Below are 144,179 nucleotides of genomic sequence, written 5' to 3'. Positions count from 1 at the left end.
CCCATTTAGGCTAATGATGTTTATTTATTATGTATTTGTTTGTGTTATCGTTTATTTAATCACACTTAGTAAATATATTTATTCACTTAGCCTGTGTAAGTTTATTTACTCTCAAATTTGAATTCATGCTACATTACAAAACCTATACACCGATGCAGTAGAAGAGTAAAAGCTTTAGAAGGCCCTATTTTAACACTGAACTAAGGCACGTGCCTAAATGTAACACCACTTCATCAATAGAATCACAGATCATATACAGTCGAGTGCCATTATTATGACTAGAGATGATCATAGTTTTGACAAATTGAATTCGGCAGCTTCCCTGAAGTTTGAAAAGAAATTTGATTTGTTAGGACAAATTTGTCACGAATCACTATGTTAAAACTCTATTCAGCCTATTAATCAATGGGACCGTTTTAAGCAGCTGCTTAGACAGAAGTGCACGCATCTAATGACCATTACAAATGGTAATACGCTAGTGCAATATGGCCTTTTGAGTTAAAAAAAAGTCACTCACCTCATCCACTTGCTCGCTCAGAGGCAGTCTGCTCCATTCTTGATTGAAAAAGACCTGCCTCAGGACCTGCGCTGAGCATGATGATGTCACCGTGCACTGCCACGATTATGTCACCATGTGATCACCCTGGGAGAGTGCAGTGATGTCATCAAGCTCAGGGCATGTCCTTCAGCAGGTCTTTTCCATTTAAGAGAGGAGCAGACTGCCTCTGCTCGAGCAAGTGAATGAGGTGAGTATTTTTTTCCCCCACTCTTTCTAAGACAACTCTAGCCGCCATTTTAGGAAAAATGATTTGTTAGGAGGAAATTCGGCATTGCAGCATTCGCTCAACACTAATTAACTAATTATGACCATTTCCTACTTTAGACATCGGCAGTGGGGATCTCAGGAAGGAAGTCACGTGTGGTGAGCTAGCTTGGTGGGTATACGAGGTGTGCAATACGCTGTCTGCACACATATCCCTCGTTGCTGTCATGAGTTAAAGGGACAATTTATCAGAGATGCAAAAAGGGCTTATTGTTGAGTTTGAGGCCAAAGATGACAGTATTACTGAAACTGCGCAGTGTGTGAACTGTTCTCATGCTGCTGTGGTGAAAGTATAGTCAGTGGACAAATGACTCCATTGTGAATAAGCAACATCGGAACTGCAGAGCACCACATGTCATTGATGAACCAGATGTGCGTCTAAAACAGCAGTTCAGTGAACCCTATTATGTATGGGGCTCCGAACTAGATGGATGGTCACTGCACCTATGCTAACCAAGTTGCATCAGCAGAAAAGATTGGTTTGGGTTGCCTTCTCCAATGAATCACATTTTCTTCTTCATGGAACGGATTGAAGTTGGCTTGTCAGGTGACAAGTTGGTGGTGAACAAACACCCTGCAACCATTTCTGCAAGAACACAAGTTGGTGGTGGCAGTGTTATGGTCTGGGGAATGTTTTCATTACATTCTCTGGGCCCACTCATCCATGTGGAAGGCAATCTCAACTGGGTATGAATCCATGCTTGCATCTCACGTCCACCCATACATGCTGATTGTCTTCCCTGGGAAGGATGGGATCTTCTAGCAAAATAATACAACCTGTCACGTGGCTAGAAATGTCTGACATTGGTTGGGAGAGAATGATCAAGACTTCCAAGTACTACCCTGACCTTATTATTTAAAGTCAACTATCTGGGGAGTGCTTCATCATTCAAGCAACTCTCAATGGCCAATAGATAGCCTGTTGAGTGGCAAGGTTTTGGAGATGACTTACTATGTCCAGCCAGCTTTATCAAGTTGACTTTCAGAGAGAGTGGGTTGTTGACTCCGTGATTCAATGTGATGCAAGCAAATCAGCTGCCCATCTGAGAAGTGGGAATTATCAAGATGGACATTAAGTTTTAGATTATTGGGTGCCCTCAAAAGCCGTGATGACTGAGTGAGACTGTGTATAACTCAGGTGACACATTGCCATTGGCATCAACTTTCCCTGTCAATTGCATGGACTGTTTCTGGAAAGGCCAGTGAAGCAGATACTGGTTACCCAAGTCTGTCACCCAAGTCTGATTGATAGATCATTGAAGCTACGGTAACTGGATTTGTGTTTACGTGTTATGCTGTGTGTCCTGCAAGTTCTTGGGATGTTTTCACAGTGTACTGGCAGACACAATGGGCTGGTGTGGTTTCTAGTAATGGTGTACAGAAACAGTAACATGGCACCCCATGAGCTTCATGCATGGGCAGAGCCAAAATAAAAATAAGGTAATTTGGCAAACCTCAGAGTTTTGAGTAGTGCATAACTGTGGTGTACAGACAGTTTTTTAGGGTCAAAGCCAAATGAATGGGACTGAGATTACAGTGAAGATCCAGAGAAGGTCTGTGAAGGGACCATTCTTTGCTGAAACGGTTGTGAATCATCCTAAACAGTTTTGCTTCCAGTGCCTTAATCCTGGGCTGGACAGCTACATTAGGGTACTTTCACACTTGCGCTTTTCTTTTCCAGCATATAATACTTTCAAAAAGGAATTTAAAAAGGAAATGACTGGGCACACCTAAGGATATGTTGTGACCAAAAGTTTATTAAGTAAAAGGACAAGTGGGTTTAGCGGTAGTTATCAGATATATAAATGCAAAAACCGTTGGGTAATATAAGGTTTGCACACTTAAACAATAATTCATAAAAAGTTCATATAAAAATCCATGTAAAAAGCACTATATATTTGTGGTTAATGTATAGACCAGTCCCTGGATGGTAAGGTACCGCCCGTGACTGATATCCACGCCTCAAACACAAATGGAATACAAGATGAAACTTAGTAACAAAGCAGCAATCTAGTATCAGTATAAATTAATATAAATTCGGTGCAGACAGTAGTTCGTAGATATGTAACTTAAGCCGTGATTAGATGGTGATGTAATAATCAACCCGACATAAAAATTCACTGCCCCGGAGTGGTCATGGGAGCCACTGAGGAAGGGGATACTCTAGCCCCGAAACGCGTCTGGTCTGACCCCCCAAGTTCAACTTCTTGTGAGTGCACCACATCGACCCCAAATCAGGAACAAGTTTGTACCGTTTCTATAAAGATAAGTTGGTCTGAAACTTTCGCCCGGAAGGCTGTGATACTGCAACCGCACTCAAACAAGCGGAACCACGTGCAGCAAGTCGAACAGGGTAACAGGTGACCCAGATTACTTTTTCACTGTGGGATTCACCTGACCGTAACGAAAAATCTGGGAACAAAGTTTCGAGAGACGGCCGAAGTTTCTTCTACACGAGAGAAATCTTCTAATACCGGTAAGACTGTTCCGAAATACATTTTTACTCTATTGTCGGATCCCTTCCTGACTGAAAGCGGGACGCCGCTAAGTCAGCTACGGAGTAAGTCAACACTTACAACTTCTGTACCTTCGGCCATATTAAGGCCATCTATTCCTAACTAACATATAGTTCACTTGGACTCCCATGACCACTCCGGGGCAGTGAATTTTTATGTCGGGTTGATTATTACATCACCATCTAATCGCGGCTTAAGTTACATATCTACGAACTACTGTCTGCACCGAATTTATATTAATTTATACTGATACTAGATTGCTGCTTTGTTACTAAGTTTCATCTTGTATTCCATTTGTGTTTGAGGCGTGGATATCAGTCACGGGCGGTACCTTACCATCCAGGGACTGGTCTATACATTAACCACAAATATATAGTGCTTTTTACATGGATTTTTATATGAACTTTTTATGAATTATTGTTTAAGTGTGCAAACCTTATATTACCCAACGGTTTTTGCATTTATATATCTGATAACTACCGCTAAACCCACTTGTCCTTTTACTTAATAAACTTTTGGTCACAACATATCCTTAGGTGTGCCCAGTCATTTCCTTTTTAAATTCTTCTCTTGCAAACAGCAGGGTGACGCTGTTAGACTGAGAGCACCCTTCTTTGATGTATCAACCTCCCTGTGCATCCGACTAACACTATTTTATCTGATATAATACTTTCACACTAGCGTTTTTCTTTTCCGGCACTGAGTTCCGTCAAAAGGGCTCAATGCCGGAAAATAACTGATCAGGTAAATCCCCATGCATTCTGAATGGAGAGTAATCTGTTCAGGATGCATAAGGATGTCTTCCATTCAGTCATTTTGACTGATAAGGCAAAGGATAAAACCGCAGCATGCTACGGTTTTATCTCCGGCGAAAAAAACTGAAGACTTGCCTGAATGCCGGATTCAGCATTTTTTTCCATAGGAATGTATTCGTGCCGCAGACCAAAAAAAAAGTGAAAAAAATAAATGCCGGATCCGTTTTTCCGGATGACAACGGAAAGAGGGATCCGGCATTTCAATACATTTTTCTGACTGATCAGGCATTTTTCAGACTGATCAGGATCCTGATCAGTCTTACAAATGCCATCGGTTGGCATACGTTTTGATGGATCCGGCAGGCAGTTCCGGCGACGGAACTGCTTGACGTATTACTCTGCTACAAGTGTAAAAGTAGCCTTACTTGGATTTGCTGGGAGAGTGCCATATAACCGGAAAAGCTGCAGTGTTTCCTGAAAGTGATTTTGGCAATCACATTCACTAAGTACTTGTCATTTCCAAACTGTATCTGATACTGTAGATGCCCAGCTGTGTTCTTATCTGAGACTGTAACTGCCAAGCTGTGTGCCTATCTGAGACTGTAACTGCCAAGCTGTGTGCCTATCTAAGACTGTAACTGCCAAGCTGTGTGCGACTGTTTGTAACTATTATGCTTGTATCCCAGCCTGTTCAATGTTCTGTTTCACTGAACTGTACTGTGGCTACTTCCATTATTGCGCCATCTCCGAGTGGCGAATCAGGTCAGGGTCAAAGGCCACACAACAAAACTGACCCTCTTACATGGGTATCAGCTCAATAGCACATGTTCTTACTTACCTAAAACTTGTAGTATAATATCTCTGGTGAAGGTGCCTTTATCATTTACAATTTTACAGCTGTACTTCCCTTCATCAGATATTTTAGTACTGCTGATACTCAGGGATAATCGGTCACTTCCTATCCTCGCACTGCAGGAGCTGTCTGATGTATTTGATTTGTTTTCCTTTAGTACATACGATATTGAACAGGAGGAATTATATAGATGAAGCGACCATAAAACTGATTGTATTGAGTTTCCATGACCAGCCTCACACTGCAGGACAACCGAATGGCCTCTTCTCACCTGCACCACATCTGAAAGTAAGAGTAGGATTGTAAAGCATTGAACAAAATGGGTAATCCTTATCCAGATATGACACTGTCACCAAAATTAGAGGGATAGCCAGAGGAGCGGGTTGGAGGAGCATGGGCCTAAAGATGGTAGGTTCCGTTTTTGGTCAACAATCCACTATACCTAGGCCAGGGTATTTTTTTGTTGTTTTTAATGACCAATAAACTTCAATATGGATAATCACATGGAGGATGATGGAAAAATACAGATAGAGGGAAAGAATACCATACGTAACATGACTTCTGATGGAGATTGGTGGATTTTGTGTGCACATCTATATATAAAAAAGGACGTATTTATGTATGTGTGTGTGTGTGTATGTGTGTGTACAGTATGTGTGTGTATGTACTGTATATGTGTATGTGTGTGTATGTATGCTCCGTGAAAACTCAAAAACGCAACCATCCATTTCAATGAAACTTGGTATACACATCCCTTGCTACCTGGAAAGAAATCTTGTGGGGGTCTCAGCTCTCTAGGACGTACCGTTCCTGAGATATTCCCAAAAAATGACCTGCATTAGCCAATACAAGCCTGCAAGTCTTTCTCTTCATATCCGAACTGCCATACACACGGTCACATGTCCCTTATCAGCCAATAGATGCTCGCAGGTCCTACTCCAGGTTGCCATAACAACTGATCACAGGTTTCAGCAGGTCGCCGCAGGTCCTTAAATATTCAGTCATATGATGTATGACGGCAAAACTACACTGCCACATGCAATGGGGGCAGGGGCAGTCACTGTTAAAGTGTCACGGTGGGGAGTGGGGAAAACCCCCCACCGTACAATGTCATTGATATCAGGAAGCAACTAAGCCTGGATGCTGGGATAAGGGAGCAGGTCACCTCCTAAAGCATCCCTAAATCTGGCCCTAGTCTCCTATCTGTATGAGCCTAGGAAGGCCCATACGCAGGAACCTCAGAACCCTGAATTACCCTGAGGTAAGGAGAAAGGGACAAGAGACCAACTGGTTCATCCACGACACGGATGAACCAGAGTCACCCACAGGCCTAGCAACAAAGGACAACAACGCCAAGGAAATGACAGGTAAGTAACCAGTAGCCAGAGACAACTGAACCAACAACAACAGTAATTCTGGTCACTTACCTGCCTCAGCTGCTGGAAGACACCAATGAAGAACACAGCTGAAGTAACCTGGATCACAAACAGATGCGCTGCCATCCAGACACCTTCCGGATGCAGTCCGAACTGACACACAGGAACCAGGACTCCAGCAACTGCACATCCTAGGAAAATGGTTCCCCCCTTCGGGAAACCAACCCCCTTCCGGAGGGACAACACACACAGGGAAACCTCTTGCACTCATGAATGAACAAATACCAACAACATCCCAGACATAAAACAACCCTGAACATAAACCCACCCCAAACATACAACAAGTGAGGTTGGGTACATAGAGGATACAAGGGAGAAAAAGGAATGACATTGCTAAGAGACCTCGATGTCCAACAAGGTGGCCCTCAATGACTGGGCTGATGGAATAGCCACAGAATGGAGCATAGCTTCCAGCCCAAAGTAAGGCTAGAGCACAACTAACCTTGAAGCTACAATAAAGGCTAGAAGAGACCACACCTTGATCTAACCAAGTCAGGATATTAACCCCACGCACACCACAAAGCAGGGAGACACAACTTAAAGGGGAAATGCGCATGCAAACCGAAAACTACACGTTGCCACCGGCAACCAGTCTGCATGTCAAACGCGTCACGGTCAACCAACAATACGACCGTGACAGAAAGTTACTGTTAAAGGGGCGGTCACTGTGAAAGTCACTGTTAAAGGGGTGGTCACTATTAAAGTCACTGTTAAAGGGGGCGGTCACTGTGAAAGTCACTGTTAAAGGGGCGGTCACTGTTAAAGGGGCGGTCACTGTTAAAGGGGCGGTCACTGTGAAAGTCACTGTTAAGTCACCCCATATAGACTCCCTGATCACCCCCCTGTCATTGATCACCCCCCTGTAAGGCTCCATTCAGACGTCCATATGATTTTTACGGATACATGGATCGGATCCGCAAAACACATACGGACATCTGAATGGAGCCTTATAGGGGGGTGATCAATGACAGGGGGGTGATCACCCCATATAGACTCCCTGATCACCCCCCTGTCATTGATCACCCCCCTGTACGGCTCCATTCAGACATTTTTTTGGCCCAAGTTAGCGGAAATTTTTTTTTTCTTTTTTTTCTTACAAAGTCTCATATTCCACTAACTTATGTCAAAAAATAAAATCTCACATGAACTCACCATACCCCTCACGGAATCCAAATGCGTAAAATTTTTTAGACATTTATATTCCAGACTTCTTCTCACGCTTTAGGGCCCCTAAAATGCCAGGGCAGTATAAATACCCCACATGTGACCCCATTTCGGAAAGTAGACACCCCAAGGTATTCGCTGAGGGGCATATTGAGTCCATGAAAGATTGAAATTTTTGTCCCAAGTTAGCGGAAAGGGAGACTTTGTGAGAAAAAACAACAAAAAAAAAAAATCTATTTCCGCTAACTTGTGGCAAAAAATAAAAATTTCTATGAACTCGCCATGCCCCTCATTGAATACCTTGGGGTGTCTTCTTTCCAAAATGGGGTCACATGTGGGGTATTTATACTGCCCTGGCATTTTAGGGGCCCTAAAGCATGAGAAGAAGTATGGGATCCAAATGTCTAAAAATGCCCTCCTAAAAGGAATGTGGGCCCCTGTGGGCCCCTTTGCGCATCTAGGCTGCAAAAAGTGTCACACATCTGGTATTGCCGTACTCAGGAGAAGTTGGGCAATGTGTTTTGGGGTGTCATTTTACATATACCCATGCTGGGTGAGAGAAATATCTTGGCAAAAGACAACTTTTCCCATTTTTTTTTATACAAAGTTGGCATTTGACCAAGATATTTATCTCACCCAGCATGGGTATATGTAAAATGACACCCCAAAACACATTGCCCAACTTCTCCTGAGTACGGCAATACCACATGTGTGACACTTTTTTGCAGCCTAGGTGGGCAAAGGGGCCCACATTCCAAAGAGCACCTTTCGGATTTCACCGGCCATTTTTTACAGATTTTAATTTCAAACTACTTCGCACGCATTTGGGCCCCTAAAATGCCAGGGCAGTATAACTACCCCACAAGTGACCCCATTTTGGAAAGAAGACACCCCAAGGTATTTCGTGATGGGCATAGTGAGTTCATGGAAGTTTTTATCTTTTGTCACAAGTTAGTGGAATATGAGACTTTGTAAGAAAAAAATAAAAATAAAAAATAATCATCATTTTCCGCTAACTTGTGACAAAAAATAAAAAGTTCTATGAACTCACTATGCCCATCAGCAAATACCTTAGGGTGTCTACTTTCCGAAATGGGGTCATTTGTGGGGTGTTTGTACTGTCTGGCCATTGTAGAACCTCAGGAAACATGACAGGTGCTCAGAAAGTCAGAGCTGCTTCAAAAAGCGGAAATTCACATTTTTGTACCATAGTTTGTAAACGCTATAACTTTTACCCAAACCATTTTTTTTTTTACCCAAACATTTTTTTTTTATCAAAGACATGTAGAACAATACATTTTTAAAAAAATGTATATATGGATGTCGTTTTTTTGCAAAATTTTACAACTGAACGTAAAATTTCGATTAATAACAGAAAAAGTAAAAATGTCAGCAGCAATGAAATACCACCAAATGAAAGCTCTATTAGTGAGAAGAAAAGGAGGTAAAATTCATTTGGGTGGTAAGTTGCATGACCGAGCAATAAACGGTGAAAATAGTGTAGGTCAGAAGTGTAAAAAGTGGCCTGGTCATTAAGGGTGTTTAAGTTAGGGGGGCTGAAGTGGTTAAAGTCACTGTTAAAGGGGTGATCACCGTTAAAGGGGCAGCCATTGTGAAAGTCACTGTTCAAGGGGCGGTCACCGAAGTAACTGTTAAAGGGGCGGTCACCGTTAAAGGGGCAGCCACTGTGAAAGTCACTGTTAAAGCGGCAGTCACCGTTAAAGGGGCGGCCACTGTGAAAGTCACTGTTAAAGGGGCGGTCACCATTAAAGGGGCGGCCACTATGAAAGTCACTGTTAAATGGGCGGTCACCATTAAAGGGGCGGCCACTGTGAAAGTCACTGTTAAAGGGGCGGTCACCTTTGAAAGGGTGGCCCACTGTGAAAGTCACTGTTAAAGGGGCAATCACTGTTAAAGGGATGGCCACTGTGAAAGTCACTGTTAATGGGGCGGTCACCGTTAAAGGGGTGGCCACTGTGAAAGTCACTGTTAAAGGGGCGGTCACTGTTAAAGGGATGGCCACTGTGAAAGTCCCTGTTAAAGAGGAGGTCACCATTAAAGGGGTGGCCATTGTGAAAGTCACTGTTATTTCATATAAAATTGCAATAAATAAATACCCGAGCAACGCCGGGTCATCAGCTAGTTCTGAATATATAGTACACAAACTTCCATGAACCAAAATATTATATGCACAACATGTATGATATGTTATGTTCCACAGGCATTTTCAGAAATAATCCTAAATAGAGACAGATGTTTATCAGCTTATAATAAAAGTAAAGACACATGTTCTCGTAGTGCCCTGGAGCAAAGCTACTTTGGATTATGGACAGTTAGGACCCTTGCAGACGAGCGTATTCGGATTAGGTGTAGATGTGTTGCGTCTGCGATCAGGGAAAATCGTGCGAGTAGGTACACAATTGCAGTCAGTTTTGACTGTGATTGCGTTCCGATGTTCAGTTTTTATCGCGCGGGTTTGGGTTTGGGATCGGTGTTCTGTATATTTTATTATTTTCCATAATAACATGGTTATAATGGAAAATAATAGCATTCTTTAATTCAGAATGCTATGTAAAAGGTCCATTGTGGGGTTAATAAAAAAATAAATATGTAACTCACCTCATCTACTTGATTGCGCAGCCAGGCTCGTCTTCTTTCTTCTTCTTCTTGCAGGACCTGACTGGAAATGGACCTTCGGTGACGTCATCGCGCTCACCACGTAGTGAGCACGGTGACGACAGCGCAGGTCCTGTTGAATGAAGATAGAAGGTTCTTCTATCTTCATTCAGCAGGGCCTGCGCTGACGTCACATCTCCGTTTCACTTTCCATTCAGGATCCTGTTTTCTTTTACTGTTCTTCTGATGGATCAGAACGGAAAATAAAGCAGACATATGGACTCTCCCCAATGGCGTAACTATAATTGACTTGGCCCCACAGAAAATTTTGAACGGGCCCCCCCGGAGGCTAGTCAAGATAGCTCTCTTAAACAAGGCCCAATAGCTGCTCTGTCCATTTCCTACAATTTTATTGTATATACTGTATCAGCATTGCATAATACTGTTGAGGGGACCCTGACAATAAAACATTTTTGTCCTCATACTGCGTGGGCCTCTTCTGAGTTTGGGCCCCAAAGCAGCCAGTTCCCCTGCATCCCCTAAAGCTACGCCCCTGAGTCTCCCTAAACTAGACAGTCAAAAGGTCAGTGTGTCTGTTCTTTTTCCTGCAAAACTTTGCATAAATCCCTTATAGTAAGTTAGGAAGTTTTCTAACTTCTCAGTGCATAGATAGAAAGTCCCAAAGTCTCTCAGTATTAGCTAGCTGCGAATTAATGCCTTCCACAGTGCAGTGCAGTTAGAGTGTGATAAAACGCCATATAAATCAGTATACATGTAAACAACAGCATAAATCATAGCGCAAGTTAACCCATCCAAGTGCATTAAAGTAGTGAATTGATGACTTTGCTCATTAGCAATAGGGGCAAAATGTCCATAAGGCCCCTTTCACACAGGCGAGAATTCTGTGCAGGTGCAATGCGTGAGGTGAACGCATTGCACCCGCACTGAATCCTGACCCATTCACTTCAATGGGGCTGTTCAGATGAACGGTGATTTTCACGCATCACTTGTGCATTGCGTGAAAATCGCAGCATATTCTATATTCTGCGTTTTTCACGCAACGCAGGCCCCATACAAATCAATGCAAGCAAGTGCGGATGCAATGCAATTTTCATGCATGGTTGCTAAGGAGACGAGGGATGAGTTACCAGGACCCCATTTACTTTATTATTTTCCATTATAACATGGTTATAATGGAAAATTATAGCATTCTTTAATTCAGAGTGCTAAGTAAAAGGTCCATTGTGGGGTTAAAAAAATAAAATAAAATGTAACTCACCTCTTCCACTTGATTGCACAGGCGGGCTCGTCTTCTTGCAAGACCTGGCAGGAAAAGGACCTTCGGTGACGTCATCGTGCTCACCATGTGGTGAGCGCGGTGTCTTCAGCGCAGGTCCTGCTGAATGAAGATAGAAGAACCTTCGCTGATGTCAACGCACTCCCCACGTGGTGAGTGCGATGATGTCACCGAAGGTCCTTTTCCAGCCAGGTCCTGCAAGAAGAAGAAGACGAGTCCGGCTGCGCAATCAAGTGGATGAGGTGAGTTACATTTTTATTTTATTTTTTAACCCCACAATGGACCTTTTAATTAGCATTCTGTATTAAAGAATGCTATTATTTTCCATTATGACCATTGCACCTGCGCAGAATTCTTGCCCATGTGAAAGGGGCCTTATGGACATTTTGCCCCTATTGCTACTGAGCAAAGTCATCAATTCACTACTTTAGTGCACTTGGATGGGTTAACTTGCGCTATGATTTATGCTGTTGTTTACATGTATACTGATTTATATGGAGTTTTATCACACTATAACTGCACTGCACTGTGGAAGGCATTAATTCGCAGCTAGCTAATACTGAGAGACTTTGGGACTTCCTATCTATGCACTGAGAAGTTATAAAACTTCCAAAGTTTAGCAGGAAAAAGAACAGACACACTGACCTTTTCACTGTATAGTTTAGGGAGACTCAGGGGCGTAGCTTCAGGGTAAGCAGGGGAACTGGCTGGTTTGGGGCCCAAACTAAGAAGAGGCCCACACAGTTTGAGGACAAAAATGTTTTATTGTCAGGGTCCCCTCAACAGTATTATGCAATGCTGATACAGTATATACAGTGAAATTGTAGGAAATGGACAGAGCAGCTATTGAGCCTTGATTAAGAGAGCTATCTTGACTAGCCTCAGGAGTGGGGTTGATGGGAGGAGGGGGTTGCAAAGCAGTTTCTTTGGGGGGGGGCATTCAAAATTTGCTGTGGGGCCGAGTCAATTATAGTTACGCCATTGGGGAGAGTCCATATCTCAGCTTCATTTTCCGTTCTTCTAATCCATCAGAAGAACAGTAAAAGAAAACAGGATCCTGAATGGAAAGTGAAACGGAGATGTGAACACTCCCTTAGTTCTGTTGTTTACATCTGAAGACTTGTTTATGTCTGGAAAAAGTGCTTAGTTATTCCCTTAGACTTGTATTGAAACTCTATACAAGTCTATGACAGACTGAAATTGCAACAAGCTTTCTGTTTAGGCTGTGCTTCTCCATGCAGCCCTCCCACTACAAGGTTCTAGTTCAACTAGAAAATGTATATAAGGAGAGAAGCCTGAGCCCTTATTTGTCTGCAGATACACACATTTTTCAGTAGGAGAGACTCTGCCAGACTGCTTGAGTGACCAGAAGAAGATGCTGAGACGTGGATACACTGCCAGAGACCTTGGGTCACCAGCCCTTAGACCAGAGATGACTGGGCCCCAGACCCTGGGCTATTAGCCCTTTGGCCAGGGCACCAGCTTTCTGAGAGAGAGGGACAGCTAGCTCAGTACTTTCCGCAGCACAAATTCTTCTGCCAGGGAGGAGATTGGAGAAGTCAGCTCAGTGTATTGCATTTATTGTTTTACACTTGAATTCATCCAGTGAAGGAGCACCCTGGTTTACTGCAGACTCTGACTCTCTGAATTTATTTCCCATTGGAGTGCACCACGCCTTACCATCCCTCCCAGAGAGCAGTAACACATGGTGACACCTCAATGTTGTCCGGAGGACCCAGCGTAGCATTGCAACCACCCCAAACCTGGACACTGCATTATGACTTACTTAATACTTGTAGTAATGTGTCTCTAATGAATGTGCCTTTATCATTTACGACTTCACAGCTGTACTTCCCTTCATCGGATACTTCAGCATTACTGATACTCAGTGATAATCGGTCACTTCTCATCCTTGAACTGCAGGAGCTGTGTGATGTCTTTGTATTGTCTTTCTCTATTTTATATGATATTACACAGGAGGAATTATATAGATGAAGCTTCCAGGTAACTGATAGCAATGTGTCTCCAGGATCAGCCTCACACTGAAGGACAACCGGCCGACCTCTTCTCACCCGCACCACATCTGAAAGTAAGGAAAGAAACTTGGTGAGTTGAAAAAAAAAAAATCAGCAGTCTTTATAGTTATAGCTAAAGGAGAAGACTGGCAGAGGATATCTAGTACCTCAGAGTTCTAGGTAACAGTGGCGGCCCACATTTGAGTGGTGTAAACATAACTACCCCCTACCAAAATGTGACTGTTTGTCCTTGTAAATATTTTCACTACTGTGTCTCCTATAGTTGTCTATATATAATTCAATGTATAGGTATAAGAGTTAATAATGAGAGGTTATATAAAGAGTATGGGGCTGAAGCCACATGGTAGGTAAGGGTTAGGGATGAGCGAACCCGAACTGTATAGTTCGGGTTCGTACCGAATTTTGGGGTGTCCGTGACACGGACCCGAACATTTTCGTAAAAGTCCGGGTTCGGTGTTCGGCGCTTTCTTGGCGCTTTTTGAAAGGCTGCAAAGCAGCCAATCAACAAGCGTCGTACTACTTGCCCCAAAAGGCCATCACAGCCATGCCTACTATTGGCATGGCTGTGATTGGCCTGTGCAGCATGTGACCCAGCCTCTATTTAAGCTGGAGTCACGTAGCGCCACATGTCACTCTGCTCTGATCAGTGTAGGGATAGGATGCAGCTGCTGCTGTTAGGGCGAGATTAGGCAGTGATTTACTTACTGAAGTGATCGATATACAGCTGTGTATCATACAACCTCTGCTATTCAATTGCTCACTGTTTTAAGGCTGCCCAGAGCGTTTTTCAGTCACTTTTTTCTGGGGTGATCGGCGGCCATTTTGTGTCTTGTGGTGTGCCAGCACAAGCTGCCACCAAGTCCATTTTTTATTGAAGGGTAAAATGCAATTGCCAAAATAGCAGTACCCTAAATCTGGTGTTTCAGCTGTGGCTAGCCAATTGTAATACTGTCTGCTGTCTGCCGAAGCACAGTTTTTGTTCTGGGTTGAAATACAATTCCCAACTTAGCAATTCCCTAAATCAGTGGTTTCTGCTGTATCAGGCCAAGGTTAAATCTATCCATAAAAGGGTATATTAGATTGAAGGTGCAGATAGGGTCATCCTCAATAACTTCACACGCTACCGTGCATTTCCAAGTCTAATTCTGTCCGTAAAAGGGATACCTGTCACCCAGGGCCTAAATACTAGGCCTACAATTTATATTCAGCTAAATCTGTCGTTACTGCTGTGCTTGTATTAGTGTAATACGGTACCTAAATAGATAGCCAGATAGTGTTAGGTGCCTGTAAAAAAAGGCCTGAATTTGAATTCAATACATTGGGCCAAATAATTTTTTTCTTATTGTGGTGAACGGTAACAATGAGGAAAACATCTAGTAAGGGACGCGGACATGGTCGTGGTGGTGTTAGTGGACCCTCTGGTGCTGGGAGAGGACGTGGCCGTTCTGCCACAGCCACACGTCCTAGTGAACCAACTACCTCAGGTCCCAGTAGCCACCAGAATTTACAGCGATATTTGGTGGGGCCCAATGCCGTTCTAAGGATGGTAAGGCCTGAGCAGGTACAGGCATTAGTCAATTGGGTGGCCGACAGTGGATCCAGCATGTTCACATTATCTCCCACCCAGTCTTCTGCAGAAAGCGCACAGATGGCGCATGAAAACCAAGCCCATCAGTCTGTCACATCACCCCCATGCATATCAGGGAAACTGTCTGAGCCTCAAGTTATGCAGCAGTCTCTTATGCTGTTTGAAGACTCTGCTGGCAGGGTTTCCCAAGGGCATCCACGGGGCCCTTCCCCAGCGGTGGAAGACATAGAATGCACTAACGCACAACCACTTATGTTTCCTGATGATGAGGACATGGGAATACCACCACAGCACGTCTCTGATGATGACGAAACACAGGTGCCAACTGCTGCGTCTTTCTGCAGTGTGCAGACTGAACAGGAGGTCAGGGAGGAAGACTGGGTGGAAGACGATGCAGGGGACGATGAGGTCCTAGATCCCACATGGAATGAAGGTCGTGCCACTGACTTTCAGAATTCGGAGGAAGAGGCAGTGGTGAGACCGAGCCAACAGCGTAGCAAAAGAGGGAGCAGTGGGCAAAAGCAGAACACCCGCCGCCAAGAGAGTTCGTCTGCTACTGGCCACCGCCATCTGGGACCCAGCACCCCAAAGGCAGCTTCAAGGAGTTCCCTGGCGTGGCAGTTCTTCAAACAATGTGCTGACGACAAGACCCGAGTGGTTTGCACGCTGTGCCATCAGAGCCTGAAGCGAGGCATTAACGTTCTGAACCTTAGCACAACCTGCATGACCAGGCACCTGCATGCAAAGCATGAACTGCAGTGGAGTAAACACCTTAAAAACAAGGAAGTCACTCAGGCTCCCCCTGCTACCTCTTCTGCTGCTGCCGCCTCGGCCTCTTCCTCCGCCTCTGGAGGAACGTTGGCACCTGCCGCCCAGCAAACAGAGGATGTACCACCAACACCACCACCACCTCCGTTACCAAGCATCTCAACCATGTCACACGGCAGCGTTCAGCTCTCCATCTCACTAACATTTGAGAGAAAGAGTAAATTCCCACCTAGCCACCCTCGATCCCTGGCCCTGAATGCCAGCATTTCTAAACTACTGGCCTATGAAATGCTGTCATTCAGGCTGGTGGACACAGACAGCTTCAAACAGCTCATGTCGCTTGCTGTCCCACAGTATGTTGTTCCCAGCCGCCACTACTTCTCCAAGAGAGCCGTGCCTTCCCTGCACAACCAAGTGTCCGATAAAATCAAGTGTGCACTGCGCAACGCCATCTGTGGCAAGGTCCACCTAACCACAGATACGTGGACCAGTAAGCAGTATCTCACTAACTGCACACTGGATGAATGTAGTGGCGGCTGGGCCCCCGGCGGACAGTTCCTTGGCGCACGTCCTTCCGCCCCCTAGGATCGCAGGGCATCATTCTCTGCCTCCTGTAGCCTCCTCCTCCTACTCGGCTTCCTCCTCCACTGCTTCCACCAGCTCATCCGGTCAGCCACACACCTTCACCACCAACTTCAGCACAGCCCGGGGTAAACGTCAGCAGGCCATTCTGAAACTCATATGTTTGGGGGACAGGCCCCACAGCGCACAGGAGTTGTGGCGGGGTATAGAACAACAGACCGACGAGTGGTTGCTGCCGGTGAGCCTCAAGCCCGGCCTGGTGGTGTGCGATAATGGGCGAAATCTCATTGCAGCTCTGGGACTAGCCGGTTTGACGCACATCCCTTGCCTGGCGCATGTGCTGATTTTGGTGGTGCAGAAGTTCATTCACAACTACCCCGACATGTCAGAGCTGCTGCATAAAGTGCGGGCCGTCTGTGCGCGCTTCCGGCGTTCACATCCTGCCGCTGCTCGCCTGTCTGCGCTACAGCGTAACTTCGGCCTTCCCGCTCACCGCCTCATATGCGACGTGCTGGACTGCGAGCAGCAGCAGGCCATAGTGGAGTTCCAGCTGCAGCACGCACGGGTCAGTCGCACTGCGGAACAGCACCACTTCACCACCAATGACTGGGCCTCCATGCGAGACCTGTGTGCCCTGTTGCGCTGTTTCGAGTACTCCACCAACATGGCCAGTGGCGATGACGCCGTTATCAGCGTTACAATACCACTTCTATGTCTCCTTGAGAAAACACTTAGGGCGATGATGGAAGAGGAGGAGGCCCAGGAGGAGGAGGAGGAAGAAGAGGGGTCATTTTTAGTACTTTCAGGCCAGTCTCTTCGAAGTGACTCAGAGGGAGTTTTTTTGCAACAGCAGAGGCCAGGTACAAATGTGGCCAGACAGGGCCCACTACTGGAGGACAAGGAGGACGAGGATGAGGATGAAGCATGTTTACAGCGGGGTGGCACCCAACGCAGCTCGGGCCCATCACTGGTGCGTGGCTGGGGGGAAACACAGGACGATGACGATACGCCTCCCACAGAGGACAGCTTGTCCTTACCTCTGGGCAGCCTGGAACACATAAGCGACTACATGCTGCAGTGCCTGCGCAACGACAGCAGAGTTGCCCACATTTTAACGTGTGCGGACTACTGGGTTGCCACCCTGCTGGATCCCCGGTACAAAGACAATGTGCACACCTTACTTTCTGCACTGGAGCGTGATAGGAAGATGCGCGAGTACAAGCGCACGTTGGTAGACGCGCTACTGAGAGCATTAAAAAATGTCACAGGGGAAGCCCAAGGCGAAGGCAGAGGAGGAGCAAGAGGTCGCCAACGCAGCTGTGTCACGGCCAGCTCCTCTGAGGGCAGGGTTAGCATGGCAGAGATGTGGAAAAGTTTTGTCACCACGCCACAGCTAACTGCACCACCTCCTGATACGGAACGTGTTAGCAGGAGACAACATTTCACTAACATGGTGGAACAGTACGTGTGCACACCCCTCCACGTACTGACTGATGGTTCGGCCCCATTCAACTTCTGGGTCTCCAAATTGTCCACGTGGCCAGAGCTAGCCATTTATGCCTTGGAGGTGCTGGCCTGCCCGGCGGCCAGCGTTTTGTCTGAACGTGTATTCAGCACGGCAGGGGGCGTCATTACAGACAAACGCAGCCGCCTGTCTACAGCCAATGTGGACAAGCTGACGTTCATAAAAATGAACCAAGCATGGATCCCACAGGACCTGTCCATCCCTTGTGCAGATTAGACATTTATAACTACCTCCCCTTAACCATATATTATTGTACTCCAGGGCACTTCCTCATTCAATCCTATTTTTATTTTACCATTATATTGCGGGGCAACCCAAAGTTGAATGAACCTCTCCTCTGTCTGGGTGCCGGGGCTTAAAAATATCTGACAGTGGCCTGTTCCAGTGTTGGGTGACATGAAGCCTGATTCTCTGCTATGACATAAAGCCTGATTCTCTGCTATGACTTGAAGCCTGATTCTCTGCTATGAGATGAAGCCTGATTCTCTGCTATGGGACCTCTCTCCTCTGTCTGGGTGCCAGGGCCTAAATATCTGACAATGGCCTGTTCCAGTGGTAGGTGACGTGAAGCCTGATTCTCTGCTATGCCATGAAGCCTGATTCTCTGCTATGGGACCTCTCTCCTCTGTCTGGGTGCCGGGGCCTAAATATCTGACAATGGCCTGTTCCAGTGGTGGTTGACATGAAGCCTGATTCTCTGCTATGACATGAAGCCTGATTCTCTGCTATGGGACCTCTCTCCTCTGTCTGGGTGCCGGGGCCTAAATATCTGACAATGGCCTGTTCCAGTGGTGGGTGACATGAAGCCTGATTCTCTGCTATGACATGAAGCCTGATTCTCTGCTATGACATGAAGCCTTATTCTCTGCTATGAAATGAAGCCTGATTCTCTGCTATGGGACCTCTCTCCTCTGTCTGGGTGACGGGGCCTAAAAATATCTGACAATGGCCTGTTCCAGTGGTGGTTGACATGAAGCCTGATTCTCTGCTATGACATGAAGCCTGATTTTCTGCTATGTGACATCTCTCCTCTGTCTGGGTGCCGGGGCCTAAATATCTGACAATGGCCTGTTCCAGTGTTGGGTGACGTGAAGCCTGATTCTCTGCTATGACATAAAGCCTGATTCTCTGCTATGACTTGAAGCCTGATTCTCTGCTATGAGATGAAGCCTGATTCTCTGCTATGGGACCTCTCTCCTCTGTCTGGGTGCCAGGGCCTAAATATCTGACAATGGCCTGTTCCAGTGGTAGGTGACGTGAAGCCTGATTCTCTGCTATGCCATGAAGCCTGATTCTCTGCTATGGGACCTCTCTCCTCTGTCTGGGTGCCGGGGCCTAAATATCTGACAATGGCCTGTTCCAGTGGTGGTTGACATGAAGCCTGATTCTCTGCTATGACATGAAGCCTGATTCTCTGCTATGGGACCTCTCTCCTCTGTCTGGGTGCCGGGGCCTAAATATCTGACAATGGCCTGTTCCAGTGGTGGGTGACATGAAGCCTGATTCTCTGCTATGACATGAAGCCTGATTCTCTGCTATGACATGAAGCCTTATTCTCTGCTATGAAATGAAGCCTGATTCTCTGCTATGGGACCTCTCTCCTCTGTCTGGGTGACGGGGCCTAAAAATATCTGACAATGGCCTGTTCCAGTGGTGGTTGACATGAAGCCTGATTCTCTGCTATGACATGAAGCCTGATTTTCTGCTATGTGACATCTCTCCTCTGTCTGGGTGCCGGGGCCTAAATATCTGACAATGGCCTGTTCCAGTGTTGGGTGACGTGAAGCCTGATTCTCTGCTATGACTTGAAGCCTGATTCTCTGCTATGGGACCTCTCTCCTCTGTCTGGGTGCCGGGGCCTAAATATCTGACAATGGCCTGTTCCAGTGGTGGGTGATGTGAAGCCTGATTCTCTGCTATGACATAAAGCCTGATTCTCTGCTATGACTTGAAGCCTGATTCTCTGCTATGAGATGAAGCCTGATTCTCTGCTATGGGACCTCTCTCCTCTGTCTGGGTGCCAGGGCCTAAATATCTGACAATGGCCTGTTCCAGTGGTGGGTGACGTGAAGCCTGATTCTCTGCTATGCCATGAAGCCTGATTCTCTGCTATGGGACCTCTCTCCTCTGTCTGGGTGCCGGGGCCTAAATATCTGACAATGGCCTGTTCCAGTGGTGGGTGACGTGAAGCCTGATTCTCTGCTATGCCATGAAGCCTGATTCTCTGCTATGACTTGAAGCCTGATTCTCTGCTATGGGACCTCTCCCCTCTGTCTGGGTGTCGGGGCTTAAATATGTGACAATGGCCTGTTCCAGTGGTGGGTGACGTGAAGCCTGATTCTCTGCTATCACATAAAGCCTGATTCTCTGCCATGAGACCTCTCTCCAATTGATATTGGTTAATTTTAATTTATTTTATTTTTATTTTAATTAATTTCCCTATCCACATTTGTTTGCAGGGGATTTACCTACCGTTTGCTGCCTTTTGCAGCCCTCTAGCCCTTTCCTGGGCTATTTTACAGCCTTTTTAGTGCCGAAAAGTTCGGGTCCCCATTGACTTCAATGGGGTTCGGGTTCGGGGCGAAGTTCGGGTCGAGTTCGGATCCCGAACATTTCCGGGAAGTTCGGCCGAACTTCTCGAACCCGAACATCCAGGTGTTCGCTCAACTCTAGTAAGGGTGCCTTGTTACTGAGGAGAGAAAATAATCCAGAGCCATATAGAAGTTCCAAAACAAATGTTCTGACTAAAGGAAAGCTTCAGAGAAGTGTGTAAAAGATGCAGTACCTGTGTTACATACACAGTGGCAGGGCCGTCTTTGCCGCAGGGCAAAAGGGGCAGCTGCCCCAGGCCCAGTTGCTCCTGGGGGCCCAAGGGAGCTCCGTTTCCCGACTCCCATTCACTAGTCACTAGGTTAAAACATTCGGGGCCTGGGCCCCTGATGTTTTGTCCCAGGCTCGAATGTCCTGCCTGCCTGCTAGATACAACTGTATTGCCGTACACAGAACGGCAATACAATTGAATCTAATATACACTGTCTGGGAAGAGGTGAAGGACCTGTGGTGACATCACAGGTCATGTGATCAGCAAAACAGGCTGTGATAGGATGACCTGGATGATGTCACCATCATGTGACCAGTGCAGGATTGGACCGGAGTGAAAAGGAGAAGGAGCCTAAGCCCTAATGCTGATGTCTGTATATGAGGAGAGGTAAGTGAAGGGAGAGGCAGAGCAATGCTGGGAGTTGTAGTTATTTAACTGAGATGTATGTTAGGGCTGAAGGGAGGGATGTTATTGACATGGAACTGTGCGCTTGAGGTGGCTGGGGGAGGGAGTGATGTTATTTACATGGGACTGTATGTTGAAAGTGGATGGTGGGGGGGAATGATGTTTATGTACATGGGACTTAATGTTTAGGCTACGTTCACACTTGGGTTTGGGGATCCGCTTGTGAGATCCGTTTCAAGGCTCTCACAAGCAGCCCCAAATGCATCAGCTTAACCCCAATGCATTCTGAATGGATGCGGATCCATTCAGAATGCATTCGTTCGGCTCCGTACAGCCCCCCGTTCCGTTTTGGAGGCGGACCCCAAAATGCTGCAAGCAGCGTTTTTGTGTCCGCATGGCCTTGCAGAGCCAAACGGATCCGTCCTGACTTACAATGTAAGTAAATGGGAACGGATACCTTTGCATTGACACAAAATGGTGCAATTGTAAACGGATCCGTCCCTTATTGACTTTCAATGTAAGTCAGGACGGATCCGTATTGGGACTTAGAAATTCAAATCTAATACAAACGAATCGGTCCTGAACGGATGCATTCGTTTGTATTATACAGGACAGATCCGCACGAACGCAAGTGTGAAAGTAGCCTTAGGGGGTGATGTTTACATGGGATTGTGTGTTGGAGGCGGCTGGGGAGGAGGTGATGTTATTTACATGGGACTGTATGGTGGAGGGAGGATTATAACTGCAGGGGGCACTGCAGATCCAGGGGACATTATAGGTCGTCTTATTTCTACTGGGGGCTCTATAGGAGGGTCTTATAGATCCGCCTTTTTTCTACTAAGCGCACTATGGGGGCCTTATTACTACTGAGGGGTCTGTAGGGAGCTTTATTACCACTGGGGGAACAATAGGGGGCCTTATATCTACTGGGGACTCTGAGGGTATTATTAATATGGGAGGGCTCTTCTAATAATGGGGGCATTTATGAGGAGCATTATCACGGTTGGGGCAGTGTTACTAATGAGGGCATTCTAGAAGGGAATTACTATTGGTGGGACTATGAGGAGCACTATTACTATGGGGGACAGTAATGTTTCTTCAGGATAGTATTTGGGGGTATTGGGGGGCAGGGGCGTAACTAAAGGCTCGTGGGCTCCGGTGCAAGAGTTCAGCTTGGGCCCCCCTTCCCTCAGTGCTTTGTGTATCTTCTTATGCGCCACAAGTGTCTTTGGGCCCCTTTAGGCTCCTGGGCCCGGTAGCGACTGCTACCTCTGCACCCCCTATAGCTACACCCCTGGGGATGTAGGATAACACTGTGGGGACTCCAGTTGGGGGATAATGATAGAATGTGAGGAAGCTAAGATGTCTGTGTGTCACACTCTGCAGAGACGAGGCGGCTGAGAGAAGTTGTCCAGACCGAGTGGAGAAGATGATGAGAGAGAAGATCTACAGAGAAGATGATGACAGAGAGGAGACGTCACCTGGAGGCCCTGGATGTGACAGGTAAGTGCTGCTGTATAGCAAGTACAGCAAAGTGCGGGGGGGGGGGAGGGGCGGGATCCAGGGGGCCCAAGTAAATTCTTGCCCAGGGTCCAATTAATATTAAAGACGGCCCTGCACAGTGGCCAGAAGAGGGGTCTAGTGGCCCCCTGGGTATAAGTCTACCATGAAAATTTCCCCGTAGTGTCTAAGGCTAGCCCGCCCCTGAAAAAAGGGGCCTGTGGAGAAGGTGCATTGTGGGTCACCTGGAGTGCTTTTGGGGAACCCATAATGACAGATATCATGGCCCTGGCCCCTGATGATCCCTGGGATAAAGATCAGGATGAAGTGGAGTGTCCATCAGGCCTAGGTGCAAGGAAAGGAACAGACAGTAAGCAGAGGACAAGCTCAACAGGTAAGTGTCCTGTGGCAGAATGACAACAGACCACAGGACCACAACATCACTTACCTGCCCACAACAACTAAAAGGAACGAGTCGTCTGCACCACCACCACCGGATCCTGTGAAAAGCACTGAAGCCCAAACATAGGAGCAGTAGTAACTGCCTGGACCACAATGCGGCAAGATGCATGGCGGACCTAGACAGTGCTGCCTAACTGAGTTGTAGTTCCTCCTCCAGGGAACCCCAGGGATCCCCTTCCGGAGGTACAGACAAACAAGGGAATGTCTAGCATACATGCTGGACAACAACAAACAGCAGACCAGACATGTAACTACAAACTAGACATAACAAATCTCCAAATCAAACCCACACCAAACATAACAGATAAGGTAGGGAAAGGACAAGGACGAGACAAAGGGATGACATCGCAGATGACATCGATGTCAAACTAGGATGGCCCTCAGAAGCATCCAAAAGAGGAGCAAGCTCCTTCTCATACCAGGCAGACATAACAATGATCTCAGTCTCACAGTAACAGTATATGAAGAGACCTGAGAACACACCCCGCTCCACCTTGCTCACACCTTAACCCCGTGCACACCAGAAAGGAAGGGCAACAGCCTTAAAGGGAAAGCGCCCACGCATGCAATACAACACGTTGCCACCGGCAACCAGCATGCGCGGCAAAAGTGTCACGACAAACTACATCCAAGCCGTGACAATCACATATTTTTGTACCTGGCTGGCGGCCAAAAGGAGGGCTTGGCCGGCCCTCTGGTTATCGGCCCACCGGGAAATTTCCCTGTAGGGTCTATGGCCAGTATAAAATTCTACCAAGACACAGTGTATTTTTGAACACCGGCAGAAGAAGATAAATAAGTAGAGCCCATTATGTGGGGAGAAACATCATGCAGGCATCATGCTGATTCATATCTCTAATGAATTGAGGAAGTTGAAACCTATTTTTACCTATAAAGGAAGAGCAGTCTAGTTCTCAAGATACAGGACAATAAGCCAAATATTAGGAAATAATCTAAGCAGATAATCTAGATGTTCTGTTTTCTTATTGGGAGCATACACATTTACTGTATAATAGTATGGTGTATGGATCACCTGTAGCCACTATTAGAAGATTAGAAAACACATTAGAAGATCTGAATCTCTCCAGATCGTCTCATTTATTTTATAGAATAAATTCAAATTTATTGCAATAGGAAGTTCCCTCTTTTTATGGGTAGCTTCTGTGGGTCTTCTGTTCTCACATTGTATTGCAGAGCACTCGTTTGAGGACATAGGAGCGGCATCCTGTGCAAATATACAATGTTTTTCCATCTAAGGGCCATTCCTCCCCCCAAAATATATACAGTTTCCCCATGATATCGACCATGGGAACAGTGGTAAGGTCCCAAACCTATAGCTTCTGATTGCATACTAGGTTTCTTATAACCAAAAAGTTAAATAATAAGTGCTCAAAGTCGTACAGACCCCAGAATGCTATCAATAAAAAGTACAGATGGCCCCACAAAAAATTAGCCCTCGCACAGCTCTGTAAAAATAATTACAAAAAGGTTCTAATGGTCAGGGAATTAAAGTAACTGGTCAGATTTACCGTATAGGGAACACCGAAAAAAGCAAAATCCAAAAAAGTGTTGTGGAATTGCGTTTTTTTTTTTCCAATTTCACCCCATTTGGAAATTTTTTCCTGCTTCCCAACAAATTTGATGCAACCGTAAATAGTACCATTAGAAAGTGCATCTTGTCCCACAAAAAACAAGCCCTCATATGGCTATGTGAATGTAAAAATAAAAAAGTTTGAGAGGCTTTTGGAGGGCTGGAAGTAAAAAATAAAAAAATGAAAAAATGGAAAATCACTCAGTCTTCAAAGGGTTGAATGAGTGTTGCTGATATGACGTTTGGCTGGTTAGGTGGCACTCCAACTGCAGTGCTCTCCTGCCCTACAGGTAGGAGCTCATCTTCTGCCATCTGCTTTTCCTCCTTTTCCACATCATCTAATATTAATGATAACATATCATCAGAAACATCCAGCTCCTCCTCTCTCTGCATCTTGCTGACTTTTCTAGGACATTGAGACCAAGAGGGATGATTTGGAAGAAGTAAAGCCAGCAAAAGATTAAGGAAGGTCATCATTAAGACCTGGCCCCCCTAAGAGGTGCAGACTGGATGGTATTGGTTGGCATGCTAGCACCGGAATAATAAAGGCTTCCATCTTATTGGTAATGAATTAGATACAGTATCTTAGTTTATGGCTGATGTAGGAATAAATAAATAAAACTGACGCAGCATAAGTCTCCCTGCACTCTCCCTACAGTCTCCCTGTAGTCTCCCTGCTCTCTCTCCAATATTCTTCTATTAATTGTTTTCTGCAACACTGTCCCTAGCGCATGAGTGCTTGCCACGTCTCTCCCTATGCTCAGCTAAAATTTTGGAGACTGCAAAGGAATGAGTTTTTTTTTTAGGGCTGTGACATCACAGGGGATGGCTACCTGCGGATTGGCTGGCTGCATGGCATTATGGGTGATCTTGTGTTCTCGGGCTTGTCTCCTCTACACCTAGTTTCACTTTGTAACAGGTGCAGCCGCCATATTAGGAAAACCTGATTTGTTAAAAGAAATTCAGATTCATTGCAAATTGAAGTTTTTCTAAACTTTAGGCCAAATTCCTCTTCGATTGTTTTGCTTCACTCAACACTATTGCACACTATATGAAAAAGCCGTCTACTCTCCGGGATTGTGACAGTGTGCATAGAAAGGAAGCATGGCCACAAGAGTCCCGGAGGTGGGACCCGCACCTACAGTATCAGATGTTTATTGCATATCCTATTGATATACAGTACCATAAATGTCCCAGAGCGGAGTACCCCTTTGAGTTCTCCTTTTGTATAGTTGCCGAGTCTGATGTATGACCAGGATACCTAGACCACAGACCAGTGATGTCATCATGTCCATTATCAATGCTGAAAATCAGCCCTGGGTTCCAGGGTATTTGAAGACACCCTACAATCTAATCGAGACTTTAAGTTGCCAGTTTAAATGAATAATACTAGGCTTGAGCAAATCGACCTTCGGATCATAGTTCTGAAGTCGATTCATTGAAAAACGTCGTTTTTAATGCTGTTTCCGTACAGCATTAAAATGTATTGGTTCCGTGGAGCCAAACTTCTATGCCATACCTCCCAACTTTTTGGACGGATAAAGAGAGACGCTTATGGTTCATTGAGTGAAAGTCCATTTCTCCTGCATATCTATACACGTCAATAGTTTTCTCTTTTGAAATAGTACAAAAATGATCTAAATATAGAAATTTCTAAAATCCAAATTGCATCAAATAAATTAATATACAAGGCGGCTCTAATATACAGAGAGGAACCAGACAAACACTTTCAAAAATTCGATTCTGCTGCTTCGTAGAACTTCAACAAGAAATTTGATTCGATTCGCCACGAATCACGCTCCATTGTATGTAGCAGGCGCAGTGACGAGGAACGGCGATCGTGCTGCTCCCCATCATTGAACCCCTCAGATGCCGTGTTCAACGCTGATCCTGGGATCTTAGAATTCACATTGAGAACTTTTAGGGGTTAATCAGGGGTTTAAAAAAAAGTGCATCCTCACCTCATCCATGTGATCGCGGAGAGGCCGTCGATTGAAGAAAACCCTCCAAATCTCGCACATCCTGATGTGATGACGTCATCATGCTGAACTGACATGGTGACGTTATCACTGATGACGTCACTGTGCCCGGCCAGCGTCATGACGTGGTGACATCACAAGTCAGCGCTCGCGGCCTCACCGCGATCAAATGGATGAGAATGTTTGTTTTTTTACCGTCATTTCAGGAAAAATTGATTTGTTACCACGAAGCGTGAGGAAATTCGCCTTCGCGACGAATCTAATTTTTCCTGAAATTCTGATCGAAGTCCGCTTCACTTCACTTCGATTCGCTCAACACTTAATGTAACAATGCAAATCTATACCTCAGATCAAAAAGAGGGACATTTAGGGAGAAAAGAGGGACAGAGGGAATTGGATCAAAAATAGGGACACTTGGGAGATCTGCTAGGCTCTATTTAAAAGCCTTAGGGCTCTTTCACACGAGCGTATCCCGTGCGGGTAATCCGCTGCGTGAAAGAGAGCCAAGCCCCGCTCCGGAGGACAGCAGAGACACGGAGCAGTAACATGGTGGATAATGCTCTGTGCCTCTCTGTGATCTTTTTGCTACAAAATCACAATGACAACTTTATCTCACTGTGATTTTGTAGTAAAAAGATCACAGAGAGGCACGGAGCATTATCCACCATGTTACTGCTCCGTGTCTCTGCTGTCCGGAACGGGGCTTGGCTCTTTTTCACGCTCGTGTGAAATAGCCCTTAGGGCTCATGCACACAAACCTATTTTGTCCCTTACGTTTAGTTTTTTTTGCGGCCTGTATGCGGAACCATTTATTTCAATGGGGCTGCAAAAAAAAATGTTTTAATACTCCGTGTGCATTCCGTATCCGTATGTCCTCAAGTCCGTTCCGCAAAAAATAGAACATGTCCCATTCTTGTCCGTTTTGCGGACAAGAACAGGCATTGTTCCAATGTATCCGCAAAAAAAGAAAACGGATGCAACACGGACGTCACACGGATGTCATTCGTTTTTTGGCGGATCCGTGTTTTGCGGATAGCAAAATACTTATGGATGTTGGCATGAGCCCTTAGACAGATGGGCAGGAGTGCATGGAGTGGGCGAGCCACTCCCCAAATGTGCAAAGCACAAAACAAGGTTAGACCAGCATCTCACCAACGCAAAAGCAAACAAACACTATGGGGGTCATTTATCAAACTGGTGTAAAGGGACACTGGCTTAGTTGCTCATAGAAACCAATCCGATCCCACCTTTCATTTTTGAATGCTCCTTTGCTAAATGAAAGGTGGAATCTGGTTGCTATGAGCAAATGACCCCCTATATGATAAATAAATGACCCCCTATATGTAGCAGCACACTGCTCTATGTGCAAAGACAGATGCAGACACTGGAACCATGGTCTATTCAGGATCACAATATACTGCTACCACGGCCAGATTGGCCATAGACTTTACAGAGAAATCTCCCGGTGGGCCGATGCCCAGGGGTCCGCCTGGACCCTCCTCACACCCGGCCAGTGGAAGTTTTTGGGGATGTATTCTGTGATGGACTGTGGTATTTGGCTCTGTTGGGGTGGTATAATGTGCTGTAATATGGTATTGCTGGCCCTGCCTTCCATCAATTTGGACCCCCGACGTGGTCACTTTAAGTTCCCAGTCCTCCGCTGAGTGCTACACTTACTATATATGGAAATTAGAAGCTTGTTGCGCAAATCTTGGATCGAAATTGCGTTGGGCCCATTCACCAACCGCAGAAAACGGGTGCAAAATAATTCTAATTGTTCTGAATAACCCAGGTTCCCGGTGTTGCACACAGAGTAGCGTGCGGCTCAGTATTGTATACCGTCAGCCATGGGAGCGTGCACCTGCCAAGTACTCCAGATTGCTTGGAGCTGCCGGTCTGACCTTGTTTTTTGATTACAGCTTTTAACCCTCTCCCATCCCTATATTCAGTAGTGCCACTTACCTGAGGACACAACAGCCTGGTACAAGAGAATCAAGCCCACCAGAAGATGTACGATTCGCCGATGGTCCATTTTTTAGTTATGTTGAGAGAAATTAGAAGAACAGGCAAATACAGAATGTCCTGTGATAGAAGTAGCCGACTTTCCATCTGTGTCAGACTTAATACGGTCACACAGAGAGGAGTCAGATGTCCTCCTTTCAGTTCCCTGTGAACAGTGTGGTTTCTGGTGGGGGGTCCACCTGCCTCAGGACTCCCATGACTCTGTGCTCGGCTCAGATGGGTTTGTAGATGCTGTAGTTCAGGGGGAGGAAACCTCCAGCATTCCAGCTGTTGTGAAACTACAACTCCCAGCATGCACACTGGCTCTTCTCAGAACTCTCATAGAAATGAATGGAGCATGCTGGGAATTGTAGTTTCACAACAGCTGGAGTGCCGAAGGTGGCTGACCCCTGCTGTCGTCATAATAACGGAATACCCAACCGTCTGACAGAACCACCTGGAGCCACGCTTAACGTGACCAACTGACCATACCTACGGTACAAGGTGAACCGGGGATGAGGTCACCAGTGCAGAAGTTTCAGAATGTGGTTGACCTCCCTCAGCCCTTGAAGTTACACAGAGAGATGTTGGATGAGCGACATTCTCCACACTTTCTCTACCAATCTATAGCATTTATAATACACCCCCCCTATCATTGCAGGTCCATAGACACCGCATCCAGTTGGGTGCACACACACAAAAAAAATAAAAAATTTAAAGGGCTTCCCCCATAATTAATGTAAACAGATAAAATCAGACATCATATAGGACATGACAATCATATAGGACATGAATAGAATAAACAGTTGTCTGGGCTTCCACCTCTCCCCAACATCAGACAACTGTTTATTCTATTAAGATATGTTATATCTCATGAACCTATATTTATGCCAGACTGGTGGTTTATATTAAATTCGATATTGATATACAGAAATCTCATCATAAACGCACATGCGTTTTTTTATTGTATTGCTACTACTCCGTGCCAGGATTTAAGAAGAATCAGTTTCCCATCAGCCCATGCTGATTTGAGTATAAATAAGACACACCTTTTGCTTGCTAATACCACCTCTGAGGAAGGAGAGGTACCCCGAAACGCGTATGGTTTGGTCGGAGTAGCAAGCAATTCATACGGACTTTATTTCTTGTGCATAAGCTTACCACCATTCATCCAGCAGTGACCCAGCAATCAAGGGTATAAAAGCCGAACATAGAATTCCGCCCCGGAGATTAGGATTCCAACATCTGATCCCTCCCAGGGTTGTATCCGCCGATCACGTGGACATTATTCCATCACATAATTGTCTTGCCAGGTCACGTGGGACGCCGCGTTTAGACCGCGAGATCACACGGGACGCCGTGGAGAGTCAAGGCGACGGGGAACAAAGGTACTAATGTATTACGCTTAACATACCACTATTGTTTGGTGAATATATCTGGCAGAGAATCGGAGGATACGGACATATCTGTTACCATAGGGGATAAGTGACACGTCCCTATAACCCATTATCCACCATGACTCATCTCTACAAGGGAGATTTGCTCTCAGCGTCCCCCAATCAGTAGGCACGTTATATTTTCTGCTTCACTGGGACAACGAGTTAGCCACTTACCATTGAGTGCTTTCACTAAGCTACAAGTGCCATTTGCCTAGTGCCGCATCCTTGTGCTCCACAGCACAATTTTATGTTGTTATATGTTGTTTTATACTTTTTAATATGTTAATTGTTATTGTACTTTTATGTGATGAGCTAACGACGTCCATTAAATCGGATTTTAGACATATTTGGTTGTCCAGGGCTTCCCGATAATTGAGTGCCCCTCCATTTTTTCAGTTACCTTTCAATTATCTCCTAGATTTGGGTGATCCCTGAGGAGCGCACCATATCCATAGGGGGTCCATAGGTGAGCCGCCATTTTGCTACTATCTCCCTATCATAGTTTATGGATGTGTCCTTTCTACTGCAGCTCTCCCTAACATAGCTCAGGTGGTGTGTCCTTTTCTGCAGCAGGTCTCTCCCTGTCACAGATCAGGAGCGTATCCTTTCTGCTGCAACTCTCTTTGTCTCCGTCACAGCTTCTAACAGTAAATACAGCTGGTGACAGTTGTTGGATGTAATTGAGAATCTGCAACCACCAGCAATGTTACTGAGGCGGACAGAAAAATAAGGAAAAGAACTAACTGTAGGTGGCGCTATAAAGATACATTTTATTGAATAACTCAGTGGCTATACTACAGGTGCTGGTTTGAAAAATATAGAATATTTTTTGTGGAATAACCCGTTAAATACAGAACTTTGGTTTGAATCCATAATTTGTTCACCCCTTTCCTCTAGGCAGCTGCCTACTCTGCCTAACCGCTTGCCTGGGACTAAAGGCCCCTTTACTGCCCTCTATGCTGGTCGCACATACGCTCATTAGCCATAATCTACCCATGTAAATCTGCCACGTTTCGCTCATCATGCTGGCTGGACGCAGTGATGTCATAACATCACCGATGACATCATTACTGGGACGGCCTGTCAACGAGCAAATAGATGAGGTGACTATGTTTTTTGGGGGGTTTTTTTACTGGAAAAATGTATTTGTTATCTCAAAAGTGCGAGAAAATTTGGCTTTGTGGCAAATCGTTTTTTTCCTGAAATTTGGATCGAAGTCAATTTGTTTCAATTTGATTCGATCAACACTAGCCCCAAGAATCAAGAATATTCGAGCTCCCAGTAAAATAACTAAAAAACAGAGTCTGATAGCCGACAGCAGAGCTGCCGTGTCAGGGCCTCTTGTGGATTTGTGTTCAGTTTTTAACCCCTTAAGGACCCATGACGTACCGGTACGTTATGTGCTGTTCCGATCACCGCCGCCCGGCGGGCGGTGATCGGAACCCCGTGCCTGCTCAAATCATTGAGCAGGCACCTTGGCTAAATTCCCGTGAAAGTGTGTCCCCCCACCCCACCCCGTGTCGGCGATCACCGAAAACCGCAGGTCAATTCAGACCTGCAGTTTGCGGCTTTTACCTGCGGTTGCGGCGGGTGGTGCCATCGGGTCCCCATGCGGCTGTAGGGGGGACCCGATGGCATGGAAGGCAGCGCGATGCCTTCCTGAGGCATCGCGCTGCCTTCCGGTGACGAGCCTGTGAGATCCAGCCCCCTGTATCTCACAGACCGGAAGCTGTATGAGTAATACACACAGTATTACTCACACAGCCAATACATTCCAATACAGAAGTATTGGAATCCATTGTAAAGGATTAGACCCCCAAAAGTTCAAGTCCCAAAGTGGGACAAAAAATAAAGTGGAAAAAAAAGTTAAGAAAATAAAGTTTTCCCCCCAAAAAATTAAAAGTTTCAAGTAAAAATAAACAAAAACTTCATTTTCCCCAAATAAAGTTAAAAAAATTGGTAGAAAATAAGGGAGGGGGGAAAGTATGCATATTAGGTATTGCCGCGTCCGTATCGACCGGCTCTATAAACATATCATATGAGCTAACCCCTCAGATGAACCCCGTAAAAAAATAATAAAAGTAGATAAAAATAAAAACTGTGCTAAATAAACCATTTTTTTGTCACCTTACATCACAAAAAGTACAACAGCAATCGATCAAAAAGGTTTTTGCCCACCAAAATAGTACCAATCTAACAGTCACCTCATCCCAAAAAAAATGAGCCCCTACCTGAGACAATCGCCCAAAAAATAAAAAAATTATGGCTCAGAATATGGAGACACTAAAACATCATTTTTTTGTTTTATAAAAGCTGTTATTGTGTAAAACTTACATAAATAACAAAAAAGTATACATATTTGGTATCGCCACATTCGTATCGACCGGCTCTATAAAAATATCACATGACCTAACCTATTAGATGAACACAGTAAAAAATAAAAACTGTGCAAAATAAACCATTTTTTGTCACCTTACATCACAAAAAGTGTAATAGCAAGCAAGAAAAAGATGTAATATGCACCCCAAAATAGTGCCAATCAAACCGTCATCTGATCCCGCAAAAAATGAGACCCTACCTAAGATAATCGCCCAAAAATTTCAAAAATGATATTATTGTGTAAAACGTACATAAATAAAAAAAAAAGTGTACATATTAGGTATCGCCGCGTCCGTGTCAACCGGCTTTATAAAAATATCACATGACCTAACCCCTCAGATAAACACCGTAAAAAATTTAAAATAAAAACTGTGCTAAATAAACCATTTTTTGTCACCTTACATCACAAAAAGTGTAATAGCAAGCAATAAAAAAAGTCACGCGCACCCCAAAATAGTGCCAATAAAACAGTCATCTGATCCCGCAAAAATCATACCCCACCCAAGGTAATCGGCCAAAAACTGAAAAAATTATGGCTCTCAGACTTTGGAAACACTAAAACATTATTTTTTTTGCTTCAAAAAAAAAATCATTGTGTAAAACTTACATAAATAAAAAAAAAAGTATACATATTAGGTATTGCCACATCCGTGACAACCTGGTCTATAAAAATATCACATGATCTAACCTGTCAGATGAATTTTGTAAATAACAAAAAATAAAAACGGTGCCAAAATAGCTATTTCTTGTTATCTTGCCTCACAAAAAGTGTAATATAGAGCAACCAAAAATCATATGTACCCTAAACTAGTACCAATAATACTGCCACCCTATCCCGTTGTTTCAAAAATGGGGCCACTTTTTTGGAGTTTCTACTCTAGGGGTGCATCAGGGGGGCTTCAAATGGGACATGGTGTAAAAAAAAAACTGTCCAGCAAAATCTGCCTTCCAAAAACCGCATGGCATTCCTTTCCTTCTGCGCCCTGCCGTGTGCCCGTACAGCTGTTTACGACCACATATGGGGTGTTTCTGTAAACTACAGAATCTGGGCCATAAATATTGAGTTTGGTTTGGCTGTTAACCCTTGCTTTGCAACTGGAAAAAAATTATTAAAATGGAAAATCTGGCAAAAAAGTGAAATTTTGAAATTGTATCTCTATATTCCATTAATTCTTGTGGAACACCTAAAGGGTTAACGACGTTTGTAAAATCAGTTTTGAATACCTTGAGGGGTGTAGTTTCTTAGATGGGGGTCACTTTTATGGAGTTTCTACTCTAGGGGTGCATCAGGGGGGCTTCAAATGGGACATGGTGTAAAAAAAAAACAGTCCAGCAAAATCTGCCTTACAAAAAAACATATGGCATTCCTTTCCTTCTGCGCCCTGCCGTGTGCCTGTACAGCGGTTTACGACCACATATGGGGTGTTTCTGTAAACTACAGAATCAGGGCTATAAATATTGAGTTTGTAATGGAAAAAATTATATATAAGACTGGCACTTAATATGTGGGTCACATCAACACAATTTAATATTGTAGCAATATGCTATAAAATACACTTAAAATAACTCTAAACATCCACAATTCCGGATAAATGTGTGTCTGTGGATGAAATAGAGTGAAAACAATCACATTCAATCACAATAAAAACACATAAAAAAACACATAAAAAGCGCAATATGGTATAAGACACAATCTAAACACAATGCAAGGCCCTAAATGAAATCCCTTCAATCTCTGTAATAAGGGATATTATGCTTCTCAAGTAACAGGTGTCTGGCAGGGCTATTCCCTTGGTATTGCTTGTAAGATGACAACGATGTGTTCAAATACTCAGTTGTGCTCCTTAAAGGGAAATGTTCGTCCTAGCCCTATAACGATGAAATCCGGCAAAAAACTGTCCTCGTCTATATTCCTAGAATGGAAAGTTCACACTGGACATATGATAGTAAAGTCTGACAAAGAACAGTCTTTCCTCCTAAAGTGCAATGTCCACACTAAGTATATGGCGGTTTGGTCCGACAGGGAGCAAACACCGTGGTCAGAATAGCACTTTATCCAGTAATATTATTGGCAATTCAGTGTAGTGGTGAGTAATACGGGAATAGAAATCTTACCGGTAGATGATCAGTAAACCAGCAATTGGAAGTCCCGTTGAGTAGCTTACTACTCACCACCGCATGGCTGTTGCTCTTCCCTCGGCGTCCTCGCTCTCTAGTGCATCTCACGTGACTTTCCTAGAGATATCGCGAGGTTGGTCTTTAGATCCGCTTCATAGGTGAGACTGTACTCACGAAGAAAATAAATTTTGGAGCGCTCCAATCTTTACTCTTTCTTAGATGATCGCGATGTGTCCAGTTTCTTGTAGATGCAGGGGTATAACGCCAGACGCGTTTCGGGGACTTCTTTCCCCTTCCTCAATGGCTTTCCCTTTAAGGAGCACAACTGAGTATTTGAACACATCGTTGTCATCTTACAAGCAATACCAAGGGAATAGCCCTGCCAGACACCTGTTACTTGAGAAGCATAATATCCCTTATTACAGAGATTGAAGGAATTTCATTTAGGGCCCTGCATTGTGTTTAGATTGTGTCTTATACTGCGACCATATTGCGATTTTTATGTGTTTTTTATGTGTTTTTATTGTGATTGAATGTGATTGTTTTCACTCTATTTCATCCACAGACACACATTTATCCGGAATTGTGGATGTTTAGAGTTATTTTAAGTGTATTTTATAGCATATTGCTACAATATTAAATTGTGTTGATGTGACCCACATATTGAGTGCCAGTCATATATATAATTTTTTCCATTACGTACTCTTTACTGATTGGGTGATCAGTTAAGACTAGAGCACCTTTTCCACCCTGAGAAAGGTGGTGAGCTAGCCACATTAACTCATTTTTATAAATATTGAGTTTGGTTTGGCTGTTAACCCTTGCTTTGTAACTGGAAAAAAATTATTAAAATGGAAAATCTGCCAAAAAACTGAAATATATTTTCCATTAATTCTTGTGGAAGACCTAAACGGTTAACAACGTTTGTAAAATCAGTTTTGAATACCTTGAGGGGTGTAGTTTATAGAATGGGGTCATTTTTGGGTGGTTTCTATTATGTAAGCCTCGCAAAGTGACTTCAGACCTGAACTGGTCCCTAAAAATTGGGCTTTTGAAAATTTCTGAAACATTTCAAGATTTGCTTCTAAACTTCTAAGCCCCAAAAAATAAAATATCATTCCCAAAATTATCCAAACATGAAGTAGACATATGGGGAATGTAAAGTAATAACTATTTTTGGAGGTATTGCTATGTATTATAGAAGTAGAGAAATTGAAACTTGGAAATTGCTATTTTTTACAATTTTTTTTGCAAATTTGGTATTTTTTTATAAATAAAAATTCATTTTTTTTACTTCATTTTACCATTGTCATGAAGTACAATATGTGATGAAAAAACAGTCTCAGAATGGCCTGCATAAGTCAAAGCGTTTTAAAGTTATCACCACTTAAAGTGACACTGGTCAGGGGTTAATAATCGTTAATTTCTAACAATAATTTGTTTTCCCTTAGTCCCTACAGCAGCACAGATGGGGTTAACTGCCCCCCATCGACTGGTAGGACCGGCGGAATTTTTAATGAGCCCAAAGAATAACCAATAGAAGAACTCCAGCCCCCTTAAAGGGAGGGGTTCACCCCCCAGCCCAACGTGTTTATACCAAGAAAAGGTACTTAGGGCGGGAAAATTTGTGTGCTGCTGTTGGGACTAAGGGAAAACAAATTATCGTTAGAAATTACCGATTCCCTTATGTCCCACCAGCAGCACAGATGGGGAGATAGCAAGAAGAATCCCCTAGGGAGGGTCCTCATGCCCGGCAGAAGTAAGAACTGTCTGCCCAAAAGCCGAAAACTCTGCTATCTTAGCATCTATTCTATAATGAGAGATGAAGGTTGATTCAGAGCTCCAGGAAGCCGCCTTACAGATCAACTCTAGGGGGAGAAGACTTCTCTCCGCGACAGAGGTAGCTACGGCCCTAGTAGAATGGGCCCTCACAAACTCCGGAGGATCTAAGGATTGGGAGGTGAAAGCTTCCCTAAAGGCTTCCTTGATCCAGCGACTAATAGTAGTTTTAGATGCCTTGCGGCCTTTAGACTTACCGGCAAACAGGATGAAGAGGTTCTCATCTATCCTGAATTCACTGGATCTATCCACATAGATCTGGAGGCATCTCGATATGTCCAGTGGATGTCGGACTGGAACATCAGAGGAGGAGGCGGAGAATAATACAGGTAGAGAAATTACCTGATTGATATTTTGAAAAGTTGGAACCTTAGGTCTAAAATAAGGTAGAAATTTTAAAAGGACTCTGTCCTGTAAGAAAATGATGTATGGGTGCTTCTTTGGGCTGAGGTAATAGCCAGAAGAAAGACAACCTTGAGTGTTAGAAATTTAAAGCTTGCCTCCTCCAAAGGTTCAAAGGGGGGAGATGCTAACCCCTTGAGAACTACTGATAAGTCCCATTGGGGAACGGGTTTCAGTATCGTAGGCTTCAATCTTTCTGCTCCCTTAAGGAAGCATTTGATGAGCGGGTCCCGAGAATATGGCCTGTTGAGACAGGCCAAGATGGCAAAAACTTGGACCTTCAGGGTAGAAGGGGAGAGACCTCTTTCCAACCCATCCTGGAGGAATTGTAAGATCGCAGAGAGGGCCGGATCTGCAGACGCCACCTGGTTGGAACTACACCATGAGGTGAAGATTCTCATGATCCGGGAGTAGGCCTTTTTGGTAGACTCTGCTCTAGAATGCGACAAAGTTCTCAGGACCGACTCAGAGAGCCCATCCACTCTGGGAAGGGGCTGATCAACCTCCAGGCTGTCAGGTTGAATCTGTGCAGATCTGGGCAGAGATGCGTGTCCCGCGACACCAGGGTCTGCTCCGGGGGGAGTTTCCAATATTGTCCCCGACTCATCTGAATGAGCTGGGTACACCAGGATCTCCTGGGCCAAAATGGCATGATGGCTATTACCGAGGCCTGATCCTGACGGATTTTCATCAATACCCTCGGAATCATGGAAAAGGGAGGGAAGATGTAAGCCAGCCTGAACCTCCACGGTATTGTCAGAGCATCTATCGCAAGGGGGTTGTCCTCCCTGTATAGGGAACAGAACCTCTGTACCTTGGCATTGAACCTGGTTGCCATAAGATCCACTTCTGGCATACCCCATTGAGGACCAGCTGCTTGAAGATCTCCGGGTGCAGAGACCACTCCATGGTCGGTAAGCCGCGACTTAGGCGATCCGCAATGAAGTTGAGGGAGCCTCGAATATGAGTGGCATATAGATGGGATAGGTTCAGCTCTGCCCACCATAGAATTACCTCAATTTCTGAAAGAAGGGGTAAGGATCTTGTGCCTCCCTGCTTGTTTATGTAAAGCACGGCAGTCATGTTGTCTGACTGGACTTTCACAGCTTTGCCCCGAATCTGAGGGGCGAAGTGAAGGAGGGCTAGCCGGATAGCACGCATCTCGGAGATTTGAGGAAAGATGCCGCTCCTGAGGAGACCAAGATCCCCGAACTGGGGATCCGTCTAAATGGGCGCCCCAGCCTACAAGGGACGCGTCCGTAGTCTGAGGGAATTCCGGGTTTGGTTGGATAGGGAGCACAGGGAATCTAGCCCCGCCGGGCTGCCGTTCCATTTGTTTAAGACCTCCGAGCTCGGAGGTGCCATAAAGCCCAAGGGACTGCATCCGCAGCCGCTGACATGAGCCCCAACATCTTCATGAGGGTCCGTATGGAGACTCGTCGTGGTACGTAAAGGAACCTTGCCAGGTCCTGAATCCACGCTCCTCTTTCTGGCGTCAACTGGAGGGACATCTCCAGAGAGTCGACTACGAATCCTAGATAATGGATAGAAGTTGAAGGGCTCACGTTCGACTTCTGCCAGTTGATAATCCAGCCTAAGCGGAGCAGAAAGGAAATTGCGACACGAAGATGATGGGAAAGTAAAGGGACTGAAGAGGCTAGAAGGAGCCAATCGTCCAGGTAAGGGACAATGGTCAGTCCCTGGAGTCTCAGAGCTGCTACCACCGATACTACCACCTTGGTAAAAGATAAGGGGGCAGATGAGATTCCGAAGGGGAGGGCGGCAAATTGATAGTGCCTGCGCACTCCTGAAATCTGGACCGCGATCCTGAGAAATTTCTGTGAGGAGGGATGGATCGGGATGTGGAGGTAAGCATCCTTGAGGTCCAGAGTAGCCATCACGTCCCCAGGACTGAGGAGGTGGCTGACTGACCTTATGGTTTCCATACGGAACCTGGTTCTCCTTACGAAACGATTGAGGAATATCAAATCTATGATCATCCGGAGATCTCCTGTCTTTTTGGGTACCAGGAATACTGAAGAATAAATCCCTAGACCCCTCTCCCCTGCCGGTACCTCCTCCAGGGCTCCCTTGGAAATGTAGTCCTGGATATAGGACTCTAGGATCCTTTGTCTGTCCGGCAAAAAACTGCGCAAATTTTTCTGGGGGGAGAGAAACGAGGTCTATGGAATAGCCCGTAGCTACTATGCTTTGGACCCAGGGATCTGAGACTTCCTGGGCACATACGTGTTTGAAAAAGGAAAGACGCCCCCCTACAGGGAGGTGAGGGAGGGGTATGGGAAAGTCTAGAGGCGTAACAACAGGGGTAGCAGGGTTTATCCAAGAGCCTCTGAGAGGCCCATAGTCAGGAGGGCTTTGCCTCCCTGGTGGGTTTACGGGAGCGTCTAGAGAACTTTCTAGACTGCCCCCCCCCCAGTCTCTACGTCCAACCTGCTGTCCTGGTCGGCCCCCGCAAGCTTGTCTACCCCTGCCCCGAAAGGGCTGTTGGGGGAGACTTTTTCCCTTTTTATCCGAGAGACCCTCCATAATGGAGTCTAATTCTGAACCGAATAAGCGGTTTGGTTCGAAAGGAAGTAACACATCGCCCCCAAAAATCGCTAAGTTCAGCAGCTGAATGGGGGAATGAAAGAATAAGCGCAGGTTAGAAAGAGCGCTAGATGTAATGGACAAAAAAAGGAGACCAATCTGGAATAATGGTCTCCAAACTCCCAGAGAGGGAGAGCTTCGCCAGTCCACCTGTCTAAATGACAGAAAAAAACACGCTGGGCTGGGGGGTGAACCCCTCCCTTTAAGGGAGCTGGAGTTCTTCTATTGGTTATTCTTTGGGCTCATTAAAAATTCCGCCGGTCCTACCAGTCCACGGGGGGCAGTTAACCCCATCTGTGCTGCTGGTAGGACGTAAGGGAATCTTATTTATAACACCAGATTTCCAAAAGCTTAAGGCCCCTTTCACACGGGCGAGTATTCCGCGCGGATGCGATGCGTGAGTTGAACGCATTGCACCCGCACTGAATACCGACCCATTAATTTCTATGGGGCTGTTCACATGAGAGGTGATTTTCACGCATTACTTGTGCGTTGCGTGAAAATCGCAGCATGCTCTATATTCTGCGTTTTTCACGCAACGCAGGCCCCATAGAAGTGAATGGGGTTGCGTGAAAATCGCAAGCATCCGCAAGCAAGTGCGGATGCGGTGCGATTTTCACACACGGTTGCTAGGAGACGATCGGGATGGAGACCCGATCATTATTATTTTCCCTTATAACATGGTTATAAGGGAAAATGATAGCATTCTGAATACAGAATGCATAGTAAAATAGCGCTGGAGGGGTTAAAAAAATAATAATAATAATTTAACTCACTTTAGTCCACTTGATCGCGCAGCCCGGCATCTCCTTCTGTTTCCTTTGCTGAACAGGACCTGTGGCGACGTCACTCCGGTCATCACATGATCTTTTACCATGGTGATGGATCATGTGATGGATCATGTGATGACCGGAGTGACGTCACCACAGATCCTGTTCCTGCAATGAATGCTCACCACAGGTCCTGTTCAGCAAAGGAGACAGAAGGAGATGCCGGGCTGCGCGATCAAGTGGACTAAGGGGAGTTAAATTATTATTTATTTATTTTTAACCCCTCCAGCGCTATTTTACTATGCATTCTGTATTCAGAATGCTATTATTTTCCCTTATAACCATGTTATAAGGGAAAATAATACAATCTACACAACCCCGATCCCAAGCCCGAACTTCTGTGAAGAAGTTCGGGTTTGGGTACCAAACATGCGTGATTTTTCTCACGCGAGTGCAAAACGCATTACAATGTTTTGCACTTGCGCGGAAAAATCGTGCGTGTTCCCGGAACGCACCCGCACATTTTCCCGCAACACCCGTCTGAAAGAGGCCTTAGACATTTCACATTCTGGATCAGGTATGTATCGCGTATAGCATGCTGACTTCCATCTGCCTAACTGTTTAATAATATGCACAGGAACGTTATATTTGGAGGCCGCAGAGGCTGCTCCGATGCGGAAAGAGTGCCCTGTTATTGAGCTGGGAACAACACCTACATTTCTCAGTAATTACGAACAAATCTCAGAAAATTCTGGCTACTCAAAGGCGCTGCCCCGAGCTTTAACAGAGGAGAATCGCAAGGGGCAACCCGAAGGAAAAGCAACCATTCCTGTAAGGCCTTCACTGGACACCACCTGTTACCGGTGGGGAAATATCTAACTTCCATCTGTTGTCCCACTTGGGCAGTCTTTGAAGAGGCCAAGGTAAGAATGTAACAAGCACCATCCCATGCCAACTGATTCTTTCTTAAATAATTCTTACAATTTGCGGCACAGGTAAATTCACCTGGTCTCAGAAAACCGTAAAAGGCTAGATACATTGCAGTCTTGATTAATAAGCTAACATATTTACCAAACGGATACTTCTGTAGCTTCTCGGACAGCAATCTGAACATCGCCAACGTAAACGGCTGACGCGAAGGACGCACCACAATGGCCCCCTTCTGGATACCCTTCAATAGCATTCTTATCGGATGCGCTGAGAACAAGGAGGGTCGATCGGGGTGCAGCATATATAAATGATGTTGTATCCCAGCTAAGTACAATTTAATCGTGCTGTATGCCAACTTACGGTGACAGTGGCAAAATGTGGCAAAAGCCAATAGGTAAGCTATGTTATCCACCCCTACTGGTGAATAGGACTTTTTGAAGCCGATGAATAACACACAGGCCGTCTGATATGTCCTCCGAGTATTACTGGACAGAGCTTTAGACATGAGAGACCTGGTGGTAGCGAGATGAGTTGCTAGTCCATCACTAACTGGTCGAGTCAGGGGGCCAGCGACGGTATTCGTTCCACCTGTGGACAGACCTGAAAAAAGAGTGACAAATTATGCCTAGACAACGCATCGGCAGCCACGTTGCTATGCCCCTAATATGTTCACACCTGATGTGAAAATTGTGCTGTAGGGACAGCCAGACAATAAAGCCAGCCAGACAATAAAGGCATCATCTTATGATCTTACAAGCCTCCTGACAAAAGACATAATCTGCCTGGAGTCTGATCTACCTTTCTTAAGAATTTGTACTAATGCCTCGTTATCTGTCAGGAAAAGAACCGTCTGATTTCTCCACAGTGTTCCCCAAACCTGGGCAGCCCCCACTAAGGGGTAGATCTCGAATAAAGGGGAACACCTGAAAAAACCCGCCATATTAACAATCTCCAGCGGCCATAGATCAGAAAACCAGTGGATACCATAGATAGCCGCAAAACCCACGGTGGATGATGCATCCGTATGGACCACTGAAGAGTCATTCGATACTGCCGGAATAAATAGTGAAATGCCATTCCAATGAGCCAAGAACTTATCCCACATAAACAGATCGGCCATAGCTTCTTGGTCTAGCTGCACTGGACTATCCTGACCTAGAGTATGAGGGAGCAAATTTAACAATCTAGAAATAAATGACCTGCCTTGGGGTATGATACGCATGGTGAAGTTGAGCATTCCAAGAAGGGACTGGAGGTCTGTTTTGGTGGTAACTCTGACTTGAGCTAGCCTGTACACCACCTCTTTGACCCTCAGTAACTTATCTTGAGGGAGACTAGCTTCCATCTTAACTGTGTCCAGACATATGCCCAGGAACGTGATTGAGGTACTGGGTCTCTCCACTTTATGTGGAGCAATTAGAACTCTAAGGTCTGCAAATACTGACTAACACCTGTAGATCTTGAGGTGCTTGCGTTGGGGGTTTGATCAACAAAAAATCATCCATATAATGAATAACATGATTAACACAAAATAAATCTTGTAAAATCCAATGTAATGCCCGGGCGAATTGATTGAAAATCCAAGGGCTAGGCTTTGATCCGAAGGTCTATTTGTTCGCACAGTAATATTGACCTAACCACTTCAGACCATGCCATTGCCACAACTCAGGTTGAATTGGGAGTAACTTGAAAGCGTCCGTAATGTCCGCTTTGGATAACCAGGTCACCTTACCTAAACTCAGTATCAACTGAATGGCTTCATCAACTGAAGCGTATTTCATTGCAAATTCCTCGGACAGAATTAAGGAATTAAGGCTGGGAATGGGTAAAGAATGTGGGGCCGACAAATCATATATTAATCTTTTTTTATTATTAAATTTCCCAGAGACTACCCCGACAGGGTTGATCCTCCAACATTCAAAGGGGGAATGCTTCAAAGGACCAATCAGATACCCCTTGTCCAATTCAGCCTGAATGAGCTGTGATATGGCCACGGGGTCTCTGAAAGCCGACTGCAAATTCTTACACTCATAAGTGGATTGCGGAAGAGCCACCAGACCTGTATGAAAACCATTGGTCAAGGCACTAATGATGAATTGGACCCAATCAGAATCTGGATGAGTGTTTAGCAATAAACTAAGGAGATCAACGTTCACTACACCTAGTCATGCTAAATCCAGATTTTTTTGCATGCAAGCAATGCGGGGATGTGCTCTAAAACAAATAGCGCATAAATGCAATAGGCGGCACTGACTGTAATGACATGCTGAATAGTTGAAGTTATTGCATATTTGTGATTTCCCCAAATACTTGTGTAGTGTCCCACTAGGTAAATGTGGGCACTACACAAGGGTCAATTGGGCCACGTGGTACTCTTACTCCTGAGGGACAGTGGCAGTGTATTTCACAGTACATTTTAATGCATTTTAATGTGTATTTTTCCTGTGATATGTGCAGCAGGCCTATTTTTGTGTAGTTTAACATCCTAGACACTAGAGGGAGCTAGGGAACACCTAGTATATATATTCAGACCCAGACAGGGAGGGGTCAGTTGAGAGTCCAGAGAGTGTGGAGTCAGAGGCCAGAAGACACTTTAGCCAGAAGTGGGGCTGAGGTGCAGGCTCTGACATGCAACCAGACAGCCCAGGTTTCTAGCTGATTCCAGGAGGCTAGAGAGTGTGGATCAGCCTGCCTGAGGACATTGAGCCTGAGTTAGCTCAGAAGATTTGACACCAGGGGAAGAAGTGCCTCCTGAAAAGCTAAGTTCCCATAAGCAAAGCAAAGCCAGAATTCCAGCTAGACAAGTAAGCTGAAGGGCAGAAGGATTTATACTTTAAAGCAAGGATATATACGAGAGGAAGTTTTCTACCAAGGATAAAGCCAGCATTAGCACATCTGGGCCTTGGGATAAAGACAGCCAGGAGTTCTGAGGAACAGTGTACAGTATTTCTGAGGAGAAGGTACAGCCTGGTCTGTGATTGTGTTTAACCCTCTGAGTATCTTGCAAAGAACATTGTTTGCCTGCCATTGATGTGAAAGCCTGCTTGTGATGTGATCCTGCGATATGGAACTGAACTTACAAAAGTCTGTACAAAGTTAACTGTTTCAAGTAAAGGAAAGTTTGGTTCACCACTGTAACATCCTGAAGTATGTCACCAAACTTCTGTTCCCCTGCTTCATAATGTTAATGTAAATGTGTTTTACCATCTTGTGTAATATAACTGTGTATTTGTTTGTGCCTGTTTTGTATATATGCTGTAGTTCTCAATGTACACCAGCAGGGGGCAGCAGTATGCGGCAGGTCTGAGTTAGCTTCTAGCCTGGAACAGACCATTCCAGGTTAGCTTCCCCCTATCTGAGGAGGAGTGGAATGTTCCCACATCCTACTTCAGGGGGAGGAAGGAAAGTTCTAGTCAGTGTAACCAGCCCCCCTGCTGGGGTAGGCTGTGTTAGTAGGAGCTCCCAGAAACAGGGACCTCAACCAAGGATCCAAGCCTCGGCTGAGGCCCCAGATCAACCTTCCCAGCCTGAGTCCCTTACCTCAGCTGGTAGACCAAGAACGCAGCCCTTCACAGAACTATCAGATCTCCAGGAAGCCACCACCATTCCCTGCGAGCAGTCCTGTAAGTAAAGATCCCAAGACAAAGAGAAGATAAGTACCTCACCAGCTAGTCAGACCCAAACTAAGCAGACTAAAGACAGAGCAGAAGATAGATACCTGCCAGTTTCTCTAGGCATATGATCAGATGCAGAATACATATAAATTCCTGCCACATATTGCCAAAACCTGCTGGGACCCTAGACTAAAGCTGTAACTTGTATGGATCAAAGCTGCATATCATACCACCAAGTAAAGACAAGTTGGACCCTATTATCTGTGTGGATTTCCATCATTCCACAATTACTCCTATTAACAGCACTTAATTTTGTTGCATGTGAGCCGGGATACAGGAGTCCAGCCATACCAAAGGTAGGAGACACCGTTGACATTACACAGAGACAATATCCCCCTCTGGCATTCCTCACCTGGTACGTGAGCTCATAACATCTTAAAGGGCCCTGCTACAGTACCTGCGCAAGCTGCAACTGGCGTCACAAACTTATATACATATAAACTGACCCACTGCATAGCATCCCCACTGACCCAGTATCCTGCTCATTGCACCACCACACTGTGTCCCTCACTTATTACATCTATAAATCGGTGTCCCACCGTTACAGGCACTGGCGTCACGAACCTTAAAGGGACCTTGCCCTAGGCACATTAAACATCTGCAACAATCAGGGCACCTCATCCACCATCAGGCCTGGTCCCTATATACAGAGAGTGCCCCAGAGGTCTTCTGTGCCAGCCTCTTCATCACTGCTGTACGCTTGCCCAGGGTCTCCCTACAAACTGTGAGTAACCCATAGCAACCCTCGTTTGCCTAAGTAACCGTGACCGCACATCGCTATACCCTGCAGGCCTGCGTGCCGCACTTGATTGGCCGCCCCAACTTGTCGACCCCCAGGACCACTTTGCTGACTGATGGACCAAGGGTATTACTAGCTGGCGCCCGGCTGGATTATTAGTAAACGAACACCAGTCTGTCGTGTGGGAATAAGAATTACACCTAGCACATGACGGAGCTTTAATGCCCGCAAAATGCCTACAAAATAATTCTGTACCAATGTTGGACCAATCTACCGTATGCTGAAACTAAACCAGCGCTGCCTTCGCAGAGAAGGAACGGTGATAGTCATAGAAGGCAGATCCACCATATTTATATGCCAGGTCCACCACCTTATACAGGTACAAATCTAGTTCTTCCCTGCGCTGCGGGTTAATGGTGCAGATCACATCTCTGTATAGACTGAAGGCTAAAACGAATCCCGCTATACTAAGTTTCCTATTTAACCTTAAATCTTTAGATTTCAGTATGACCGAGACTTCACCGCAGACTATTGTCTTATTGTCGGGTGCTTCATGGCTCGCTATGAGCAGGGAAGCGAGGTTTACATTTTTGCCTTCAATTATATCCTGACGTATGTTGGCTGGGATAAAATGGGATGGAGCGATTGAAGGAGTCAGACCTGACCCACCAGAAACACTAGCCTGAGATCTGGGTGACCCTGCCAGACTCCGACCCACCAGACGAGATGCTGTAGCGCCTGCTTCAACTGATTCCAGCCAGGCCTGAAAGTCCGACATTGACGTTGCCATAGAATTAATGGCCGCATGTAGTTGATTGAGAGAGGTCTGAATGGTACCCGTGGGTACCCCCACCTGGCTCGGACCCGCCAAATCTGATGAGAGCAAACGAAACAGTTCCGCCTTCCTAGCGGAGGCTGGGAAAGGAATTCCTCTTCGGGTAAGTTCTGCTGTCAACTTGGGCACCGTCCAAGATCTTAAAGACGGCCTTGCGTCTCCTCCTGAATGAGACATGACACTCCCGTGAGACGAAGAGGTATCTCCAACAAGGGATTTTTGAGACATACTTCCAAACAAAAAATATGACATGATTAATGCCCTAGACAAAATGTACCTAGCTTGTGCAACCAACACCAACACTCCAAGAAACGCCTCAGATGAGTAAGTACAGTATGTGCGGTGGCCACCCGAAACTGCCCTGGTGCGTGAAAAGTACCAAAACGTGATTATACCAGAGATCCCTGTGACCGCTGCTAGAAAACGTAATAGGACTTACATGTGATCTAACGTGACAGACGTGATAAACTACAGCCTATGATTCTGAGACTTGACAACTGTAGACGTAATTGACGTAATAATTACTGCTTGTTGCTGCTAGGATTTAAACACATCTGTAAACGTGACAGACATATTACTACCTGTAGTCGTGACCGGACTTCACCATGTCTGGTGATGAGATATACGTATTACTGCCTGTAGTCGTGACAGGACTTACCCATGTCTGTAGACATGATAGACGTATTACTGCCTGTAGTCGTGACAGGCCTTAACGTGACTGTGGACGTGACAGCCGTATACTCCCTGTAGTCGTGACAGTATCTAGTCGTGTTTTTTTTTTACTATAATTGAGACAGACCTGCTAACATGCAGAAAACATTAACGTCTGATAACGTGTCAGACCCCCCTAGTATTAGTATATATATATATATATACATAATTATTTATTTTTATAACCGCCACCACTGCGCAATGTATGTGGAACGTGCCTTAGCCTACCACCACATATTTGACAATACCTGACTACCGCCTGCCTGCTGACTCCCAGAAGGAATTCCGTAGGTAATCGGAAGGAGAACAGAGTATTTAGAAGTCTTATCCTTTCCCTACATTAACGCCCCTGACCCCTCTATAACCCACCCCAAACGGCTTACTTTTCCCCTGATGCCAAGATGGTGTTAGAATTGTACTGTAGCTACTGCTGTAGGCTACCCAGACAGAACTTGATGTAACACAGAACCTATAAGGGAAAGCAACACGCGAACAGCCGCTCGCCATCAATTATCTAGACACCACCCTTAGGACCACATGAAATAACCAACTTTTGTAAAGGACCAGTAATCTGAATGCCACATACCATGACCCGACCCTCCCTCCCCCTGACCGCTTCTTCGCCCCTATGATGAAGCTTCCAGCAGTTACAAGGTCAATAATACTTAGACTTCCCCACAGCTTGTAGTACCATCCATGCCCAGTAGATGGAGCGATTGCCTCAGGTTGATGGGATCGAGAGTTATGCTGGTGCACATGAGAACTCTGCGTACCCTGCAGTTTGCCGGAAACTAGCTGGTAAAAATATACCTGGTGTTTCGCTGCAGCAGGCCTGCCTCCCCATAAGAATCAACCCGCCGCTATCTTACCAGTATCTCGTCGATAATGCCCCGTACAACCACCAGACACGCTGTCCGCACCTGAGCCGCGCACCACGCTATCGAGCCGGAAGTGACTCAACAAGCTGTCCAAAAACGAGCTGTCGGCACCCTGCTAGTGCCGCTCCGAACTTAAATAGCGCTTGCCCAGCCTCCCCTCACACAAATGCGGCAAAATACTTTGCCTAAAACTTGTCAGGTTACTCTGCATTAAATATCAGAAATTCCCGATCAAGTATTTGGAAAATCGACCTACATTTTTCATGTGTTTTTGTGTGGTTTTTGTCTCGTTTTCAAAGTGCTTTTTCAACTTTTCAATACAAAACTCAATTTTCACCTGGTGGTTTTTGGCGCAGATCAGCACCAAAAACCACACAGAAAACACACAGTTTTTTACACGTCCCATTTATTTCAATGGGAGATTCCGCACAGATTCTGCCCCAAGGTAGGGCACGCTGCTTCTTTTTTCCAAGTGGGGGAAAAAAAACAAGTTTTGCTACCTACTGAAATGAATGGGAGGCTGTTTTGAAGTGTTTTTTGAGGCAGAAATGCACTAAAATCAGCGCCAAAAAAAGCTGTGTGAACTGGCCCTTAAAGTGGACCGGTCAACTCTCCTGACACGTCTGTACTTGTATTCCCCGTTTAATAACAGTTCTGGAGCCTCTCTTCTTATGGCTCTATGTTTTGCCCTTCCTGTATTATTTATACTAGAAGTTATAAATGAATTACTAGCAGTCTGCAGTAAGGGTACAGAGGGGTGTTACCAGTCCAGGGTGTGTCCCTACACAGTCTGACATCAGCGGCACAGATTGGACACACCCACTACTGGTAACACCCAGCTGTACTTTTATTGCAGACTGCTGGCAATTTATTTGTAAACTTCTAGCAGGAATAATACAAGAACGGCACAGTGCAGAGTCATAAGAAAAGATGCTCCAGAATTGTTATTACATGGGGAATGCAAGTAGTTACTAAAACTGACGCCAGGAGAGGTGACAGGTCCTCTTTAACTTAGAAATCTGAAATCTGATCTACTACCTTACTGAACGCAAGTGTGGTCTGCAATATGTGGGGAAAACGCCGCAGGAACGCCATGTGAGGAGCATCGGTATAACATCAAAAGGTAATACTTGAAACATAGCCTTGGATATTGCGCCCAGAAGAAGGATGGTGACTCCCATAAACATCATACCAATTGATTATATTGTAGGGTGTACTTACCCAGTAAGAGAGAGAGGTGTTCTGGATATACGAGCTACGAACCACCAGTCCTTACAGCCTCAATATAAGTGGCTGGGTTTGTGGTGGCCCCAACACTATGCTGGGTCCCCCCAGAAACCGTCAAGGTGTCCCATGTGTTGCTGCTCTCCAGAAGGGATGGTAAGGGGTGGTGCAGCCCAATGGGAATTAAAGGGGTTGTCTCATCATAGACAATGGGGGTATATCGCTAGGATATGCTCCCATTGTCTTATAGGTGCAGGTCCCACCGCTGGGACCCGCACCTATATCGAGAACGATGCCCTTCAAGGTGGTGGCTAGAGGACTCCAGTCCGGCCGCCACCAAGCTGGCTCCCCATAGAAGTGAATGGGAGAGCACCACGCATGATCGGCCACCGCTCCTATTTACCTCTATGGGTTTGACGGAAATAGCCAAGATTTATTGAAAATGAATGGAGCTGGCATCCTAATCATAGGCTGGTGATCCAGGGGTCTGTGGCAGCGTATCCCCATCTCACCGTCTTCTTCTGGTCACTCAATAGTCTGTCAGAGTCTCATCTTCTAAGCACTGATCCCTAACTGCAGAACACCAGGGGCTCTGACTGGAACCTTCTAGTGGGAGGGATGGAGTGGAGAAACTCAGCACAAACAGATACACTGTTACACTTTCTGTCTCTCATACACTTACATTAGAGCTTCTATCACACACAATGGCAATGACAGTCGTTTTTCCAAACCAGACATAACGACATAGCTAAACCAGACATTAAGAAGGTCAGTCTGTCTGGTTTTGGTGGTAAACAACGTCTGGCTTTTTCTCTCCAAAACATGCTCTTCTTCATTTTAGCGTTTTAGGGAAAGGGGCTATCCCAAATAATACTGCATCAGGCGTTCGCCTGTACTAAGAGGCTGAATCGGTTGGATTTACTATGTGACAAGAAACATCCCCCTACATCTAAAGTCATCAGATGCATAGGTACCTATGATGCACAAAATTCGAAGGTGTACCAAATTTTGAAGAAGCATTGGCACATTCTGATCTCAGAGAGGTTGTTACCACTCATCCTAGTATCACATATCAAAGGGGTTAGAACCTCAAGGATATACTGGTACATAGTGTACTCAGTCCAGAACAACCTTATAGTTAATGGGGACGGAGCGGCGGTCCGGCGGCACAGCGAAATAGCGGAAGGACGGATCCGACATGGTGAACAGCCATGAGGAGAAAGATTTCCCTGGCTCTGCTATAGAGTCAGCCTACAGAGAGAGGTTTCAGTACACACCTAAAGTTAAGTCATACAGCCAGCCTGTCAGTACAGCAGAGCCAGAGAGTAACAGATGTAGTAGAGAGGAGTTTGCCTGCCACAGTCAATGCCAACGCCTGCTAGAATCAAGATAAATAATCCAGCTGGTCGGCACTGCTATGGGAAGGAGCAACCTCCACTTGAAAAATAAAAATAAATCCCGGCAGTCGTATCTTCTTTTTCAACATATCTGTTTTATTCCATCCATAGTGAAATGTCCCAACAACCAGGACGCCTTTCGGCGATATGCCTTTATCAACTGTTGATGAATGCATATCACTGAAAAAAGCCCTGGATGTTGGGACATTTCACTTTGGATGAAATAAAACAGATATATTGAAAAAGAAGATACGACTGCCGGAACCAAGATAAAGTCTGTTAACTGTTGGAGAAATGTTTATGCAAAGTAAAGCTGCATTTCAACTTCATCACAAGGTCTGGACTCAATGTGTTCTTTACCCACTAATTCAACTACCTCCCTTTGCTCTGCTTCAGGCGACAACGCCTGGGTTCCAGCGTATCCAGGTAGAAGCACCGTGACACATGCACAAAACATTAAAGGGACATTTAGGCCACCCTACACCACTCTGTTATTCCTACACCTGGGTACCATCTTCTACATCACTAAAAGGGGCCCTGTGCCCTTGTTGCTTCACTGCAACTGGCGTCACGAAAACATTTACCTTAAAGGGATTCTGTCATCAGATTTGAGGCCTATAACCCAAACATATGGCCAGGTCCCTACTAATACCCTGAATCCGAAACTGACCTTATTAAATGCGCCTGTGGCTCTATTATTATATAAAACAGGTTTATATAACATGTCACTCACGTACCAAATTTGTCCAAGGGGACGTCTCACGATGCAGGGTGCCCGGCTGCAGCCATCTCCTTTCAGTGCCCAGCGCCGCCTTCCAACTACAAATCGCCGCCCTCCCTTTCAATAAAGCCGCCTACCTCACGTCATCGCCGCCTCTCTAACCTCAGCGCTGCCTCCGAAATCGTCCGCTCTCCTCAGCCAGATCCCGCGCGTGCGCACTAGGTATAACCTGATGCGCCCGTGCGGACTCCTGGCAGCGGCCTCGTTGAGCGAAGTGCGCATGCGCCGGCCGGCGCACTTCGCTCAAACCTGCCTTGACCGCCCTATTGCACTTGCAGCCATCCTCTCACAGCCGCACGGGATCTGGCTGAGGGAGCGGACGATTTTGGAGGCGGTGCTGAGGTGAGGGAGGCGGCGCTGAGGTGAGGAAGGCGGCTCTATAGAAAGGGAGGGCGGCGATTTCCAGTCGGAAGGCGGCGCTAGGCACCAAAAGGAGATGGCTGCAGCCGGGCACCCTGCATGATGAGACGTCCCCTTGGACACATTTGGTACGTGAGTGACAGGTTATATAAACCTGTTTTATATGATAATAGAGCCACAGGCGCATTTAATAAGGTCAGTTTCAGATTCAGGGTATTAGTAGGGATCTGGCGATATGTTTAGGTTATAGGCCTCAAATCTGATGACAGAATCCCTTTAAGGGACCCATGGCTGTTGCCCGTGCCTCGCACATGTTTTAAGGATTTCCTTATCAATTAGTGTCCATGCATTAGGACTTACTACAGGTATTCATGCTGTGGGATCTTCTCAAATCATGACCGGCAGGTGGGACCTGAGGACTGGAGTTGAGGAACGATGGTGTAGTGGATGGAGATAGTTACTACAGTATTTGCTTCAGGGTGGACAGCTCTGCAGTGATCAGATGTGTCCACTACACAATGGGCAGAGCTGTGAAGTTGTAGCGCTGACTTCCGGTGTCGGAACTTCAACAAATCAGTTGGTTGGTAGGTTTGCTAAATGTCGGACCCCCAATGATCAGATATTGATCGCTTTTTCTGGGGATATGACATTAATATTAAAATCCTGGAATATCCCTAGAAGGTTTCATTCAGTTATGCATAAACATAGACCAGGATGGAGGGTGAATCTACTGCACAACAGAAGCGTCTATTAGGTTCCACTACAGGGTGTCTATCATTTTTATCAGGAAAAATATTGCTGTGTTGAGCTAGCTGTAATGGAGACTCTGATGTAACTATGAACACAGCCTGAAGCAGTGCAACCCATGACACATTACATATGTCGCACAGCACTGGTTAATGCAATCAACTGTTCTTCACGTCTGTTACTCCATAGTCCTTGTATAGTCACAGATATACAGTGGATTTCTAACAGGAAGCCAATGATTAAAAAACTTTATATGACATCTAAATTTTGTCTAAAAAGCACATGGTGTGCCCAAAACTGACCTTGATGGCCATTAAAAATGTAAAAGACAAACATCATGAACCACTAAATAATTTACTCTACAAAAAAATCCTCATGCTGGCAGTGTGGTTCTATGGACATGCTTCTCTAAAGTAGATGATGACAGACTTGCAGAGGGAATGAGAAGCAACCAAAACATAAAAGTTGCACAGGATAGTCTGAAAAAGAAGTTATCGCCCAAAAAGGTAACCAACAGGTATAAACCAGTGAAGGCACCAGAGATTTAATCAGAACAAAGTAGCTCAACTTCTGTGGTCAACAGGTCTTCAAATGAGGTTGAGGACGACGACCAAACGGGTTTCCCCCTAAGAGTGGTTGCGTCAGAACCTGCATTTACCAAAACATTTGGTGGCAGTATTTAAATCCATATCTGGGGATGCAACCTGGAAATTCCCTGTATAAGAAACGTACCCATGAGGGGCATTTTAAGATAAAGATTCAAAAATTCTTTACGATTTGCTCCCGGTTTAACCCAAGTCAAATTCAATAATGACATAGTGGGGTCCTGCACCTGAGGAATTACCTTGACAGGCAGTAGGTGATGAAAAAATCTGCTACTCTCCCCTCCTGCAATCAAGAGGTAATACTTTTGGAGTCCGACAGGTGTTGTGGACATGCTTTATGTCTTGTGCTCATTGTGTAGGATGGAAACTATACATTAGGAGAGCAGTCAAAGCCCTTAGTAGTCTGCAGATAGGCACCAATGCTTACCAGGAGAGACTCTGCCAGACTGCATGAGTGACCAGAAGAAGACGCTGAGATATGGCCACCAGCTCTTTGATCAGGGAGCCAACTTTCTGAGAGACAGAGGAATGGGTAGCTCAGGCCTTTCCTCAGAACGAAACCTTCTTATGCCCAGGAGGAGACTGAAGAATACAGCCCAGTGCCTCAACTATATTGTTTTGCACTTGAGTTCCTCCAGTAAAGAAGCACACTGGTTTACAGCAGACTCTGACTCTCTGGACTTAGCTGGACTCTGGACTTAGCTCAGCTCAGTGCAATGATAGCTTTTACTTAGCGATCTTAATGCAAATACATATGCAAATGAGCAATTAAGCCCAAGCCACTGTGCCTTGCTCCTCCTGCTTCCTCTGCCCGCCCCTCCCTCTCCTTCTTGAATGACAGTGCCAGGCAAGATGACTATGCAGGAACCTGTGCACACAGGATATATCATAAGCTACATTAATAAAAAATAAAAAAATAAAACTATTATGGTTCTTACAATACGAGAATTAAAAGATATAAAAACTATTTGCCAGCATAGTTGTCAGGAATCCCAAACTAAGCACAAAATAGGCAGGTTGTTAAAGGGTTAATGACAGGAGACCCGGGGTCCTTCATAAGTCTAGACAATACCATAGTGGTCACGAATATCGGCACTTCGAGAATTCGCGAGGATGTAGAATATACAGCTATATATTCGTAATCTCGAATATTCTAGATTTTTTTTTAATCAGTAACCTCCCTTCTTGCTTGAGGGCCAATGAGAAGACTGCAATATCTTTGTCAGAGCTTAGCAATGTAGTGTGCCACTAGGTAGGCGTGGGCACTACACAAGGGTCAATTGGTCCACGTGTTACTTCTGCTCACAAGGGCCAGTAATATTATATTTAACTATGTACTTTAATGTATTTTATATGTGCTTTTGTATGCAATGTTTCCCATGTGTCATGCATAGCAGGCCTATTAGGGTGTAGTTCGGCATCCTAGACACTAGAGGGAGATAGGGAGCCCCTAGTATAAATGTTCAGGCCCAGACAGGGAGGAGTGAGATCATAGTCAGGAGTCTGTGGAGACAGAAGTGAGAAGGCACCAGCCAGAGATATGCTGAGGGCCTCCTCCTGACATGCAGCTTGATAGCCCTGGCTGCTAGCTACGACCAGGAGGCTAGTGAAGAACTCTAGCCTGCCTGTAGATCAAGTGAGCCTCAGTTAGCTCAGAAGACACCCCAGTAGTAGGAATGCACCTCCTGGGAGAAACCTGCAGTCCTCTATTTAATTCAGCAGAGAATCCAGCTAATCAGCAAAGGTACTGTAATATTTAAAGCAAGTGCCAATACTGGAGGAAGGAATTGATATACCAAGGATTCAAGCCAGCAATTAGACATCCGGGCCTTGGGATCCAGCCAGCTAGAATAGCTGTGGGGATAGAGCAGCATTGTACTGCAAAGCATTAACTGTATACCCTCCAAGTATCTTGCAAGATTGAAACCTGCTGTGCTGTGAAGTAAACCTGCTGTGCATTTGTATTATAAAGAACTGCATCATTATCATCTACTGCAACTGTCTGTATAAAGTTGGACTGTTTCCTAAAGTAAAGCAACGTTTGGTTTACCACCTGTGTACTCCATTGCTACTCCTACAAATCGGTGTGCCACCGTTACAGGCACTGGCATCACGATTCTTAAAGGGACCTTGCCTCAGGCACTCAAAACACCTGCAACATCCAGGGCACCTCACTCAACATCAGGCCAGGTCTCTCTATACAGAGTGTGCCCCAGAGGAACTTGTGTCTACCTCTCATTCACTGTCGCATGCCTGCCCAGGGTTCTCCTCCAGAAAGTGAGAAACCCTCGATTGCCCATAACCGTGACCTCACTGTCGCAATACCCTGCAGGTCTGGCGTGCTGCATAAATTGGCGTCACGAACAGGATACGAGCATATCCGCGCCATTGTTGGATTACAAAAACTGTGTGCCATTATCTGCCTATACAGTGACTAAGCCCTATTGCTTTATTGAAAAATTGCTGGGCCAAAGAACTGTAATAATTTGCGGTGTGAAACTGTGCTTTTTATGGACTGTTTTGCCGTTTGTTTAAGCCACCGCTTGCTGTCAGTGAATAGACAGCGTTTTGCTCAAGATGGCCGCTTAGCTTGCTTGGATTTATTGCTGCGTCATCTTCATACTTTGTTTGGCGGGAAGAATTGGCGCCTTCTGCTGAAAAGTGCGGGAAAGGCTATATGTCCGCGCCACCGCCCTGTCTGGACATTTGCATGTCTGCAATGATGGACTCCGCCTCCCCCATACTGGAGTACCTGGGGGGCGGCCTCCCAGAGCAATGGGAGGATCTGTCTACAATTATTGGTGCCGCCCTGTCGCTCTCCAGAGAAGGATCGAGCATGTTGAAGAGTGAGGACTGCTCAGATACTATGTCGGCACCCACTGGATTACAAATGGACTGTACTGGTGTAGAGCAAGAGGACGCTCCACCGGCCTACTCTCCGGGACCGGAGAGACCCACCTGCCCGACACCGAGGACGCAGCCGGAGACCTATTATGGCTCCTGGAGAGACTTTTTCCAGCCCTCGTTTAAATGGTCGGCGCTGATGGCAGAGATACGGGAGGCCGCCATAAAGAAAACTACCAAGACTAAGATCTATTATGAGGAACTGGCAAAGACCGTTCATGAGCGCCACACTGACACCCAACCCTGCCTGGAAAGGAGAATGGGGTTGGTTGTGGCATTTGACAAGGACAGTGGTACGGTTTTATTCAAGATTATACCACCGGCAGAGACTTGTATGTCAATCGGAGGTCCGTCAAGCGGAGCTACCTCCCGGAGCACATGCATAACCTCCGCGAGGGAGAGGAAGTGGAGTTCACCCCTGCCGAGGGCCTGCGAGGCCCCTACACCACTACTGTGACCCGTCCCAGAAAGGAACAGGAGGACTGGGAAACTGATGAGGACTACACTGGCTGTGAGCATGAACCAGCGCGCTCTCCAGAACCGGCCCATCATGCCTTTCAAGAGCGGGGCTCTTTCATTGGCCCGAACGTCTTTTGGCAACCAGCAGTAGTGGAGAAGTGGGTGAGCCTGTATCTGTCCCCTGAGCTGCCTCGCCGGGAGAAAACTATAAAGGAACTAGAAAACCTGGAGCGATTCCATGCGACTCTGGACCATATCCGAAAGGGTAAAAGAACGGACGCACCACCTGAACCTGCAGCGGCTGTGCAGGATGCAACTTCCCTACCTGTACCAGTGGTAGCTCTGGAAGACAGCGATCCCGAATCCGAGAGTCTGGATGACCAAATTGTCCGTCTGGAGGAACAGCTGCGTGGACTGCGCCGGATTGCTACTGCCAGAATCCGGACTCCACCTAGGAAAGAAGAAATTAGACTCCAGTACTCGGACATCGCTGGGTCAGAGGTAAGGGTACCTGTCCCTACCAGCCGGCCACCTACTGTGTCTGCGGCTGCGGTGAGGCCCTCCTATACTGTGCACCGTCGTGCAGAGCCAGTTGTCCAGGAACCCACAGAACCGCTTGCAACAGCGGTACCTAGGCCAATGCAGCCCACGATTATTATGCCTGGACCGATGCGGTCCCCAACTGTGATTACCCCTAGGCCTATGGGGCCCATACCAATTAGGGGTCCCTTCATGCTGCAGTTGCCCCCCAATACCGTTTTGTGGGCCCATCCATCTGTGGAATCTCAATACAGGCCCAGTTTGAGAATGGAGCCAGGGAGCACCACTGTTATGCCAAGTGGATTTGACATGCCCCTGTGAATTGGCCTGCTAGGTCATTGATTTGAGTATTTCTTTTGCCAAGGGACCTTATTGCTGAGGATTTAACCCTTCCAGGACAGGAGTCCTTTGTTTTGGTCCTCTGTTGCTGCTGCCAGTTGCCCACGGCTCAGTGGAGGCGGTAAACCACTGAAAATACCACATGCATCAAGGCCATATCGTTTACAGGACCCCCTGCCTGCTTCTTCAATACTTGAGCCAAGTTGTGCCTATTTTTGTTTGCACCTTTAACCCTTTTTAACCCCCTTTTCAGGTTGATTAAGGGATATTGCAGCACTTATTTTTATATGCCATTTTAAATAATGTGGATTACTTTTATGTGCTGTGATTTTTATTATGCAACTTAAATTCCAAGGAAATGCTACTTAAAGAAATGTGCCCAGAGATGGACTCCACTGCATGTGCCTCTGAGATCTTATACCTCTGCTGGATTAGAACACTTTCTATGAATAATTTTACAAGAAGGAAACCTGGGTACGGACTCATGTTGTTCTTTGAGCCTCCAAGAACTTTTAATTGTTTTATATTTTTCTATGGACTACTACTGTTCTATTATGGACAATTTGCACTTAAAATATTATTATGGATTATCCTGGTATCATTGATACGCTGCACCAGGTCAGCGCCCCTGTTCCCTTACATTATCCTGAGAGAAGAGAACGACGCCCCTTTTCACTGTACTTGCTCCTAAGCCAGCAGAACTGCCTGATATATATATATGTACTTGCAAATGTGAATGTATTTTCCTGCTTTGCATTATTTTTGTCTTTCAGATGCAGTATCCATCTGGGCAGGGCCCCTTCATGTTGCGCCGAGGACGGGCAACGTTGTAGCATGGGGGGTATGTAGTGTCCCACTAGGTAGGCGTGGGCACTACACAAGGGTCAATTGGTTCACGTGTTACTTCTGCTCACAAGGGACAGTAATATTATATTTAACTATGTACTTTAATGTATTTTATATGTGCTTTTGTATGCAATGTTTCCCCTGTGTCATGCATAGCAGGCCTATTAGGGTGTAGTTAGGCATTCTAGACACTAGAGGGAGATAGTGAGCCCCTAGTATAAATGTTCAGGCCCAGACAGGGAGGAGTGAGATCATAGTCAGGAGTCTGTGGAGACAGAAGTGAGAAGGTACCAGCCAGAGATATGCTGAGGGCCTCCTCCTGACATGCAGCTTGATAGCCCTGGCTGCTAGCTACGACCAGGAGGCTAGCAATTAGGCATCCGGGCCTTGGGATCCAGCCAGCTAGAATAGCTGTGGGGATAGAGCAGCATTGTACTGCAAAGCATTAACTGTATACCCTCCAAGTATCTTGCAAGATTGAAACCTGCTGTGCTGTGAAGTAAACCTGCTGTGCATTTGTATTATAAAGAACTGCATCATTATCACCTACTGCAACTGTCTGTATAAAGTTGGACTGTTTCCTAAAGTAAAGCAACGTTTAGTTTACCACCTATGTACTCTATTACTACTCCTACAAATCGGTGTGCCACCGTTACAGGCACTGGCGTCACGATTCTTAAAGGGACCTTGCCCCAGGCACTCAAAACACCTGCAACATCCAGGGCACCTCATTCAACATCAGGCCAGGTCTCTCTATACAGAGTGTGCCCCAGAGGAACTTGTGTCTACCTCTCATTCACTGTCGCATGCCTGCCCAGGGTTCTCCTCCAAAAAGTGAGTAACCCTCGATTGCCCATAACCGTGACCTCACTGTCGCAATACCCTGCAGGTCTGGCGTGCTGCAGCAACATCCCTAACAACCAATAGGAAAGTTGCCTACCCCCAGCAGTGCTGTTTTTTTTGCAATTCTGAGAGATAGAGCAGTGACATTGCTGTGCTCTGTGCTTTCATCTGGATCCTATTCCTTATCCAATTACATTAGATAGTTAGTTAGCCCATATATAATGCAGATAGTTAGTGGGAGATAGTCAGTGTAAGTTAGATAGTGATATAGTGTAGTTGATAGGTTCCAGTGCAGGGTGTTAGGTAGTGTGATAGGAATTACTGTTTCTCTGCTGTCCATACATACATGCTACAGACATAGATGCTGTGATGTCACAACAATACTTAGTGCACCAATCAGTAATATCTACTCAGACCTGATAAAATGTGAAGTTGCACGTATTGCACAAAAAATATGCGAGTCATTAATGCTGATTGAATGACTGGAGATCACGAATTCTAGAATTCGCGAATTTATTGCGAATATAATGTGAAAAATTTGTGAAATATCGCAAAAATATTGCCTATGCCGTTCATCACTAGGGGTCAGTTCAGTGTCTGATGTCTCCCTGATGTTTCTAAGGCGAGGGTAACACATGGGGGATGCTGCATGCGACTGAATGTCTGCCCACCCACAGCGGCCATTGCGTACAATGGCAGCAGGATTTTGAAGATGAGACCTTTGGTTGACATGCAGCAGTCACCATGTATGAATCCAGCTTTAGGCATTTTCACTGCTAATTTAGTTGAATCTCTTTCCAAAAAATATCTGTTTTCCCTTGAAGGGATCATCCCATGATGTAAAAATGAAAATCTATTTGACAATCTCTTACTAACAAAGCTAGAACCAGCCCTGTACCTCACATGGATCCAGAGATCCCCCCATTCATTGCTCCAATTGCTTGGCTAAATTATTTTCCAAGCTGGCAGCTCAGGGGATGTGTCCTTTCAGCTGAAGGTCTCTCACTATCACAGCTCAAGAGGTGTGTCGTTTCTGATGCAGCTCTCTCCCTATTACAGCTCAGGGGGCGTGTCTATTCTGCTGCAACACTCTACCTACATCTTAGATGGTGTTTCCTTTCTGCTGCTCCCTCCTTGTCACAGCTCAGGGCCATGTCCTTTTTTCTGCTGGTCTCTGCCTGTTAAATCTTATTAAGTGTGTCCCTTCTGCTCCAGCTCCCTCCCTGTCACAGTTCACTTTCTTGTAACTCAGTGGCTGTACACAATTTTTAATTACATGCAATTACAAAAGTATTCAGATCCAGGTGCTGGTTTGAAAAATCTAGAATATTTTTTAGTGGGACAACCCCTAAGGATATTAAGTAGTGTTGAGTGAATCGAAGTATCCGAAGTGGACTTCGATCTGAATTTCAGGACGATTTCAATTCGCCATGATGACAAATTTCCTCACAAATAATTTTTTCCAAAAATGGTGGCTGAAAAAAAACTAACCTCATCCACTTGATCGCGAAGAGGCCGTAAACCATCACTAGGCGGCCAGACTAGCATTAAGTCTGTACTACATTGGACACCTATATCCACAAGTGCTTGCTAGTGCCAGCCTATTGCCTTTTAACCAGCCGCCATACCACCTCATCTGGTGCCAGGAACTGCACTTTGTAGTTATTGCTGCTGGATGTGCTGCAAGTTATAATCTGACTTTTTATACTCTTACTTCTGGCCTGATTCTTCAATCTAGACTTTCACTGCACCGAACCCCATAGAGTGAGGGCCTGAGGGAGTTTACCGTGACACAACAGCTCATCAGGGCCACTACCACTCCCATTCTCTGCATCGGTTCCTCAGAGGCTCGCTGCACTAGCAATGTGGCTTATGGCACAAAATTATCAAATACTTGATGGTGGTGGCAACCAGAATAAATCATTGCTATTGAATCCCCAAAATACAGTACTTGCGTATAGCTCTGTACATATGGAGCCAGATTTTTTTTTAATATAAAGTCACTTATGATTATTTCTTAGTAAATAACACAAATAAAATTTTGCTCGGAAGGTGTAAATTCCAATAGTGCTGTTTTCTAGATCTTGAAGCATTTGATGATGAACTCTTCATATCCATCCATGGTCACATGCCAGCTTCATAAGATGGGAAGAACAGATAATGACAAATAAAGCACAATCCTTGGCTAAGGTCTTCAGAAAGATGTAGAAATTGGAGTTACCTCCACTGAACCTCCTATCGAGGGATCTGTCCACATCAGGTAGCCTTCTGTCTGCTCAGCACCAAGTGCCCTCATATACTGTGGGCAGGTGACTGGATAATGCGAACAGTGTAATATTTCATGAACGTACAAGGAAATAAAGGAAAAAAATATTCTTACATCTGGGGAAAAATTGGGGATTTTTATTATCTCAATTATTTAGAAACCCCCAGGTGGATTCACATCAGATATCGGGCTCAGCCTTAGTTCTTGTAGTCATAGCAGACATATCTGTTGTTGTTTTTAGCATCTATCTATTAGTCATAATTAGTGTTCAGGAAAACAAAGTTAAAGTGGAATTCAATTAGAATTTCATATAAAAATTGATTTACCACAAATCCGAATTTCTTGGCAATTTGTGGTGACAAATTATTTTTTTCTGAAATAGCGGTAAAAAACAAAAAATACATACTCACCTGTTCAGCTGGTTCAGCTGCACAGGGGCCCAGCATGGGAAGGGGCCCATTATAGGATACTAGTGAGCGGAGCCACGCTGCACTGTCCTGACTGCGTACAGCATCAGAATGTACAGCGCGCACTGATTCTGCACGCAGTCAGGTGACAGTGCAGCGCCGGCCGGAGGAGACCAGTAATTGGGCACTGCAGGAGAGGACATTGGACATGCAGAACAGCGGCGGAGCAGGAGAGGTAAGTTTATTTATTTCGAGTCTGATCTGAGGTCTGAGCATCTGATATGGAGGTCTGAGCATCTGATATGGGGGTCTGAGCATCACCAGGGAAGGTGGCGCAAGATAAAGCTCAAGACACTTGATGCTAGAACCCCCCCCCCTCGCCGAGATCGCCTGTAGAATGTTGGATCCCCTTGTGGTCCTGTGAATAGATGACCCGGTGGACTCCAAAGTATTATGCAAGGTATCATTTATTGGATGAGCTCGACGCGTCTCAGGGTGTATATGCCGGATCCGGCACTAATACACTTCAATGTAAATTAATGCCGGATCCGGCATTCCGGCAAGTGTTCAGTATTTTTGGCCGGAGAGAAAACTGCAGAATGCTGCGGTATTTTCTCCGTTCAAAAAACGTAAGATGGACTGAACTGATGCATCCTGACCGGAATGCTCTCCATTCAGAATGCATTAGGAAAAAACTGATCAGTTTTTTTCCGGTATTGTGCTCCGAGGACGGAACTCAATACTGGAAAACTTTAACGCAAGAGTGATAGTACCCTAAGTCTGTAGATGTCCACAGGAGAAAGCCTGGAGATGACCAGGCAAACATATGAGACCATAAATATAACATCTGAAGAGTGACATCTCTAGTCCAGAAGATTGCAATTGCTATACAGAAATTACAGAGGATTCAAAAGTTTGTGATCTTCTTACCATTTAGATTTTATTGTCTCCTACAGATGGACACACTTTAGCAGAATAATCCAGGTTCATGAACAGAATGCTAGAATTAAAGTCTCTGGAGGTTCTGATTCTTGTAAAGGGAGATCCAGCTGGTGTAGGGAGTAATACAGGCAATGCTCACTGGAAAATGGTATGAAAATTAGCTCTCCTCCAGAAGGAAGAAAGCTATCTCTCTAGTGCCACCTATAGGTAGCTAACCTGTACATCAGTATCTGACCCATTAAAGAGCTTGAAACATGACTAGGAATATTAGGCAAACAAAATGGATGTCTCTAGTTTGGCTGACATCCTGCCAGCCTAAGGGTGCCAGAGCGCTCTCCTGGTCCTACGCTGCCAGCATCCCATTGCTAAGTAACTAGCTTCCTGGCCAGTAAGGGTGCTCTGCTTGCTACCGCCCCAGCATATTGCTGGCAGGTGCGCTCCATTGCAGACTTGTTGACCAGCAATGGGCCAGGCTCCATGAACTGGAGCACCAGTCAATCAGGGGGATCAAGGTCTGTAATATGTCACAGGTCACATGGGTGGACAGCCTATTTAACCACCTCCGGACCGCCTAACGCAGGATCGCGTTCCGGAGGTGGCAGCCCTGCGCAGAGTCACGCATATATGCGTCATCTCGCGATGGCCGAGATTTCCTGTGAACGCGCGCACACAGGCGCGCGCGCTCACAGGAACGGAAGGTAAGAGAGTTGATCTCCAGCCTGCCAGCGGCGATCGTTCGCTGGCAGGCTGGAGATGTGTTTTTTTTTAACCCCTAACAGGTATATTAGACGCTGTTTTGATAACAGCGTCTAATATACCTGCTACCTGGTCCTCTGGTGGTCCCATTTGTTTGGATCGACCACCAGAGGACACAGATAGCTCAGCAATATGTAGCACCAAGCACCACTACACTACACTACACCCCCCCTATCACTTATTAACCCCTTATTAGCCCCTGATCACCCCTGATCACCCCATATAGACTCCCTGATCACCCCCCTGTCATTGATCACCCCCCTGTCATTGATTAGCCCCCTGTAAAGCTCCATTCAGATGTCCGCATGATTTTTACGGATCCACTGATAGATGGATCGGATCCGCAAAACGCATCCGGACGTCTGAATGAAGCCTTACAGGGGCATGATCAATGACTGTGGTTATCACCCCATATAGACTCCCTGATCACCCCCCTGTAAAGCTCCATTCAGATGTCCGCATGATTTTTACGGATGCACTGATAGATGGATCCGATCCGCAAAACGCATCCGGACGTCTGAATGAAGCCTTACAGGGGCATGATCAATGACTGTGGTGATCACCCCATATAGACTCCCTGATCACCCCCCTGTAAAGCTCCATTCAGATGTCCGCATGATTTTTACGGATGCACTGATAGATGGATCCGATCCGCAAAACGCATCCGGACGTCTGAATGAAGCCTTACAGGGGCGTGATCAATGACTGTGGTGATCACCCCATATAGACTCCCTGATCACCCCCCTGTAAAGCTCCATTCAGATGTCCGCATGATTTTTACGGATGCACTGATAGATGGATCCGATCCGCAAAACGCATCCGGACGTCTGAATGAAGCCTTACAGGGGCATGATCAATGACTGTGGTGATCACCCCATATAGACTCCCTGATCACCCCCCTGTAAAGCTCCATTCAGATGTCCGCATGATTTTTACGGATGCACTGATAGATGGATCCGATCCGCAAAACGCATCCGGACGTCTGAATGAAGCCTTACAGGGGCGTGATCAATGACTGTGGTGATCACCCCATATAGACTCCCTGATCACCCCCCTGTCATTGATTACCCCCCTGTCATTGATACCCCCCTGTAAAGCTCCATTCAGACGTCCGCATGATTTTTACGGATCCACTGATAGATGGATCGGATCCGCAAAACGCATCCGGACGTCTGAATGAAGCCTTACAGGGGCGTGATCAATGACTGTGGTGATCACCCCATATAGACTCCCTGATCACCCCCCCCCTGTCATTGATCACCCCCCCTGTCATTGATCACCCCCCCTGTCATTGATCACCCCCCCTGTCATTGATCACCCCCCTGTCATTGATCACCCCTCTGTAAGGCTCCATTCAGACATTTTTTTGGCCCAAGTTAGCGGAATTATTATTTTTTTTTCTTACAAAGTCTCATATTCCACTAACTTGTGTCAAAAAATAAAATCTCACATGAACTCACCATACCCCTCACGGAATCCAAATGCGTAAAATTTTTTAGACATTTATATTCCAGACTTCTTCTCACGCTTTAGGGCCCCTAGAATGCCAGGGCAGTATAAATACCCCACATGTGACCCCATTTCGGAAAGAAGACACCCCCAGGTATTCCGTGAGGGGCATATTGAGTCCATGAAAGATTGAAATTTTTGTCCCAAGTTAGCGGAACGGGAGACTTTGTGAGAAAAAAATTAAAAATATCAATTTCCGCTAACTTGTGCCAAAAAAAAAAATTTCTATGAACTCGCCATGCCCCTCATTGAATACCTTGGGGTGTCTTCTTTCCAAAATGGGGTCACATGTGGGGTATTTATACTGCCCTGGCATTCTAGGGGCCCCAAAGCGTGAGAAGAAGTCTGGTATCCAAATGTCTAAAAATGCCCTCCTAAAAGGAATTTGGGCACCTTTGCGCATCTAGGCTGCAAAAAAGTGTCACACATCTGGTATCGCCGTACTCAGGAGAAGTTGGGGAATGTGTTTTCGGGTGTCATTTTACATATACCCATGCTGGGTGAGAGAAATATCTTGGTCAAATGCCAACTTTGTATAAAAAAATGGGAAAAGTTGTCTTTTGCCAAGATATTTCTCTCACCCAGCATGGGTATATGTAAAATGACACCCCAAAACACATTCCCCAACTTCTCCTGAATACGGCGATACCACATGTGTGACACTTTTTTGCAGCCTAGGTGGGCAAAGGGGCCCATATTCCAAAGAGCACCTTTAGGATTTCACAGGTCATTTACCTACTTACCACACATTAGGGCCCCTGGAAAATGCCAGGGCAGTATAACTACCCCACAAGTGACCCCATTTTGGAAAGAAGACACCCCAAGGTATTCCGTGAGGGGCATGGCGAGTTCCTAGAATTTTTTATTTTTTGTCACAAGTTAGTGGAAAATGCTTATTTTTTTTTATTTTTTTTTTCATACAAAGTCTCATATTCCACTAACTTGTGACAAAAAATAAAAAGTTCCATGAACTCACTATGCCCATCAGCGAATACCTTGGGGTCTCTTATTTCCAAAATGGGGTCACTTGTGGGGTAGTTATACTGCCCTGGCATTCTAGGGGCCCAAATGTGTGGTAAGGAGTTTGAAATCAAATTCTGTAAAAAATGACCTGTGAAATCCAAAAGGTGCTCTTTTGAATATGGGCCCCTTTGCCCACCTAGGCTGCAAAAAAGTGTCACACATCTGGTATCTCCGTAATCGGGAGAAGTTGGGGAATGTGTTTTGGGGTGTCATTTTACATATACCCATGCTGGGTGAGAGAAATATCTTGGCAAAAGACAACTTTTCCCATTTTTTTTATACAAAGTTGGCATTTGACCAAGATATTTATCTCACCCAGCATGGGTATATGTAAAAAGACACCCCAAAACACATTCCTCAACTTCTCCTGAATACAGAGATACCACATGTGTGACACTTTTTTGCAGCCTAGGTGGGCAAAGGGGCCCACATTCCAAAGAGCACCTTTCGGATTTCACAGGTCATTTACCTACTTACCACACATTTGGGCCCCTAGAATGCCAGGGCAGTATAACTACCCCACAAGTGACCCCATTTTGGAAAGAAGAGACCCCAAGGTATTCGCTGATGGGCATAGTGAGTTCATGGAAGTTTTTATTTTTTGTCACAAGTTTGTGGAATATGAGACTTTGTATGAAAAAAAAATAAAAAAATCATCATTTTCCACTAACTTGTGACAAAAAATAAAAAATTCTAGGAACTCGCCATGCCCCTCACGGAATACCTTGGGGTGTCTTCTTTCCAAAATGGGGTCACTTGTGGGGTAGTTATACTGCCCTGGTATTCTAGGGGCCCAAATGTGTGGTAAGGAGTTTGAAATCAAATTCAGGAAAAAATGAGGAGTGAAATCCGAAAGGTGCTCTTTGGAATGTGGGCCCCTTTGCCCACCTAGGCTGCAAAAAAGTGTCACACATCTGGTATCTCCGTACTCAGGAGAAGTTGAGGAATGTGTTTTGGGGTGTCTTTTTACATATACCCATGCTGGGTGAGATAAATATCTTGGTCAAATGACAACTTTGTATAAAAAAATGGGAAAAGTTGTCTTTTGCCAAGATATTTCTCTCACCCAGCATGGGTATATATAAAATGACACCCCAAAACACATTCCCCACCTTCTCCTGAGTACGGAGATACCAGATGTGTGACACTTTTTTGCAGCCTAGGTGGGCAAAGGGGCCCATATTCCAAAGAGCACCTTTCGGATTTCACAGGTCATTTTTTACAGAATTTGATTTCAAACTCCTTACCACACATTTGGGCCCCTAGAATGCCAGGGCAGTATAACTACCCCACAAGTGACCCCATTTTGGAAAGAAGAGACCCCAAGGTATTCGCTGATGGGCATAGTGAGTTCATAGAACTTTTTATTTTTTGTCACAAGTTAGTGGAATATGAGACTTTGTAAGAAAAAATAAATAAATAAAATAAATCATAATTTTCCGCTAACTTGTGACAAAAAATAAAAAGTTCTATGAACTCACTATGCCCATCAGCGAATACCTTAGGGTGTGTACTTTCAGAAATGGGGTCATTTGTGGGGTGTTTGTACTGTCTGGGCATTGTAGAACCTCAGGAAACATGACAGGTGCTCAGAAAGTCAGAGCTGCTTCAAAAAGCGGAAATTCACATTTTTGTACCATAGTTTGTAAACGCTATAACTTTTACCCAAACATTTTTTTTTTATCAAAGACATGTAGAACTATAAATTTAGAGCAAAATTTCTATATGGATGTCGTTTTTTTTGCAAAATTTTACAACTGAAAGTGAAAAATGTCATTTTTTTGCAAAAAAATCGTTAAATTTCGATTAATAACAAAAAAAGTAAAAATGTCAGCAGCAATGAAATACCACCAAATGAAAGCTCTATTAGTGAGAAGAAAAGGAGGTAAAATTCATTTGGGTGGTAAGTTGCATGACCGAGCAATAAACGGTGAAAGTAGTGTAGGTCAGAAGTGTAAAAAGTGGCCTGGTCTTTCAGGGTGTTTAAGCACTGGGGGCTGAAGTGGTTAAACAGCCAACTGCTCGCCACAGTTGCCTTTGATTAAGGTGTTACTGCTATACCCTGCCTATTGTGTTTTTTAAACTCCGGATTCCTTGGACCAAGGCATGTTTTGTATACTATCCCTTTGCCTGACGATTTGGACCTTATGCGACTTCCTGTTTTGACTTCTTGGCAATGTACGTTTCTGCATTCTAGTTTATGATTTGGCTTTAGATTTGATTTTCCTGGTATTGGCTTGTACGACTCTGCTCTTATCCATTTGTTTCTTGTTATGGTTATGACCCATTTCCTCAGTATCGGCTCTGTATACCTGTCACCTTGTTTGTTACTTTGTCCCTGTTTTGTTTCCTGTAAGCCCCTGTACTTAGTTAGGAAGGGACCGCCGTCCAGTTGCGGGCCGTCATTTAGGGAGGATTGTGCAAGCAGGTAGGGACACTGATGCAGGCAAAGTTCAGGGCCTCACAGATCCCTAACGTGACATATCCCTAGTCATGTAATGGTTTGTATGTTGACATTTAGGGTTGCCATCTGTAGGTGGCGGTATAGAAACAGTTTTCTTCCATAGTTTAAACTGACAAATCAAAATGGGGGACAGAGATGGGATTGTGTAATTAAGCACCACAATAAAGATTTATATGTTATTTGAATATGTAAATCTCTTTGAATAGAAGCTAAATAGGATATCATAAAATAAATATTTTTTTCATATACATTCTTTTAAATATTTACTAGGTAGTAAATTCCTCAAAATTCTGTAAGGTGTCTAAGATAAAAAAAAAAAGGATTGTTTTTCCCCAGAATCTAATCCATTCTAGTTCGTAGTCCATGTCCAGTTATATACCTCAGCTCCATTCACATATATGAGCTGCAGTACCCTACGCAGCCTATGCATACATGAGGTGCTGTTCCTTCATTGTCATTAAATGGATTTATATGATTATTAAAAACAGAAACAGTGCTAATATTGTTCTTTGGAAGTTCTTGGAACTACAACTCCAGTAAATTCGGTGGAACTCTAATAACAGATCCTGGTGCTATTCTGGATGGAAAAAAAAGCAAGGAAAAAATTAAATCCAACATTTTAATCCAAGAGAATAAAATCACATTTTTGCCGTAAATTGGAACCTCTGACGCGCTTCGAGCTCAACGTTCTCTCTTGCTCGTTATGAATAAGTCTTGAGTAAGAGGATGTGCGTAAAGAAAAACAAGACAAATAGGTTAAATAGTTTTATTACAAAAAATTAATTTATGCAAAACCACACTTAAAAAGGAAAAACACAACGGATTGTCTAAAAAACCACTAAATCTTGCATCATCCAAGTTGACTTCCATATATGTAACCTTATTGTGCTTGTTAGGTTGTACGCATATTAGCATTCTGACTGAATGGAATAAAATGTATTGAGCATGATGTCCAATGTGGGGGTAGCATGCTACAGAGCAGGAGGAGCTGAGAAAATTCATGTATAACTTTGCAGGCAAAGGTTCAGGATAACTTTTCATATATTGATTTAAAGCTTAGGAGTCCAGTAGGCGGAGTAAAGTAGGTGTTATTCACTGATAGGACCACCCACTGGACCCAAGCGCAGAACGATCAGGGATTAAATGAATAAATGATACGTTATATAGAATCTTTTCTTACAAAACTATATATCAATCTGCTCAGCTCCTCCTGTTCTGTAGGATGCTGCCCTCAGATTAGACTGCATGTTCAATGTGACAGGTTCCCTTTAAATCTGAACGCGCATCGGAGTGACTGGCAGCGGGAGGACGTACAGGAGTACTATAATGTATAGTACAAGCGAACAAGGGATTGCAGGTTCAAGTCCCTTAACGAAAAGAAAAGAAATGTAAAAAAAATAAAAGTTGAATAAAGTTTTTAAATAAATGACAAGAAAGAAAAAGTTTCCCATGTCTATATGTATATAAAAAAGTTAAAGATAAGCATAATTGTATCGCTGCATCCTCTACGGCCCAATATATTGAAATATTTCATTCAATTTAAAGTTGTCACTATCCTTGTGCCGCCAACCACTGACTTAGTCCTGGGGCACATGAGACTGATAATTTGAGAAGTGTGTGTTCTTGAGGCTCTAGAATGTAACTTTTTGGTGGGGGGGGGGGATTTGTTTACCCCCTGTCCCCCTCCTGGGAAGACCTACAAAGGGAAGCATACTTACCTGATTCTCACTGCTGGGTCCTGGCTCCCCGGCCTTTGCTGCGTCACTCAGGTCCCCCACTGTCAACATCCACTTTGACACAGCTGCAGCTAGTCTCTGACCATGATGCAATGGGAACAAGTCACTGTTGCAGCCATCGATTGGCTGCAGAGGTGTCAAAGCAGATGTTGACAGTGGAGCCGGGAAGTGAAGGAGCCGAGACCAAGCGCTGGGAAGCAGGTCTGCACAGAAGGAGGGGGGAAAAGGTTGCAAAAAAAAAAAAAAAGAAAGGCGGGCAAACCCTTTAAGGGTAATTTTTTAGATTACACATAGCTTCAGTAGTATTAAGGAAGTGTGCTTAAAAAAATCTGAAATAATTCTTACAGCATTCTTACAATAAGATACAATAGTACAATGCACAATAGTAATAGCCTACAACCACTATAGCACTGCAGTTTATATATATATATATATATAGGTTCCCTACCCTAGGAGGAGCTTCGTTGTTAGGCCTCATGCACACGAGCATGTGCCGGCCGTTCCGTACATTAGGGACCACAATTTGCGGTCATCCCCAATGCATTGCACCATCCGTGTGGTTGCCGCAGATGGATCCAGACCCATTCAAATTGAATGGGTCCGTCATCCATCCGCACCGCTAAAAAATAGAAAAAAATTTGGCCGTTGCGGAGGCACAGAGAGAAACCCCACGGAAGCACTCCGTAGTGCTCCTGTGAGGTTCCGTGCCTCCATTCTGCAACGCTCCACATCCGTTATACGGTGTGCACACGGCCGGTGCCTGCGGGCCGCAGTACAGGCATGGCTGGGCAACGGCTATATGCATGAGGCCTTACATTGTATCATACTGTTCAGCCGCCATGTGATGCATATGTACAAAAAAGTAAAAACTATATACTGCAGTCCGTATTTGTCCTTGTATTGCATGGCTTATATAATGGAGATAAAAGCCACAAGCTACTAATATGTAGAAACCATACTGTAACAATGAACGTCGGAAGCCTAAAGCCTTCGACATATCATAGTGCTTTATTTTCCCTTTAAAATAGGAAATAGAATATAACAGAACGCCATTTCATATGGCTATAACATATACCTTACCATAAGGGGGATGTGAGTTCACAGTAGGTGACAAATAAAAAAAAAGGCTATCACATATACCTTCCTAGGGATGTCCTCAGTATTACATATGTAGTTCACGGTAGGTTACAAATAAATTTAAAAAAGAAGCCATGCTCACCTTCACCAACCATTGTCCTTCTGATGTTTTCCTGGTTCAACAAAGGAAATGCCTTGAGATGACTTCTCAGCCAATCACTGGCCATAAGCTTGGCCCACTTTAGTCTGTGGTTGGCTGGTTGACATTTCCTGCATGTTGAGCCGGGGCCAGGAAGGGAAGACTAGCAGAAACCAGAGCAGTTTGGAACGGTGTCTGCATGGAATCGGTGAGGGTGTTGATTTTTTCTTATTTTATACCCAGTGTGAGCCGTACATAAAAAAAAATGATCTAATACTGCTGGAGGATCCCTAAAACCTTCTATATATAGATGTGAAAATGAAAAATAAAATAGCAGTTGCAAGTGAGACAGTAAATTGATTTTCTTCCTGAAGCCTTAAAGAGAACCTGTCATCAACTTTATGCTGACCGTACTGAGGGCAGTATAAATTAGTGACAGAAATGCTGATCTCAGCGATGTGTCACTCATCAGCTAAAAGTAAGTGGTTGCCGAGAACCAGCATCATAATCATTGCAGCCCAGGCCTTGAAAAGAGTCAGATCTACCTGAGAAGAGTCCTGGTTATTCCTAATCTCCTGCTCTCCCGTCCATCTGCTGATGATTGGCAGTTCTCTCCTAGAGAGAAAGGGAGAAAACTAGGTAGAAGACTGTCAGCCATCAGCAGGAGAGCAGGAATTCACTAATAGCCAGGACTCTTCTCAGGTAGATTTGACTCTTTTGAAGGCCTGGGCTGCAATGGTTATGATGTTGGTTCTCAGCAACCACTTACTTTTCGCTCATGAGTGACACATCGCTGAAATTAGCATTTCTGTCACTAATTTATACTGCCATCGGTACGGTCAGCATAAATTTGATGACAGGTTCCTTTTAAAAGACATAAACTTTGACAACAACTTTTATTTCCTCATTCTGTTTCCTCATTTTACATATGTATAAAAATAAAATAAAAAATATATATAAAAACAGTCAGTTCTTGCTACAAAAAAAAATTAAAAAGCACTGCAGCCCAAATAGAAGCCTATATGAGCAGTTCAAAGAAAAAAGTTTGTAAATGACAAAGAGAAAGCTTATCGACAGACTTCACACTGATTCTTCTCGTAGTCCAGTATAGAATTGTCTACAAATACTGGCTATACATTCAATAGCTAAATAAGAGGCAAGAGAGCAACAGGACCGGACAATCTGCTTCTCGACTCTGTATTTTTAAGTGCTAACTCCTTCATTTTCCAGATTATTTGGACTCCTACTGTCAGATGTTGATGGTCCACCAAAATAAAATAAAATTCTTCTACTCCATGGTATCTTCACCTGATTATAAAAACATCAGCTATCACTGAACCCAATGAGTATGGGAAGCTCACTCTTTTCATAATAGACTTGACATTTTTGGTCTTTCTTTGGTAATTAAGGTCTTATTTCCATGTTTCAGAAGTGAGAATGCACCAACGTACTAAAAGGCAGACATATTTCAGAAGTTCACCTTATGCCCCATACCATGTAAATGTATTAGCATATGTGAACATCCAAAATCCACGTGGTTCCAGTCATGGGAGAATTTTCTGTCAATAAGATTTAAACTTCAAAGCAATCATGAAACGATAATTTGGTGAAACCATTGGAGTTTTGTATCCCCTTGTGATGTCAGTAGAGTACTGTATTTTTGAAATGGTCTGGAGAAAAGTTTCTGTAGACTTGTCAAGAAACATTGACTTCCACGTTATCTCCGATGAATGATGTTGTCTCCTCTCTGATGGAAAAACAGAGTGCAGAAATTAGATTGTAAATGGAAACATAAAAAATGAAATTTTCCAAAATATTGTAAAAAATTTTAATGGGGTTGTCTGGTTCAGAAAAACAATTTCCAAATTTGGACTTAAAGAGGACCTTTCACCGATTCTTACCCTATGAACTAAGTATACAGACATGTGGAGCGGCGCCCGGGGATCTCTCTGCACTTACTATTATCCCCGGGCGCCGCTCCGTTCTCCTACTATGCCCTCCGGTATCTCCGTTCCCTAAGTTATGGTAGGCGGAGTCTGCCCTAGCGCTGGCCAATCGCATTGCAGAGCTCACAGCCTGGGAGAAAATAACCTCCCAGGCTGTGAGCTCTGCGCTGCGATTGGCCAGCGCTAGGGCAGACTCCGCCTACCATAACTTAGGGACTGGTATCTCCGCCTACTATAACTTAGTGAGCGGAGATACCGGAGGGCATAGCGGGAGAACGGAGCGGCGCCTGGGGATAATAGTAAGTGCAGTGAGATCCCCGGGCGCCGCTCTACATATCTGTATAGTTAGTTCATAGGGTAAGAATCGGTGAAAGGTCCTCTTTAAAAGGATATTTCTGCCACTTCCATACCATTGTCCAGTGACCCGCTTTGCTGGTGATGTCGTTCCGATACAGGGGCGTATGACCACTGGCTGCAGATGATGAGTGGCTGTAGCAGTTACATGCCCCTGTGTTTGAACATCACAGCAAGCAAAGAGTGATGAGGGACTGGGAAGCATTGGTATGACGGTGGTGGGGGATCCATGTTTTTTTGTGCTTAAGCAGCATTTTCAACACATATTCACAGACTACCACCTATAAAACATAGCCTTTATTTCAGTCACATTAAAATAATCCCCCAAAATATATGAAAAAGGAAAAATTAATAACAAAAATTTAATAAAATAAATTGTAAGGAATAGTGTTTGGCGCAGGTGTAGACTGATTTGTGAATGGGGCACTGTCCCTAAGTCTCACTCTATTTTTCGATACCCTGCCTACAAAACGGAATGGCCGTCCTAGGGCCACGTGGGAGGGTCCTGAATGCCTATTGATATTGCTTAGCTGATAGACTACCATAAGGTACCAAAAAATAAAAAACATGAACCAAATATTGATCCACTATCAGTATGGCATTTGCCACGGTTAGTATATTGACAAAAAAAAAAGGGGGTACAACCCACGAGCCTAACAAAATGGTATCCAAAATCACTATCAGATGTTATTCAAGTTCTTATCATTAATGATGACCCCGTTCCAACGCCTTTCGCCCCTTCAATCACTGGGCTCATCAGGGGACATATTAACATTATTTAATAGGAGACTGGAACAGATGCTTAAATAATATATATCTCCAGCAATAGTAATTGGCATTAAAAAATGATAGGCCTAAAAGCATAATAGTTATCGGTATTCAGTTTTAATATATGTAATTCCCTACCCCTCCCTGTATGAGTCTTATAATATATTTATATCATAGTTGGACATTTGCATTGAAGGGTTAAATTGTCACTGTATACTTGCATGCCCAATAGATCGATAATGGTAAGTGTGATGCCCTCAGGTACACAGAGACGATGGTCAGTGCGTCAGGGAGGGAAGGGGATGCAGTTCAGTCAGGCGTCCCACGATGGTGACCAGGGCCGTTTTTTAGGTGTGACCCTGGGCAAAATTGAAAGTGGGGCCCCAAATCCTGAAATATTGGACTAGCAGTGTGACAGCACTTTGTAGGCACGGACAGCGGTTGCAACCACAGCAGCTGCGTGTAGAATGCTACCTTATATCTCTTTAGCCTTTCCACTGTAAGCTGCTGATCCTGCAGCCTCTTTGGGTATGTTCACACAGAGCATTTTCTGTGCTTAAAAAAACCTAATGCAGAATCCGAATCAGTTATTTTTTGGATGTGTTTTTTTTCAGACTCATTTTATAAAACACTTTTTGATGCAGTTTTGGCGTGGATTTTTATTCCTTCCCATTTTCAATGGGAATTCTGGACATGGACCACGCGTTATGAATGGCTTGGGCACTTCTGTATTTCCATGGTGTCGTTTATAAAACCACAAGCTGAAAAAAAGGGTTGTCCCATCCAGGCCCCTGAAGTGAAGGGAGAGCACAGAGTGCATGCACGGTCATCCTCCATTATACTGTGAGTGTTCTGATAATAGCTGATCACTGGCTCTCTTATTTTTTGAAATTTCAATGCAGTGAATGGAGATTGTTATGGGGGATCTGTGGATGACACTGTTATGGGAGACCTGTGGATGACACTGGTATGGGGGATCTGTGGATGACACACTGTTATGGAGGATCTGTTAATGACACACTGTTATGGGGGATCAGTGGATGACACTGTTATGGGGGATCTGTGGATGACACTGGTATGGGGGATCTGTGGATGACACACTTATGGAGGATCTGTTAATGACACACTGTTATGGGGGATCTGTGGATGACACTGTTATGGGGGACCTGTGGATGACACACTGTTATGGGGGACCTGTGGATGACACACTGTTATGGGGGACCTGTGGATGACACACTGTTATGGGGGACCTGTGGATGACACTGTTATGGAGGATCTGTGGATGACACACTGTTATGGGGGTTCTATGTATGACACTGTTATGGGGTACCTGTGGATGGCACACTGTTATAGGGGACCTGTGGATGTCAAACTGATATGGGGGATCTGTGGATGACACACTGTTATGGGGCAATCTGTGGAGGACACACTGTTATGGGGGAATCTGTGGATGACACACTGTTATGAGGGACCTGTGGATGACACACTGTTATGGGGTATCTGTGGATGACACACTGTTTGGGGGACCTGTGGATGACACACTGTTATGAGGGATCTGTGGATGACACACTGTTATGGCGGAATCTGTGGATGACACACTGTTATGGCGGAATCTGTGGGGGACACACTGTTATGGGGGATCTGTGGATGACACTGTTATGAGGGACCTGTGGATGACACACTGTTATGGGGGACCTGTGGATGACACACTGTTATGGGGGATCTGTGGATGACACTGTTATGGGGGATCTGTGGATGACACACTGTTATAGGGGGATCTGTGGATGACACTGTTATGGGGGACCTGTGGATGACACACTGTTATGGGGGATCTGTGGATGGCACTGTTATGGGGGACCTGTGGATGACACACTGTTATGGGGGAACTGTGGATGACACTGTTATGGGGGATCGGTGGATGAGACACTGGTATGGAGGATCTGTGGATGACACACTGTTATGGAGGATCTGTTAATGACACACTGTTATGGGGGATCTGTGGATGACACTGTTATGGGGGACCTGTGGATGACACACTGTTATGGGGGACTTGTGGATGACACACTGTTATGGGGGACCTGTGGATGACACTGTTATGGAGGATCTGTGGATGACACACTGTTATGGGGGTTCTATGTATGACACTGTTATGGAGTACCTGTGGATGACACACTGTTATAGGGGACGTGTGGATGTCAAACTGATATGGGGGATCTGTGGATGACACACTGTTATGAGGCAATCTGTGGAGGACACACTGTTATGGGGGAATCTGTGCAGGACACACTCAGAAATAGATCTATATTAGCCTGTTTTCGGAGGCATTCTAATGCTTCCCTTTCTGAGAGTTGTAAACGGACTAGATCGGGATGTTGGGGGCGGCACATGCGCAATAAACGCTCGGATGCCGATGCCCGTAATCGGTAATGTTGTGCGCAGGCACGGTAATTCGGATGCGCGCCGCAGGCGCGAGATTTCACACTGAAGGGAGAAGGTAATCAGAAGATCCTAGGGTGGGCCAGAGTGGTGAAAGGGGAGGGGTTTCAGATGAATAGCGATGAGGGGCCTGGGCACCGGCCGCTGGAAAACGCCTCCCCTGGGCACCTTCAGACCTAATTTGCATATTGAAAAAGTGTTTTTTGAAGAAAAAAAGCAACGGACAGCTAAACAGTAAGTAGCATTCACATATGGGGACTATAATGCTGATAATGGTGTTAGTGTTCTATAACGGTCAGTATAGGTGACCCCCCCCCCCCAGTGCGCTTCCTTAAAATGGGACCTCAACAGCAGCCCATCCCCTTAACTTTTACCTTTATAGCAGCCTTCCACTTTAACAGTGAGTTTCACAGCACACCACCCCCTTGACAGTGACCTCCACAGGGGCCTGCCCCCTTAACAGTGGCCTTTACAGCAATCTGCCCCTTAACACTGACCTCCATAGCGGACCATCCCCTAGGGTGTCCAGAGATCCAGTTTTAGGCCGGACAGTCCGGCTTTCAGACTCCCTGTCCTCTGTCTGGCGCAGGGCCTGGACGGACACAGGGATGTCCTTTTGAACAGCTCACTCTAAGACAGCAGCACTGCGCTGTCTGAGCGTGAGCTACAGGGAGAAAGTCGCCCTCCCTCCCACCCCTGCAGCTGACAGAAGTTTAATTTTAACTTCATTTTTTCAATCCCTGTCGGCTGAGGAGTGGGAAGGGGCGTGGCCTAATCAGATTGGGTGCGTGTCCTTTTGAATAGCTCACTCTCAGACAGCAGCACTGTGCTGTCTGACTGTGAGCTGCAGGGAGAAAGTCACCGTCCCTCCCACCTCTGCAGCTGACAGAAGTGGATTTTTAACTTCATTTTTTTCAATCCCTGTCGGCTGCAGAGTGGGAGGGGGCGTGGCCTAACCAAATCAGAGGCGTGACTTAGCGGGACCTAGGGACAGGGTTTTAAGTCCGCCTTTTGAGGGTGGCTTGAATGGCCACCTTACCTGTCCCCTGAACTGTGACCTCCATAGCACTCTTCTCCCTTAACAGTGTCATCCACAGCGCCCTGCCCCTTTAAAGCTGACCTGCAGAAGTGAAGAAAAATGGCAGGGTTGTTATGGAAACCTGCAGTAAAACTGTGTCTATGTGGAAAGGAAGGACCTGCGAGCTTCTATTGGCTGATAAGGGACATGTGACCGTGTGTATGGCAGTTAAAGACTTGTATATATATATATATCAGGAACGGTCTGTCCTAGAGAGCTGAGACCCGGTCTAAAACCTTCCCGGACACCCAATTTACCTGTGTGCCAAATTTGGGTCCAGTCATTTGGTCACACATAAAGAACCGACATACACACGTTCAGACGACCAGACAGAAACTAATTTTTATATATATAACAGATTTATATCATAGTTGGACATTTGCATTTTCTACTATTGAAGGGTTAAATTGTCACTTATTTTGATCAGAATGCAGCTGAGTCGCTACATCAATGTATACTTGCATGCCCAATAGATCGATAATGGTAAGTGTGATGCCCTCAGGTACACAGAGACGATGGCCAGTACACAGTTTTACTTTTTTTTTATAATGGAATACCCTGTCCCTGTTAATAGAGCCATATTCCTTTTTCAGGACTCTAATCTATAAATCATAAAAGAGAATAGTACAAAGGAGCATGCACTGGAGGACTCCACACCATGTAATCCTTCGTTTCCCCTGCAGTGGTGCTGTATCAAAATTAATCAATTACTACCAGAATCCCCCTCAGATTACAGCTAAAGCCTACGAGATCACTTGTAGAACCCTTTTAACAAAAATAAAGTATACAAAACAGATGACCACTATAAACCGCAAAAACTGTGTGAAAAATCCAGTTTCATGGCAAGACATTTAACAAAACTAAGATTCATCTCTCTCAAGAAGGTCCCTTAGTTATGTAGATCATAGCCTTTGTGCCATGAACTTAACACAGCCAATGGAAATTTCCATCACTTTTGGCAGCCCTTAACCCCTTCTGGACCGGGCTCATTTTCACCTTAAGGACCAGGCCATTTTTTTGGAAATGTCACTTTAAGTGCTAATAACTTTAAAACGCTTTGACTTATCCAGGCCATTCTGAGATTGTTTTTTCGTCACATATTGTACTTCATGACACTGGTAAAATGAAGTAAAAAAAAATTTTTTTTTGCACAAAAAAATACCTAATTTACCAAAAATTAGGAAAAATTTGCAAATTTAAAAGTTTCAGTTTCTCTACTTCTGTAATACATAGTAATACCCCAAAAAATTGTGATGACTTTACATTCCCCATATGTCTACTTCATGCTTGAATTATTTTGGGAATGATATTTTATTTTTTGGGGATGTTATAAGGCTTAGAAGTTTAGAAGCAAATCTTGAAATTTTTCCGAAATTTACAAAAACTCAATTTTTAGGGACCAGTTCAGGTCTGAAGTCACTTTGCGAGGCTTACATAATAGAAACCACCCAAAAATGACCCCATCTAAGAAACTACACCCCTCAAGGTATTCAAAACTGATTTTGCATACATTGTTAACCCTTTAGGTGTTGCACAAGAGTTATTGGCAAATGGGGAGGAAATTTGAGAATTTCATTTTTTTTGTCTAATTTTTCCTTTTAACCCATTTTTTTCCACTAACAAAGCAAGGGTTAACAGCCAAACAAGACTGTATCTTTATTGCCCTGACTCTGCCGTTTACAGAAACACCCAATATGTGGCCGTAAACTACTGTACGGCCACACAGCGGGGTGTAGAGTGAAAGGTGCGCCGTTTGGTTTTTGGAAGGCAGATTTTGCTGGACTGGTTTATTTACACCATGTCCCATTTGAAGCCCCCCTGATGCACCCCTAGAGTAGAAACTCCATAAAAGTGACCCCATCTAAGAAACTACACCCCTCAAGGTATTCAAAACTGATTTTACATACGGTGTTAACCCTTTAGGTGTTGCACAAGAGTTATTGGCAAATGGAGATGAAATTTGAGAATTTCATTTTTTTGCCTAATTTTCAATTTTAACCCATTTTTTCCACTAACAAAGCAAGAGTTAACAGCCAAACAAGACTGTATCTTTATTGCCCTGACTCTGCTGTTCACAGAAACACCCCATATGTGGCCGTAAACTACTGTATGGCCACACAGCGGGGCGTAGAGTGAAAGGTGCGCCGTTTGGTTTTTGGAGGGCTAATTTTGCTGGACTGTTTTTTTTACACCATGTCCCATTTGAAGCCCCCCTGATGCACCCCTAGAGTAGAAACTCCATAAAAGTGACCCCATCTAAGAAACTACACCCTCAAGGTATTCAAAACTGATTTTACAAACTTTGTTAACCCTTTAGGTGTTGCACAAGATTTAATGGAAAATAGAGACACAATTTCAAAATTTCACATTTTTGGAAGATTTTTCATTTTAATATTTTTTTTCCAGTTACAAAGCAAGGGTTAACAGCCAAACAAAACTCAATATTTATGGCCCTGATTCTGTAGTTTACAGAAGCACCCCATATGTGGTCGTAAACCGCTGTACGGGCACACGGCAGGGCGCAGAAGGAAAGGAATACCATACGGTTTTTGGAGGGCTGATTTTGCTGGACTGTTTTTTTGGCACCATGTCCCATTTGAAGCCCCCCTGATGCACCTCTAGAGTAGAAACTCCATAAAAGTGACCCCATCTAAGAAACTACACCCCTCAAGGTATTCAAAACTGATTTTACTAAAGTTGTTAACCCTTTAGGTGTTCCACAAGAATTAATGGAAAATAGAGATTCAATTTCAAAATTTCACTTTTTCGGCAGATTTTCCATTTTAATATTTTTTTTCCAGTAACAAAGCAAGGGTTAACAGCCAAACAAAACTCAATATTTATGGCCCTGATTCTGTAGTTTACAGAAACACCCCATATGTGGTCGTAAACTGCTGTACGGGCACACGGCAGGGCGCAGAAGGAAAGGAATGCCATATGGTTTCTGGAAGGCAGATTTTGCTGGATTGTTTTTAGACACCATATCCCATTTAAAGCCCCCCTGATGCACCCCTAGGTTAGAAACTCCAAAAAAGTGGCCCCATTTTGGAAACTGCGGGATAAGGTGGCAGTTTTGTTGGTACTATTTTAGGGTACATATGATTTTTGGTTGCTCTATATTACACTTTTTGTGAGGCAAAGTAACAAAAAATAGAAATTTCATCTCCATTTGCCATTAACTCTTGTGGAACACTTAAAGGGTTAACAAAGTTTGTAAAATCAGTTTTGAATACCTTGAGGGGTGTAGTTTCCAAAATGGGGTCATTTTTTGGAGTTTATACTCTAGGGGTGCATCGGGGGGGGGGGCTTTAAATGGGACATGGTGTCAAAAAACCAGTCCAGCAAAAACTGCCTTCCAAAAACCATATGGCATTCCTTTCCTTCTGCGCCCTGCCGTATGCCCGTACAGCAGTTTTTGACCACATATGGGGCATTTCTATAAACTAAAGAATCAGGGCAATAAATATTGAGTTTTGTTTGGCTGTTAACCCTTGCTTTGTTATGGGAAAAAATGAATTAAAATGGAAAATTTGCCAAAAAATAGCTGTTTTAGCACTGTTTTTATTTTTTATTATTTACAACGTTCATCTGACAGGTTAGATCATGTGCTATTTTTATAGAGCAGGTTCTTACGGACGTGACGATACCTAATATGTATACTTTTTTATTTATTTAGGTTTTACACAATAATATCATTTTTGACACAAAAAAAAAAAAACATGTTTTAGTGTCTCCATAGTCTGAGAGCCATAGTTTTTTCAGTTTTTTGGCGATTGTGTCAGGTTGGGTATCATTTTTGCGGGATGAGATGACGGTTAGATTGGTACTATTTTGGGGTGCATATGACTTTTTGATCGCTTGCTATTACACTTTTTGTGATGTAAGGTAACAAAAAATAGCTTTTTTGACACCTTTTTTTTTTTTTTTTTTTTTTACAGTGTTCATCTGAGGGGTTAGTTCATGTGGTATTTTTATAGATCAGGTTCTTACGGACATGGCAATACCTAATATGTCTACCTTTTTATAATTTATCAGGGTTTTACACAATAATATCATTTTTGAAACAAAAGAAATTATGTTTTAGTATCTCCATAGTCTGAGACCCATATTTTTTTTATTTTTTGGGCCATTGTCTCATGTAAGGGCTCATTTTTTGCGGGATGAGGTGACGGTTTGATTGGTACTTTTTTGGCGTACATGCGACTTTTTTGATCACTTTTATTACCTTTTTTGGGAAGTAAGGTGGGCAAAATTTCAATTTCCTCATAGTTTTTATTTTTTTATTTTTATGGCGTTCACCGTGCGGGGAAAGTAACATGACCGTTTTATAGATCAGGTCGTTACGGACGCGGCGATACCTAATATGTGTAGTGTATTTTTTTTTATTTTTTTTTATTCAGTGATAAATGTGTTTTTTTGAAACTTTACTTTTTTCACTTTTTTAAACTATTTTTTTGACCCAGACCTACTTGGTTCTTGAAGATCCAGTGGGTCTGATGTCTGTATAATACAGTACAGAACAATATATATTGTACTGGACTGTATTTTACTTACACTGAACAGATCTATGCTTTTAGCACAGATCTGTTCAGCACCATGGACAGCAGGACGCCTGAGAGGCGTCCTGTTGCCATGGGAACCTTCCCCGTCTGCTCAGTACTGTTCAGAACTGCGCAGACGGGGAAGGGTAAGTACAGGGCTGAGGGGGGCTCTCTGGGGGCTCTCTCCCTCTCCCATCGGGGGGCTGCAAAGGCACAGCAGCCCCCCGATGGGAGAGGGAGGGAGCTCCCTGCGCTGTTAACCTTTTCCATACAGCGGTCCGTACGGACCGCTGTATGGAAAGGGTTAAACGGCTGACATCGCATCGCAGATGTCAGCCGTTTATACCAGGGTGCCAGCAATGTGCTGGCACCCTGGTATACCCACTCTACACCAACGATCATTGAAGGGGAGGCGGGCGGGGGATCGCGATCCCGCCTGCCGCACCGCCCGCCTCCCGCACCGCCCCCACCGCCTGCGATACCCCCCCCTGCACCACCCGCCCACCTAATAACATTCAGGGGTGCAGGGGGAGGGGGAAATATTTATTTTAGACATACTAAAGTTTCTGATCCCCGCGGTCAGGGACCGCGGGGATCAGAAACCGCAGAAAGCGCTACAAACCGCAGGTCTGAATTGACCTGCGGTTTGCAGCGATCGCCGACATGGGGGGGTCACAGGACCCCCCTCGGCATTGACCTAAGGTGCCCGGCTGTGTGTGACAGCGGGGATCTCAGCGCTGTCACCATGTCTGCAGACATGGTGACAGTTAAATGCCATGACATGTATACTCATCATGGAGCGCTAAGTAGCAGTGCGCCATGACAAGTATACTCATCATAGGTCGGGAATATTTTCACACTATCTCCTTCTCTGATCGCTTCCCTGACAGGAATTGGGGCGATCAGAGAAGGAGAAGCACATAGTCCCTCCCTAATCCCCCCTTACCTGCCCCGATGCGCTGTGATTGGTCCCTCTGCAGTAATGGACCAATCACAGCGATCGTGGGCGGGTCAGAGCTACAATACAGCTCCTGCCGGCTTCTCTGGTTGCCTAGCAACCCCAGCACGCCGGCTTCACTGAAGCTTCAGCGCTTCGCTCCCTGCGCTGACAGTGAAAGCCGATCACGTACATGCACGTGGGGATGCGGTGAGGCACCACATTCCCCCACGTACATGTACGTGATGTTGCGTGAAGGGGTTAAAGGCAGCAGATCCTGATTGCTATCCGAGCTGATCACAGTGTGTTATGTTGGTGGCACGTGTGAATTGGGACTAGTGCTCAGTACTAGTACCTTACAGCACTGACAGAGTTAATCCTTTCTTCTTGCTCCCTGTCCAGCTGCTGATTAAGGTGCTACTCAGCCTCCCTATTTAGCTGGGCTGTGGTCCCCCGTCCTAGCCTGAGCTTTGTGGTTTCGTAGTCTCTGTCTGACTACTTGTGTACTATACCTTGCCTGTCTACCAATTCTGCTCCTTGCTGCCTGCCCTGACCTTTGAACTGCCACCTGGACTACTCACATACCCTGCCTGCCCTGACCTTGGACTGTGTTCAGACTACGCTTGATTCTTTGTACCGGTATCCTTGTCAACTATACCAGGACTACTCCATAAGGCAGCGGACTGATTGGTTTCCTGCAGCGAAGTCCAGAACCCTGTACAGAGGTTAAAAGGTGAATACCAGGAAAGTGCCAGGGCCAGGTTCTTCCAAAAGAAATGGGCCTTAGTAGATGTTACTCACGATAAGTGAACCATACTAATCTCATCCATGGTGGAACCCAGGTAAGTTATACTTTTACAGATGGGATACTGCAGTAGACTCATTCCACCAAAATTAATACATAACCCTCCACATCTCCACAATTACAAACTGCAGAACTAAAAAAAATAAAAAAAAATAAAAACACAAACAACCCTGGAGCTACGAGTGAATCGATGAAGATTTTCGCGAATATTTGTCATATATTCGCAAATTCTAGAATTCGCAACCTCCACTCATTATTTTCTTGATTGCGAAAATCGTTAATCATAAAATTGGCGATAAAAAATTTGCAATACGAAAATTTGCGATCAACACTACTCCTAAAGTCAAAGATATTGCAGTCTTCTCATTGGCCCACAAGCAAGAAGCAGTGAGGGATCATGGGTACTGATGAAAAAAAAACAAGAATATTCGCGATTATGAAGATATAGCACACGATTATGAAGATATAGCACTATATTCTACACTGCGTGCAGAATTATTAGGCAAATGAGTATTTTGACCACATCATCCTCTTTATGCATGTTGTCTTACTCCAAGCTGTATAGGCTCGAAAGCCTACTACCAATTAAGCATATTAGGTGATGTGCATCTCTGTAATGAGAAGGGGTGTGGTCTAATGACATCAACACCCTATATCAGGTGTGCATAATTATTAGGCAACTTCCTTTCCTTTGGCAAAAATGGGTCAAAAGAAGGACTTGACAGGCTCAGAAAAGTCAAAAATAGTGAGATATCTTGCAGAGGGATGCAGCACTCTTAAAATTGCAAAGCTTCTGAAGCGTGATCATCGAACAATCAAGCGTTTCATTCAAAATAGTCAACAGGGTCGCAAGAAGCGTGTGGAAAAACCAAGGCGCAAAATAACTGCCCATGAACTGAGAAAAGTCAAGCGTGCAGCTGCCAAGATGCCACTTGCCACCAGTTTGGCCATATTTCAGAGCTGCAACATCACTGGAGTGCCCAAAAGCACAAGGTGTGCAATACTCAGAGACATGGCCAAGGTAAGAAAGGCTGAAAGATGACCACCACTGAACAAGACCCACGTCAAGACTGGGCCAAGAAATATCTCAAGACTGATTTTTCTAAGGTTTTATGGACTGATGAAATGAGAGTGAGTCTTGATGGGCCAGATGGATGGGCCCGTGGCTGGATTGGTAAAGGGCAGAGAGCTCCAGTCCGACTCAGACGCCAGCAAGGTGGAGGTGGAGTACTGGTTTGGGCTGGTATCATCAAAGATGAGCTTGTGGGGCCTTTTCGGGTTGAGGATGGAGTCAAGCTCAACTCCCAGTCCTACTGCCAGTTTCTGGAAGACACCTTCTTCAAGCAGTGGTACAGGAAGAAGTCTGCATCCTTCAAGAAAAACATGATTTTCATGCAGGACAATGCTCCATCACACGCGTCCAAGTACTCCACAGCGTGGCTGGCAAGAAAGGGTATAAAAGAAGAAAATCTAATGACATGGCCTCCTTGTTCACCTGATCTGAACCCCATTGAGAACCTGTGGTCCATCATCAAATGTGAGATTTACAAGGAGGGAAAACAGTACACCTCTCTGAACAGTGTCTGGGAGGCTGTGGTTGCTGCTGCACGCAATGTTGATGGTGAACAGATCAAAACACTGACAGAATCCATGGATGGCAGGCTTTTGAGTGTCCTTGCAAAGAAAGGTGGCTATATTGGTCACTGATTTGTTTTTGTTTTGTTTTTGAATGTCAGAAATGTATATTTGTGAATGTTGAGATGTTATATTGGTTTCACTGGTAAAAATAAATAATTGAAATGGGTATATATTTGTTTTTTGTTAAGTTGCCTAATAATTATGCACAGTAATAGTCACCTGCACACACAGATATCCCCCTAAAATAGATAAAACTAAAAACAAACTAAAAACTACTTCCAAAAATATTTAGCTTTGATATTAATGAGTTTTTTGGGTTCATTGAGAACATGGTTGTTGTTCAATAATAAAATTAATCCTCAAAAATAATAATTCTGCACTCCCTGTATATATTCGCGAATTCTCAAAGTTCCAATATTCGCGCTAAAAATTTGCGATTAGAATATTCGCGATCAACACTACTGGTTATATGGCTCAATACTATGAAATGTATCTCCAACAATTTCTATCTTGGAGGAGCTCATAAACCACAGACTTCTAGATCTTATTAATTTGCACCCAACATATTTCTTATGTTTTTGATTTCCATGCCAAATATCTCATCTAGAGATGAGCGAGGTTTTGATAAAATTAGATTCGATGCTTAGCTGAACTTTAACAAGAAATTCGATTTGATACAAACTACTTCGTCACAAATCACTTTTCATTGTAGGGAGTGGGGGCAATGATGGGGAACGGTGGTAGCGCTACCCCCTCATCATTTAACCCCTCAGGTGCCACGTTCAGCGCTGATCACGGCATCTGTGACTCACATTAAGCTATTCTGGGGTTAATCATTCACTTGCTTGCAGAGAGGCTGTCTGCACACCCAGCGTGATCACATGGTGAGGTTATCACGCACGCTCACCGCATTTTAAGCATTTTAAGAAAAATTGATTTGTTACCACGAAGCACAAGGAAATTCGGCTTCGCGGCAAATCAAATTTTTCCACTTCGGATACTTCGATTCGCTCAAAACTATTCTCAGCCTATGTCGTTTTCTGAAACTTGGATGGTGTGGAAAAACAGATATTACATTAACCACCTCTGGACCGCCTAACGCAGGATCGCGTTCCGGAGGTGGCAGCCCTGCGCAGAGTCACGCATATATGCGTCATCTCGCGATGGCCGAGATTTCCTGTGAACGCGCGCACACAGGAACGGAAGGTAAGAGAGTTGATCTCCAGCCTGCCAGCGGCGATCGTTCGCTGGCAGGCTGGAGATGTGTTTTTTTTAACCCCTAACAGGTATATTAGACGCTGTTTTGATAACAGCGTCTAATATACCTGCTACCTGGTCCTCTGGTGGTCCCCTTTGTTTGGATCGACCACCAGAGGACACAGGTAGCTCAGTAAAGTCCCACCAAGCACCACTACACTACACTACACACCCCCCCCCCCCCGTCACTTATTAACCCCTTATTAGCCCCTGATCACCCCTGATCACCCCATATAGACTCCCTGATCACCCCCCTGTCATTGATTACCCCCCTGTAAAGCTCCATTCAGATGTCCGCATGATTTTTACGGATCCACTGATAGATGGATCGGATCCGCAAAACGCATCCGGACGTCTGAATGAAGCCTTACAGGGGCATGATCAATGACTGTGGTTATCACCCCATATAGACTCCCTGATCACCCCCCCTGTCATTGATTACACCCCTGTCATTGATCAACCCCCTGTAAAGCTCCATTCAGACGTCCGCATGATTTTTACGGATCCACTGATAGATGGATCGGATCCGCAAAACACATCCGGACGTCTGAATGAAGCCTTACAGGGGCGTGATCAATGACTGTGGTGATCACCCCATATAGACTCCCTGATCACCCCCCTGTCATTGATCACCACCCTGTCATTGATCACCCCCCTGTAAAGCTCCATTCAGATGTCCGCATGATTTTTACGGATGCACTGATAGATGGATCCGATCCGCAAAACGCATCCGGACGTCTGAATGAAGCCTTACAGGGGCATGATCAATGACTGTGGTGATCACCCCATATAGACTCCCTGATCACCCCCCTGTCATTGATTACCCCCCTGTAAAGCTCCATTCAGATGTCCGCATGATTTTTACGGATCCACTGATAGATGGATCGGATCCGCAAAACGCATCCGGACGTCTGAATGAAGCCTTACAGGGGCGTGATCAATGACTGTGGTGATCACCCCATATAGACTCCCTGATCACCCCCCTGTCATTGATCACCCCCCTGTCATTGATCACCCCCCCTGTCATTGATCACCCCCCTGTCATTGATCACCCCTCTGTAAGGCTCCATTCAGATATTTTTTTGGCCCAAGTTAGCGGAATTATTTTTTTTTTTTCTTACATAGTCTCATATTCCACTAACTTGTGTCAAAAAAAAAAATCTCACATGAACTCACCATACCCCTCACGGAATCCAAATGCGTAAATTTTTTTAGACATTTATATTCCAGACTTCTTCTCACGCTTTAGGGCCCCTAGAATGCCAGGGCAGTATAAATACCCCACATGTGACCCCATTTCGGAAAGAAGACACCCCCAGGTATTCCGTGAGGGGCATATTGAGTCCATGAAAGATTGAAATTTTTGTCCCAAGTTAGCGGAACGGGAGACTTTGTGAGAAAAAAATTAAAAATATCAATTTCCGCTAACTTGTGGCAAAAAAAAAAAATTTCTATGAACTCGCCATGCCCCTCATTGAATACCTTGGGGTGTCTTCTTTCCAAAATGGGGTCACATGTGGGGTATTTATACTGCCCTGGCATTCTAGGGGCCCCAAAGCGTGAGAAGAAGTCTGGTATCCAAATGTCTAAAAATGCCCTCCTAAAAGGAATTTGGGCACCTTTGCGCATCTAGGCTGCAAAAAAGTGTCACACATCTGGTATCGCCGTACTCAGGAGAAGTTGGGAAATGTGTTTTGAGGTGTCATTTTACATATACCCATGCTGGGTGAGAGAAATATCTTGGTCAAATGCCAACTTTGTATAAAAAAATGGGAAAAGTTGTCTTTTGCCAAGATATTTCTCTCACCCAGCATGGGTATATGTAAAATGACACCCCAAAACACATTCCCCAACGTCTCCTGAATACGGCGATACCACATGTGTGACACTTTTTTGCAGCCTAGGTGGGCAAAGGGGCCCATATTCCAAAGAGCACCTTTAGGATTTCACAGGTCATTTACCTACTTACCACACATTAGGGCCCCTGGAAAATGCCAGGGCAGTATAACTACCCCACAAGTGACCCCATTTTGGAAAGAAGACACCCCAAGGTATTCCGTGAGGGGCATGGCGAGTTCCTAGAATTTTTTATTTTTTGTCACAAGTTAGTGGAAAATGCTTATTTTTTTTTTTTTTTTTTTTTCATACAAAGTCTCATATTCCACTAACTTGTGACAAAAAATAAAAAGTTCCATGAACTCACTATGCCCATCAGCGAATACCTTGGGGTCTCTTCTTTCCAAAATGGGGTCACTTGTGGGGTAGTTATACTGCCCTGGCATTCTAGGGGCCCAAATGTGTGGTAAGGAGTTTGAAATCAAATTCTGTAAAAAATGACCTGTGAAATCCGAAAGGTGCTCTTTTGAATATGGGCCCCTTTGCCCACCTAGACTGCAAAAAAGTGTCACACATCTGGTATCTCCGTAATCGGGAGAAGTTGGGGAATGTGTTTTGGGGTGTCATTTTACATATACCCATGCTGGGTGAGAGAAATATCTTGGCAAAAGACAACTTTTCCCATTTTTTTATACAAAGTTGGCATTTGACCAAGATATTTATCTCACCCAGCATGGGTATATGTAAAAAGACACCCCAAAACACATTCCTCAACTTCTCCTGAATACAGAGATACCAGATGTGTGACACTTTTTTGCAGCCTAGGTGGGCAAAGGGGCCCACATTCCAAAGAGCACCTTTCGGATTTCACAGGTCATTTACCTACTTACCACACATTTGGGCCCCTAGAATGCCAGGGCAGTATAACTACCCCACAAGTGACCCCATTTTGGAAAGAAGAGACCCCAAGGTATTCGCTAATGGGCATAGTGAGTTCATGGAAGTTTTTATTTTTTGTCACAAGTTTGTGGAATATGAGACTTTGTAAGAAAAAATAAATAAATAAAAAATCATCATTTTCCACTAACTTGTGACAAAAAATAAAAAATTCTAGGAACTCGCCATGCCCCTCACGGAATACCTTGGGTGTCTTCTTTCCAAAATGGGGTCACTTGTGGGGTAGTTATACTGCCCTGGTATTCTAGGGGCCCAAATGTGTGGTAAGGAGTTTGAAATCAAATTCAGGAAAAAATGAGGAGTGAAATCCGAAAGGTGCTCTTTGGAATATGGGCCCCTTTACCCACCTAGGCTGCAAAAAAGTGTCACACATCTGGTATCCCCGTACTCAGGAGAAGTTGAGGAATGTGTTTTGGGGTGTCTTTTTACATATACCCATGCTGGGTGAGATAAATATCTTGGTCAAATGACAACTTTGTATAAAAAAATGGGAAAAGTTGTCTTTTGCCAAGATATTTCTCTCACCCAGCATGGGTATATATAAAAAGACACCCCAAAACACATTCCCCAACTTCTCCTGAATACGGAGATACCAGATGTGTGACACTTTTTTGCAGCCTAGGTGGGCAAAGGGGCCCATATTCCAAAGAGCACCTTTCGGATTTCACAGGTCATTTTTTACAGAATTTGATTTCAAACTCCTTACCACACATTTGGGCCCCTAGAATGCCAGGGCAGTATAACTACCCCACAAGTGACCCCATTTTGGAAAGAAGAGACCCCAAGGTATTCGCTGATGGGCATAGTGAGTTCATAGAACTTTTTATTTTTTGTCACAAGTTAGTGGAATATGAGACTTTGTAAGAAAAAAAATAAAATAAAAATAAATCATAATTTTCCGCTAACTTGTGACAAAAAATAAAAAGTTCTATGAACTCACTATGCCCATCAGCGAATACCTTAGGGTGTGTACTTTCAGAAATGGGGTCATTTGTGGGGTGTTTGTACTGTCTGGGCATTGTAGAACCTCAGGAAACATGACAGGTGCTCAGAAAGTCAGAGCTGCTTCAAAAAGCGGAAATTCACATTTTTGTACCATAGTTTGTAAACGCTATAACTTTTACCCAAACCATTTTTTTTTTACCCAAACATTTTTTTTTATCAAAGACATGTAGAACTATAAATTTAGAGCAAAATTTCTATATGGATGTCGTTTTTTTTTGCAAAATTTTACAACTGAAAGTGAAAAATGTCATTTTTTTGCAAAAAAATCGTTAAATTTCGATTAATAACAAAAAAAGTAAAAATGTCAGCAGCAATGAAATACCACCAAATGAAAGCTCTATTAGTGAGAAGAAAAGGAGGTAAAATTCATTTGGGTGGTAAGTTGCATGACCGAGCAATAAATGGTGAAAGTAGTGTAGGTCAGAAGTGTAAAAAGTGGCCTGGTCTTTCAGGGTGTTTAAGCACTGGGGGCTGAGGTGGTTAATAAAGGACCACAAACCTCTGCTGAGTAGAGCCGTTGTCTGGGGCTGTCGTGGTAGGAGATACGATTCCATTTGTCGATGGTCCTGCCAAAATCAACAATTCAATTTAGATGGTCATGAAGTTAACCACTGAGTTATTCTACACCATTGACTTTCTCTTCACCATAATACAGGGGTCAGCAATCTCCAGCACTCCAGCTATTGAAAAACTGTTTTTGGAACTCAAATCAATGTGAATGGAGCATGCTGGGAGTTGTAGTTTCACTACAGCTGAAGTGCCAAACCTGTCATAATATATATAAGCATTTGGTCTCCCTATTGTCAGCTACAACACCCTTGTCCCCAGCTACGTCTCCTGCATCCTCCAATAATAGTTGCAACAAACATCTCCCTGAGAAGGGCCCACTCAAGAAATCTTATATGTTAGGACTTTATTTCATAGTTGACCCTTCCCCCTGCTGTAAGAGACAGAGTATGTGCAAGAAGGAAAGAATGGAGAAACTGTCATAGAGAAAATCTTTCCATTCAGATGGATGAAATGTTTTGCATTAAAGGGTTATTCCAGTTTCAAGATGTTATCCTCAGGATAGGACATCAATATCCAATCGGCAGGGGTCCGACATTCGGCACAACCACTGATCAGCTGTTTGAAATGGCTGCCGCGCTAGTACGAGAGCTGCATCCTCTTCGATATATACCTGCACACCGTTGGCGGTGCATGGTACTTACGGCTTCCGCTCCCATTCACTTAAATGGGATGAAGAACTATAATTACCCGACATAACCACTACAACGTGAAGGGCCTGCAGGTAAATATTGAAGAGGATGCAACTTTCGCACTAGTGCGCACCCCCTCGGTGCCAAGAGTCAGACCCCCAGCGATCTGGTTTTGGCGACCTGTCCTGAGGATGTCTTCAATATCAAGGAATCGGAAAACCCCCTAAAATCCTCCCAGACAAAACATACAGTGCTGCCCATAATTATTCATACCCCTGGCAAATTCTGACTTAAAGAGGACCTTTCACTAGAATAAAACATCTAAACTAACTATACAGACATGTAGAGCAGCGCCCAGGGATCTCCTGGGTGGCGCCTAACTATGAAGATACCGGAGGCTATACCAGGAGAACGGATCGGCGCCCAGGTATAACAGTAAGTTCAGGGGGATCACTGGGCGCCGCTCTCCATGTCTGTATAGTTAGTTTAGATGTTTTATTCTAGTGAAAGGTCCTCTTTAAAGTTACTTTTATTCAACTAGCGAGTAATTTTTTTTACGGGAAATGACATAGGTGTCTCCCAAAAGATAATAAGACGATGTACAAGAGGCATTATTGTGGGGAAAAAAACATTTCTCAGCTTTTATTTACATTTGAGCAAAAAATACAAGATGTTCCGCACTGTGGAAAATCTCAGAGGACGTGGTTGGAAGCCAAAAATGACACCTGTGCTGGCCAGGAGGATAGTTAGAGAGGTGAAAAAGAATCCAAGGATCACCACCAAGACCATCCTGGTGAATCTGGGCTCTGCTGGTGGCAATGTCTCAAGGCAGACAATCCAACGGACACTGCACACCGCTGGGTTCCACGGATGCAGACCAAGGCAGACGCCACTTCTCCAGATAAGGCACACAAAAGCTCGCTTGGCCTTTGCAAAAGCTCATCTGGACAAAGAAGAAGACTTCTGGTCTTCTGTGTTATGGTCAGATGAAACAAAAATTTAATTGTTTGGTCACAATGATGTTTCCTTCATTTGGCGTAAAAAAGGAGAAGCCTTCAACCCAAAGAACACCATCCCCACTGTCAAACATGGTGGTGGGAACCTAATGCTTTGGGGGTCTTTTTCAGCCAATGGACCAGGGAACCTAATCACCGTAAACGGCACCATGAAAAAAGAGCAATACATGAGGATTCTTAACGACAACATCAGGCAGTCTGCAGAGAAACTTGGCCTTGGGCACCAGTGGACATTTCAGCATGACAATGACCCAAAACACACAGCAAAGTGGTGAAGAAATGGTTAGCAGACAACAACATTAACGTTTTGGAGTGGCCCAACCAGAGTCCAGACGAATCCAATTGATAATCTGTGGAGGGAGCTAAAGATCAGGGTGATGGCAAGAAGACCCTCCAACCTGAAAGATTTGGAGCTCATTGCTAAAGATGAATGGGCAAAAATACCTGTGGAGACAAAAAGCTGGTCTTCAATTATAGGAAGCGTTTGATTGCTGTAATAGCCAATAAAGGCTTTTTTTATTTATTATTGAGAAGGGTATGAATAATTTTGGACTGGACACTTTTTGCTCAAATGTAAATAAAAGCTGAGAAATGTTTTTTTTTTCCCCCACAATAATGCCTCTTGTACATCGTCGTATTATCTTAAGAGACACCTATGTAATTTCCTGTCAAAAAATTACTTGCTGGTTGAATAAAAGTAACTTTAAGTCAAAATTTACCAAGGGTATGAATAATTATGGGCAGCACTGTATTTACTGCACGTTTCCTTAATGAAGCTCTGCCAGTTCTTTTTGCCTCTATTGTTTGTAAATGTGCCATTTTACATAACTGATCGTTACATAATTTACAGTTCCTTAGTTTGCATAATCGCTTAGCATAATCTATTTGCATACTTTACATCATCGTTTACATATCTATTACTTAATATGACATAAGTTTTCACCGTGTGCTGTGTACACATGCCCTTTTACCCCAGCTATGCTGAAGAGTCAGAAGATAATAAGGAGTTTCTAGCCCGAGCTTCTGGAATTCCCCGTACTTTCTTCACATGTGAAATACTCTGCAGTGTTAGTATTTTGCACATCTGTTTCTGAAGATTAAAACCTAAAGCAAATGTAATGTCCATTTGTGCAGGGATGTCACTATGTCCCCTAGATTATATATTTTGACATTTGACTAGCCCTTCCCATCATCTGGACCTCTGCATTTTCCTGGTCTTGTGCTATCTTGTAGTCCTCCTAATGTAATGCAGGTGTACAGCTATTAAGTATGGGAATAGACAAACATGTTTTTCTTCTGGCAGAAACAGCTCCACTCTTGCTTATAGGCTGTGTCTGGTATTACAGGTCAACGATACTCTTGAATGGGGCTGAGTTGCAATACCACATAAAGCCTGTAGACAAGAGTGGTGCTGTTTATAGAAGAAACCATATATAATTTTCCTGTTCTGATGGGCACCAAAGCAAAAGTCCTTACTTGAAGCTCCTGGGTCCTTGTGCAAAATGTATCTTTGGGATCCCTCAGGCACCAGGGCCTGGGGTGCAACTGCTACCACTGCACCCCAGCATAAGTTGAACAGATTGCTGGGGCATCTCACCATTGAAACAGTGCTGTTCTTTTGGAAAAGCTTTTTTGAAATTGCTAAAAGTTCTTACTATCGATTCAGTAACAAAGGACATTCAATAGCCCCCTAAAAGGGGTTGTCCAGTCCTTACTATTGATGGTCTATCCTCAGGACAAGCTATCTATATCAGAGCTGAATTAAGCGCTGGGACTAGACAGCTCCATCTAATGTGTAGTGGACGGAGCTGGTTACTGCAGCACTGCTCACAATGAAGTGATTTCCGATGCTGAAGCTACCACAGATCAGCTGTTAGGAGGGGGTGCAGAGTGGCAGGGCCCCCCACTGATCAGATATTAATCCATCGTAAAGGAATGGACAACCCCGGGGGTTATGCCACAAAGCATAGTCCACATATGGATCTGAATAATTTTGTATTTGCATGTAATAAAAAATTTAGTATAGCCAGTGACCTATTCAATAAAATGTATCTGTACAGCGCCACCTGCTGTTTGTTTTTTTCCTTATTTTTTGTCAATCCTTCCACTGCCCCCTGAGCTGTGATAGGGAGAGCATGGACACGCCCCCTTAGCTTCAGCAGAAAAGACACGCCCCTTGAGTCAGCTTGATATAAATCTAGCAGAGCAATGAATGGGGAGATCTCTGGATCCATGTATGTATAGCTCTGGTTCTAGCTTTGTTAGAAAGAGGTTGCTGTGTGCTATGAGATGTCTGATTTTCATTTTTTACATTAGTCATGGGATAATCCCTTTAATGGCGAGAGTCCTTGCAGCATTGTTCTTATTTTTAATCCTATTTGCTTTCTATCTCTCCTTATGAAATGAGTTGCCTGGTGTTGAAAGCTCAGCTGGGTATTTCTAAGTTAATAGAGAGAAGCCCCACTCCCAATTCAGGGGTAGCAGAGAGAGGCTACAAAGAGCATCTCTCGCTCTGGAGGACCTGACATTACACAGATAACCCATTGATTTCAATCAGAGAAAGTGTAATGCTTCATTTATCCTGCGGGATTGCTGCAGGAAAGTTAAACACTTGCTGATCGATAGGGGATCTCAGATGGAGAACAGGCTGTGACTTTCTTATCTTTAGTGCAACTTTTTAAGAAAAAGGGATTGTCCATAGTTGACAAACCTTTGAAGAAGTCATCAGAGCAATCCATAAGTGTAGATTCAATAAAATAAATCAGTATGATGTTTTAACTCACGTTTACTTACCTGATTTAGACTTTCCCTTCCTCCAATAACAGAAATATGTGAGGCATGCGACAGCGCAGGAGATGAGGATTCCACATGGTAAAATGTATTTTAAATGGTCATTCATCTCAGGTGTTTCCATTATGGGTCCATTCTTTATAACTGTAATAAAAAGTCATCATGGTTAATTTAAAAAAAAAAATGTGCCCCTAGAAAAATATCATGGTTGTAGTTTCCCCGTAGCGCCACTAAATCATATGGACATGATAGATGAGTGCCCCAAATCAAAACCCCCTCTTTGAGTCAGAATGGAAAGCTACTCTGTTCATCTGAATGGACTCCATGTAATACCAATTAGTAAGTGGATAAGACAGGTTCTCCAGCCAGAGAGAGAAAGGCACTCTGTGATACTTTTCAGTCTGTCAAAACCACAAGGACCCTGTAGGATCTGGGGTTTTCAGACCAAAATGGCCATTTATTTGAAGATCAATGTGGTTCATACTTCAACCCTAGTCTTCGAGGAGAGAGGGGCGTGGTGACGGATGGACTTGTTCCATCTATCTACCTTGAGCCGGCTCCATATACAGTGGGGAAAATAAGTATTTGATACACTGGTGATTTTGCAAGTTTTCCCACCTACAAAGACTGGAAAGGTCTGTAATTTTTATCGGAGGTACACTTGAACTGTGACAGAATCTAAAACAAAATAATCCAGAAAATCACATTGCATGATTTTTAAATAATTAATTTGAATTTTATTACATGAAATAAGTATTTGATCCCCTACCAACCAACAAGAATTCTGTCTCTCACAGACCTGTAAATTTTTCTTTAACCGCCTCCGGACCGCCTAACGCAGGATCGCGTTCCGGATGCGGCAGCCCTGCGCACAGTCACGCATATATGCGTCATCTCGCGAGACGCGAGATTTCCTGTGAACGCGCGCACACAGGCGCGCGCGTTCACAGGATCGGAAGGTAAGCGAGTGGATCTCCAGCCTGCCAGCGGCGATCGTTCGCTGGCAGGCTGGAGATGCGATTTTTTTTAACCCTTAACAGGTATATTAGATGCTGTTTTGATAACAGCGTCTAATATACCTGCTACCTGGTCCTCTGGTGGTCCCTTTTGTTTGGATCGACCACCAGAGGACACAGGTAGCTCAGCAATATGTAGCACCAAACACCACTACACTACACCCCCCCCTGTCACTTATTAACCCCTTATTCACCCTTGATCACCGCTGATCACCCCATATAGACTCCCTGATCACCCCCCTGTCATTGATCACCCCCCTGTCATTGATCACCCCCTTGTAAGGCTCCATTCAGACGTCCGTATGATTTTTACGGATCCACTGATACATGGATCGGATCCGCAAAACACATACGGACGTCTGAATGGAGCCTTACAGGGGGGTGATCAATGACGGGGGTGATCACCCCATATAGACTCCCTGATCACCCCCCTGTCATTGATCACCGCCCTGTCATTGATCACCCCCCTGTAAGGCTCCATTCAGACGTCCGTATGTTTTTTACGGATCCACGGATACATGGATCGGATCCGCAAAATACATACAGACGTCTGAATGGAGCCTTACAGGGGGGTGATCACCCCATATAGATTCCCTGATCACCCCCCTGTCATTGATCACCCCCCTGTAAGGCTCCATTCAGATGTCCGTATGTTTTTTACGGATCCACGGATACATGGATCGGATCCGCAAAACACATACGGACATCTGAATGGAGCCTTATAGGGGGGTGATCAATGACAGGGGGGTGATCACCCCATATAGACTCCCTGATCACCCCCTTGTCATTGATCATCCCCCTGTAAGGCTCCATTCAGACATTTTTTTGGCCCAAGTTAGCGGAAATTTTTTTTTTTTTCTTACATAGTCTCATATTCCACTAACTTGTGTCAAAAAATAAAATCTCACATGAACTCACCATACCCCTCACGGAATCCAAATGCGTAAAAATATTTTGACATTTATATTCCAGACTTCTTCTCACTCTTTAGGGCCCCTAGAATGCCAGGGCAGTATAAATACCCCACATGTGACCCCATTTCGGAAAGAAGACACCCCAAGGTATTCCTTGAGGGGCATATTGAGTCCATGAAAGATTGAAATTTTTATCCCAAGTTAGCGGAAAGGGAGACTTTGTGAGAAGAAAAAATAAAAAATCAATTTCCGCTAACTTGTGCCCAAAAAAATAATAATTCTATGAACTCGCCATGCCCCTCATTGAATACCTTGGGGTGTCTTCTTTCCAAAATGGGGTCACATGTGGGGTATTTATACTGCCCTGGCATTTTAGGGGCCCTAAAGCGTGAGAAGAAGTCTGGGATCCAAATGTCCAAAAATGCCCTCATAAAAGGAATTTGGGCCCCTTTGCGCATCTAGGCTGCAAAAAAGTGTCACACATCTGGTATCGCCGTACTCAGGAGAAGTTGGGCAATGTGTTTTGGGGTGTCATTTTACATATACCCATGCTGGGTGAGATAAATATCTTGGTCAAATGCCAACTTTGTATAAAAAAATGGGAACTTCTCCTGAGTACGGCAATACCACATGTGTGACACTTTTTTGCAGCCTAGGTGGGCAAAGGGGCCCACATTCCAAAGAGCACCTTTCGGATTTCACCGGCCATTTTTTACAGATTTTGATTTCAAACTACTTCGCACGCATTTGGGCCCCTAAAATGCCAGGGCAGTATAACTACCCCACAAGTGACCCCATTTTGGAAAGAAGACACCCCAAGGTATTTCGTGATGGGCTAGTGAGTTCATGGAAGTTTTTATTTTTTGTCACAAGTTAGTGGAATATGAGACTTTGTAAGAAAAAATAAAATAAAAAATCATCATTTTCCGCTAACTTGTGACAAAAAATAAAAAGTTCTATGAACTCACTATGCCCATCAGCGAATACCTTAGGGTGTCTACTTTCCGAAATGGGGTCATTTGTGGGGTGTTTGTACTGTCTGGCCATTGTAGAACCTCAGGAAACATGACAGGTGCTCAGAAAGTCAGAGCTGCTTCAAAAAGCGGAAATTCACATTTTTGTACCATAGTTTGTAAACGCTATAACTTTTACCCAAACCATTTTTTATTTACCCAAACATTTTTTTTTATCAAAGACATGTAGAACAATAAATTTTGAGAAAAATTTATATATGGATGTCGTTTTTTTTGCAAAATTTTACAACTGAAAGTGAAAAATGTCATTTTTTTGCAAAAAAATCGTTAAATTTCGATTAATAACAAAAAAAGTAAAAATGTCAGCAGCAATGAAATACCACCAAATGAAAGCTCTATTAGTGAGAAGAAAAGGAGGTAAAATTCATTTGGGTGGTAAGTTGCATGACCGAGCAATAAACGGTGAAAGTAGCGTAGGTCAGAAGTGTAAAAAGTGGCCTGGTTATTAAGGGTGTTTAAGGTAGGGGGGCTGAGGTGGTTAAGAAGCCCTCCTACTCTGCACTCATTACCTTTTATTAATTGCACCTGTTTAAACTTGTTACCTGTATAAAAGACACCTGTCCACACACTCAATCTATCACACTCCAACCTCTCCACCATGGCCAAGACAAAGAGCTGTCTAAGGACACCAGGGACAACATTGTAGACCTGCACAAGGCTGGGATGAGCTACAGGACAATAGGCAAGCAGCTTGGTGAGAAGTAGAGATGAGCGAATCGAAGCTGATGAAGTGGAATTCAATTCGAATTTCAAGAAAAATTTGATTTGCACCGAATCCAAATTTCCTCATGCTTCGTGGTAACGAATCAAATTTTTTCCTAAAATGGCTGCTGCATGTGTGAGGATATGGAGCAAGGAACTCTGGGAAGGCGGGATAACCCATAATGCCATGCATGCAGCCAATCAGCAGCCAGCCCTGTGATGTCACAGCCCTTTATATAGCCTCAGCCATCTTGGATTCTGACATTTTCCAGTGTACTTAGTGTAGGGAGAGACGTCAGCAGGAGCTAGGGAAAATGGTAAAAAAAAGCTTCATTGTGCTAAAAAACGATTTACAAGTTAAGGAAAAGATTATTCAAGCTGTAGGGAAAGGATAGGGAGGAATAATTCCACAGCATTTATGTTAAACAGGGTTCAGTAGGGGAGGTTACAGCCTGGGTAATAGGAACGATCCTATTACACCTTGCTGCACTGACTGGGGATCCAAATTGCCATTATACAGCTCTGTAATTCCAGCAAACCTTTCTTGTTATTGGGGTGCAAGTGCTTTTGGATACAGCCATTAACAGGGTTTATTACAAGGAACCCAGTGGTTCTTGAATGGTTGACTAGGTCATCCACTTCGCCTCAAGTGACATCAGACATCCCCAGCCAAGAGTCGGTGGGTTCATCAGACACAACTCTTAGTTGGCATGGCCCAGGAGCAGGCCCTGTGCCCTCACCTGTCCTCAACCTGCCTGTGTCCTTTTCTGTTCCCTCAGCAAGAGAAGTATTATATGCTGTGGGCTATACAGCGAGGACGAGCTACTAGAGGACAGTCAGCAGCTACTGGCCAGCTAAGATGTGGAGGAGACATCCACCGCTTCCTCCGCTAGGCAGGCAAGTAGTGATAAGGAGAGTGGCGTGGGAGCTGGTGTTGCAAGCGGTGAGGCTCCTGACCCAGAGACGGTTGAAGAGGACATCAGTGACGTGCAGACAGTACTCAATTATGATGTAGCTGATTGTACTTGGGAGCCAGGTGACGAAGGGGCTTCATCATCAGGAAAAGAGGGTGGCAGCTTGCTTGTGAGGCAGCGGCGGAGCCAGCAAGTCGCTAGCATTGCCGGGAGTCAGCAGGGTGGCAGCAGTGGGAGGTCGGGAGCCAAACGTTGGCCACTGCCTATCTGCGCCATCGTTCATCCTTTTGCAGGTCTGACCGGGGCGGCGGGCGGCCCTCTGCGGTCAAGTTCCTCTGCCATGGCTGCTGTGGCAGGGTGGGAGGGTAGGAGCAGTTCCAGCTCCATCAGCAGCCACTTGAGTCTAGAATCGCTGATGAGCAGTTTTCTTCACCCGCCAAGTGAAGAAACTACTCACCAGCAGCAGCAAGAACGGGAGCAGGTCCTGAACCAGCAGGTGGTGGCATACTTTGACAGTACCCTGCCACCCCACATTGAATATCCACTGGACTACTGGGCAGCCAAACTGAATTTGTGGCCGCAACTAGCAGAGTTTGCCCTGGAAAAGCTGTCCTGCCCGGCCAGTAGTGTGGCATCAGAGTGGGTATTTATTGCGGCGAGGGCCATATTTACCCCAAAAAGGACTCGCCTGTCCATCCAAAATGTGGAGACACTGACCTTTGTCAAGATGAATCAGACGTGGATCAGCCAGGATTTCCACCCACCAATGACTGATGCATCAGACTAGATCATCCAACACTTTGACAAAAAAGACCTGTTTCTTCTCGCTACCTGCCTCAGCTACTATTCTGGTGCTGCCACACATGTGATGCCAAGTGCTTCTTCTTTCACCCACCAACTTCAGCTGGTACTGGTATTACCACCCACCTCCCCAAACTGTCACCGGGTCACTCTGTGGTCTCCTGATGCTGCTGCCACCTCCACACTGTCACCTTGCCACTCTGTGGTCTCTTGATGCTGCTGCCACCTCCAAACTATGTCACCTTGCCACTCTGTGGTCTTCTGATGCTACTGCCACCTCCACACTATGTCACCTTACCACTCTGTGGTCTCCTCATGCTGCTGCCACCTCCACACTATGTCACCTTGCCACTCTGTGGCCTCCTGATGCTGCCGCCACCTCCACACTGTCATTGTGCCACTCTGTGACCTTCTCCTGATGCTGCCGCCACCTCCAGACTTTGTCATTGGGCCACTCTGTGGCTGCTTCCCCCTCACCACTATGTCATAGGGCCACTCTGTGGACTTTTCATGCTGTTCCCACCCTCCCCACATCATGACTGGGGCACTATTTTGCCTTTCGGCCTTGCTGACATCATCATTTATTTGACCCTTCGTTCTGATCTGTCAGAAGGAAGTGTAACGGTCGCGTACACACACACACACAGGGGGGAGGGAAGTGACCACTGCGCTCCACCCTTACCCCTGGCCCTGCCTACTTGCCTCGCGAGTCCTAATGACAGGGGACAACTGGACGGCAATCCCTAACTTGGAATAAGTGCAGGGATGACAGACAGACAAACAACAGGACGTGAATGGACCGAGTCAATACCAGGAAAGCTACAAAGTACAAATGGAGCAAGCAGAGAATTGTCAGGAGAAGCCGGGGTCATAAATACCAGGAGAGCAGCAAAGTACACAAGGAGCAGGCAGAGGATCGTCAGGAATTCAGCAGGAGGTAAGTACGCCAGGAAAGACCAAATCACAGGTGGAACCTAAACTAACAGGCAACCTGTGGCCAGCAGGCTGCCTGTATTTATAGTGGGGAGTGAGGATCATGTGACGTGGCCAGCGTCACATGACCGACAGACCAACCAGTCGAGCACCGAGTGATCAGCTCGGCGCTCAAGGCAGACTTAGGAGCAGGGAGCCACCCAGCTAGTAAAGCCGCCCTGGGAATGAGGTCAAACACAGATCCTCATACCCAAAGCTAAGCAACAGTTCTGCGGGCAATGGGGGACAGAGAGCACCTTCGGAACCCCGGTACAGGAAAGAAAAATTTGACGCACAACGTATCCTGTCTGTGTAGCAGCTGTAAGGACTGTATGGTCCCATCAGAATTGGCTTGTGATTTGGTTGCCAAAAGCAGGAGTGGGTACAAAAAACAGAAAACATGCAAATATTCCATTCACGTGTCATCTCTGTTTGGGATCTACTCTTTTTTGGCATTAGCAATACTGATGGATTACTGACCAAATGCTGACCGAGTGAAGGCGGATGCTCAACAAATAGAATCCATTTTTTGAGGATTAGGGATTTATTGTTCTGACGGATAAGAGGAATAATCAGTGACGTCAACACAAACTTACTGCTGACACCCTCTCTACTCTGTCAGTGGGGCTTTACTTATATAAGCATTTAATAGAACAGGTTCTGTAGACATCTATGTGGAATCAGCTGATGATGGTGTAAAAGGAGTGCGCTTCTTCTTGGTACTGTGATTCTAAGAGCGACGCCTGTCATCTGCATGTCATACTGACTCACAGTATTATTTCACTACCACAGCGGACTCCCTATGCGCGTTACTGCAAGGCACAGTGTTCTACACCACTATAAAGGCTCTCTGCAGCCAGGAAATAGCTGTTTTTTAACGCGATTCACCGCAAATAAATTTGTATCGAACCAAATTTTTCTCAAAAATTGGGCGAACAGGACGAATCTAATTTTTGAAAAATTAATTTAGCTCTAGTGAAAAGGCAACAACTGTTGACGCAATTATTAGAAAATGGAAGAAGCACAAGATGACTCATCATTCTTCCTAGGTTATGGGATCCATGCAAGATCTAGCCTCGTGGGTTAAGGATGATTCTGAGAAAGGTCAGGATTCAGCCTAGAACTACATGGGAGGACCTGGTCAATGTCCTGAAAAGAACTGGGTCCACAGTCTCAAAGATTACCGTTAGTAACACACCACGCCGTCATTGATTAAAATCCTGCAGGGTACGCAAAGTCCCCCTGCTCACGCCAGCACATGTGCAGACCCATTAGAAGTTCGACAATGACCATCTGGATGATTTAGAGGAGACATGGGAGAAGGTCATCTGGTCAGATGAGACCAAAATAGAACTTGTTTGGAGGAAGAAGAAGGAATGAGTACAACCCCAATAACATTGTCCCAACCGTGAAGCATGGGGGTGGAAACATCATACTTTGGGGGTGCTTTTCTGCAAAGGGGACAGGACGACTGCACCGTATTGAAGGGAGGATGAATGGGGCCGTGTCCCACGAGATTTTGGCCAACAACTTCCTTCAGTAAGAGCATTGAAGATGGGTCGTGGCTGGGTCTTCCAGCATAACAATGACCCAAAACACACAGCCAGGGCAACTAAGGAGTGGCTCCATAAGAATCATTTCAAGGTCCTGGAGTGGCCTAGCCAGTCTCCAGACCTGAACCCAATCGAAAATCTTTGGAGGGAGCTGAAACTTAATGTAGCCCAGTGACAGCCCCAAAACCTGAAAGATCTGGAGAAGATCTGTATGGAGGAGTGGGCCAAAATCCCTGCTGCAGTGTTTGCAAACTTGGTCAAGAACTACAGCAAACGTCCGGCCTCTGTAATTACAAACAAAGGTTTCTGTAACAAATATAAAGTTCTGTTTTTGTATTGTATCAAATACTTATTTCATACAATAAAATGCAAATTAATTATTTAAAAATCATGCAATGTGATTTTCTGGTTGTTTTTTTTTTAGTTTCTGTTTCTCACAGTTGAAGTGCACCTACAATAAAAATTACATACCTCTCCATTTTTTGTAGATGGGAAAACTTGCGAAATCGCCAGTCTATAAAATACTTATTTCCCCCACTGTTTATGTGGGCCCTTGGACTATGGAGTTACAGTGGGACCTTTGTGTACCACATTAGGCTTGACAGGTAGAGATACCATAGGACACCAGTGGGCCCTGGCTTTTGGTTGAGTTGTATACTGGATCTTCAACAGCTAAGAATTTTGAAAAAAATAAATGACATTTCCTCATGGACTTTCAAACTGTGGCTTAAAGGTTTTGGACAGCATTCGGGTGAATGTTTTCTTTGCATCTGTTGTATTATGGGATAAAAACATATTTTAATTTTTTTTTGCATGGCAGGTTTGCTCCATTTGTCTTCTGCAGCCAGCATATATTCTCATACATTGCAGGTTGTTCAGCCCTAATCAGTGTGAAATGCATCAGATGAGCTCTCGGATGGCTCAATCCGAAGACTTTTCCTATGCTCTCCTCAATGCAAATCTAAGATCACATCTTTACAAACAAATAAAAAAAAGTTTAAACCGAAAGAGGTGTCAACTTTTTGAGCATTCAGGAGAACAAAGAGAGAAGGGCTACACACCAAGAAATCAGAGAGATCATCTGATGGATTTTACACTTAATGGAACTGATCAGTCTGTACTATAAGAGAATATATGCACGCCGCAAAAAACTATCAAAGAAAAAAAAATATATATATATCAAAGGTAACTTTGTGTGTTATCCCATAATGCAGCCAAAGAAATTTAAAAAATGCAGAAAAACTGTCCATAGCTTTTAAAACTTTCCTGGAATATACAGTTAAGAATTGGAGATTAGTATAAATTATTAACTACTAACCTATGTGGTGAATTCTGGAGGTTAAGTTATGATGAGCCAACACTGTACAGGTGACGCTAGTGTTACTTTTCACCCTCACAGTCAAATAACTTGAGATGTTGAAGGTTCTGGAATTCTTTTTTATATCACACGGCGGGTGGTAAAATTCAGTTTCGTTTCCATAAGAAACCACCCATAATACTTTATCAGGTTTTGGAAAACCATCTGTAGATGAGCAGTGAAATGTCACATCGGAATCGACCTCCTCACCGCGTAGCCCTTCCTTGGTGATTTGAGGAATACTAAAGTTAGCTGGAAAAGAAAAAATTTACATCAGAAAAAGTAATGTCCTATGTAGGTATAACCAAAAAGAGCGACCTTCCCCCCCTGTCTAGTTCATTGTTGAGGTAATCTCTATAAAAGCATTTGGAATTCATAAATACCTTCCCATGCCCGGGAATCAAATGTGTCATTCTTTAACGTTTCACCTTACAGGTTAGAAGCATACTTCAACCATTGACAAAAGAGCTTAAAAGTAAGAATATCAAGTACCATTGGCTCTTTCCACTAAGCCTTCTCATCACACATCAGAGTAGAACCTATACAATAAAGACTCCTGAAGACCTTGCTCCAGTCCTAAGTAAACCTTCCTGGACGAGTGTGATGTTCCCTTCCCTGCTCTTCCAGTTTGAGATTCGTGGCAGACAGTCACACCCACACAACCAAGGAAACAAAGAGCATTCCAGAGTGAACATTCCCAATGACCCCATGTAAGAGTCAAAGAGCAACAGTCGGAGACTAAAGAAGAGATGAACTTCTTCAATTATTCACCAGCTCCAAAATGGAGCCCTTTCTATTTTCATGTTTGAGTCAACTCTTTCAGGACTCAATGTCTCTATTTTTGCATTTCAGTGCTTGATTGATTTTCTTTGCAAACAATGTCTTCCAAAAAATACCCATTACTTTCTTTGCTTATAGATTCACGTTATTTGGCCCAAAGTACAGGTGCCGGGGACCTACATGTCCTCCTCCTTCTACCCTAATCCACCTGCTCACACAACCCAATCTGTAGTCCTTTTGCATAGAAGCCTAATTGTCGGCTACTTGCACAGGGACTATTTTTCTTGTTGAGAAGTAATCTTCTTCCCCCCCCCGAGGTCCCCCTCCTCACAAGCCTACATACAACCTGGCACCCACTGGGTCGTTGGGGTTAGCCCACGAGTTGCCAGAGGCTTTCATTACTCCACTGCTGTACTACAAGCTCGGGTTCGAGATGTACAGCTCTAAACAACCACCATTGCGTTTTGAATTATTGTGTTACATTGTTATGGTAAAAAAAAATATCTATGTCACATGCTTAAACTTAACCTCTTTTATCTTGTCACCATGCAGGAACTGATAATTGCTACTTACAATGTTAATGGTTTCAACATTCCACAGAAAAGGACCCAAATCTTGAGATCGCTGAAGCAAAAAAAGGTGGGCATTGCTCTCATTCATACACTTTAAAAAAACATATACCCCCCAATTTAAAAACAACACATACACACGTTGGTACAATGCCCTCAGAAGAAGGAAAGGTGTTTCAGTACTGTTACACAAAAATTTACACTTCATAGAAATAGACAAAATAATTGACGGTGAGGGAAGATACATACTTATAAAAGGAAGGCTAGATGGCCAACTTATTACTATTGTGAATGTCTACGTGCCAAACACGAATCAGTTAGGTTTTCTGAAACACATATTTAGCATCATAGATATTTTCCAGGAAGGTATCCTCATTATTGGCGGAGATTTCATTTCCTTAGAACCAAACATAGACACCTCTAGGGGTAAATCTTGATTCCCACATAACAGAATCAGAAACATTAGGAAAATACTCCAAGACAGACAATTGGTCGATGCCTGGAGATATACCAATCCAGGTGAGAGGGATTATTCATATTTCTCCTCGGTTCTCAACCAATACTCCAGGATCGACCATATTTACATACAGCAAAATCACCTTAACTTGGTAGCTAAAGCCACATATGATTCTTTTATGGACTGAGACCACGCACCCTTAATTCTGGTACTGAATTTAACATAGAGACCAGTCAGGAGTTTCAATTGGAGACTTAACGACTCCTTGTTGAAATCGTAGGTAGACAGTAACCACATTGCCACTCAGATCAAATACTTCTTTAAAGAAAACATAAATGAAGAAGTTAGTTGGCCAACACTATGGGAGGCACATAAGACAGTAGTTCAGGGACATCTTAACACAAAAAGAAATTGAGGAGGTACTAAGCACACTCCCTATCGGCAAATGCCCTGGCCCTGACGGATTTAGCATGCTATACTACAAGCAATACAAACAGATCCTCTTACCCCACCTGACCAAATATTTTAATCACATAGGCTCTGTTTCGGACTTCAGACACTGACAGCAAATTTCACTGTAATCCCCAAGGAAAAAAAAAGGCCACACACTATGCCCAAATTATTGTTCGATCTCCCTTTTAAACAACGACCTCAAAATATATGCTAAAATACTGGCCAATACACTGCAAAAAGTACTTCCTGAAATTATTAATCCAGAGCAGGTGGGATTCACTCCTGGCAGGAAGGCCAAAGACAACATAATGAAAACTTTATTTGCTATGGAATACAGCAAAAAACATCAAATACCAACAGCATTGATTTCTACTGACGCTGAAAAGGCGTTTGATCGCCTCAACTGGAAGTTCCTTATGGCCTCTCTGGACAGGTTTGGTCTTGCTGCTCTCTTTATAAAAAAAATTAAAGCACTTTACACCAACCCCTCTGCATCTGTATTGATAAATGGACTCACCTCCAAACCTTTTTAAATTTGAAACTGAACAAGACAAGGCTGCCCTTTGTCACCTCTCCTGTTCATATTATCACTTGAGCCCTTCCTGGCCAAAATTAGATAAAACACACACATAACTGGCATAAAAACAACAAACATAACCCATAAAATCGCAGCTTATGCTGACGATATTCTTTTTCTTGTCACCGACCCACTATCCTCAATCCCCCCAATATTAAAATAACTAGAGATTTGTGGCAAACTGTCCTCTTTCAAAGTTAACTTTACCAAATCCACTATATTCAACGTAAACATAGACAACCACACATGGAATAACATAACGTCCTTAAGTAGCCTTAAACCATCAACTTCATCTTTCAAATATCTGGGGATTAAAATAGCCACCAACCCAAAAGAACTCTACACCCTAAATTTTCTCCCTTTGTTTGAAAGGGTCAAAGCAGACCTATCGGAATGGAGTGACCTATATGTTTCTTGGTTTGGCCGTGTAAACCTTGCTAAAATAATCACGCTCCCAAGAGTGTTATATCTTTTACAAGGCATCCCCATGGAAATACCAACAAGTTTTTTAAAAACTCTGAGGAGGACAGTCCTTTCCTTTATCTGGAATAAAGGACAAAACAGGATTGGCTCTGCTACCCTTTCAAGGCCTAAAAGAAAAGGGGGCTGGGTCTCCCAGACTTCGATAAATACGCCAAGGCTGCTGTCTTATCGAGAGTCCTGGAATGGAATACCAGACCTAAAGGCAAATATACCACCACACTCTCAAGACTTGGCATAAGTCACTCAAAGTAGAAAATAAGCAGACTTTATATTATAGAGATCTTCCTCTATTCGCTCTAATTCCCAAAAAACTTAGGTCAATCAGGAATAAAATAAGTATGACCCAAACAGGCTGTAACATGGTTCCAAAAGACAAAATCGCTGGTGACAATATACTTGATTTCTATACTTTTGAAATTTCCCAAACACTTACACAATTTTCACACAGAGAATACTCTCAACTAAAGAAACCTATCCAAACATTGATTCCCCACATTACTCAACCTCCAGAGAAAGGGTTTCTTACCAAGCTGGCCCTAGCTAGACGCCCACTAGAGCACAGCATCTCTAGAATATACGCGTTCCTCAATGAGGTGGACCTCCTACCGATATACCTTAGCAGTTGGGCAAGGGAACTTAATAAAACTTTCAATTAGAAAGAACTCCAGATGATCATGCAATCATCCATACCTAAAGTAACCCCTGTTAGATTACAAGAAACTCATTTCAAACTGGTTAACAGGTGGTATAGAACCCCTGTCCTTCTCAACAGAATCAACGCAGATATTCCTTCAAACTGCTGGAGGTGTGGCGGGCCAGTTGGATCCATTACTCACATATGGATAGATTGTAATAAGTTAGCCCCTCTCTGGCAAAAATTCAATGCCATACTTTCTGAACTTTATAACTCCCCTGTACAGAAAAATAAAGAGTTCGCCCTTCTTGGGTTACACAATAGAGACTCCTGTCTTTTAAGACAGGCTTTTTCCCTTTCTCATCCATTCCTTCAAAGCACAAATTCCAAAACACTGGCTGAGCGAGGAAGTCCCTTCTGTCAAAGAATGGATAACGGACATCAGTCTAATAAATAGATTAGAAAATGTAAAGTGGTCTGCTCTAGGAAAATACAAAACATATCTCAAGATTTGGTCCAAATGGAATGATTACATAACGTCTGATAAGATTAATAAACATCTAGAGTAACGGGCTTTACCCGTTGACTTCCGAGATTTCTCATTAATTACATGTGACTACATTATTTGTTTCTTGTTTAACCCTGTTACCCCTCCTACTATCACTCCTCTCCTTCCCCTCCTTCCCCCCCTCTTATTCCTTCCCTTCCCCTCATTTTATTAAACTCTCAGTCTGGTTCTGTCAAAATTGCCTGGGTCGCATTTAGGTCGGACTCTTCATAAGATATGATAATTATTTGAAATAACGTCTTGTTATTGAAACATCTGATACCTTAGACATGCTTCGAGTAAATACCATCTCAATCTGGTTAACTTGACAAGTACATTTCCTATATGTTAGACCTCTATAATTTTTGACATGAGCTCATACGTATTGTGCATTTTTTATTCATGTTCCCACTGTTAGTATTTGCTAATTGTGATTTATTTTTGTACGTCTGGGGATCACTTATTGCTGTACAGAACCTTTGACTGCACTGTTTGTAATAATTATTACCTTTACCTGTTAAAACTTAATAAAAACTGAATTTACACAAATGTGTCATTCTTTAGCTGAGATGTAAAGTGTGCAATGACCGGTTAAAAAAAAAAAAAGATTCTCTAAAATATACAGTACACTAAAGCCAACATATCCTCTACACTACACCACACAGGAGAGCCGACAGATCCTCTATACTACACCACACAGGAGAGATGACAGATCCTCTATACTACACCATACAGGAGAGCCGACAGATCCTCTATACTACCCCATACAGGAGAGCTGACAGATCCTCTATACTACACCACACAGGAGAGCTGACAGATCCTCTATACTACACCACACAGCAGAGCTGACAGATCCTCTATACTACACCACACAGCAGAGCTGACAGATCCTCTATACTACACCACACAGGAGAGCTGACAGATCCTCTATACTACACCACACAGGAGAGCCGACAGATCCTCTATACTACACCACACAGGAGAGCTGACAGATCCTCTATACTACACCACACAGGAGAGCCGACAGATCCTCTATACTACACCACACAGCAGAGCTGACAGATCCTCTATACTACACCACACAGGAGAGCTGACAGATCCTCTATACTACACCACACAGGAGAGCCGACAGATCCTCTATACTACACCACACAGGAGAGCTGACAGATCCTCTATACTACCCCATACAGGAGAGCTGACAGATCCTCTATACTACACCACACAGGAGAGCTGACAGATCCTCTATACTACACCACACAGGAGAGCCGACAGATCCTCTATACTACCCCATACAGGAGAGCTGACAGATCCTCTATACTACACCACACAGGAGAGCTGACAGATCCTCTATACTACACCACACAGCAGAGCCGACAGATCCTCTATACTACACCACACAGCAGAGCTGACAGATCCTCTATACTACACTTCACAGGAGAGCTGACAGATCCTCTATACTACACCACACAGGAGAGCCGACAGATCCTCTATACTACACCACACAGCAGAGCCGACAGATCCTCTATACTACACCACACAGGAGAGCTGACAGATCCTCTATATTACACCATACAGGAGAGCTGACAGATCCCCTATACTACACCGCACAGGAGAGCTGACATATCCTCTATATTACACCATACAGGAGAGCAGACAGATCCTCTATACTACACCACACAGGAGAGCTGACAGATCCCCTATACTACACCGCACAGGAGAGCCGACAGATCCTCTATACTACACCGCACAGGAGAGCCGACAGATCCTCTATACTACTCTTCACAGGAGAGCTGACAGATCCTCTATACTACTCTTCACAGGAGAGCTGACAGATCCTCTATACTACACCGCACAGGAGAGCCGACAGATCCTGTATACTACACCACACAGGAGAACCGACAGATCCTCTATACTACTCTTCACAGGAGAGCTGACAGATCCTCTATACTACACCACAAAGGAGAGCTGACAGATCCTCTATACTACACCGCACAGGAGAGCTGACAGATCCTGTATACTACACCACACAGGAGAGCCGACAGATCCTCTATACTACACCACACAGGAGAGTTGACAGATCCTCTATATTACACCATACAGGAGAGCAGACAGATCCTCTATACTACACCACACAGGAGAGCTGACAGATCCCCTATACTACACCGCACAGGAGAGCCGACAGATCCTCTATACTACACCGCACAGGAGAGCCGACAGATCCTCTATACTACACCACACAGGAGAGCCGACAGAACCTCTATACTACACCACACAGGAGAGCCGACAGATCCTCTATACTACACCACACAGGAGAGCTGACAGATCCTCTATACTACACCACACAGGAGAGCCGAAAGATCCTCTATACTACACCACACAGGAGAGCTGACAGATCCTCTATACTACACCACACAGGAGAGCTGACAGATCTTCTATACTACACCACACAGGAGAGCTGACAGATTCTCTATACTACACCACACAGGAGAGCTGACAGATCCTCTATACTACACCACACAGGAGAGCTGACAGATCCTCTATACTACACCACACAGGAGAGCCGACAGATCCTCTATACTACACCACACAGGAGAGCTGACAGATCCTCTATACTACACCATACAGGAGAGCTGACAGATCCTCTATACTACACCACACAGGAGAGCTGACAGATCCTCTATACTATAGCACACAGGGGAGCTGACAGATCCTCTATACTACACCACACAGGAGAGCTGACAGATCCTCTATACTACACCACACAGGAGAGCTGACAGATCCTCTATACTACACCACACAGGAGAGCCGACAGATCCTCTATACTACACCACACAGGAGAGCTGACAGATCCTCTATACTACACCTCACAGGAGAGATGACAGATCCTCTATACTACACCACACAGGAGAGCTGACAGATCCTCTATACTATAGCACACAGGGGAGCTGACAGATCCTCTATACTACACCACACAGGAGAGCAGACAGATCCTCTATACTACACCACACAGGAGAGCAGACAGATCCTCTATACTACACCACACAGGGGAGCCGACAGATCCTCTATACTACACCACACAGGAGAGCTGACAGATCCTCTATACTACACCACACAGGAGAGCCGACAGATCCTCTATACTACACCACACAGAAGAGCTGACAGATCCTCTATACTACACCACACAGGAGAGCCGACAGATCCTCTATACTACACCACACAGGAGAGCCGACAGATCCTCTATACTACACCACACAGGAGAGCCGACAGATCCTCTATACTACACCACACAGGAGAGCCGACAGATCCTCTATACTACACCACACAGGAGAGATGACAGATCCTCTATACTACACCACACAGGAGAGCTGACAGATCCTCTATACTACACCACACCGGAGAGCTGACATATCCTCTATACTACACCACACAGGAGAGCCGACAGATCCTCTATACTACACCACACAGGAGAGCTGACAGATCCTCTATACTACACCACACAGGAGAGCTGACAGATCCTCTATCCTACACCACACAGGAGAGCTGACAGATCCTCTATACTACACCACACAGGAGAACCGACAGATCCTCTATACTACACCACACAGGAGAGCCGACAGATCCTCTATACTACATCACACAGGAGAGCTGACAGATCCTTTATACTACACCACACAGGAGAGCTGACAGATCCTCTATACTACACCACACAGGAGAGCTGACAGATCCTCTATCCTACACCACACAGGAGAGCTGACAGATCATCTATACTACACCACACAGGAGAGCCGACAGATCCTCTATACTACACCACACAGGAGAGCTGACAGATCCTCTATCCTACACCACACAGGAGAGCTGACAGATCCTCTATACTACACCACACAGGAGAGCCGACAGATCCTCTATACTACACCACACAGGAGAGCTGACAGATCCTCTATCCTACACCACACAGGAGAGCTGACAGATCCTCTATACTACACCACACAGGAGAGCTGACAGATCCTCTATACTACACCACACAGGAGAGCCGACAGATCCTCTATACTACACCACACAGGAGAGCCGACAGATCCTCTATCCTACACCACACAGGAGAGCTGACAGATCCTCTATACTACAGCGCACAGGAGAGCTGACAGATCCTCTATACTACACCACACAGGAGAGCTGACAGATCCTCTATACTACACCACACAGGAGAGCGGACAGATCTTCTATACTACACCACACAGGAGAGCCGACAGATCCTCTATACTACACCACACAGGAGAGCTGACAGATCCTCTATACTACACCACACAGAAGAGCTGACAGATCCTCTATACTACACCACACAGGAGAGCTGACAGATCCTCTATACTACACCACACAGGAGAGCTGACAGATCCTCTATACTACACCACACAGGAGAGCTGACAGATCCTCTATACTACACCACACAGGAGAGCTGACAGATCCTCTATACTACACCACACAGGAGAGCTGACAGATCCTCTATACTACACCACACAGGAGAGCTGACAGATCCTCTATACTACACCACACAGGAGAGCTGACAGATCCTCTATACTACACCACACAGGAGAGCTGACAGATCCTCTATACTACACCACACAGGAGAGCTGACAGATCCTCTATACTACACCACACAGGAGAGCTGACAGATCCTCTATACTACACCACACAGGAGAGCCGACAGATCCTCTATACTACACCACACAGGAGAGCCGACAGATCCTCTATCCTACACCACACAGGAGAGCTGACAGATCCTCTATACTACAGCGCACAGGAGAGCTGACAGATCCTCTATACTACACCACACAGGAGAGCTGACAGATCCTCTATACTACACCACACAGGAGAGCGGACAGATCTTCTATACTACACCACACAGGAGAGCCGACAGATCCTCTATACTACACCACACAGGAGAGCTGACAGATCCTCTATACTACACCACACAGAAGAGCTGACAGATCCTCTATACTACACCACACAGGAGAGCTGACAGATCCTCTATACTACACCACACAGGAGAGCTGACAGATCCTCTATACTACACCACACAGGAGAGCTGACAGATCCTCTATACTACACCACACAGGAGAGCTGACAGATCCTCTATACTACACCACACAGGAGAGCTGACAGATCCTCTATACTACACCACACAGGAGAGCTGACAGATCCTCTATACTACACCAAACAGTAGAGCTGACAGATCCTCTATACTACACCACACAGGAGAGCTGACAGATCCTCTATACTACACCACACAGGAGAGCTGACAGATCCTCTATACTACACCACACAGGAGAGCTGACAGATCCTCTATACTACACCGCACAGGAGAGCCGACAGATCCTCTATACTACACCCCACAGGAGAGCCGACAGATCCTCTATACTACACCACACAGGATAGCTGACCGTACAAGTCACGATACAATCAGATTACTTGATTTAATATTCTTACCCAGTACATTGAGCTTGTGCTCCGTTTCACCCATCAAGATTATGTTTACTAATTTGTTTCGTACATAACAGTGGTAGACCCCTTCATCCTCCAGTGTAATATTGAACATCCGTAGGTCTCCGTTTGGCATGAATTCCATGAAGCGGTTCCTGTAACGCTCGCTGATATGGTTGTATTTTCTTTCTCCCATGTATAACTCGGCTACTACAAGTTTTTCCTGTTTTTCATTCCTTGTTTGTTTTTCCCAACTGTAAATTAATTGATTAACTGAAATATTTTTTTGATTCTCGAAGTAACATCTAAACTCTGCCATCCCGGAGACATAGGCGGTTATTTCGTAGACTGACACTCCTAGACCTGGAATGACAAGAAGTCAATTAAATTGCCGTATATAGTATTTGAATATTAGTTTTTAGAATCTGACACCCGGCACCACTGTCATTCACTCATTTAATTGCACCTTACTGCATAGAAACATCTCTAGCCATGTTACTTATACTAAAAGCAGCATGGTGGCTCAGTGGTTAGCACTGGTGCCTTGGAACACTGGGGTCCTAAGTTCAAATATGATGAAGGACAACATCTGCATGGAGTTTGTATGTTCTCCCTATGTTATAGGGAACTTAGATTGTGAGCTCCATTAGGGTAAGGCCTCATGCACACGACCGTTGTTGTGTTCCGTTCCGCAAAATGTTGTTCCGTGATAAGTTTCCGTTTTTGTTTCCGTGTGCCTTCCTTTATTTTTGGAGGATCACCAGACATGTAGGAAAGTAAAAAAATATTTAAGTCAAGTTTGCCATGCAAATGATAGGAAAAAAATGGAAGCGGACGCGCGGGCGCGGATGACAATCTTGTGTGCCTCCGCATTTTTTCACGGTCCCATTGACTTGAATGGGTTCGCGAACCGTTTTCCATGAAAAAATAGGACAGGTTATATTTTTTTGACGGACTGGAACCACGGATCACGGACGCGGATGACAAACGGTGCATTAGCCGAGTTTTCAACGGACCCATTAAATGTCAATGGGTCCGCAGAAAATCACGAAAAACGGAACAACGGACACGGAATAAAACAACGGCTGTGTGCATGAGGCCTAACAATAATGTCTGTGAAGTGCTGCAGAAGATGTCAGAATTATCTAAAGGTTAGTTCGCATGACCATTTTGTTTTCCATTCTTCCGATCCATCAGAAGAACAGAATAAAAAAATAAAAAAAAGATTCTTTATTTTAAGCATCCGTTTAGATGCTCTAGAATCGTTGTTGCCTGGGGAATGGAAGCAATTACTAAAACAGTCATTTCAGGGGAGGCGACAGGTTCCCTTTAAGACAATGTTAGTTTGCAATTAAAAATTGGCTTAAAAATCTAGATAATCATTTTAAATTCTGATAAATCAGTTTCCACTGACTCTACTGTACATTTGGTGCCAGGACCCTATAATTCGGAATTTCAATGAGGTCCGAACTCGTGGACACCACTGCCTTGACTTTCTTACGAACATTTATGACAATTTGGAAGATATTCATCTCTAAATACCCGTAAAATAATTCACTTTAAACTTTAAAGATTGGTCAGAGACACAATTTTCAAGAGCCATTGGTTGCCCCTCAGTAATTTATCATATCAGTGGTCAACCTGTGGCTCTCCAGATGGACACCATTGATCCAGATGACCTTTTACTTACCTGGCAGGATAAAAGAGAGGAATGCCAACAGAGCCGCCATCCTCTGAATCATCTTGAAATTTATCTGTAATGAAAACGGATGTTATAATTGAGCTGTGATCTATGTAATACCGTAGTTTTTCATGTCTATGCAGGGCCATAATGAGCACCAGTCAAAAAGCATTAGAATTTATACTGTATGGGGACCAAATGATCGTTAGTAAGATGTCGGTAAACTATCCTCTGTTTACATGGGATGGTATAAGAAGGGCAAGTATTTTCTCCTACTGGCGGATCCCAAGCTGAGCGACCATGTAAATCCAACTCCGAAGATTATTGCACGTAGAGCCCCAAATCTACGCGACAAATTGGTACGTAGCCATTTCCAGAGGCCCACACAGGGGTTGGGGAGGGGTGTTAGATTGCGCGGGACATACCCATGTGGAAATTGCAATATCTGCCAATACATGATCTGTGCTGATTCCTTCTCTACCTGAAGGCTTCCGGCGGTGATATCATTGGATCATTACATCAACTGTCGTACAAGAAATGTAATCTACGCACTCATCTGTGAATGTGGGAAGCTATACGTGGGACAGACCGGCCAGGAAGTACGGAAACGTATTCAACAACATCTATCAAACATTGCTTTGGCCCGACGTGATAGGACTCAAGCAAAGAAACCGTTAACCTCAGTCGCTGCACATTTTCTGGATTGTCACCAGTGTATAATTTCCGGATTTAGGATTGCGGGACTTGACCTGGTACGCATGAATTTGAGGGGAGGATCGGCTACCTCTCAACTATTCCGTCTCGAGTCCAAATGGATTTTCAATCTGGATACAGTTGCCCCGCATGGATTAAATGAGGAACTCACGTTCACTGGTTACTACCATACTTGATACTGGGGGGTGGCCTCTTAACCCTCACGGTTAGGGCCATTTACTATTCCCCCGTCTAGGTAGCCAGGGTTTATCAAACATGCCATGGCGGGTATACAAGAATAGCAGCATATATTCTTGGTGCCATTAGAGCACTAATAGTGGGGGTACATCAGGGGGTCCTGGTTTTATGTGGAGGCATTTATTCCATTTTATTTTAATATTGTGTTATCCAGCCATTGCATTGAGGCATATAATAGCCATACATTATGGCATAGATTGGGCATTGTTTAACCATTGCCTCTACGGGGGCTTAATTCGGGGGGCTGCAGTCAGGACATAGATCATAGAAGGCTTGTGTTTGTTACTATTATTGGTCCCGTATTAAATAATTGTTTATTTGCGCTAACCCCTTTATGTTAGTCTTTACAGGCTCTTATCACGTCCTCACTTTCATCCACTCTTTCACACGCACGGTTCGGGCATTTTTGTTTTCACCATTCTTTTTACTTCCACATCTGTGGTCTTATCACGCTGGTTTCACTTTATCACTAACTTTTTTTGCCCTTTTTTGTAGGTCCTTATTGGATCGTGGATTTTACATTAGGGTCATTCATTATCATGCATGTATGTTGTATAACATACATGTTTATTATTGTTCACTTTTTTAACGCTTATGCTTTTTGTAGGGATGCGTATTGGGATTTCTAACAGCACCATGTATACAGGTGTTTGTGTCAGATATGCTTGATATATGTATATATATACCTTCATATGCACCAATTATATCATATATAATCTATGTCTATGTCCTCTTCATACACTGTATACTTAAATTTTGCATATTTTGTATGTATGTATATGTCCAATTTTCTATCAGTGTGCCCACTGTTATGTATCTGTTATATTATTATTCATCATGATTATTATTTATGCATATATTAGTGGCTGTATATGCACTCACTTCACTATTGCAGTGACAGTTATATTGATTGAGTTCTGTCCTGCATATTATCACTACATTACCCCCATCCTCCTTGTGTTTGCCTCCCCTGTTCCTTCCAGTATGCTGCTGTGCCTCTGTGCGTGTGCTGGACGCATCGTGCTCTCCACTATTCACAGTGGAGCGCACTATGCGTTCCACCATGCGTTCCACAGCGGCACCTCACTTCCGGTTATGTGATTACTCACATCCGGTTTGCAAATATCGTCCCGATCATTCACCAGCTTGCCTGGCATTGCCTATGTGGCTCTAAATGGCTTTATTTTTCAATGTTTAGTTTAAATATGTGTGTCCTCAGTGTCCTTTCTTGTTATGTGGCTGTGTTTTGGCTGGTGGAGCGCATATGCGTTCCACCATGCGTTCCACCAGCCGATCATGTGACTTACACTTCCGGTTTCCTGTTTTGACCGGAGTCTGATATGCTCACGCACAGACCACAGTTCCTGCTGCACAGGTGAATGCAATTACAGTTTATTTAACACCCTATATTAACTGACGCCCCAACACACAGTCCTTTACCCCTGAGGAAGCCGGATTGCTCCGGCGACATGTGTTGGGCGCTTGTTATGTTTCCAGGTACACTGCACCAGCTGGCTATGTAGGTTTGGCTCTTGATATGTGACCCTATGTTGGTCTGTCTGTATCTTCAATTCTAGTGGTCTCACCTTACCTTACATTTGCTATATGTGATTTATTGTATTGCTTTATATGCTGGTTGATAACGCATACACTCATATGTGATAATTCAGTGGACCTGTGTGTGTCGGTTTCATATATTTTATTGCATACCGCACTTTGTTCCATATTGTATACAATTTTTTAATGCGTGTGTGTTGTTGTGTCTAATAAACTTTATATATATTTTTATATCCTTTAATGGTCGGATGTGCATTTATGGGGTGGCTCTTTTGACTCTCTCTTGGGTCAGATTATTTGTCATATGTAGTTTTTCCACCCTTTGCACTCCTTTAAGTATTTGGTGTGCCCCCTGCCTCTTTAAACTACAGTCGTTTTTCATGTCTATGCAGGGCCATAATGAGCACCAGTCAAAAAGCATTAGAATTTATACTGTATGGGGACCAAATGATCGTTAGTAAGATGTCGGTAAACTATCCTCTGTTTACATGGGATGGTATAAGAAGGGCAAGTATTTTCATGCTGACATCCGATAAGCCAACAAATCAAAATGGGGTGTTTATATAAGCTGGTGATCGGCTGAATGAACGTTCCTACAAGGCCTCTTTTCTGTTCATCAGCCAGTATAAAATATTCTTAAAAAATTTTCCATACAGAGAAGCAGGGTCCCATGAAAAGATGAAAATTGGGCCTCCCATTTTGCTGATCTTTCCTTCCCTTAGTAAGAACTTATGTAGAGCTTTTTTGGAATTTGTGATGTTCCACAAACCCAGAATGAAACTGAGCTACTCTCTACCCAGGGGCGTAGCTATAGGGGGTGCAGAGGTAGTAATCGCTACCGGGCCCAAGAGCCTGAGGGGGGCCCAAAGACCCTTGTGCCACGTAAGTAGATACCGGTACTATAGAAAGTGCATGCAGGTTAAGTTACCTTTCTGGCTGGATGAAAGGAGTTAGATTAAGAATTTGGCATTGGGGGAGGGGGGTGGCATTTCGATTTTTGCCTCAGACAGCACAAAGGCTATGTGCTTCCCTGCCCCTGACCACAAAGCACTGAGAGAAGGGGGGCCCAAGCTGAACTCTTGCACCAGGGCCCATGAGCCTTTAGCTACACCCCTGTCTTCACCCAGGGCCGGCGCCACCTGTAAGGTGACCTAGGCAGACGCCTAGGGTGCAATTTAGCGGTTTTAAAAAAAAGCGTTGCTGCAAGTTTTTTTTTTTTTAAGTACGGCAGTGGGCCCTCCCCCGCACCGGGCGGCTGCCGCACTGCCCAGAGAGAGAAACTGACAGGAGGGAAGCGCCTCTAATGTAGCGTGGCCGAGCTCTGTTCGGTCCGCGGTACAGGAGCATTTGTTTCCTGTACCCGGCCGAACTGACAGGAAGTGCTCACCTAGTGTGCACTTCCTTTAAGTCCGGCCGGGTACAGGAAACAAATGCTCCTGTACTGCAGACCGAACAGAGCTCGGCCACGCTACATTAGAAGTGGGGGGGAATGAGAGTGACAAGGAAGGGAGGAGGGGGGGTGAGAGTGACATGGGGGGGGGGGAATTATGAGAGTGACAAGGGAGTGGGGGGGAAGAATGAGAGTGACAAGGGGGGGGAATGAGAGTGACAAGGGGGGGGAATGAGAGTGACAAGGGGGGGAAAGAGAGTGACAAGGGGGAATGAGAGTGACAAGGGGGGGATGAGAGTGACAAGGGAGGGGGGGAGGAAATGATGAGAGTGACAAGGGAGGGAGGAGGGGGGGTGAGAGTGACATGGGGGGGAGGAAATTATGAGAGTGACAAGGGAGTGGGGGGGAAGAATGAGAGTGACAAGGGGGGGAATGAGAGTGACAAGGGGGGGAATGAGAGTGACAAGGGGGGGAATGAGAGTGACAAGGGGGGGAATGAGAGTGACAAGGGGGGGAAAAAGAGTGACAAGGGGGGAATGAGAGTGACAAAGGGGGGATGAGAGTGACAAGGGAGGGGGGAGGAAATGATGAGAGTGACAAGGGAGTGGGAGGAAGAATGAGTGACAAGGGAGGGTGGGTGAGAGTGACAAAGGAGGGGGGGAATGAGAGTGACAAGGGAGGGGGGAATGAGAGTGACAAGGGAGGGGGGGAGGAAATGATGAGAGTGACGAGGGAGTGGGGGGAATGATGAGAGTGGCAAGAGAGTGGGGGGAAGAATGAGAGTGACAAGGGAGGGGGGGTGAGAGTGAGAAAGGGGGAGGGGGAATGAGAGTGGCAAGGGAGGGAGAGAAATTAGAGTGACAAGGGAGGGGGGAAATGAGAGTGACAATGGAGGGGGTGAAATGAGAGTGACAAGGGAGGGGGATGAGAGTGACAAGGGAGGGGGGAAATGAGAGTGACAAGGGAGGGGGGGAGTAAATGAGAGTGACAAGGGGGGAATGAGAGTGACAAGGGAGCAGGGGAACGAGGGGGGGAGAGAGTGACAAGGGACGGAGGGGGGGGAGAAGAGAGTGACAAGGGAGGGGGGAGAAGAGAGTGACAAGGGAGGGGGGAGAAGACAGTGACAAGGGAGGGAGGGGGGAGAAGAGAGTGACAAGGGAGTGGGGGGAGTAAATGAGAGTGACAAGGGAGGGAGGGGGGAGAAGAGAGTAACAAGGGAGGGAGGGGGAGAAGAGAGTGACAAGGGAGGGGGGGAGAAGAGAGTGACAAGGGAGGGGGGAGAAGAGAGTGACAAGGGAGGAAGGAGAAGAGAGTGACAAGGGAGGGAGGGGGGGAGAAGAGAGTAACAAGGGAGGGAGGGGGGGAGAAGAGAGTAACAAGGGAGGGAGGGGGGAGAAGAAAGTGACAAGGGAGGGGGGAGAAGAGAGTGACAAGGGAGGGGGGAGAAGAGAGTGACAAGGGAGGGAGGGGGGAGAAGAGAGTGACAAGGGAGGGAGGGGGGAGAAGAGAGTGACAAGGGAGGGAGGGGGAGAAGAGAGTGACAAGGGAGGGAGGGGGGAGAAGAGAGTGACAAGGGAGGGGGGAGAAGAGAGTGACAAGGGAGGGGGGAGAAGAGAGTGACAAGGGAGGGGGGGAGAAGAGAGTGACAAGGGAGGGAGGGGGGAGAAGAGAGTGACAAGGGAGGGAGGGGGGAGAAGAGAGTGACAAGAGTGGGGGGAGAAGTGAGTGACAAGGGAGGGGGGGAGAAGAGAGTGACAAGGGAGGGAGGGGGAGAAGAGAGTGACAAGGGAGGGGGGAGAAGTGAGTGACAAGGGAGGGGGGGAGAAGAGAGTGACAAAGGAGGCGGGGAGAAGAGAGTGACAAGGGAGGGAGGGAGAAGAGAGTGACAAGGGAGGGAGGGAGAAGAGAGTGACAAGGGAGGGGGGGAGAAGAGAGTGACAAGGGAGGGGGGGAGAAGAGAGTGACAAAGGAGGGGGGGAGAAGAGAGTGACAAAGGAGGGGGGGAGAAGAGAGTGACAAGGGAGGGAGGGGGGAGAAGAGAGTGACAAGGGAGTGGGGGGAGTAAATGAGAGTGACAAGGGAGGGAGGGGGAGAAGAGAGTGACAAGGGAGGGAGGGGGGAGAAGAGAGTGACAAGGGAGGGAGGGGGGAGAAGAGAATGACAAGGGAGGGGGGAGAAGAGAGTGACAAGGGAGGGAGGGGGGAGAAGAGAGTGACAAGGGAGTGGGGGGGAGTAAATGAGAGTGACAAGGGAGGGAGGGGGGAGAAGAGAGTAACAAGGGAGGGAGGGGGGAGAAGAGAGTGACAAGGGAGGGGGGGGAAGAGAGTGACAAGGGAGGGAGGGGGGAGAACAGGGTGACACGGGAGTCCCCAGAGCCAGACCAAGAGCCAGACTGCAGCCAGAGACCAGATCATCTTATTGTCCTGGTGGTAAGTAGACAATGCAATATGTTTATTATTTAATTGTTTAGTTATTAATACTACATTGGAAACTAATTTACCTCACATTAAGGCTCAATTCACACGTCCGCAATGTGTTTTGCGGATACACGGAGCCGCGGATCCACAAAACACGGAAATCGGCAATGTGCGTTTCGCATTTTGCGGACCGCACATTGCCGGCACTAATAGAATATGCCTGTTCTTGTCCGCAATTGCGGACAAGATCAGGACATGTTCTATTTTTTTGTGGAACGGAAGTGCGGACCCGGAAGTGCGGATCCGCAATTCCGTGTCCGGGCAGCACATCATGCTGCCCCATAGGAATAAATGGGTCCGCAATTCCGTTCCACAAAATGCAGAACGAAATTGCGGACGTGTGAATGGAGCCTAAAACTTCTAAAAGGATACTATAGTCCCAGAACCAGTACAGTTTGATGTAGTGGTTCTGGTGTCTATCGCCTGTTCCTGCAGAGAAAAGACACTGTGCAGTACTGGTGGTAAAGGAGCACTATAGTGCCAGGAAAACAAACTCATTTTCCTGGCACTATATAGTTGTTAGGAGTGGGGCACCCTCGTGTCCCCCTCCCACTGGGCTGAAGGGGTTAAAACCCCTTCAGCCACTTACCTTTCTCCAGCGCCGGCACTGGGAACTCTTCTCCCCGATCCTCCTCTCAGCTGCGAATGCGCATGCGCACACATTCAAAACTATGTTCCGCGTCTTCCCACTGTAATTTTCACAGTGAGAATCGCGGAAGCACCTCTAGCGGCTGTCAGGGAGACGGCTACAAGAAGCTTGATTAACCCTAAGGGAAACATAGCAGTTCTATATAAGCAGTTCTTTTAATTTAAATGCTGAGAAAGGGGTGGAACATATGTGATGTCATGATATGGGCAGATCATCTGATAGGGGGGGGGGGGGGCGGCAATTTTTATCTTGCCTAGGGCGGCAAAAATCCTTGCACCAGCCCTGTCTTCACCCAACCACCTGAATTTCCTACTCAAGCAGCAGAGAGATTCTCAGAAAAGAGGAATTTCCACAACATCAGCAGTCCTCCTACTCTAAAAACAAGGTCAAATCCTCAGAACTTATTATCTATATTACAGTCGAACCAAAAAGATCAACAGCGTGGATCAACAACACAACGGGGTTGTAAATGCAACAAAGGACACCACAACAGCCTGCCGGATCTCTCTGCATTCAGACATTGCCGGAAGCTACCGCGTTGCCAGGCCACATTAACAGCAGTTTTAGTCCAGCCATTTCTCGGCATGTGTGCCGCGTTGTGGCTGGATTTCTGCTGGTCCCCATTATAGCTAATGGGCTGGCGGGTGTAAGGTAGCGTTCGGCAGTGCCGAATCCAGATATCTCCAGCAGGCTGCTCCCTGCCGAAACAGACTGCCGGAGATATCTAACACTAGTGTGAAACTTGCTTTAGTAAGCAGGGGTCAGAACTAGAGATTAGCGATTTGATTCCGTAGAATCAAAAGTTGACCCAAATTTTTCCAAAGATTGGGATTCTATTGAATCCAACTTTTTGCTAATTTGATTCCAACTCAGAGTTTTGGGGGAGAGAGAGAATGAGAGAATACCATGTAATCCACTGCTTATCAGGGCATTTGAAGCATTTTTTCGATTCAGGTCTAAAAGAAATCAGATGTCAGATTAGGTCGCATTGGACCCAAATCGGATTTCCTGAAATTTGCACATTGCCAGTCAGAACATATTCCCTGGCAGTCGGACCTCAGAACCATATCACTGGCACATGACTCCATGGCTTGACTCATAAGACTGGGGCACAGACATCACATTAGAACTGGACTTCACAAAGAAAAATATCAATGTCAATATTATGTACTAAGAGTACCTACTGCATCATAATGGATGGTGGATGAAGGTGTATTAGACGGAGTTCACCCAAATTTGTTGTGTCCTATGAGGTGTGCTCCATGCTGCGCCCTTACTTTGGAAAACTTCTCCCCTCTCACATCTTGACTTTCACCCAGACACTAAGGATGATATGCTGCAACCACATACCCCTCCTCCCTCTTTTTTCCTCTTTTCTGTCTCTTTAGTTACTATGTTATTTCATACTAATTTATTATTGACTAAGGAGATTTCTGAATATTTGCATAATGCCCACAAGCCTGGAAAGCAGAACTCACAACCCGCGGGAAAGATGCCAATTTTCCCCAAATAATATATATAAAATTTCAGCTTCAAATTGTTTCGTTTCTGATGAAAAGTTACGAGTAAAAGCTCAAAGACTTCTCTCCATAGTCACTAAAATCAAGCTGATCTCTCTAGGCTTCCGATACTGAAACCAGGTATTCCATTCAGCTCAATGGCTGCATGGAACATGTCATTGGTGACTCTGAAGAATCGAAATCACATCTGATGAAGTGACACATACGTAAAACACTCATATGAGCAAGAGTCGTTACAAGGCATTAGTAAGACTGTGATGACCTCAAGGGGTTTTCCAAGAAGTGTAGAACAGCAAGCCCTTTCCCTGCTTCACTCAATTCTTGGTAATAATTAACAGACACATATAATATTCCTATAGTCACAGTTTCATGGCCAGTAAATAGGTATTTTTACTGACAAAACCTATACAGTATACTAAGGGTGGGTTCACATCAGAGTTATGTATTCCGTTCTGGCTTTCCGTTATAACATGGTTATAACGGAAAATAACCAAATCCATAAGACGGAAGTCAAAACTGAAGCCTTTAAGAGGCATTCCTTTTTATATCTGTCATAATAGAAGTCTATGGGAATCATAACGGATCAGTCTGGTTCCCGTTATGCAGGACGGAAAACAAAGTCCTTTCGACAGGACTTTTTTGTCCATTCTGCATAACGGGAACCAGATGGATCCGTTATGATTCCCATAGACTTCTATTATGACGGAAAGCAAAATGGAATGCCTTTTAAAGGCTTCTGTTTTGCATTCCGTCATAATGCAAGTCTATGGGCAGCATAACGGATCCGTCCTGGTTTTCGTTATGCAGGACTGGACTCCTGATAATGGCGTATCCGTTATGCTCCTCATAGACATGTATTATGAAGGATCAAAACGGAATGCTTCTTAAAGGCTTATGGATTCCGTTATTTTCCGTTATAACCATGTTATAACGGAAAGCCATAACGGAATACATAACACTGATGTGAACCCACCCTAAGAAATATATAGACATCCAAAAAACCAAACTCTTTCAAGAACTTGATGTAAAACCACTCAGATTCAATTGAATGAACTATCATGAGTATCACCAGTAATGTCAAAGATGCTCATAGACTTAAAGAACACCTATCAGTGGGATAAATCCCATTAAACCAGGTATGATGCCTGGTAAGGTTGATCCTGCTAATTGAAAAGATAATTGTCTTTGTGAAAATAAGTTGTGGCTTTCTTTTAAAAAAAAACAACTTGTATTTTTTCTGCCAATATGGTCTTCTTTGCACCAAAGGGTGTGGCAATCACTGGAAAACTGAGGAGCTCAGGTACACTGAGTGATCAGGACACACCCTTTGGTGCACTGAAGTCCTGATTTACATAAAGAATATGTAATGCCTGGTGGAATACAGTTGATCCGGCTGACAAGTGAACTTTAATCTTTAGTCCAAAATTTGTTGGCATCTGCCTACTACAGTTGCCCATATACATGAAATAGTTATTAGCTACAGCCTACTCCCTGACCTCCCCATAAAAGACATATTTCGTACCCCCCAATCATCAGATATGGATCCACGTTGACTTGATAGGTCATCAATATTCTTCTCCTGGAAAACCCCTGTAAGGCATTACAAGGCACATCTTACAGAAGAACGGACAATCGGGTGATCCTTGATCCTTACCCAACATCGGGGCACAGTTGATAGGGGAAACTTTCAGACAGTCTAAGCATACCTTGAGTAGAGATCTAAAATCCGCTAGGAATATTTTCTTCAGTGCACACAAACACGTAAAAGCTTATTCCCATCTGGGATATTTATGACATATTGATAGGATATGCCACAAATGTCCAACAGGTGCAGGTCTCACCTGTGGGACACGCTCCTATTTAAGAACAGAGCCCCAAAGTCAATGGAGAGCGAGACGCACATGCGCAGCTTTCTCCTTTCAATGCTGTGGGACTTCCAAAAATAGCAGAGCTCTGGTTTGGCTATTTTCAGAAGTCCAATAGAAGTGTGAATGGAAGGGTGGTTGCACGTGCGTGGCTTGCATTCCATTCACTGCTATGGGATTTCTGAAAATAGCTCAGGTTGTTTTGGAAGCGCCAAAGCAGTGAATGGAGAGGACATTGTGCATGATATTAACGGAAGGGCCAAGTTCTTGAGATAGGAGCAGATTCCAAAAGTGGGACCTGTTCCTGTCAGACATTTATGGCATATCCTATCAAAATTGGCAGGTTTGGTTGACAATAGTCTAGCATGTATGGGGGCCACACATTAATTCTGATAAGTATCAGTGTAAAACCGACCAGGAACATGACAAAAAAATTGGCAGATCAGTTGAGGATCTTATGTGTATGGGCTGAAGCCTTGGATTTCTGCCAGTGCATCATGCATCACATGACCTGAAAGGAGATTCCTGATTGGTTGAAGTCTGTGACTAGCTTTTCACTGAACCTTTCTCATGATAAATATTATATGTTCTTAACCTATTCCCCTTTAGTCATTATGGGATATGATATTGCTGTGATTGTGTGTTGTTTAGATTTTTGCATGCTTAGGAAGAAATCTTCTGCAGCAATGAACATGACATGGTTTTCTCATAAAACTATAGGGGAGCTAGAGCTTCACAGGTCACAGGATAAATCTGAGTTGTCTTATGGAATGTATGTTATGATTTCATGAAAGTGGTTGCCCAAGTTCTGCATCTCTACATTATAGCGGGGAGTTTCCTGCTCAGAATTCCCTTCCATGAGCTAGATCAGAGAGCTGCAGCCCTGGGTGACCCAACTGAACAGTGTATGATTTACACCCCACCGAGTGATGAGAACTTGGACCTGAAGTGATCAGCTGATGGCCCATGTGGCTTCATACTAAGAAGGGGTAAACTGGAAAATAAAGCCTGGTTCCCATCACCACTAAATTACGAGGAACCACGAGGAAAAAAGCCAGAGGAACATTTTATTTTTACAAATTTGGAATCAGTGTGCACTGAGAGTATAACACACTTCCTTAAAGTTTAATTGGACACTCTTGATGATACTGGAAGGCTGTGATTGCATGATCAGAATATATGATGAAATATGCATGAATCATAAATGACTCATCATCACAGAAGTCTCTGCATCAAGTAAAGCAATGTTCTCGGCAGAAGTACTGTAGAAATTTTTACATTTGTGTGCCTTTTTTTGAAGATTCATCTGCTATATATAAGATCCAGGAGCTATCCAATACTGGATGCACAGGACTTGAGCCCAGGTGTCATTTGCTGCAGCCTGGCCGTGGGCACAACCAACAGGTTATGACCGAGACCACTCCATAGTGGGGTATTCCAACAATGGACATTTAAGGAATATCCACTGTACATGGGATCTTAAAGCTTGCCTTTCAGAAAGGGTCCCATGCCATATTTTTAGGGTAAAACTCATCTGCATAGGGGAGGAGAGCTCTTGCCTATCATTGGGCTATCCACAATTATGCAATTTTTGAAGCTAAGTGTATCCTGGTTATAGTGGTTAGAAGAGATGGCCTTGCGGTTCGCCCGCCATATTCTTTTACATTGTGAAGAACTTTGACCCATGACACATCCATCAGGTGGTACAGGACAGCCAATTGAGACGTTTCAGCACATGGACGTACCCCCTACCTTATAAATAAACCTGATCTGGCTGCCATTTTACATTCAGTGTTTGCCAGTGTGGGGAGAGGTTGCTGTGTGGAGCAAGGACAGGCTGTTAGGGACACCAAAAGCTAGCTAATAGGGCCACAAAAGTCATTTTAAGGACTGGTATAGGTGTGCTATCGATATGTGTGATACACAGAGGGGTGCGATATACTTATAATATACTTTTATAATGAGTCAAAAACACATAGATCTATATAGTGATCACCTGGAAGTCAGGGGCCTAGGGGCTAGGGGCTTACTAGGGCCATTTTTATATAGGGTAAGTTTCCAGACAGGGTCGCGCTTATCAGGGCGGGTGGTCTGTGGTTAGGCTATCAGGGCCAGAATAGCACCCCCTGTAGGGCAATATCAGGGACAGTTCTTTGCCCACCCTGTCCTTCAATACCACCTCATCATCTAGCCCAGGGATGGATGTTTTTTGCTTTCCCTCCAGGATTCATCGATATGCACTGGAAACCCCCGGATTGTGGTAGGACATACGGTTTCTGATTTAGTGCCGCCGAGCACTTGTTATTGCCGACCACATCTATGCTTTTTGCTTAACTTTAATAATTTAATTTATTTTCATTTTGAGGGATATGTTTTCTATTCACAGGTCCGCAAAATGGGTCTGCATCCGTTCCGCAATTTTGCGTAACGGGTGCAGACCTATTCATTTTCAATGGGGCCGGAATGTGCTGTCCACATTCGCATCAGTGCTGTTTCCGCAAAAAAATAGAACATGTCCTATTCTTGTCCGCAATTGCAGACAAGATTAGGCATTTTCTATTATAGTGACGGCGATGTGCGGACTTCAAATTGCAGAGTGCACATGGCCAGTGTCCTTGTTTGCGGATCCGCAAAACACTTACGGCCGCGTGAATGGACCCTCATAGTAACATTATTAAAGGTTACGTTTTATCTTCATGTATATTCTAATGGATTGCCTTCCTTGTACAATGTTATAATATACTTTCTATGTTAGACGGTATATTATACTGCATTTGTGTTGTGCGGCAGTTGTGTGCGGTTCTGCTGCGATACTGCAGGTATATAGAGGGACAAGCGTTATTGGAACAAATAATTTCTACTGGTGTGATATACCAGTCGCCCCCAAAAAAACTGATTGAAGCGGGGTGTTATATACCAATATACTTTCTTTATAGTGCATTTGGGTACTGTATAGTGCATTTGCGCATGCGAAAATTATATTGCCGATATAATCTCAACAGTTATGAGTAAGAGCCTGGAGGCTTGAAACAATTGTATTGCTTATGAACAGAGAACCCAGCAGAAGAGCTGCAACCCCAAGCTGTGAGATCAGGAAGAGTTGATGCCTCGGGGGGACGTACTCAACACAGCGAGTAGTTGTAGTGTGTCACTGGGCTCAATGCTAAATCTGTACTAGGGCTACCCCCTACCCTGCGCATTCATAATACTGGTGTCTTAAGTGGTTATTAGTGTTGGGCGAGCATGCTTGGCCGAACACCAGTTCGGCTCGTGCATCGCTATGCTCGGCCAAATATCACATGTGCTCGAGCGCGATGCTCGAGTCAGTGTATTTAAATATCATTTAGTCTCTATTTCTGAAAAGTTTCTGGCGGGATTTGAACTTTCAACCTTCTACATTACAACCAAGAATGTTAACCACTACACTATAGAGCTGCATGGCCAGTTACTATTAGTAAGTATTCCTATACAGCAGAAGTCTCATATTATTATATTTTTTTAAGTAACTAGCCGTACAATTCTATAGTGTAGTGGTTAAGGTTCTTGGCTGTAATGTAGAAGGTTGTGAGTTCAAATCCTGCCAGAAACATTTTAGAAATAGAGGCTAAATTTAATTTAAACATAAGTTTTCAGCCATAATATATTTACATATATTATTATATATTTTGAATATATAATATATTATAATATACAGTACAGACCAAAAGTTTGGACACACCTTCTCATTCAAAGAGTTTTCTTTATTTTCATGACTATGAAGGCATCAAAACTATGAATTAACACATGTGGAATTATATACATAATATTATATACATATTCTAGGTTCTTCAAAGTAGCCACCTTTTGCTTTAATTACTGCTTTGCACACTCTTGGCATTCTCTTGATGAGCTTCAAGAGGTAGTCACCTGAAATGGTCTTCCAACAGTCTTGAAGGAGTTCCCAGAGATGCTTAGCACTTGTTGGCCCTTTTGCCTTCACTCTGTGGTCCAGCTCACCCCAAACCATCTCGATTGGGTTCAGGTCCGGTGACTGTGGAGGCCTGGTCATCTGGCGCAGCACCCCATCACTCTCCTTCATGGTCAAATAGCCCTTACTTTCAAAGTTTTCCCAATTTTTCGGCTGACTGACTGACCTTCATTTCTTAAAGTTATGATGGCCACTCGTTTTTCTTTACTTAGCTGCTTTTTTCTTGCCATAATACAAATTCTAACAGTCTATTCAGTAGGACTATCAGCTGTGTATCCACCTGACTTCTCCTCAACGCAACTGATGGTCCCAATCCCATTTATAAGGCAAGAAATCCCACTTATTAAACCTGACAGGGCACACCTGTGAAGTGAAAACCATTTCAGGGGACTACCTCTTGAAGCTCATCAAGAGAATGCCATCAAGAGTGTGCAAAGCAGTAATCAAAGCAAAAGATGGCTACTTTGAAGAACCTAGAATATGACATATTTTCAGTTGTTTTACACTTGTTTGTTATGAAAATAATTCTACATGTGTTAATTCATAGTTTTGATGCCTTCAGTGTGAATCTACAATTTTCATAGTCATGAAAATAAAGAAAACTCTTTGAATGAGAAGGTGTGTCCAAACTTTTGGTCTGTACTGTATATATATCAAAAGTATGATTTTATATATATATAAATATATATATATATATATACTCTTGCAAATACCGCAGCAGCACAGTTAGATAGTGTGAACTGGGTGCAAATCCTTCAGGAAGGTCGACTTCTCCTCCACTGTATATATATCCCAAAAAGCGAGGCAGCACTCCAGATAAGATGTGAAAGGGTGAAGACCCCAAACTTTAATTCCCCAGCAACGTTTCGGCCTTCTCAATGAGGCCTTTGTCAAGCTATACAACAGTGCAATAGCAGGGTATATATACCCAACAAACAAGTGCAATCAAGTCACATGATACAAATCAGTGAAAACACATGATACAAAAACTGTTCAATCACGTGATATTACAATCATTACAATCATTACAAAATATCCATGTAATCATAGTATACAAAAAATTCTATAGTTGAATAAAATCATTCAATACAGTGTAATGCAGAAGTGTCAATATATCCTCTTGTATCCCAAAATTAGATCTGGGATCATGTATATATGCATTGTTTGCTGGGGACAGATCGTGCTGCCAGAAAAGAGCTAGTCAGTATGGGGAAGAGAAATGGCATTATCGATCGCTCCTCCACATGATGTGGAGGAGATCATTGCATGTAATAGCATCAGTCTTCTTTGGAATGCCCCCCCCCTTCCCCCAATCGCCTGCTGTATCTGCAAATGTAATACTAGCTTTAATGGATCTTCTTTTCCTCAAGTTTCCTCAAAAAATCAAGATTTCAGAAACCCAATGAGTAGGGGAACTTTTTTTTACCTAATGTAGGGCATACCCTATAAATCTGAAATGTGAAAACAGTTGCTAACATTTTCCTAAGACATTACCAACAGACTTTTGCCAACCTAGACTCCTATACCTTTCGAACACCAAAATAGGTCAGACTGACAGCATAAAGGGGAAAATTAAATGATGACCAGGGGCCTTCACCTTTGGATCTAGGAAGCTTCACTTTTATGGAGGACACTGTATAGTGCAATATCTTGAAAGTCACTGTGTTTGGCACTGTTATTTTAAAGGCATTAGCAATGTGGTACTATTATTCATCAGGACAATATGGCAGTACTATATAAATAGTCCCTGTCCTTTAAGTCACACATCCAAACCCTCACCTCCACCTGTTACTTTCAACTTAGGAACATATCTCATATTCGCTCCTTCCTCACCCTTGAGTCAACTAAAGTGCTATTGCATGCCCTCATCATCTCCCAATTTGATTACTGCAACATTCTCCTGTGTAGCCTCCCATCCAGCACTTTTGCTCCTCTCCAATCAGTTCTCAGTTCTGCCACCCGACTAGTCCACCTCTCTTCTCGTTTCTCCTCTGCCTCTCCACTCTGCCAATCCCTTCCCTGGCTCCCCATTGCTCCCCAATCGACTACAAGATTTCTCATGTGCATTTCCCATACTCTGGAACTCACTACCCCAACACATCAGACTTTCCCCTAACATCCAAACCTTCAAAATTAACCTAAAAACCCACCTCTTCAGGAAAGCCTACAACCTGCAATAAGCATGCTGCCACCACGCAGCCAAAAGAGCAGCCTATACCCTCACCTACTGTGTTCTTCCCCCTTCCCTTGTAGATTGTAAGTTCTTGAAGGCAGTGTCTTCTACCCCTCTGTACCAGTCTGTTAATAGTTCCTTGTTTATTAAATTTTATATTACGCATGTGTAACCCTCTCTTGATGTACAGCGCCATCGAATAAATAATAATAATAATTCCAAGCATATCACTGTACCACTGTCATTCAGAAATCAGCTTCAGTCAAAAAGAGTTGGAAAGTTGGCTGGAGGTGTGTGTTTTTCCCTCTCTTAAAATCTAAGAGAGTGACTGGGGTAGATATGCAAATCCTGTGTAATTTTTCAACAAGACAGTTTCTAAAACACTTAAAAATGAGGTGTGAATAAATCTAACTGAAATCACATACAGCACTAGATAGAATAAATATCACATTGTCTTCTCAGAGGTATCTCTGGTAGCTTTCTCAACCTCCATCATATATGGTTGCCAGCATTTTCAAATTTTCCTACCAGAATTTTTTACTTCTACGTCACATCAGAGACATCTCGAAGATGAGAATTTTGCTTCTGGTAAAGTATGTATGAAAGCAGTCTGTTACAAACTGAACTAATCATATCTCTATTTTTTGGGGGGGGGAAAAGCAGAGTGTCCAAAACAAGGGAAAAGTCCACCAAATTCAAAGGGAGGCTTGCCAACTTTCAAAATGCCTCTCTTTCTGAGGTAGGTCTGACTGTAAACGTTCCACCATGCTGTTGGACCAGCTTCTAAGTCCTCTCCCCACCATCATCCTTATCTGTTATCAGCTCCAACACTGTGGCTGTGTCAGGCCCAGTGTTGGAGGCAGGAGCCAGTAGTGGCCACTCAATGTGTGTTGAGCCACCAAGCGCCCCACTCGGCAGATACAGAACAGTAGACTTACCATAAACCATATGGTTAGTCCTATACATAGGGGTGTTTGGAGTTAGGAATTATAGTATTAAATCTTGGATGACAGCACAGAGAAGTTTGTACTGTCAGCGACCACCAGTAACCGAGAAGAATTTTTAACTAACAGGCTATGGGTGAGTTCATTTCTAAATTTGAAATGTGTTATAATCATGGATACCTTTGGGAGCATTTGTTATTACTGCATTCTACTTATCCTGGAATAAAATGCTTTTTTTTATCAGTCTTCATTAAAATGTTTTAAGTTACCATTTAACTTCTACAGCCTCAACTTTTCATTGCTTCTGTAGACTAGATAGATAGAAAGATCAAACAAAAAAATGTGTCAGGCCCATCTACTAATGACAAGGTGGCTATACAGATGGGGCCTACACGATCAGACCTATCAGGCCTACACTATCAGACCTATCAGGCCTACACTATCAGACCTATCAGGCCTACACTATCAGACCTCTCAGGCCTACACTATCAGACCTATCAGGTTTACACTATCAGACCTTTCAGGCCTACACTATCAGACCTCTCAGGCCTACACTATCAGACCTATCAGGCCTACACTATCAGACATCTCAGGCCTACACTATCAGACCTCTCAGGCCTACACTATCAGACCTCTCAGGCCTACACTATCAGACCTCTCAGGCCTACACTATCAGACCTCTCAGGCCTATACTATCAGACCTCTCAGGACTACACTATCAGACCTCTCAGGCCTACACTATCAGACCTCTCAGGCCTACACTATCAGACCTCTCAGGCCTACACTATCAGACCTCTCAGGCCTACACTATCAGACCTCTCAGGCCTACACTATCAGACCTATCAGGCCTACACTATCAGACCTATCAGGCCTACACTATCAGACCTATCAGGCCTACACTATCAGACCTATCAGGCCTACACTATCAGACCTATCAGGCCTACACTATCAGACCTCTCCTGGGCTTTTAACCTAAAAAATTCTGTGCAATGTTGAATCAAGCAATTTGATATTCTGATCAGAGGCCCTAGGCAGGTAGGTCCCATCTGTTGGAAGCCACCTTGTGTCTGGTAGATGGCTCTGACACAATTTTGATCACAAATCCCCGGAGATTCTAATTTTCATACAGTGAATATAGCAGTAATACAATTTACTTTTATTCATGTTTCCAGTGTTTTCATGTGTCTTTGTGAATAAAGCACTGTGCTGGTACTTGTAGTCCTTGTTTGCTTTTAGATCCATAAATATTAGAGAGGAATAGATAGATAGATAGATAGATAGATAGATAGATAGATAGATAGATAATGATCCTTCTTTTCCCTGACAAGGCTGCTCTTACAGTAGAGATCTCCATAATGTAACGGCTCTTAGGCCTCTTTCACACGGGCGTCGTGTGTGAGGGCCGGACAAGATGCGGGTGTGCTGCAGGAAAATGCGCGATATTTCCGCGCGAGTGCAAAGCGTTTTAATGCGTTTTGCGCGCTCGTGAGAAAAATTGGCATGTTCGGCAGACCCGAACCCGGACTTCTTCACAGAAGTTCGGGTTTGGGATCGGTGTTGTGTAGATTTTATTATTTTCCCTTATAACATGGTTACAGAATGCTTAGTAAAATGTCCATTGAGGGGTTAAAAATAATAAATAAATTTAACTCACCCCATCCACTTGATCACGTAGCAGATCTCCTCTTCTTTCTACTTTCTTCAGGACCTGGCTAAAGGACCTTTGATGACATCACTGTGCTCATCACATGGCCCATCACATGGGGGGGGGGGGGATGGACCATGTGATGGACCATGTGATGAGTGCAGTGACATCATCAAAGGTCATTTAGCCAGGTCCTGAAGAAAGTAGAAAGAAGAGGAGATCCGCTACGCGATCAAGTGGATGGGGTGAGTTAAATTTATTTATTATTTTTAACCCCTCAATGGACATTTTACTAAGCATTCTGTAACCATGTTATAAGGGAAAATAATAAAATCTACACAACACCGATCCCGGTTCGGGTGTGGGTACCAAACATGACGATTCTTCTCACACGCGTGCAAAACGCATTAAATTGCTTTGCACTCGCGCAACACGCTACGCCGTGTGAAAAAGGCCTAAATGTGAGAAATTTTTTACCATAAATCAGATCTTGTGGAACATCTGAAAACTCACACAGAGGAGAAAGCAGATTCCTGTACAGAATGAGGAATACCATTTCAACGAGCTTACTCAGGTGAAAATCTCTTGCTGTGCAGATTTTCTGAAAGGTAGTGGTTTTCAAGGATAAAGCCTTATTCACACTTCCATGTCCATGCTCAAATCTGCGAAAAGGTGGTCAGTGATGCCTCTGAGATTGTCTATGAAGAATCTGTGTGTGGTCCGTGTGTCCGTATTTTGCTGTCCGTGTATCAACTGTTTTTCACGGACACTGTGCAGCTAAAAAATAATTTTAAAAAGCATATCTTCCTAATGATCAGTGAAACACGGATGAAACACGGACGGCATCCGGGGTTTTCACAGACCCATAGACTATAATAGGCATGACGGACAATATAGAGCATGCTTCCGTGCTAAAACACGGACCCACAGACCATGATAAAGAACGGATGTGTGAATGCTAGTGTTGGGCGCGAATATTCGAATCGTGAATTTTAATCGCGAATATCGCCACTTCGAGAATTCGCAAAGATATAGAATATAGTGCTGTATATTCATATCTGCGAATATTCTATTTTTTACCCATGATACCTCCCTGCTTCTTTCTTGTGGGCCAATAAGAAGGCTGCAATATCTTTGTCAGAGCTTAGCAACATCCCTAGCAACCAATAGGAAAGTTGCTTACCCCTTACTATATAAGAACCTCCCCAGCAGCCACTTTCTGCAGTTTTTTGGAGTTCTGAGAGAGAGAGAGCAGTGTTATTGCTGTGCTCTGTGCTTTGCTGTGTCATTACATTAGATAGTTACTTAGTTAGTTGGTTAGCTCATATATATAATACAGATAGTCAGTGTAGGTTAGATCAGTATATAGTGTAGCTGATAGGTTCCAGTGCAGGGTGTTAGGCAGTTTGATAGGGATTACTGTTTCTCTGCTGTCCATACATACATGCTACAGACATAGTGCTGTGATGTCACAAGTTCACAACAATACTTAGTGCACCAATCAGTAATATGTAGTCAGACCTGCTAAAATGTAGTAAGTTGCACGCATTGCACCAAAATATGTGCATCATTAATTGCCGATTTGTGCAATCGCGAATATATTGGAGCACTTGACTCTATCTGCATATAAAGCTATTGTAATGTTCTGCCATGCCAACCATTTGCTCCAGTCTCAGGAAACTTCTAGCAGCTTGAAAAATGTAGCAAAAGTGAACCACGTCTGTATTGCGCGCGCAATACGCGCATATTACATTGCCGATTTTCGCAATCAAGAAAATAATTGCAAATTCTTAAATTGGCGAATTTATGATAAATATTCGTGAAATATCGTGAATACAAATATTGCCCTTGCCGCTCATCACTGGTGAATACACACATTAAAATAAATGGGGATGTGTGCTGTCCGTGGAGAACATGAACAGCACACGCATGTGGAACGCTGACGTGTGAATGAGGCTTTAGAAATGTAACTCATTTCCTCCAAAACCATCAGTGTATAAGAAATGAATCTGTGTCGAACTGGGTTTATACTAAAAAGGCTAAATCCAAAATGATCTTCCATGTGTGATTAAAGCGTTTCCTCTGCACACCGAGATCTTAGCCAAAATATTTTCTAGCCTGCCGGAGGTCCGTGCCGCTAGTGTGAAAATAGCCTTACAGTAAAGACTCCATAATGTGACCGCTCTTACAGTAGAGAGCACAATTGTGTGACCACTCTTACAATATGGATCTCTAGAGTGTGACTGCTCTTACAGTAGACAACTCCATAGTGTGACCGCTCTTACAGGAAAGACTTCATAGTGTGTCTGCTCTTACAGGGGAGACTCCATAGTGTGACCGCTCTTACAGGAAAGACTTCATAGTGTGTCTGCTCTTACAGTAGACAGCAACAGTCTACAGTATACAGTCTACCGTATGCAGATATTGTCAGATGTCAGATATTGAAAGTAATATAATGACATTGCTTTAATGTGGTTTTCCAAAATTCTGATATTGATGATGTATCCTCAGGATAGGTCACCAATATCAGTTCAGTGGGGGTCCGACACCCAGGACCCTCGTCGACCAGCTGTTTGAGGACTCTGTGTCGTGGCCTTCTCACAGTTCACCAAGCACAGAGCCGTCCATTGGATAGTGGCTGTGCTTGAACAGGCCCAGTCTCTTGAATAGGACTGAGCTGCACCTAGGCCATGTGACTGATGAACATGACGTCACTGGCCTAGAAAGAGGTTTCTTCCTAAAGCTGATAGTCGTACCCCCAAGAATTAGACTGATGACCCATCCTGAGGATAGACCATCAATATCAGAATCTCAGACAACCCCTTTAATCTAGTATGAATAGGTCAAGAGGACTGGTGCCGGATGATTAAATATTCTGGATTATCAGATGACCACTTTGCTGTACGTAAAAGTAAAATGGTAACAGAAACATTTCTTAAATTTTTAAAGTGTTGTGAAGTTTAAAGCATAAGATAAAAGTTCTGTAAACAAGTCCCAGATTATTAGCCTTTGTGGAATATCAGATGTTTATAATATAGGATGGAACGACCATGGGCAGAACATCATGAGAAGGTAGACTCAATTTGTAGCTGCTGCGTCCCAAGATCTTCAGACACCTTCTCCATAAGCGCGACTGCTGCCTAGAAACACCTGCCACGAGGAAGACGGAGAAGGATCCCCATTGATCTGCATGTCTGATGTAGTCACCCAGTTGTCAGCAGATTGGGCCCATGCAGAGCGGCAGTGTAGCACCACCTCCAATACACAACCAAGACAATGGTTAATGACACCAAGATCAGAATACCAACAAGAAGATGAGAAGACCAAAGCTCAGTGACGACCAACAACAATTCTCCAACCAAAACCATGTCAGATTTAGCAGAGATTTCGGTAAAACATTTCTCTGGCACCAAGCCAGACAATCACATGAAGATGGTATTCCCAAAAAGTAAAGTACCATTGTTTCCAACTCATGGAAACCACCAACCAGACTTGGAGAAGTTTGGGTGGTTTACTAAGAGCCGTGGCCTCTTTTCTCCATAAATTATGGGGGTTTCAGTTTGCGTACCCCCATCTTTTGACATGTTTCCATGATGGTGGTCATTTGTCACGACCTATAGTGATATCACATTCTAGTTATGAACCTACTGCATTATCTTAAAGGATTGTCTTCTTACAGACCATAGCATTACCATATGCAGATATACAGTCAGGTCCATAAATATTGGGAGATGGACACAATTCTAACATGTTTGGCTCTATAGACCACCACAATGGATTTAAAATGAAACAAACAAGATGTGCTTTAACTGCAGACTGTCAGCTTTAATTTGAGGCTATTTACATCCAAATCAGGTGAACGGTGTAGGAGTTACAACAGTTTGCATATGTGCCTTCCACTTGTTAAGGGACCAAAAGTAATGGGACAGAATAATAATCATAAATCAAACTTTCACTTTTTAATACTTGGTGGCAAATCCTTTGCAGTCAATTACAGCCTGAAGTCTGGAACGCATAGACATCACCAGACGCTGGGTTTCATCATTTTACCTTCAGTTTTGTCTTCAGCAAGTGAAATGCATGCTCAATCGGATTCAGGTCAGGTGATTGACTTGGATATTGCATAACATTCCACTTCTTTCCCTTAAAAAACTCTTTGGTTGCCGCATGCAGTATGCTTTTGGTCATTGACCATCTGCACTGTGAAGCGCCGTCCAATGAGTTCTAAAGCATTTGGCTGAATATGAGCAGATAATATTGCCCGAAACACTTCAGAATTCATCCTGCTGCTTTTGTCAGCAGTCACATCATCAATAAATACAAGAGAACCAGTTCCATTGGCAGCCATACATGCCCACGCCATGACACTACCACCACCATGCTTCACTGATGAGGTGGTATGCTTAGGATCATGAGCAGTTCCTTTCCTTCTCCATACTCTTCTCTTCCCATCGCTCTGGTACAAGTTGATCATGGTCTCATCTGTCCATAGGATGTTGTTCCAGAACTGTGAAGGCTTTTTTAGATGTCGTTTGGCAAACTCTAATCTGGCCTTCCTGCTTTTGAGGCTCACCAATGGTTTACATCTTGTGGTGAACCCTCTGTATTGACTCTGGTGAAGTCTTCTCTTGATTGTTGACTTTGACACACATACACCTACCTCCTGGAGAGTGTTCTTGATCTGGCCAACTGTTGTGAAGGGTGATTTCTTCACCAGGGAAAGAATTCTTACAATTGTTTTCCGTGGTCTTCCGGGTCTTTTGGTGTTGCTGAGCTCACCGGTGCGTTCCTTCTTTTTAGGAATGTTCCAAACAGTTGTTTTGGCCACGCCTAATGTTTTTGCTATCTCTCTGATGGGTTTGTTGTGTTTTTTCAGCCTAATGATGGCTTGCTTCACTGATAGTGACAGCTCTTTGGATCTCATCTTGAGAGTTGACAGAAACCGATTCCAAATGCAAATATCAGACTGGAAATGAACTCTGGACCTTTTATCTGCTCATTGTAATTGGGATAATGAGGGAATAACACACACCTGGCCATGGAACAGCTGAGAAGCCAATTGTCCCATTACTTTTGGTCCCTTAACAAGTAGGAGGCACATATGGAAACTGTTGTAATTCCTGCACCGTTCACCTGATTTGGATGTAAATACTCTCAAATTAAAGCTGACAGTCTGCAGGTAAAGCACATCTTGTTCGTTTTGATTTCAAATCCATTGTGGTGGTGTATAGAGCCAAAAATGTTACAATTATGTCCATGGTCCAATATTTTTTGGACCTGACTGTAGTCCTCCACCCCCTGAACATAAAAAAACTAAGAGAACTGAAGCTCATAAACATCCAATTATGAAAAAATACTTTATTGTTACATAATAAATAGTTAATATATTACCATTAAAAAGGAGAGTAAGGAACAAAAAACACTATCCCGGCAACACAGATCACTGACTCCAAATACATATGTATAAGATCAGGAATACATCAGTAACATATATTATAATTATTTGCAAAAGGTGAGTCCTAATAAATAGTATATAGGGGAGAAGCAACAGATGGTAATACTGCCCATGATGCAAACAGTACTTAAGTGAAGCACTTTATAGTATAACGCATACAGTGTATACCATCTGAATCATGCAAAATATAATCTGACCTAATGTCCTGAGTATATATAAAAACAATGTGCACTATATGGGTGCAAAAGACTCAGATTTAGGACCTGAGTGCCTGGGATGGCGTTACCCCGACACTCGTTTCGGCGTGCCTTCGTCCAGGGGTAACGCCATCACTGTAAGAACTACTATTTAAACTGCCTTTAGCCAATGGGAGCCCTAATAATTTATGATTTACCTGACCTGAACATGTAGGGCCGCACTGAAGCTCCGTAGTCCCGCCCACAGGCGTCATGCCATGACGTGGTGGATCACATGATGGTGGTCACGTGACGCATCCGGTTGGCATAGAGACGTCTGGAGGAAGGACACAGAGCGCGACACCGCGCGTGCCATTTCAGGCAAGGAAATCTAGATCAAAAGTACATAACATGGTTATAAACAAGTACATCATATGACGTAATGCAGTGCATAAAAAACAAATACATAAATAATCGTAATACCGCGTTATAAATGGAGTAGATCAGATACAATGCATTACTCAATATCATGAGATACAATATCACATACTTTGATATGGCACATAGATACAATAAAAATAAGAATATGAACAATAATAATAAATATATTCATAAGTCTAAGTGATTGGTGAGCCAATTATGCTGCAAAATTTTATAAATAAATATATATGTAAAATAAAATAAATTACAATTCATAAATGCCCCGAAAATCCATAAAATAAATTGAAGAACAAAAATGAAAAATAAAAATGGAATAAAAATGGAATAAAAATGTGCAACCCCCGGAACATAGCAGATTTGTGCCCCCCACCTACATTTTTACATGTAGTCATGAATGGCCACTTGTGTAATCTGAGAGAGTGAGAGTGATTGCTTCTCTCTGTAATGGATGAAAGATGGAGGTCCTAGGTGGGGGGACCACCTTCTAAGATGTCCATATGCCCTAAGAGGTTTTTGTATCGACATAACCCTTTCTCTTTTACAGTGCAGCTCCAATGAGTTTAATAAAAATTTCAGTCCTGCTACTTCTGTATAGGAAGAGAACTTTAAAAGCCCAGTCTATTTTAGAAAATGCATTTGCTGTACGCTGCTAATCTCCAAAAACTACAACTCCCACGAGACCAAGACATGCTGGGAGTTATAGTTTTACAACTGTCACAGAAGTGCTACAGAAACCTGCTCAGGCTTATGAGTAATCCCTAGACAAGAAAAAACTGAATTCTTGTTGATAAGTGAGAGCTGTAAATACTCACGCGTTTCAGGATCTGTCCTCTGTTATAATATTATCCAAGTCAGACTACCACAAAGCTTCCGAGTGAAAATCCAAATCCGAAGTGTCTGGAAGATAAGACATTGATGAAACTTATGTGAGGAAGTGTTGAAGCTTCTGTGACGTCTCTCATCGAGTGGGAGGAGGTTCCTCTTGTGATTGAGAATTTCCCCTCTCGTCCTGAATAAAACTTGGAACAGATCTAAAACTCTCATAATCTATAAATCACATTCCTGTGGGTATACAGTCATGCCAAAGAAGTAAGCACGCCCCATGGGCATTTTTTTTTATAATGTTTGAGTGGATCCATAGCTGATTGTTGTTCACACAGCAGGAAAATTAATGTAACAAAGCAAAAAAAAATTAAAAATTTAAAAAAGTATCAAAATGAAACATGAAATGAACCAAAATGAAACAAAAATAAACAGATGTATCAGTATTTGTCTTGATATAATACACAGAAAAAATGACTGGGGTATTCCCATCTCAGACAGCGACTAGGATATACCATCAATGTCAGATAGTGCAGGTTCCAGCTCCAATCGCCAGAGTGGGGCCCCCTAAAGTGAAGGAGAGCGCTCCATTCATGCGCGGCCACCCTCTATGCATTGCCTTGGTTATTTCCAGAAGTTCCATAGCAGTGAATGGAGACGAGGTGGGAGTGTAATTGTGGTGCACTCTGCTTCACTTTGGGGGCCCCGTTCTGGAGATCGAGATGGGTCCTAGAGGTGGGACCCACACCTATCGCGATATGCCACCAACGTCTGAGATAGGTATAAAACTGTATAACTAGACTTTCAATAGTTTCTGTCAAGTTATAGATACAGTAGTTACAATGTCAATTACTGATGTGGAAAAAGTAAGTACACCCTAGTACAGTACCTCCTAACATGTGACAGCGCCCTCTCCTGGAGGTGTTTCCTGTACCTGTATATAAGTCTACTGCATAGACTGGCAGCCATTTTTAGGCTATGGGATATAAATGGCACCGGGGTGGGAGGGTTGGTGGATATCAGACAGAAAGTTCTGTCTGCAGGGTCCTATGGCGGGGCTTGTGCCTCATCATAAAGAAAAGACCCGCACTCCTCCAGATTAAAATCCAAAGCTTTCTTGCAAACTTCTTAAAAATGTGTTGCCATCAATAAAGTTGCTTTGTTTTGATGTTCTTAAAGAAGCTTTTTTTTTTTTTTTACCCTTTTGATTTCCAGTATTTTTGATTTAACCTCTTCACAGTCACAATAAAATTGGAAAAACT

At 44.3% G+C, this 144,179-nt stretch overlaps 1 protein-coding gene across 1 annotated transcript; it reads right to left on the bottom strand.

The window, feature by feature from the left end:
* Window positions 1–72,136: 72,136 nt before the first annotated feature.
* LOC120993187 (T-lymphocyte activation antigen CD86-like) lies at window positions 72,137–142,999 on the bottom strand. The gene is made up of 7 exons (XM_040421747.1): window positions 142,908–142,999; window positions 116,895–116,958; window positions 115,211–115,567; window positions 105,191–105,481; window positions 95,970–96,110; window positions 91,461–91,527; window positions 72,137–73,150 (listed from the first exon to the last, which is right to left on the bottom strand). Exons 2-7 carry the CDS (start codon window positions 116,944–116,946, stop codon window positions 73,099–73,101), a joined length of 960 nt encoding a protein of 319 aa, XP_040277681.1. The 5' UTR covers window positions 116,947–116,958; window positions 142,908–142,999; the 3' UTR covers window positions 72,137–73,098.
* Window positions 143,000–144,179: the final 1,180 nt, after the last annotated feature.

This window comes from Bufo bufo, chromosome 3, assembly GCF_905171765.1.
Source record: "Bufo bufo chromosome 3, aBufBuf1.1, whole genome shotgun sequence".
Lineage (NCBI taxonomy): Eukaryota > Metazoa > Chordata > Amphibia > Anura > Bufonidae > Bufo > Bufo bufo.
Note: the sequence above shows the minus strand (reverse complement) of the source record. Positions and strands in the feature narration are given on the sequence as shown.

Coding starts and splice junctions, on each gene's coding strand:
- LOC120993187 (XM_040421747.1), bottom strand. CDS start 116,946: ATGATTCAGAGGATGGCGGCTCTGTTGGCATTCCTCTCTTTTATCCTG. Junction 105,482..115,210: donor GCACAAGCTCAATGTACTGG/GTAAGAATATTA, acceptor TTTCTTTTCCAG/CTAACTTTAGTATTCCTCAA. Junction 91,528..95,969: donor GAAGGGAAAGTCTAAATCAG/GTAAGTAAACGT, acceptor TGATTTTGGCAG/GACCATCGACAAATGGAATC.